Source organism: Salvelinus alpinus, chromosome 21 (genome assembly GCF_045679555.1).
Source record: "Salvelinus alpinus chromosome 21, SLU_Salpinus.1, whole genome shotgun sequence".
NCBI lineage: Eukaryota > Metazoa > Chordata > Actinopteri > Salmoniformes > Salmonidae > Salvelinus > Salvelinus alpinus.
The window spans coordinates 8,871,545-9,015,723 of record NC_092106.1 but is presented as its reverse complement, the minus strand read 5'-3'; the positions used below and the strand labels follow the sequence as shown (position 1 = coordinate 9,015,723).

The 144,179-nt window shown below is 43.6% G+C and overlaps 3 protein-coding genes and 1 long non-coding RNA gene across 8 annotated transcripts; all 4 read left to right on the top strand.

The window, feature by feature from the left end:
• Positions 1-55,117: 55,117 nt before the first annotated feature.
• LOC139547741 (uncharacterized protein C14orf132) lies at positions 55,118-94,119 on the top strand. 2 transcript variants are annotated; one of them, XM_071356771.1, is made up of 4 exons: positions 55,118-55,331; positions 87,945-90,551; positions 91,287-91,455; positions 92,477-94,119. In XM_071356771.1, exons 1-2 carry the CDS (start codon positions 55,302-55,304, stop codon positions 88,161-88,163), a joined length of 249 nt encoding a protein of 82 aa, XP_071212872.1. In that variant the 5' UTR covers positions 55,118-55,301; the 3' UTR covers positions 88,164-90,551; positions 91,287-91,455; positions 92,477-94,119. The 2 variants fall into 2 exon arrangements, 1 of the variants encoding a protein (XP_071212872.1); XR_011669595.1 differs by lacking the exon at positions 91,287-91,455.
• Positions 94,120-102,468: 8,349 nt separating this feature from the next.
• On the top strand, positions 102,469-115,627 carry LOC139547739 (HHIP-like protein 1). The gene is made up of 9 exons (XM_071356770.1): positions 102,469-103,033; positions 107,526-108,172; positions 108,363-108,506; positions 112,008-112,336; positions 112,477-112,603; positions 112,806-112,951; positions 113,365-113,446; positions 113,867-113,949; positions 114,074-115,627. Exons 1-9 carry the CDS (start codon positions 102,746-102,748, stop codon positions 115,078-115,080), a joined length of 2,853 nt encoding a protein of 950 aa, XP_071212871.1. The 5' UTR covers positions 102,469-102,745; the 3' UTR covers positions 115,081-115,627.
• A 7,741-nt stretch (positions 115,628-123,368) lies between these two features.
• On the top strand, positions 123,369-134,615 carry LOC139547752 (protein YIF1B-like). 4 transcript variants are annotated; one of them, XM_071356800.1, is made up of 8 exons: positions 123,369-123,402; positions 131,951-132,177; positions 132,290-132,394; positions 132,532-132,610; positions 132,702-132,759; positions 132,869-133,024; positions 133,195-133,288; positions 133,418-134,615. In XM_071356800.1, the coding sequence occupies exons 1-8, from the start codon at positions 123,384-123,386 to the stop codon at positions 133,571-133,573; spliced, it is 894 nt and encodes a 297-aa protein (XP_071212901.1). In that variant the 5' UTR covers positions 123,369-123,383; the 3' UTR covers positions 133,574-134,615. The 4 variants fall into 4 exon arrangements, with proteins under 4 accessions (XP_071212901.1, XP_071212900.1, XP_071212902.1 ...); XM_071356799.1 differs by lacking the exon at positions 123,369-123,402 and adding an exon at positions 123,486-123,643; XM_071356801.1 differs by lacking the exon at positions 123,369-123,402 and adding an exon at positions 123,530-123,672.
• A 7,087-nt stretch (positions 134,616-141,702) lies between these two features.
• LOC139548616 (uncharacterized) lies at positions 141,703-143,573 on the top strand. Its single transcript, XR_011669730.1, has 3 exons — positions 141,703-142,527; positions 142,688-142,925; positions 143,237-143,573. It is a non-coding gene; the product is annotated as an uncharacterized lncRNA (long non-coding RNA).
• Positions 143,574-144,179: the final 606 nt, after the last annotated feature.

Below are 144,179 nucleotides of genomic sequence, written 5' to 3'. Positions count from 1 at the left end.
TCATGCCAGGAGAAAGTTGACAATGGTAGTGGAGTAGTCATCACCTCTTAAATCAGGGAACAGGAGGGGACTTAGCTGTAAATACAAATAGCAGAGACATTCCATTACAACTGTGCCATCGTAGGTTTGGACAACGAGTTTCTCTAAGAACTTAAACTCAGACATCTCAAAATTCACAAAGTTAAACACAGACTGCGCATCTCGCCCACTTGACACATCAAAGCAGCTCAAGAAACGTTCCTGAATAAAGCCCTGATCATCCACGTACCTGATGATAACTGACAACTGCAAGCAGATTGGTGCCACCAGAGGTTCCAGAGCGGTGGGGCAATTTTGACCCCCTCAGGGGGCCTTGAACTAGGAAAATTCTGGACCCTATAAGGTATGACAGTGATTAATCAGTCGTAAAATGGTTTCATATGGGCTATGATGGGACCAGTTTTTCCTAATCATTGTTTTTTTTTTTTACTCTTGAAAAAAACACCTGGCCGGGGGGATGAAAACCCTGTCAAACTGCAGCTACCTTACATTTGTTGACATAAATTATATTTAGATTAGATTAGGAGGGGGATTTCCTCTACCCAGACACATAGATAACAACTGATAGACAATGGAACTCACAGGGCTGAGCTTGCTTTATGCATGTTTGCATTGTGCGGGCCTATGCAACTGTAGGCCTTCATCCCTATTATGTTGATTCATTATATCCAGCTAATCATTTTGGATTAAAAACATATAGGCAGCCTAGCCACCCCAATTTTGAATATAAACTAAATTTGATTACATTTCTCCTGACGCACAAATGGACTATACATTTACATTACATTTAAGTCATTTAGCAGACGCTCTTATCCAGAGCGACTTACAAATTGGAAAGTTCATACATATTCATCCTGGTCCCCCCGTGGGGAATGAACCCACAACCCTGGTGTTGCAAGCGCCATGCTCTACCAACTGAGCCACACGGCTCACACGGTATAAATACATAACGTTACCAATTAGTTTACCCTGACCAGATGGACAGGGTACATAAGCTGTATGCAGCTGCTCTTAATAGTAGCCTACAGTTGATCAGACAGAAAAATGGTCTCGTTTTCATCCCATACAGCAAGTCAGATTTCTAATGTTTAGTTGTGGCCTAGGCTGCTGCAACATTTATGTCATGAGTTTTTTCTTGTGTCTGGCCAGAGTGATGTGTTATCATCTTTGCTAAGTAAAGATATGCACTGCATTAACCTCTCTTTAATATTTTAATGGATAATGATCATTCAGAATTGACAGCCGAAAGTTCAAAATGTTCAGCAAGTAAAGCATTGTAACATGCAATTACATCTGCAAGCTCCTTGTAGTTGCAATTGTAGGCAGAACTTTCCCTCTCGTCGTGTCCTCTTAAAGCAAATTCTTGCTTGCCCAAAAACGCAGTGGTTTTTGATAAGCTGCTTGAGAACATCCCTGTTTCTTCTTACTTTCTCGTTGTGTTCCGCAGTTTGAATACGCAGACCTTCGTCCTAATCGATGCAGATTTTTCCAAGAAGCTTGATTCTGATGTGGGCACTTATATGCTCCCTGCTTTTGTTTTGACGATTAGCTGAACGATCAATGTTCTTCGGGTCACTGTACCCACCTTTCGACCAAGGCTCAGACTTTCCAAACAGCAGACAAGTCCAGCAAAACAGGCGGCTTGATGAAAGGCTCTCTGTTAACCAGCTATACTTTTGATACCAGTTGGTATTGAACGCCCTCACCTTTTCAGCCTTCTTCATGAAACTGATCTCAGGCAGAGGTCGACCCTCGCTTTTAATTCACACCTTTTTCATTTGCCCCAGAGAATGAAAGGGGTTCTTCAAAGAAAAGTCCACAACATTTTCGGCAGCGTTGGTCACACTCACGCTGGTAGCTACAGTGCCTTGCAAAAGTATTCATCCCTCTTGGTGTTTTTCCTATTTTGTTGCATTACAACCTGTAACTTACATTTATTTTTATTTGGATTTCTTGTAATGGACATACAATAAACTGAAAAGTGGTGCGTGCATATATATTCATTCACCCCCTTTGCTATGAAGCCCCTAAATAATATCTGGTGCAACCAATTATCTTCAGAAGTCACATAATTAGTTAAATAAAGTCCACCTGTGTGCAATCTAAGTGTCACATGATCTGTCAAATGATCTCAGTATATATACACCTGTTCTGAAAGGCCTGAGTCTGCAACACCACTAAGCAAGGGGCACCACCAAGCAAGCGGCACCATGAAGACCAAGGAGCTCTCCAAACAGGTCAGGGACAAAGTTGTGGAGAAGTACAGATCAGGGTTGGGTTATAAAAAAATATCAGAAACATCCCACGGAGCACCATTAAATCCATTATTATAAAATGGAAAGAATATGGCACCACAACAAACCTGCCAGGAGAGGGCCACCCACCAAAACTCAAGGACCAGGCAAGGAGGGAATTAATCAGAGAGGCAACAAAGAGACAAAAGATAACCCTGAAGAAGCTGTAAAGCTCCACAGTGGAGATTGGAGTATCTGTCCATAGGACCACTTTGAGCCGTACACTGCACAAAGCTGGGCTTTACGGAAGATTGGCCAGAAAAAAGCCATTGCTTAAAGAAAAAAATAAGGTGGTGTTCGCCAAAAGGTATGTGGGCAACTCCCCCAAAATATGGAAGAAGGTACTCTGGTCAGATGAGACTAAAATGTGAGCTTTTTGGCCATCAAGGAAAACGCTATGTCTGGCGCAAACCCAACATCTCTCATCACCCCGAGAACACCATCCCCACAGTGAAGCATGGTGGTGGCAGAATCATGCTATGGGGATGTTTTTCCTTGACAGGGACTGGGAAACTGGTCAAAATTAAAGGAATGATGGATGGCGCTAAATACAGGGACATTCTTGAGGGAAACCTGTTTCAGTCTTCCAGAGATTTGAGACTGGGAAGGAGGTTCACCTTCCAGCAGGACAATGACCCTAAGCATACTGCTAAAGCAACACTCGAGTGGTTCAAGGGGAAACATTTAAATGTCTTGGAATGGCCTAGTCAAAGCCCAGAACTCAATCCAATTGAGAATGTACACCAGCGGAACCCATCCAACTTGAAGGAGCTGGAGCAGTTTTGCCTTGAACGATGGGCAAAAATCCCAGTGGCTAGATATACCAAGCTTATAGAGACATACCCCAAGAGACTTGCAGATGTAATTGGCTATAAGTGGCTCTACAAAGTATTGACTTGGGGGGGGGCATGCTTAAGTTTTCTGCTTCTTGTTTTTCACAATAAAAAATATTTTGCATTTTCAAAGTGGTAGGCATGTTGTGTAAATCAAACAATACAATCCCCCGAAAAATCTATTTTAATTCCAGGTATTAAGGCAACAAAATAGGAAAAATGCCAAGGGGGGTGAATACTTTCACAAGCTAGCTGTCCTCTGGCTACATCATTATGCTACCCCAGACAGTGCTGTTGAAGGTACTGTAGACCTTAATTGAAAACAGTGTATTTTAACCAATTATTTGGTGACATATGATTATATACACTTAGGTTGGAGTCATTAAAACTCGTTTTTCAACCACTCCACAAATTTCTTGTTAACAAACTACAGTTTCTACTTTGTGCATGACACAAGTAATTTTTCCAACAATTGTTTACAGACAGATTATTTCACTTATAATTCACTGTATCACAATTCCAGTGGGTCAGAAGTTTACATACACTAAGTTGACTTTGCCTTTAAACAGCTTGTAAAATTCCAGAAAATTATGTCATGGCTTTAGAAGCTTCTGATAGGCTAATTGACATAATTTGAGTCAATTGGAGGTGTACCTGTGGATGTATTTCAAGGTCTACCTTCAAACTCAGTGCCTCTTTGCTTGACATCATGGGAAAAGCAAAAGAAATCAGCCAAGACCTCAGAAAAAAATGGTAGACCTCCACAAGTCTGGTTCATCCTTGGGAGCAATTTACAAACGCCTGAAGGTACCACGTTCACCTGTACAAACAATAGTATGCAAGTATAAACACCATGGGACCACGCAGCCGTCATACCGCTCAGGAAGGAGACGCCAGAACAATCCCAGAACAACAGCAAAGGACCCTGTGAAGATGCTGGAGGAAACAGGTACAAAAGTATCTATATCCACAGTAAAACGAGTCCTATATCGACATAACCTGAATGGCCGCTCAGCAAGGAAGAAGCCGCTGCTCCAAAACCACCATAAAAAGGCCAGACTACGGTTTGCAACTGCACATGGGGACAAAGATCGTACTTTTTGGAGAAATGTCCTGTAGGAAAAAGGGGGAGGCTTGCAAACCGAAGAACACCATCCCAACTGTGAAGCACGGGGGTGGCAGCATCATGCTGCAGGAGGGACAGGTGCACTTCACAAAATAGATGGCATCATGAGGTAGGAAAATGATGTGGATATATTGAAGCAACATCTCAAGACATCAGTCAGGAAGTTAAAGCTTGGTCGCAAATGGGTCTTCCAAATGGACAATGACCCCAAGCATACTTCCAAAGTTGTGGCAAAATGGCTTAAGGACAACAAAGTCAAGTTTATATAAACTTCCAACTTCAACTGTATATAATATAGTTTTATCTAAAAAGGATAACTTTTTAAAAATGTTTCACCATTTTCCATTTTCATGAAATTTCACTGAGCAGTATGGTCTTCCCCTTCCTCCTCCTCTGAGCCTCCACTGCAGTACTTATTGATATGCATTAATTTGAAATAATACTTATTCTCATCGGCATTCTTCAGTAAAGGTATCAGCTCTGAGTTAAAATGGAGAGTTTCTAAGTTAAGAGAGACAATGTGTGACAGACCTATGAAATATAGAGCGGGGAGCAAATCTGAGGTTAGGCATGTCTCTGATTGGTCAATGTTTCAGGCCAGAAGGATCTGTCTGAAAGCCCCAGAGCCCATGATATGTTGACTGTAAACGCTTCTCTTGTGGGACGAAACACAAACATTTGTCAAAGGATAGCATATTAGTGTTGTATATGTGCACCGAAGAAATTACAATGGCATGGTTACAGCCTTGAACACGGAGATAAAAACCTCAGAGACATGCCTAACCTCAGATTTGCTCCCCGCTCTATCTTTCATAGGTCTGTCACACATTGTCTCTCATCTTAAAATAATCATGAGATTTGCATAATGCATATTTTACAGAAGTACGACATATCATGGGCTCTGGGGCTTCCAGACAGATCCTTCTGGCCTGAAACATTGACCAACCACTTACAGTATAGTACCAAGACAATGTTGTTGTCTAAACAACTTACCTTTTGGCAAAGCAACGTTGAATACAGAATTAGTCAGGTATCCAGGCTGTAATGGCAGATATGACGGTAGGAGGCAGTTTCATCCATTTCAAATGAGACTCACCATACACAGCTGCCAATAAGTGATACACCAATCGAAAGAACAACAGAAAGGTATCTCATTACTCACGCTCATGCTTACCAACCATACCTCCATGCCACAACACAACTCTGATCCGTACGTTGTGCTTCTGGTTTGTTTCTCCCCATTTCTGACGACTGAAGAGTTGGCATCGCGCAGGTGGCTGAGCTGTGTGTGCATCCTTCCATTGGAGAGAGAGATATTTGAATCCTTTTATGGGGCATAAACTTTAAGCTAGTTCCAGCCTCTATGGGTGCTAGAAGGCATAGACCACTTTAATGCAGGACCAAAATAAACCACAGTTTGAGGACATCTCCTAAATATACACTACATGACCAAGAGTATGTGGACACATGCTCATCGAACATCTCATTCCAAAATCATGGGCATTAATATGGAGTTGGTCCTCCCTTTGCTACTGTAACAACCTCCACACTTCTGGGAAGGCTTTCCACTAGATGTTGGAACATTTCTGCGGGGACTTCAAATCAAATCAAATCAAGTTTATTTTATATAGCCCTTCGTACATCAGCTAATATCTCGAAGTGCTGTACAGAAACCCAGCCTAAAACCCCAAACAGCAAGCAATGCAGGTGTAGAAGCACGGTGGCTAGGAAAAACTCCCTAGAAAGGCCAAAACCTAGGAAGAAACCTAGAGAGGAACCAGGCTATGAGGGGTGGCCAGTCCTCTTCTGGCTGTGCCGGGTGGAGATTATAACAGAACTATGCCAAGATGTTCAAAATGTTCATAAGTGACAAGCATGGTCAAATAATAATCATGAATAATTTTCAGTTGGCTTTTCATAGCCGATCATTAAGAGTTGAAAATAGCAGGTCTGGGACAGGCGGTTCCATATCCGCAGGCAGAACAGTTGAAACTGGAATAGCAGCAAGGCCAGGTGGACTGGGGACAGCAAGGAGTCATCATGCCCGGTAGTCCTGACGTATGGTCCTAGGGCTCAGGTCCTCCGAGAGAGAGAAAGAAAGAGAGAAGGAGAGAATTAGAGAGAGCCAAGATTTTCTAAATGTTCATAAATGACAAGCATGGTCAAATAATAATCAGGAATAAATATCAGTTGGCTTTTCATAGCCGATCATTAAGAGTTGAAAGAGCTGAATCGACTTGCTTCGATTCAGCCACAAGAGCATTAGTGAGGTCAGGCATTGATATTGGGCAATTAGACCTGGCTCGCAGTCGGCCTTCCAATTCATCCCAAAGGTGTTTGATGGGGTTGAGGTCAGGGCTCTGTACAAGCCAGTCAAATTATTCCACACCGATCTCGACAAACCATTTCTGTATAGACCTCGCTTTGTGCACGGGGGCATTGTCATGCTGAAACAGGAAAGTACCTACCCCAAACTGTTGCCACAAAGTTGGAAGCACAGAATCGTCTGTAATGTCATTCTATGCTGCAGCGTTAAGATTTCCCTTCACTGGAACTAAGGGGACTAGCCCAAACCATAAACAACAGCCCCAGAGCATTAGTCCTCCTCCACCAAACTTTACAGCATTCGGGCAGGTAGCATTCCCCTGGTATCCGCCAAAACCAGATTTGTCTGCCAGACTGCCATATGGTGAAGCGTGATTCATCAATCCAGAAAATGTGTTTCCACTGTTCCAGAGTCCAATGCGGCGAGCTTTACACCACTCCAGCCAACACTTGGCATTGTGCATGGTGATCTTAGGCTTGTGTGCAGCTGCTCGGGCATGGAAACCCATTTCATGAAGCTCCAGACGAACAGTTCTTGTGCTGACGTTGCATCCAGGGGCAGTTTGGAACTCAGTAGTGACTGTTGCTACGCGCTTCAGCCCTCGGTGGTCCCATTCTGTGAGCTCGTGTGGCCTACCACTTCGTGGCTGAGCCGTTGTTGCTCCTAGACATTTCCACTTCACAGTAACAGCACTTACAGTTGACTGGGCAGCTCTAGTAGGGCAGAAATTTGACAAACTGACTTGTTGGAAAGGCATCCTATGACGGTGCCACAGTGAAACTCACTGAGCTCTTCAGTACGGGCCATTCTACAGACAATGTTTGTCTATAGAGATTGCATGGCTGTGTACTCAATTTTATACACACGTCAGCAACGGGTGAGGCTGAATAGCCAAATCCACTAATTTGAAGGGGTGTCCACTTATTTTGACCATGTAGTGTATCTCCTTCTTTATCTCTGTTTCACTTTCATTATTCCTTCATATTTCCACCTCTGGCTGAATATATAATGTTGTGGCACAAGGAGAGACAGCACAGCCCAACCCACAGCCAGGAAAAACTTGAAGCTGCACAAAGCCTTGTAATGGAAGGTTTTACTGTATTTTCTAGATCATGTATACACTACCACTTCTCTCCTGCTGTTTGCCAGTAACACTACAATAGTAGTAACACACTATATAAGAATGAATCTCTACTCTTTGACAGTAATTAGCATGATTGATTTAACTGGCAATTAGTGTTGAGTAAAACTGGGAACATTCTGTTATCAACCTCCTCTCTGAGCAGCGGTGACCCGGAGTTCTCTGGACCTGCCGTGTAGATGTGCATGCTCGCATGATTCCTCAAGGTGAACGGTCCGATGTCGCCAACACTTCATCAATAACTAGCTCTGATCTCTCTTTAGTTCTTAAAAGGTTTGACTGGAAGCCAGCAGCAGTTGTTTATGAACTTAAAGATAGCTCCTTATCGAGCTCAGTGTACAGAGGGCAGTCCAATAGAACTCTACCTGCCACTGCTAAAATGGGAGAGGGAGCAGGGCAAGGTACTTAGTACTGTAGATGTATACACAATTACATTTGACTGTTTCTCAAAACCTTTCCCATTACACTTGAGATGTAAAGTGCTCAGATGTGCAGTCCATTAGTAGACCATGTCCTCTGTGTCTTCAGAATTTTTTATTTTTTAATTGAGGAGTCTGAGCTTGGAGATTTTGGTGGTTGTCTTTAAAGAGGTTTCAGAACAATAAAACATCAAGAAGCTTCCATTAGACTCTTGCAGAGAAAATGTCTGAACTGAGCTGCTATTTTGGTCTCATTTGAACGCTGTTTAACTATACTGTAATAGTTTTCAGTTGACTCCAGTCCATCCAGGCTCTGCTATGAAAGTAGCTTCAGTAGTGTTCTCTCTGTCTCTAACTCCACTGTGCTAGTCCTCTTTAAAAAGCAAATGTAAGTGCATTAATCATCGATGGTGTCTCACTCAGATCCCTTATGATATTAATGTTGCAGGGTGAAGTCTTGTAACCTCAGCGAGCCTATGAACCATCACTAATACATGCTTTCTGAACAGGCCTGTATTGTGTGCAGACTGGCTAAGATAGAACATTGCTAAGGACCCGAAATAAGCGGGTTATATGTTCTCTTTTACTGATGATGGCTGTGAATATGCCTCCGATTGGCTGGCTGCCATGTCAATCACAATGTCTGGCCATTGAGGGATTTGCCAATAGAGCATCAATTTCCTATCATCTACCTCAGTCCAATGTGGATCTTATAGAATAGGTTAGTGTAATCCATATGCTGTGGTGGGTAAATGAGGAACCTACAGTATATGCCTGCAACTTGAATGAGGAGCGATATATCTAAAGAAAATATTTTAATACCATCTACACTAAATTATTTTCAATGCTGGTTGATGCTTGTTGGGTTGGTAATGCCTTGGTTATAGGAAAATATGCATCACAGTGCTATGGGTCTTCTCAGTGACACTGGAGCTGGGCTAGGGAGCACATACCGTGACTCATCCCCACCCATCCCATCAGATCCCTGTCCACTGTCAGCATCCAGTGACTCACTGTTACACATGGGGCTTTGGGAGAGGCCCTTTTTATGGGTATGCAGTGAACAACAGAGAGCCAGTGGGCTATCAGTTGCACGTGAATTCAGTTATGATGAGATCCAATAAAGCTGGATAAGTTAAAGTGGATCAATACCTGGATGTAGACAGGAAAAGCATCTTTCAATGTCAATGTTCCACTGGAGGCACTTTAAAACCATTGTAGCCTGTTTGTTTCCGTTGCATCAAGAGGTAGTGTGGTATCTATTAAGAACACTGCTGAACACCGCCACATCTCTCCTTCTATTTCTGTTTTACTATCTATTTTCTTCATACTTCTTCCCCCTCTACTTTTTCTTTATTTTGTTTTCTTCATCTCTCTCTCTCTCTCTCTCTCTCTCTCTCTCTCTCTCTCTCTCTCTCTCTCTCTCTCTCTCTCTCTCTCTCTCTCTCTCTCTCTCTCTCTCTCTCTCTCTCTCTCTCTCTCTCTCTCTCTCTCTCTCTCTCTCTCTCTCTCTCTCTCTCTCTCTCTCTCTCTCTCTCTCTCTCTCTCTCTCTCTCTCTCTCTCTCTCTCTCTCTCTCTCTCTCTCTCTCTCTCTCTCTCTCCCTTGTCATTTGGCAGGGGAACAGTCTTTTTTCCCCTCCCCCTCTGAGAGGCCAGCATGGAGAGGACTCACCGGGGCCATGTGTGAGTGAGTGACTCCCTGGCTGGGGCCTGGAGCGAGGAGATGCCACATGTATTTCCCCCTAATTGGGTTGGAAATAATCGCGTTTCACCGCTGAATGGCTAAGTCACATCAGAGCAGAGGGAGGGAGACATCACTGTATTCCAGGCCTCACCGGGGCCCCCTATGCTGCCACAACTTCGGTTGGCTCCTATATTGTTTATTCTGTTCGGCCCTGTGTTGTGCAGCGAGAAGCCAACAAGTGCAGTACAGGAGAGAGTTTGTTTCTGTTTTGTCACAAACTGACCTGGGCTCACTTCTTGTAAGCTGCATCAGTAAGAGCATTCCACAGACACCTACTACAATCTGTCCTCTCTAGTCCACTTGAATGGCCCCTCATTGACAAAGTAGCACAAAACTGTCATGCCCATGATGAGGCTGGAATTGGACGATAAAAAGTTCAGTTTGACATGGGCATCATCTTGAATTAACACATGAGGCTGTTGCATGGAAAGGGACAGGAGCAGGGACCAACATCTCACTGTCATGCTTATCCCAAATAGGGGTAATCATAAGAAAAAAGTCAGGCTTGATTTTGACTTGATTTTGACTTCATTAACTTTTTCATCCCTTGAATCATGTGAAATGCCAGCTTGTCTAAAACTAAATGTAATCAACGACTGTACATGTCTGTCTGTTTGTCTGCCTGCCTGTCTGTCTGTCTGCCTGTCTGTCTGTCTGTCTGTCTGTCTGTCTGTCTGTCTGTCTGTCTGTCTGTCTGTCTGTCTGTCTGTCTGTCTGTCTGTCTGTCTGTCTGTCTGTCTGTCTGTCTGTCTGTCTGTCTGTCTGTCTGTCTGTCTGTCTGTCTGTCTTCTAATGTCTGAATTGGAGACCTCTACATAAAGTACAGCATAAACACTTACAATGGTAAATGGTAGTATCCCACTCATCTCTCTCCTCCCCTCTGTAGGCATAGCACCCTGTGGGGGTGGGGCTCACTGATGGTAAACATGGTCCCCCACGGCCGGCATGTCTGCCACGCCCACGCCGCAGACCCTGTGGACGACCAAGAGGAGCGCATCCTGGCCGTGCTGGGGATCATCGGGACCGTGCTCAACCTGTTAGTGGTCATCTTCGTCTACATATACACCACCATCTGACCACCACCACCGCAACCGTCCAACCAGTACTGGATCACGGTCCAGGCTAACTCACACGTCACCAAGGGAGAGGGGAACGCATGCAGCGACAGGGAGAAAATGGAGGTGGACCAAGAAGGAGTAGGACCAAGCCTGTCAAGACCAGCAGTGTCATTGAGCTTTGCCCCCAAAATCTAAGCAGTGCCTGACCATATCGCCGTCCATTCCCTCTTTAGGCTCAGAAGGGTGAGGAAGAGCAGGCGTATTCATGTGCGGACATTTTGATATCAAAAACGTAGGAAACCTCCACCATTTCTTTGATGACAATTCTATTGTTTTGTACACGTGTATTTTTTGTAGAGTTCACCCTGTTTGATTATTAATTGGCCACACATTTTTCTAACTATACTCTATTGTTGGCCATTTTGTTCTGAATTCACACTTTATGGTTCGCTAGTGTTAACATTTGTCAACAAGCACAAAGACCCTCCCCATTGTGGAAGTGATGGAGGATTTTATCCTGATCAAAATGGCATTGTCACCTGAACCACATTCCAACGCTGAAGGATATGACATTCCCCCTGACATAGTGAAAAAGAGAGGCTGTTTATTGAGTCCCCAATATCACTGCACTGTACGTGGAGCAGGCCTCAATATTCACTTCATCCTCAACATACTCTTTTCCACGAACAAGCTCAAACCTGAGAAGACATGATACCATGAGAATGTCCGTGGAACTCTTGCTTCATACACCTGTTTGATACACACGTTTCATCTTGTGATTATAAATGTTAGCTACAATAACAAAAGAGATGGATAAGAGTCAAAGCTAATTTATATCACTGTTATACATTTATGATCATTATATTTCCCCACATTCATGTCTGACGCTGTAATTGATTAGATTTTATCTTTGGAATGTAGTGTGCTTTCACAGAAACTATCCCCCACTCCCATTGCAGCCGACATGCCAATTTCAATTGAAATGTTGAGTAGGGTTTGTCACTGCACCAGTTAAAGCAAAATATTGGGTTTCCATTGACGTCAGAGTATTTAACCGGTAGGGCATCAGATGTAGCTTTGAGATTCTGCTGTGCTGTGTAGCCTAGCATTACATGGTCTCCTCCGTGAGTGTCACTCATACACTAGTATAGCACATTTGTTTTGCCCCAATTGCCAACCTTGCTGCAAAAATACATCCCAAATCAATCCTTTTTTTTTTTTTTGTCTTTTGTTTTATATTTTTTTTAATTATTTTTTATTATTATTATCTGTTATTTTACCAGGTAAGTTGACTGAGAACGCGTTCTCATTTGCAGCAACGACCTGGGGAATAGTTACAGGGGAGAGGAGGGGGATGAATGAGCCAATTATAAACTGGGGATTATTAGGTGACTGTGATGGTTTGAGGGCCAGATTGGGAATTTAGCCAGGACACTGGGGTTAACACCCCTACTCTTACAATAAGTGCCATGGGATCTTTAATGACCTCAGAGAGTCAGAACACCCGTTTAACGTCCCATCCGAAAGACAGCACCCTACACAGGGCAGTGTCCCCAATCACTGCCCTGGGGCATTGGGATATTTTTTTAGACCAGAGGAAAGAGTGCCTCCTACTGGCCCTCCAACACCACTTCCAGCAGCATCTGGTCTCCCATCCAGGGACTGACCAGGACCAACCCTGCTTAGCTTCAGAAGCAAGCCAGCAGTGGTATGCAGGGTGGTATGCTGCTGGCTCATCAATCTCCAGTACTTGAACAGAACACAGACCCACACTCCTCACCTTGAAAAACACTTGCCTTACTGATGTCATCGAAGAGACACTTTGGTAGCTGAAATGGAAATGCTTCCTGATGTTTTTTTTTTTTTTAAACACAATCACTTATATTGGTATAATGACATGATTGCAGTTCACTATACCGTCCCATTGAGCTTCTACAGTGAAGTGAATCGGAGTGAAGTAGGGATGGACAGAATGGACTCTCTATTGCCAGATAGACGTACTTAAACCACCCAATACCGTGGCATGTTTGGGCTGATTGTTGTCTAGACCAGGGTTTCCCAACTCCGGTCCTCGAGTAGGCTACCCTCAACAGCACACTTTTTTGTTGTTGTAGCCCCGTACAAAAACACCTGATTCATCTTGCCAGGGGCTTGATGATTAGTTGACAAGTAAAATCAGGTGTACTTGTCCGGGGTCACAACAAAATGATGTATTGTTTGGGGGTACTCGAGGACCGGAGTTGGGAAACACTGGTCTAGGCTGTAGTGCATGGCGATGTATACTAAGTTATACAGTACAACATACAGCTGTACTGTGTCCTATATCATAACAACACAAAGATACTGACTGTAAGCATGCTTCAAATTCCCAAAACACTGTTTACACACAGCTAACCATTGAATAACAAAGCTTGCTAAAACAAGTCTTTATAGCGCAACACATCACTAGAAAAGTCATGGAGTCGACCATCTTTTCTTTGTGTGTGTCTATGGGTGTGTACGATATAGTCCGGTATATAGTTAGCTAGCTGCAGCGCAGGGCTTTCTGACATTATAGAGCTTTTGCTTTGGACCAGACGAGAAGTGACCAGGGACCAATGGGAGGGAAGAGCCCGGAGCAGACTCAAGACCATCTGCTGTCCCTGTGGACAGTGGGACCTCCTCAACCCAGAACAGAGCCGGAGCCAGAACGGCTTCCTTCTCCATCTCATTATTCCACTACTTAAACTGAACTGACAGAAGTACTTCAATTCAGGGACTCGTGGGTAAAATGGAACCTCAGAATGTGAGTTTTTACTGCGTGTCCTCACTGCCCTGTGTGTGCTCAGAATTTTTCAGCACCATTAATTTCACCAGTTTGCGTACAGTATTAGGGTAGAAAAATCACACAGTTTGTGCATCCTTTTATTAAAATCAAAATGTGTTTTTGTTTTATTTCACATTGGTGTGATGCAGCACCTGTTATTTTTCCACTGTGTATGTTTCATTGAATTTGATCTTCTGTCTATGCATTGGGTTTTATTTTATTTTCCAGACTTTAACTCTGACAATCCAACTTCATTCATGATGTATGAGTGACCTGTATTTTGGAACTAAGGGGAATATTTGGTGGATGATTCAGATGTGTCTGAACAAGATGAAAATGTTTCACCCCTCTTTCTTATTTTAAAGTCATGAAATATTGAAATACTGAAATATTTGATAGTTCTATCTAATCGAAACTCATCTTTTGCCAGAGTTATAAATTATGTTAAAGTTTAAAAGAGGAGAATGGGGCATTATAACGGAGAATTATATTTCTGCATTTCTATGCAGTTGTCTAACTCTTTATATTTGTGTTTGGAAATGTTAGCAAAATTGTGCTATATTACAATGTTGCTACCAAAAGTGTATATATCCTGAGAATAAAACGAATGCCATGAAATGTATTGTTTATATTATAGAGTATTCAAATACAAATGGAAAATGGTACCACTTCCCAAAGTATTATGTCCAGAGCAAAGGCCATGTTTCCAGCATAATCAACAAGACAAGTAGTTGCATTACAAACACTATAAAGTGTCCAGTTGGTGGCGGCAATACACCTTTCTGTGGGTAGTTCGCCATAAAATCTTACAGAAGAAGAAGTGAAATAGGAAGTGGGTTGGTCAGTAGGTGGAAGCCATTTTAAATGCATACAAAGATGATCTATTATATTGACAAGATGCTGACACAGCCCAGCAGGCAGGTGTCCATGTTCCCCATTATACATTTCAACACAAACTCCATTTGCTCTCACCGAAGATGTTCTATTATGTAATGTCTCCATATTAAATGTGATAGGAAATTAAACAGAATGAAAGGTTATGCGTGTATTCCCATTGGATTAAAATGTTGTTTTTTGTTGTGGACTTACCTTTTTTTGGGAACGAATTCTAAGATCTGAATTTAATTACTTTTGAGAAGCTTGGATTTAAAGGACATTTTTGTTTGAACTGAATCACTTCAACTTTGTTGCATGTTTGCGTGACTGACACCTTGGCCTGCTGTAACTATATATGTGAGTGAGTGAGTGAGTGAGACGTTAGTAAAATTCCTGAACTAAGTGTTTTCATCATTCTAGATTGCAGCCGGTAGCAACAAGAAGAAGCGCTGCGATGTGTGTGGACCCAACACACACGGTAAAACTCTGTCCCTCATGCGGTGTGTAATTTGTGTTCAATGGGGCTCATTTATCATTTCCATAAAATACTGTATGTAAAATGTGTCAATTTCTTCAGTTCCAAGCAATAAACATCAATAGTGATGAAAACCTTGTTTCATTTATATATTTTCAAGATAAAAAATACTATGTCTTGATTATAATTGATTTTTGTTTTCAAAAATCACATTTGATAAAAATAAAAAAAACAGTGCTTTTATTGATAAATGTGATCTAGCAGAGGTAAATGGCAAATATTAAGCATGCATGCTGTCCATATAGCTTGTAATTGATATAGGTCAACATCTAAGTATTAAGTATTTTTACGTAAATTGTTATGGCTGTATTGTTTTAAAAACCCAATAATGTTGTGGGTCCATCAGACCAGCGAACATTGGGTGAATAACTAAAACATGAACACCACACAAGGGTTAATATTATCTTTTAAAAGTGCTTTGCTTTTTGCTGGGGTTGTGCATATTTATACTTTCTCTAAATTTAAAAAGGGTCTAGGGGTCAAGTTATCGCTACACGCTATCCTTGTTTTTATATAGCACACTGGTTCAGAAAGGACAGGTGACAGTTATAATGATATTGACAAGATATTAGAGTGACCGGTCTAACAATGGAAATACACGTCCTCAAAGATGGATGGGAGGCGAGATCAGGTGGGAACATTCTAGCCAATAAGAGGGTCGATACGCGTGTGAACAACTGGCACACTTCCATATGAACTTTTTTTATTTTTTAACCATGAAGTCACATCTTTTTATTGCCCGACGAGGGTGAAAGAAAACGAGGCGATCGAAGTCAGGGCTGTCGAGAGCATTTCATATGCAGCAGCTGTTAAAAGGGTTGAGGGTTCGAATGGTCCTCCTGAAGAGACCATGGTGTCGCCTTTATAGCTATTGTGATTAATGGCATTGCCAAGGTGGAGAGGAAGTCCAGAAAGATGGACATCATTGTGGTTGCGGAAGACTGGTTCCGGGATTGGAAGACTTCTCGGCGGAGGAGCTACGTGGAGCACGAGCCGTACCACCCTCTCAGGCTTCGGAGCCTAAGAAGGGAGATATGGATTTGTGAAGGACTGAAGAAGAGGGAGTTTGATTTTTTTGATTTTTTTGTCAGTTTACAGTTATTAATTAAAGAAAAATGGAAATGCCACAAGTCTACTTATATCAGTGCATTCTTAACAACCTTACCATTACGGAACTTCTATTTGCTCAAATACAAAAATTCCTCACTTTGTGGACTTATTTTTCGTGAACAGTTTTTTTAAGCGGAGTAAACGCTCTTGCTTCACCTTTATCTTCCTATCTGCTGCATGTCAGAAATGTTTGGTAACTAGGTGTCACGTCCTGACCATAGAGAGTCCTTATTTTCTATGTTGGAGTAGGTCAGGGCGTGACTGGGGGGTTAGCCTAGTTCATTAGTTCTATGAGGGGTTCTAGGTTTGTTTTTCTATGTTGGAGATTTTGTATGATTCCCAATTAGAGGCAGCTGGTAATCGTTGTCTCTAATTGGGGATCATATTTCAGTAGCATTTTTTCCACCTGTGTTTTATGGGATATTGTATTTTGAGAAAGTGTATGTAGCACCTCTGTAGTCACGGTTCGTTGTTCGTTTATTGTTTATTATTTTTGTTAAGTTTCACTATTAATAAATGATGTGTAACTCAACATTCGCTGCGCCTTGGTCCATTTCTACAAACGAACGTGACAGAATATCCCATCACACCAGGACCACGCAGCGTGCTACAATGGGGAAAATAAGTTGGACCTGGGAGGAAATAATGGAAGGACAGGAGATCCTTCCTTGGCAGGAGTCACAGCAGACGCAAGGAGAGAAGGGAGAACAGCGACGATGCCGTGGTTTGCGGCCACAAGGAAAGCCCAAAAGACAGCCCACATTTTTGGGGGGGGAGGGCACACGGGGTGGTCGGCGGAGCCGAGGTGTGAACCAGTGACAACATGGGAGGAGGTAGAGAGGTGGTCGGTTGACTCAGGGAGAGTGCCAGAGCCCGCCTGGGAGTCAATGGAACAGTGCGAGGAGGGATACCGGAGAATGGAGTTGGCGAGGAGTATGCGGCAACGCAGGCGTTTGGAGGAGCGTGTTAACAGTCCGGTGCAATCTGTGCCGGTCCCACTTATCAGGCCTCCGGTGTGCCTCCCCAGTCCGGTACGTCCTGTGCCTGCTCCTCGCACTCGCCCAGATGTACGCCTCCACAGCCCAGTACGTCCTGTGCAAGCTCCTCGCACTCGCCATGCGAAGTGTGTCATCGAACCGGTACCATTGTTGCAGGCTATACGCACCAGGTCTCCGGTGCGCCTTCACAGCCCAGTACGTCCTGTGCCTCCCCCCCGCACTAGCTCTGAAGTGCGTGTCACCAGTCCGGTGCCACCTGTACCGGCCCCACGCATCAGGCCTCCAGTGCGCCTCCCCAGACCGGTACGTCTTGTGCCTGCTCCTCGCGCTCGCCCTGAGGTGCGTGTCACCAGTCCGGTACCATCAGTGCCGGCCCCACACACCAGGCTTCCTGCGACGATCCCCAGTCCAGAGCTTCCGGCGACAGTTCCCAGTCCAGAGCTTCCGGCAACAGTTCCCAGTCCAGAGCTTCCGGCGACAGTTCCCAGTCCAGAGCTTCCGGCGACAGTTCCCAGTCCAGAGCTTCCGGCGACGTTTCACAGTCCGGAACCTCCAACGACGGTCCACAGTCCGGAACCTCCAACGACGGTCCACAGTCCGGAACCTCCTGAGACGATCCACGGTCCGGAACCTCCTGAGACGGTCCACAGTCCGGAACCTCCTGAGACGGTCCACGGTCCAAAACCTCCAGCTCCATGGCCGGAGCCTTCCCCTGCGCCGATGCCCAGTCTAAGCACGGCGTCCAGTCCAGCTCCAAGGCCAGAGTCTTCTTCTACGTTGGTGCCCAGTCCAGGCATAGCGTCCAGTCCCGCTCCATGGCGGGAGCCTTCCCGTGCGCCGATGCCCAGTCCAGGCATGGCGTCCAGTCCAGCTCCATGGCCGTAGCCTTCTCCTGTGCCGGTGCTCAGTCCAGATACGGCGTCCAGTCCTGATCCATGGCAGGAGCCTTCCTCTGCACTGATGTCCAGTCCAGATCTGGTGTCCAGTCCCACTCCATGGCAGGAGCCTTCCTTGACACCGAGGTCCAGTCCAGGCACAGTATTCAGCCCGGGTCCATGGCTGGATCCACAGGATGAGCGGGTTCTTTGGCCCGCACCAGAGCCGCCACCAAAACTGGCGGATTCGCGAGCTGAGCGGGTTCTTCGTCCCGCACCAGAGCCGCCCCCGATGCTGGCGGATCCGCGGGATGAGCGGGTTCTTCGCCCGGCACCAGAGCCGCCTCCGACACTAGACACCCCCCTAACCCTCCCTTTTGACAGCATCAACCTGTCTTTCAGTCGGAGAACTCCATGCAAATGTATTTGGTGAATAAATGGGATTCTGATATTACTAAACACTTGTGATGTACTGTCTTATTAGTTGTTGTCTCTTTTCAGGTGTTTGTCAGGTGCCTGATGAGCATGGCAGTGTAGATCAGCTCCAGGCCCCTCACTTCACAGATACTGGTCATGATTTAGTATTTTATTAGGATTCTCATTAGCTAAAGCAGCACACAAAACATAATACATAACATTAATAGACAGGTACAGCACAAGGACAGAACTATATACATTTTAAAATAAGAATACACACTTTCATATATTTATGCTTTAGAGTTCCAAGCATCATTTACTCATTATAATGGAAATACTGCAGCCATTCATTTTTTTTCATATATTGCATTCTTTGCTGTACTGTTACACTTGCTTTGTCTAAGCAGGTCCTAATATCCTAATCTCATAGCAACCTTGAATCCTGATATCCCAATCTCACAGCACCAGTTCTGTAAACACCGGAGAGAATCTCACAACATCAGGAATCATCCGTGTCCTTGATTCTTCCGTTTGACGCCATTACTATGCCCTATTATGTGATTCATAGACTCTACTAAATGCAAGTGCAACACATGAAACCATGTGGACTTTCACCAAAGTTGTTAACTCCTGCTCTGCTCCCCTGGCGTGAACAGAGCCATATATAATATCGTATGCACCTAAGTTTCACCCCTGCTATGTTCCCCTGGTGTGAACGCAGCATTCTTGTTCGTTAAATTCCCCTGACGTAAATAAAGCTATCTTGTTGTCTACAGTTACCACCCGCAATGTGTTTCCTGGGGTAACCTGTAATCTCTTGAACTTCCAGGCCTTTTTGTTACATTAACACCCACTATGGGGTTCGTCAGGTAAGATGCAACAGTCATGCCTGGAATCGTGTGGAGTTGCCTCCTGCTTACAGTTTCAACTTAATGGTTTCCACGTCAGCAACTTGTCTTACATTTCAATTTTCATTTCCCTATATCACATTCTCACCCAGCAGAATCCACCAGTCGCACACATCAGTACATATGATTCACACCTAATTTACAAGGGATTGTGGAAGGGGGCACCTCCTTACAACATAGACACATGCATACAAACACACACAGCACTGATTACATATCTGATGGTTAGGTGAATTCCAGGACAGAAAAGTGGTAGTATGTTTTGCCTTTGACCAGATCAGGTGTTACCTACCTGATCAATGTGTCCTCCATTACTCTAGAGGACACTTTAATCAGGATGGTCACATCTGATCAAAAGCAAACATACTACCACTTTTCTGGGATGGAATTCACGTAACCGGCTAGCTAGCTACCCGACTTGCAAATCTGGGTTAGTTAGCTGTCAATATCATTGTGCCAGTTGAAATGAGTTGGCTAGTTAGCTAATGTTAGCTAGCTAGTTCGAGTTGAAAAATGATTGAAGGCACCCTGTGCCCCCACCCCTAGAGCTATCGTACTTCCACTCAAGAGCTGACCGATTTATCTTGTGTGATCTGTTTTTCCTTTCTTTTCCGTCATCCGTCTTCAGCAAATGTTTATTCGAGTTCCCCTTGTTGTGCCTCTATTGATTTGTTGTCCCTAACTGTTATCTATAGTTAACTCGTGTGCGTGAAAATGATCTCTCTCTCAAAGCTGGAGTCCACAAAAAAAAATGTTTTGCACAAAAACTTGGTACCACTAAAAAGTGTTCAGTGAAATAGCTACGGTTCCATTCCGGGCCTTGAGACGGAGGTCTGTGTGCTTTTAGGCATTTGCCCTGTGTCTTGTGCATCGTGTCTATCACCATAGAAAATTGCATGTCATTGATTTCAACATAAAGACTTTATCTCCTTTGGTCAATGCATGACAGAGCTGCTACAGATCTCTGTCTGTCTGTCACATCCATAAATCCCCAAGGAGCCTGTTGACAATCAGAGAATTTGGGAAAAGTAAATGGGAGAGCCCCCTTCTCTCTTCCAATTGTTAGTGGTCCAGAGTTGCTATGTGGACCTGTCACAGCTTACTGGCCTATAGAATGCCCTTTGTGCACTTTACCATGAGGCTAAAGCCACCCTGATTGCCTATCTGAATACACTTGTCAGCTTAGTTGTGACTGGCTATGGTGGTGAGAGCAAACCCTAGACACAGGGAGGTCAGGTTCTATTCCCATCATGATGGATGTCTCAGATACCCTATGAGAGGAGCAGGTGGGCAGGATTTATCATGTGTTGAATCCCTGTCATTTCACAGAACCCGAAATCTTTGAGAGATTTAATTTGACTAGAGGCAAAAAGTATGTATAAGATGCTACAGAAACAGTACTGAAACATAATGTTGAGATCATTAACCCTTTAGATCTGTAGTTCACTGCATGCCAAGAACTACACATATAGAAAAGCTTATATGACTTGTGCCAGTTTATATAATGAAGAGGGGTAATTGTACTATTATGGAAGAGCTGTGGAGGCGTTTCACTGACGGAGGGTTAGCCCCTCAGGGGAGGGAATAGTTGTGGAGGTCATGATCTTTGGTCACATGAGGTCACTGTGTATGCAGCACTTCAGTGGGCTGCCCAATGGCGTCATCACATCGTTCCTTTCATTCCTTCCTTCATTTTGGCCAGCTCACTGATCTCTCCATCTAAATAAGCATTGAAGATGTAATCAATCCTCAAGAACCGCAATAGTTTTCACTATTATATGATGAATGTCTGGGGATCATCAGTTTGAAAACAATTTTGAGTGTGAGAGGATAGATCGTCTGACCCAGAGGATCAGTTGATGTGACAGACTGTTTACAATGGCACTGATTAGCATAAAGTTGTCTGGGTGAATTATAGCTCAGGACCAAAACAGATGGGACGGAGGTTTTCATTTTAGTAAGCTGCAGGCATAACAACCCAATCATCCCAACCCGAGCGACGCATGCATGTACGCACATGCTTTCAAGCAGGCACGTGTGCAGACATGGAAGCATTCACCTCACAAAAGTCTATTTGAAATGTTTTCCTTTGTTCCAACCCTGCCAAGAGACACACATAGAGAGAGAGAGAGACACACACACACACAGAGAGAGAGAGACACACACAAACACAGAGAGAGAGAGACACACACACACAGAGAGAGAGAGAGACACACAAATCAAATCAAATTGTATTAGTCACATGCGCCGAATACAACCTTACAGTGAAATGCTTACTTACGAGCCCTTAACCAACAGTGCAGTTTAAAAAAATATGGATAAGAATAAGATATAAAAGTAACAAGTAATTAAAGAGCAGCAGTAAAACATATAATAATATATACAGGGGGGTGCCGGTACAGAGTCAATGTGTGGGGGCAAAGGTTAGTTGAGGTAGTATGTACATGTAGGTAGAGTTAATTAAAGTGACTATGCATAGATGACAACAGAGAGTGGCAGTGGTGTGGAGAGGGGAGGGGGGTGGCTGGAGTCTTTGACAATTTTTAGGCCTTCCTCTGACATCGCCTGATATAGAAGTCCTGGATGGCAGGAAGCTTGGCCCCAGTGATGTACTGGGCCGTGAGCACTACCCTCTGTAGTGCCTTGCGGTCGGAGGCCGAGCAGTTGCCATACCAGGCAGTGATGCAACCAGTCATGATGCTCTCGATGGTGCAGCTGTAGAACCTTTTGAGGATCTGAGTACCCATGCCAAATCTTTTCAGTCTCCTGAGGAGGAATAGGTTTTGTCGTGCCCGCTTCACGACTGTCATGGTGTGCTTGGACCATGTTAGTTTGTTGGTGAAGTGGACACCAAGGAACTTGAAGCTCTCAACCACTGCAGCCCCGTCGATGAGAATGGGGCGTGCTCGGTCCTCTTTTTCCTGTAGTCCACAATCATCTCCTTTGTGTTGATCACGTTGAGGGAGAGGTCGTTGTCCTGTCACCACACAGCCAGGTCTCTGACCTCCTCCCTATAGGCTGTCCCGTTGTTGTCGGTGATCAGGCCTACCACTGTTGTGTCATCGGCAAATTTAATGATGGTGTTGGAGTCGTGCCTGGCCGTGCAGTAATGAGTGAACAGGGAGTACAGGAGGGGCCCCTGTGTTGAGGATCTGCGTGGTGGATGTGTTGTTACCTACCCGTACCACCTGGGGGCAGAGGGAGGTGTTCAGTTCCAGGGTCCTTAGCTTATTGATGAGCTATGAGGGCATTATGGTGTTGAAAGCTGAGCAGTAGTCAATGAATAGCATCCTCACATAGGTGTTCCTTTTGTCCAGGTGGGAAAGGGCAGTGTGGAGTGCAATAGAGACGGCATCATCTGTGGATCTGTTGGGGCGGTATGCAAATTGAAGTGGGTCTAGCGTTTCTGGGATGATGGTGTTGATGTGAGCCATGACCAGCCTTTCAAAGCACTTCATGGCTACAGACGTGAGTGATACGGGTCGGTAGTCATTTTGGCAGGTTACCTTAGTGTTCTTGGGCACAGGGACTATGGTGGTCTTCTTAAAACATGTTGGTATTACAGACTCGGACAGGGAGAGGTTGAAAATGTCAGTGAAGACACTCAGCACATGCTCGCAGTACACATCCTGGTAATCCGTCTGGCCCTGCAGCCTTGTGAATGTTGACCTGTCTAAAGGTCTTACCCACATCGGCTGCGGAGAGCGTGATCACACAGTCTTGCGGTACAGCCTGTGCCCTCATGCATGTTTCAGTGTTATTTGCCTCGAAGCGAGCATAGAAGTAGTTTAGCTCGTCCGGTAGGCTCGTGTCACTGGGAAGCTCTCGGCTGTGCTTCCCTTTGTAGTCTGTAATGGTTTGCAGGCCCTGCCACATCTGACGAGCGTCAGAGCCACAAACAGAGAGAGAGGTTGGAGAACAGGATCAGTTTAGCAGTAAAGTGCCTTGTATGTTGAAGCATGTGTGTGTGTGTATGAGTATTATTACAGTACTGCATGGTTATACTTTAGTCAGTACAAATACTTGGCATTTAAATTTGGCCATTGCACCCTCTAGTGTTAGTAATGAAGAATGCATTACATGAAATTAGTGAAATTGGCTTTGATAAAGACACACGATGCATGCTTGCCCTCTGCTGGTGAAGGTTTGTGATGAGAACTGTATGGAAAAGTGTGTGCGAAAGAAACTGTTAGACTTTGGGTTGGCTACTAATCATTTTAGCTGACAGGTAAATCGGCTGGATGGCTTGTCCTCACATTATCAGTGAGGAGGTGGATTGGTCCCTGAGATGTGTTCACCTCATCCCACCAATCGGGCTCATCCTGATTTGAGTATACTAACATTTAAGTAATTACATCATAGCGAATGCAGTAGGCAGCCACAGGAGAACACTGACAGAGAAGTGAACGAGGTCAATGGAAAAATGGATTCTGAGTAGAGAGAGAGTTCTCGTGGTTCCTAGAAAGGCCATCCCCCTCACAGACCTACCAACTAAATGACTACTGGCAGGAATAGAGGGAAGCCACAACATGTTACATTTCCTGTGTAGATTTGTGAATAGATATGCAATGGAATTTAGCTTGATTTATTGCATTTTAAAGTGAGCAGTGTTACCTCGCTTTGGTAAATGTTACATGAAGGGATCTGGATGAATCAGTCTCATTCTCAGATTCATTTATTTTCATGCTCATGTTCTGTGACACTGGAGTGTCACATCTGATAAGCTGCTGAACAGCTTATCAAATGGCTACTAGGACAATTTGCATTGACCCGCCCTTTTTTTACGCTGCTGCTACTCGCTGTTTATTATCTATGCATAGTCACTTTACCCCTACCTACACGTACAGTACCAGTCAAAAGATTGGACACACCTACTCATTCAATGATTTTTCTTTATTTTTACTTTTTTCTACATTGTAGAATAATAGTGAAGACATCAAAACTATGAAATAACACATATGGAATCATGTAGTAACCCAAAACGCTTTAAACAAATCAAAATATATTTTAGATTCTTCAAAGTAGCCACCCTTTGCCTTGACGACAGCTTGGCATTCTCTCAACCAGCTTCACGATGAATGCTTTTCCAACAGTCTTGAAGGAGTTCCCACATATGCTGAGCAGTTGTTGGCTTCTTTTCCTTCACTCTGCGGTTCAACTCATCCCAAACCATCTCAATTGCCTTGAGGTTGGGTGATTGTGGAGGCCAGGTCAACTGTTGCAGCACTCCATCACTCTCCTTGGTCAAATAGCTCTTACACAGCCTGGAGGTTTTTTGGTTGTTGTCATTGTCCTGTTGAAAAACAAATGATAGTCCCACTAAGCGCAAACCAGGTGAGATGGCGTATCGCTGCAGAATGCTTTAGTAGTCATGCTGGTTAAGTGTGCCTTGAATTATAAATAAATCACTGACAATGTCACCAGCAAAGGTCACCAGTACCCCCACACCATCACACCTCCTCCTCCATGCTTCACGGTGGGAACCACACATGCTGAGATCATCCATTCAGCTACTCTGCGTTTCACAAAGACACGGCGGTGGGAACCAAAAATCTCAAATTTGGACTCATCAGACCAAATTACAGATTTCCACCAGTCTAATGTCCATTGCTTGTGTTTCTTGGCCCAAGCAAGTCTCTTCTTCTTTTATTGGTGTCCTTTAGTAGTGGTTTCTTTGCAGCAATTCGACCATGAAGACCTGATTCATGCAGTCTCTTCTGAACAGTTGATGTTGAGAATGAGATGTGTCTGTTACTTGAACTCTGTGAAGCATTTATTTGGGCTGCAATCTGAGGTGCAGTTAACTCTAATGAACTTATCCTCTGCAACAGAGGTAATTCTGGGTTTCCCTTTCCTGTGGGGGTCGTCATGAGAGACAGTTTCATCACAGCGCTTGATGGTTTTTGTGACTGCACTTGAAGAAACTTTCAAAGTTCTTGACACCTCTTCATGTCTTAAAGTAATGATGGACTGTCATTTCTCTTTGCTTATTTGAGCTGTTCTTGCCAAATAGGGCTATCTTCTGTATACCAACCCTACCTTGTCACAACACAACTGATTGGTTCAAACACATTAAGAAATTCCACAAATTAATTGTTAACAAGGCACACCTGTTAATTGAAATGCATTCCAGGTGACTACCTCATGAAGCTGGTTGAGAGAATGCCAAGAGTGTGCAAAGCTGTCATCAAGGCAAAGGGTGGCTACTTTGAAGAATCTCAAATATAAAATAAAAGTTTGATTTGTTTAACACTTTTTTGGTTACTACATAATTCCATATATGTTATTTCATAGTTTTGATGTCTTCACTATTATTGTACAATGTAGAAAATGGTAAAAATAAAGAAAACCCCTTGAATGAGTAGATGTGTCCAAACGTTTGACTGCTACTGTACATATTACCTCAATTACCTCGACAAACCTGTACACCCTCACATTGACTCGGTACCGGTACCCCATGTATATAGACTCGTTATTGTTATTTTACTGCTGCTCTTTTATTTTTTACTTTAGTTTATTTAGGAAATGTTTTTCTTAAAACTTCGTTGTTGGTTAAGGGTTTGTAAGTAAGCATTTCACGGTAAGGTTGTACTCGGCGCATGTGACAAATACAATGTGATTTGATTTTGCATAGCCTCGTTTGACAATTCTCCATTCACAGTAACAGCACATGAAAGCACTGTTTCTGCATATACTGTAGCCTCTAACTCATCTAAAGACAAGACTATTAAAAAGACAAAATGGCAGAGGAACAAACTCCTTCCTCAGGTGTGAAACAGCACAATGTGACTTGATTTCCTCCTCTTTGTCCCCTCCATTCTCTCTGCCTTGCAATCTAACCAACAATGCATGTGAGGTTATAGTTTCACACTCTTCCTCAACCATCATAGACCCTGCTTGTCAAACGTTTGACCCTAAACCACCCTGCTTCATCTTCATCAACCACTCAGTCATGTAATAGGGTGTCTATTGTCTGACCACCCTGGTACCTTTGGACTGTTTCATTGTATAGGACCTGACCTGGGATCAGTGCTTTGAGCATGTCGGTATGATGTGAATGGTAGTGACAGAGTTTGGTATTGGTATTTATTATGATCCCATCAGCTGATGCAAAAGCAGCAACTACTTTTCCTGAGGTCCACATGAAACATGACATAATACGTAGTACAGAACATTGTTTGTCAAGGACTGAAGTACATACATTTAAAACGTCACACATAGCCTACATATCAGTACATGCACACAATATCTATATCAAATATATCAATATCAAAGTCTAATACATAGTACAGTGCAAATTACAATACAATATATATATGTTTTTATGTTTTTTTTTAAAATCTGGCTTTATTGCTAGATTGAGTTACCTGGGGTGGCAGAGTTCCATTTAGTCATAGCTCTATTTAATACTGTGCGTTTCCCAGACTCTGTCTGGACCTGGGGACTGTGAAGAGACCTCTGGTTGCATGTCTTGTGTTGTACAGATGAGCAATGTTCCCTCTAATCTGCGCAAGTGCAGCGCAGATAATGCCAATCCGTGAAAATATGCAAGATTGAACTTCGCCACGTTAGTTTGCACTATATAATCAACGTTTTTCTGTTATCGAATCAACATTATATCAGCCCTTCTTCAATGCAAGAAACCAAAACAAATCTAACTTTGCAAGATTGAGTCTGTGATTTTGTTGTAGGCAGAGCCAGAGCGGGTGCACATTTTGTTGATATTCTTTGCTAGTGATCAAGTAATTTACCCAGTTACAGATAAGTACAGGCCAGCAATGGGGAGTTACTGCTTCCTACAATAGCACAAAATGTGTAGGCTACATTTCAAGCAGTCTTTGAAAAGCGAGTCAGACAGTACTCACTGACAGTGCTGCATTTTAAAACAGGCTTGAATATGCAAATAGGCCAATAGAGGGGTAGTCTACATTGTCTGATTCTCTGTATGGTAATAATAATGAATTGTATTTTGCAAAGTGGTTTCTTGCAACATACAATGAAATTTACAGTCACCTATTTGGCCTATGGTAAATCATTAATTTATGTCAAGCCCTTCAGGTATCCTAGTGGTTAAGAGCATTGGGCCAGTAACCAAAAAGTCACTGGAACGAATCCCCAAGCCGACTAGGTGAAAAATATGTCTGTGCCCTTGATCGAGGCACTTAACCCTCTGGGTAATAGCGTCTGCTAAATTACTCAAATGTAAATAATGTAAAAACGTTTTTAAAAGTTTCATGCAATGTAGACCTGCATTGAATACCCAGCATACTGTAGGCTATATCATATAAATCAGTTTCTTGAAGGCGCATGCCCATCAGTAACTGGAGGAAGCAGTTTCATACAGTGCATTCGGAAAGTATTGAGACCCATTGACTTTTTCCACACTTTGTTATGTTACAGCTTTATTCTAAAATGGATTCAATAGTTTTTTCCCTCATCAATCTAGACACAATACCCTATAATGACAAAGCAAAAACAGGTTTTTAGACATTTATGCAAATGTATTAAACATTTAAAACAATTCATACCCTTTACTAAGTACTTTGTTGAAGCACCTTTGGCAGCAAACACAGCCTTGACTCTTCTTGGGTATAACTCTACAAGCTTGACACACCTGATTTGGGGAGTTTGTCCCATTCTTCTCTGTAGATCCTCTCAAGCTCTGTCAGGTTGGATGGGGAGCGTCACTGCACAGCTATTTTCAGGTCTCTCCAGAGATGTTCGATCAGGTTCAAGTCCGGGCTCTGGCTGGGCAACTCATGGACACTCAGAGACTTATCCCGAAGCCACTCCTGCATTGTCTTGGCTGTGTGCTTAGGGTCATTGTCCTGTTGGAAGGTGAACCTTCACCCCAGTCTGAGGTCCTGAGCGCTCTAGAGCAGGTTTTCATCAAGGATCTCTATGTACTTTGCTCCGTTTCCCTCGATCCTGATTAGTCTCCCAGTCCCTGCTGCTGAAAAACATCCCCACATCATGAAGCTGCCACCACTATGCTTCCCCGTAGGGATGGTGCCAGGTTTCCTCCAGGCGTGACGCTTGGCATTCAAGCCAAAGAGTTCAATCTTGGTTTTGCCAGACCAAAAAATCTTGTTTCTGATGGGATGATTGTCCTTTAGGTGCCTTTTGGCAAACTCCAAGCAGGCTGTCATGTGCCTTTAACTGAGGAGTGGCTTCCGTCTGGCCACTCTATCATTATGGTCTGATTGGTGGAGTGCTGCAGAGATGGTTGTCCTTCTGGAAGGATCTCCCATCTCCACAGAGGAACTCTGGAGCTCTGTCAGAGTGACCATCAGCTTCTTGGTCGCCTCCCTGACCAAGGCCCTTCTCCCCCGATTGCACAGTTTGGCCAGGCGGCCAGCTCTAGGAAGAGTCTTGGTGTTTCCCACCTTCTTCCATTTACGAATGATGGAGGCCACTGTGTTCTTGAGGACCTTCAATGCTGCAGCAATATTTTGGTACCCTTCCCCAGATCTGTGCCTCGACACAATCCTGTCTTGGAGCTCTACAGACAATTCCTTCGATCCCATGGCTTGGTTTTTGCTCTGACATGCACTGTCAACTGTGAGACCTTATATAGACAGGTGTGTGCCTTTCCAATCATGTCCAATCAATTGAATGTACCACAGGTGGACTCCAATCAAGCTGTAGAAACATCTCAAGGATGATCAATGGAAACAGGATGCACCTGAGCTCAATTTCGAGTGTCATAGCTTAGGGTCTGAATTATTATGTAAATAAAGTATTTCTGTGCTATTTTTATAAATTTGCAAAGATGTCTAAAAACCAGTTTTCACTTTTCCATTTTGGGGTGTTGTGTGTAGATTGATGAATTCGTTTTTCTTTTTATTCATTTTAGAATAAGGCTGTAACTTAAAAAAATGTGGAAAAAGTCAAGGGGTCTGAATCATTTCAGAAGTGCAGCGTCAGGATGTTCCTCATTACACACATCAACATTGCAAATCTTTTTGTATGATCATTTATAAACAATTTTAGGTCCAGTCTTTGGAACTTTGGTTTGTCAAGATATGGCTATTATATGATCACTACATCCGATGGGTGTGGATGCTGCTTTAGAGCAGATTTCTGCAACACAACATAAGTAAAGATGTGATGATTTGGTTCCTGTTCAGTTTGTAAATACCCTGGTAGGTTGACTGAAAACTTGAACCAGATTGCAGGCACTGGTTACAGCTTGGAGCTTGGTTTTGAGTGGACAGCTCGATGACAACGAGTCAATATTTCACTCAACACACAACATTTCACACATGTAGTCCAAATAGAGCAACTGCTCACCCTCCGACCGCAAGTCACTACAGAGGGTAGTCTCTCTGCTACTGCATGGCAAGCGGTACCAGAGCGCCAGGTCTAGCTCCTGAACATCTAATCAAATGGCTACCCAGACTATTTGCACTGCCCCCACCCCTCTATTTTAGGCTGCTGCTACTCTCTGTTATTATCTATGCATAGTCACTTTAATAACTCTACCTACATGTACATATTACCCCAATTACCTCGACTAACCGGTGCTCCCGCACATTGACTCTATACCGGTACCCCCTGTATATAGCCTATATAGCTATTGTTATTTTACTGCTTCTCTCTAATTATTTGTTACTTTTATTTATTTATTTTTGTTGGTATTTTTCTTAAAACTGCATTGTTGGTTAAGGGCTTGTAAGTAAGCATTTCACTGTTGTATTCGGCACATGTGAAACATAACATTTGATTTGATTTGATTTTGATTTGAATACTGACTTTTAGCACTTGGCGGTCTACAGGGTCTTCCTACGAGAGCAGGCTTAAGGAGAGGCAGCTATACCTGCGCAGCAGCTCATCTGTGAGAGATATTGCGTGCAGCTCACCATTAGCAGAGTGCCTTTTTCTGTGTGTGATTTTCAGTATTTGTGTATTTCTCACGTGTGTGTGTGTGGCCTCTTGTACGCTACTGAGGAATCGCTGCACCTTGGGCATGTGCGTCCCTCTCTCCAGTATGTTGTTATGGATAAATAAATCATATCACAGGGCAGAGAGAGGGATATCCTCCAATCTAGGAGCTTCCTGGTGGGCATGTAGAAATCACAAAGTGATTCCTCAACTGATGACGAGGAACTGAGTATGAATCAGTTTTAATGTGTGGACGGAGGGCGTTGTGTGTTTGGGGCGGGCGTGGGGGGGGGGGGTTTAGGTTGGATAGCATTCAACCAGCCTTGCAGGCAATGAGTCACGCCATTTGTCGATGTCCGACCAGAGATCCATTTTAACATGTTAGCCTGGCCAAGTGTGTTCAGGTCATGTCCATCCTTACCCCCACTGCTGACATATTTGTGAGGTCAGGTTACTTGAGGGTGCATGAACACCATTGGGAATGAACAAGTCAGTCTAAGGACACTTTTAATTGGATGTGCAGGAGAGGCTGGAAACAAATTCACAAGACTGTCATGGGTCTAGACACCCAGCGGTCAATGACTCAGGTCAGAAGTACCAGTTTGGTCTCTCTGCTCCTGTCCTGCATTAACTTATAGTACACCCTTTACTTTCGACAGTCTCTATGGGTCCGCTAAGTGCATTCATAAGGGGCTACCTGCTGAGCACTTGGACTCAATCTCAATACTCTCCCCCTTGTTTACGTGTGTTCCTTGGTGGGGGAGTGGCACCGAAAACAGCACAACTAGTGGTAGGGAGAGATCCATAAGGCCTAGGGAATGGGACATCACTACATCACTCACGTACATCAAACTGCCAACAGAAACCACGCAATTCATTAACGACGAGTCTTGTGTTTTTCACAATGCCTGTTATGGTGGCAATAATAGCTCTCCTTATATTTCTCATGTAACAAATAACTGCTTATCATATGAGCAACAATTGAGAACAGCAGAACAACATGTTCCCTTAATGTAGAATACCCAACTCTTTCTAGAGCACCCGGTTAAATTGTGCATAAGAGCATTTTTAAACTTTCTAAATGGTTAAACTAGTGAAATATGTGATTATTGTAAAAGTTTGCTAGTTTGCTTAATTTACTATCATACTAAATTAAAATATGTAATAATTTTTTCCATATTTAATTTGTATTTAGGCTACTTTCCTTGATGTGGACACTGTTTCTACATTACACAAGCTCACGTTTTGAACACATCAAATTGAGGGGAATTACACATCCTTTTAACCTCAGATTGGTGATGTTTGTATAAAAGTGTACATTCATCACTGACATAAGATCAATTGTTTAAAACGGATCAATATCTTTGATGATGTACCGTTGGTTTTGTCACGAGCTGGGTTAGAACTTAGACTTAGAAGGCTTAGAACTTAGAACACAGAGTTAATTTTTCGAACTCAAATCTGGCACGGATAATTCCCTTCTATAAAAGTTGCTGGCCACACACCAACACATGGATTTGACAGTCAAACTATTACTTAAATAGCAGCTAACCATTGTCACTGTTGATATCCTATGGCGGGTTGTGATTCGTTGAAGTGAATTAACAGATTTTTTTGTTTTTTTACTCTTTTCCTTGATGGCAGCCTCCAGAAATCAACATCCACCATTCCAAAATTCTCGTCTAACCAACCATGTATAAGTTATTCCAAGTTTCCGTGATGAAGACACACAATGCGTGCCTGCCCTCTGCTGGTCAGAGAATTTGAATTGAAGGTTTGAACTGCACGGAAAAAGGTATGTGTACGTACATGCGTGTGTGTGTGAAAGAGAGAATCTGGTAGACTTTGGGTTGGCAACTAATAATTTTAGCTGACAGGTAAGTCAGTTGGATGGCTCTTCCTCACATTGCTTATCAGTGAGGCGGTGGATGGTCCGTGAGATGTGTTGACCTCATCCCACCAATTGGGCTCATCCTGATGGATTCTGAGTATGTTAAAAGGGAGAGAGGGAGTTCTATTAACTCTTAGAAAGGTCCTATTCTGTTTCCACCTGTTTCTGATAGCAGCGTTTGTGATGCGCTGCAAACCTCCCACAGCTGTAGATTACGTCACCCCCTGCATCCATTAGTTATGTAATGCAATGAGATGATGGGGCGTTTTGGGCAGGTCAAATGAGGTCACTTGTAAATGCATGCCTCATCTTTATTTACGCAGGAGGTTATTCTCACTGAGAGAGTTTTCAAAACCCCTCGACCACTAGCAGTGGTTAAAACAAGTATTTTGTCTCTCTGTGGCCTTGCACAAATCAGAAGTCCTGAATGCATCTCATTGCATGTGAGTCATCTTATTACTGGTTGGTGAAGTTTGACCTTTTGAGTGCCAGGGTCTTTGTCAATCCCTGTCCCTTCATGGCCTCAGTACTTGTCACACAGCCACTATCTCTACCGGCACCCATCCCACCCCCCCTCCATGGGTGCCTGCCCTGCCAGGGCTCAGTGGGCACAGATCAGGGTGACGGAGGCTGGATCTCCGTTGGGAACAACGATGTGCGAGTACGGGGTGGGGCGGCCCCAGCAATGACAGACGGAGCCAAGCGGCTGCTCAGGGGACTGGAGCTACATGATGATGCTCTGCTCCACTGAGACCCCCAGGCTCATGGCAGCACGGCCTTCCCTCCGTCCGTCCGGGTGGTCTGTACAGTAGCCCGACTGCCACGACCGGGGGCACAGAGCTGACCCTGGATGCTACTAGAGCTTGTCATCTTCTGTTCTCGCTTTCTGCTGCCCCATCCCCATCCTTTCCACCTCTCCCCTCGCTGGGAACAAAGTACATTAACTATACAGGAAGACTAGGACTCTGGCTCACAGACCAACCAACTAAATGACTACTGGCAGGAATAGAGGGAAGCCATTCCATTTTTTTCCCTGTGTAGATTTGTGAAGAGATATGCAATGGAATTTTGCTTGATATATTGCATTTTAAAGTGAGCAGTGTTACTTCGCTTTGGTAAATGTTAAATGAAGGGATCTGGATGAATCAGTCTCATTCTCAGATTCATTTATTTTCATGCTCATGTTCTGTGACACTGGAGTGAGGGTTATGAACACTGACCCTAATTTCCCACCTGCAATAGCCTCGTTTGACAATTCTCCATTCACAGTAACAGCACATGAAAGCACTGTTTCAGCATATACTGTAGCCTCTAACTCATCCAAGACAGACTATTAAAAAGACAAAATGGCAGAAGAACAAACTCCTTCCTCAGGTGTGAAACAGCACAATGTGACTTGATTTCCTCCTCTTTGTCCCCTCCATTTTCTCTGCCTTGCAATCTAACCAACAATGCATGTAAGGTTATAGTTTCACACTCTCCCTCAACCACCATAGACCCTGCTTGTCACAAATTTGACCCTAAACCACCGTGCTTCGTCTTCATCAACCAATGTCATGTACTGTAATAGGGTGTCTATTGTCTGACCACCCTGGTACCACCCTGGACTGTTTCATTGTATAGGACCTGACCTGGGATCATTGCTTTGTGCATGTTTGTATGACGTGAATGTTAGTGACAGAGTTTGGAGCTGTACCGTAGCCAGTGTAGGAGAGAGGGGAGGGAGCATCAGCTCATCTGTGAAAGATATTGCGTGCAGCTCAGCATTAGAGGCTCTTTTTATCTCTTTGTGTGGGTATACTGTATGAGTGCGTGACTCTGTTTGTATATGTCTCAGTGTGTGTGTGTGTGTGTGTGTGTGTGTGTGTGTGTGTGTGTGTGTGTGTGTGTGTGTGTGTGTGTGTGTGTGTGTGTGTGTGTGTGTGTGGCCTTTTGCACTACAGTGAAATCACTGCACCTTGGGCATATGTGTCCCTCTCTCCAGTATGTTGTTCGGGATTAATAAAGCATATCCCAGGGCAGAAAGAGGGATATACCCCCATCTTGGAGCCTCCTGGTGGGCATGTGGAGAGCATAACGTGATAGTTCCTCATCGTCAGGAAGGCTAAATGAGTCTGAGTCTGAACCAGTTTTAACATGCAGATGGGTAGCATTCTAAATTGCGGTGTGTTTGTTTGTGAGTGTGTGTGTTTGCAATAGGTTGTCCATGGAATGTCTGATTTCCTGTGTACTGGTGCCCACTGAGCGAGCACACAGATCTGTAGCATGGATGTTTAGGGATAGCATTCAGCCAGCCTTGCTTAATGATTCATGCCATTTTGGATGGTTCGATGTCCAACCAGAGATGCATTTTAACATGTTAGCCTGGCCAAGTGTCTTCTGGAGCTGTCATATCTATCCTTACCCACATTGCTGACATATTTGGGAGGTCAGCTTACTTGAGGGTGCATGAGCACGGTGGGAAATGAGTAAGTCTAAGGACACACTAAATTGGATGCACTATCAGGTATGAAGGTAAGACCCAGATGCAGACATGTCGAATTAACAAAGGTTTAATAATCCAACAGGGGCAGGCAATAGACAGGTCAAGGGAGGCAGGGGCCAGTAAACCAGAGGTTGGTTAATGGTACTGGACAGCAGGCAGGCTCAGTGTAAGGGTAGGCAGAGGTCAATAATCCAGGGGTGGGGCAAAGGTACAGGCCAGCAGGCAGGCTCAGGGGCAGGCAGAGTGTTCAGGCAGGCGGGATCAGAATAGGCATGGGTCAAAACCAGGAGGGCGAGAAAGAGAGAGACTGGGAAAAGCAGGAGCTGAGAACAAAAACGCTGGTTGACTTGACAAACAAGACGAACTGGCAACAGACAAACAGAGAACACAGGTATAAATACACAGGGGATATTGTGGAAGATGGGCGAAACATGGAGGGGGGTAGAGACAATCGGAAAGACAGGTGAAACAGATCAGGGTGTGTGACATGCACAAGAGGTTAAAAAAAATCACCAGATTATCATGGGTCTAAACACCCAGTGGTCATTGACTCAGGTCAGAAGTACCAGTTTGGTCTCTCTGCTCCTGCCCTGCATAAACGTATAGTGTACCCATTTATTTTCTACAGTCTCTATGGTGCACTAGGTGCATTTCTAAAGAATAAAAGCATAAAAAAGGGAATACCTGCTGAGCACTTTAAAGGTAGTAACATCCCTGCAGTCAAACCTATGGTCCATTGGACTCAGGCCCACAAATGTTTTAAGATGACAAGGTAACTTGTTTTAGACAACAGTAAGAAAAGCAAAGTCAATGGAAAGCGCCAACTGTGCAGTGTTCTTAAATTATTACTGTGCAGTGTTCTTAAATTATTACTGTCCAGTCAAAATTTGATATATCCAGTGTTTTGTATCATATTGCTGATGAAACTAACACTGTTAAAGTGTGGAAAAATATGATCACTTATTTTCTGGTTGAAAATACAATATACACAGGACCTTCTAATCAGCAGGTTTTGCATGGATGGAGTTTTGGCTTACCTGGTGACATCACCAGGCAGTATACGTTCATAGACCAATAACAAAGGAGGAGGGTATATGATATGCTCACTTACATATTTACTTTATTTCTTCTTATTTCTAATATTTTTTTAGTAGCAATACGTTGTTATTGATTATTGCACAGTTGGGTTTTGAGTTTGCAACAAAGCTTTTCACTGTGCATGTGACATGAAAACTTGAAACAAAGGGGCCTCCCGGGTGGCGCAGTGGTCTAAGGCAGAGACTCTGGGTTCGAGCCTAGGCTCTGTCGCAGCCGGCCGCGACCGGGAGCCGGCGCACAATTGGCCTAGCATCGTCCGGGTTAGAGAGGGTTTGGCCGGCAGGGATATCCTTGTCTCATCGTGCACTAGCGACTCCTGTGGCAGGTCAGGCACATTGCACGCTGACCAGGTCGCTAGGTGTACGGTGTTTCCTCTGACACATTGGTGCGGCTGGCTTCCGGGTTGGATGCGCGCTGTGTTAAGAAGCAGTGCGTGCGGCTTGGTTGGGTTGTGTTCCGGAAGACGCATGGCTCTCGACCTTCGCCTCTCCCAAGTCCGTGCGGACAAGACAGTAACTACCAGCAATTGGATACCATGAAAATTGGGGAGAAAATGGGGGTAAAATATATTTTTTCAAATTAAAAACTTGCAACAATGTGTTCCAAACCTCTCTACCAATGCTAGTTTTCAGGTAACATACAGTATCCCTACAAATCCCTACAAATCTCTTACACCACTCCCAGACAGTCCCAGCAAAATGATTGTTCGAGAAAGGATCTTTTGCTTAAAAGCGATTGTTTATTATTTTATTTTTTTAATTATGGAAACGCATCATAGTAAAGTACTGAATTGTTACCTAGAAGTGATTTGATATTGAAATAAAAAGGGCCATTAAGCATTGTGAATTTGTCTATCAAAAACAATCCTAACAGGCCATCACTTTGAGAGGATTTCACATTGTTTTGCTGCAGGATATCTGGCGAGTTGTAACAGTCATGCCAGTGTAATGAAATTTGAGTGCAGATTAACCCAGAGATGTGGAAGCATTACATTTAAGCTAATACAAATTATTCCCAATTGTCTTGGAAGGTCCCTATGGTTCTGCTTTGAAAAACATAAATTTCTCACAACGAGTTTAACTTGATCTGAGGGCGCAACAGCAACATACAGGCAATATAGTCCCCCAGGAGGTCTACAGTGCTTTCAGAAAGTATTCAGACCCATTGACTTTTTCCACATTTTGTTACATTACAGCCTTGTTCTAAAATTGATTAAATATTATTTTTCCCTCATCAATCTGCACACAATACACCATAATGGAGGTGACCAATGTAACGGTTTTCCTCCTCCTCTTCATCCGAAGAGGAGGAGTAGTGATTGAACCAAGGCGCAGCGTAGTGAAATGACATGATGAATTTATTGAACACGACGAAAAAACAAACTAAACTTGAATAAACTAACAAAACAAATAAACGATGCAGACAGACCTGAACGACGAACTTACATATAACGTGAAGAACGAAACGAACAGGAACAGACTACATAAAATGAACAAACCGCAAACAGTCCCGTATGGTGTAACATCGACACAGACACAGGAGACAACCACCCACAACGAACACTGTGAAACAACCTACCTAAATATGACTCTCAATTAGAGGAACGCCAAACACCTGCCTCTAATTGAGAGCCATACCAGGCAACCCTTAAACCAACATAGAAACAGACAACATAGAATGCCCACCCAAACTCACGTCCTGACCAACTAACACATACAACAAACTAACAGAAATAGGTCAGGAACGTGACATAACCCCCCCTTAAGGTGCGAACCCCGGGCGCACCAGCAGAAAGTCTAGGGGAGGGTCCGGGTGGGCATCTGACCACGGTGGTGGTTCAGGCTCTGGACGAGGTCCCCACCCCACCATAGTCAATCCCAGCTTACGTTTACCCCTTATCATGACCACCCTCTTATTACCCCCACCTAATTTAAGGGGCAACACCAAGATAAAGGACAGCTCCGGAATAAGGTAGCTCAGGATAGAGAGGTAGCTCAGGATAAAGAGGTAGCTTAGGATAGAGGGGCAACTCCGGACTGAAGGGCAGCTCCGGACAGAGAGACAGCTCTGGACTGAGGGGCAGTTCTGGATTACTAGCCGCTTCTGGCTGAGGGGCAGCTCATGGCTGACTGACGGCTCTGGACGCTCATGGCAGGCTGACGGCTCTGGCAGATCCTGTCTGGCTGGCGGCTCTGGCAGATCCTGTCCGGTTGGCGGCTCTGGCAGATCCTGTCTGGTTGGCGGCTCTGGCAGATCCTGTCTGGTTGGCGGCTCTGGCAGATCCTGTCTGGTTGGCGGCTCTGGCAGATCCTGTCTGGTTGGCGGCTCTGGCAGATCCTGACTGACGAATGGCTCTAGCGGCTCCTGACTGACTAACGGCTCTGACGGCTCGGGACAGACGGGCGGCTCTAATGGCTCGGGACAGACGGATGGCTCAGACGGCGCTGGGGAGACAGATGGCTCAGACGGCGCTGGGGAGACGGATGGCTCAGACGGCGCTGGGGAGACGGATGGCTCAGACGGCGCTGAGGAGACGGATGGCTCAGACGGCGCTGAGGAGACGGATGGCTCAGATGGCGCTGCGGAGACGGATGGCTCAGACTGATCCTGTCTAGCGGAAGGCTTTGGCTGCTCCTGTCTGGGGGAAGGCTCTAGCGGCTCCTGTCTGGCGGAAGGCTCTAGCGGCTCCAGTCTGGCGGAAGGCTCTGTAGGCTCATGGCAGACGGGCGGCTTTGCAGGCTCATGGCAGACGGGCGGCTTTGAAGGCTCAATACAGACGGGCAGTTCATGCGGCGCTTGGCAGACGGACAGTTCAGGCGCCATTGGGCAGACGGCAGACTCTGGCCGGCTGAGACGCACTGTAGGCCTGGTACGTGGTGCCGGAACTGGAGGCACCGGACTGGAGACACGCACTTCAAGCCTAGTGCGGGGAGCAGGGACAGGGCAAACTGACCTCTCAAAGCGCCCTATAGGCCTGGTGCGTGGTATAGGCACTGGTGGTACTGGGCTAGGGCGGGGAGGTAGCGCCGGAAATACCGGACCGTGCAGGCGTACTGGCTCTCTTGAGCATTGAGCCTGCCCAACCTTACCTGGTTGAATGCTCCCGGTCGCCCGACCAGTGCGGGGAGGTGGAATAACCCGCACCGGGCTATGTAGGCGAACCGGGGAAACCATGCGTAAGGCAGGTGCCATGTATGCCGGCCCGAGGAGACGCACTGGAGACCAGACGCGTTGAGCCGGCCTCATGACACCTGGCTCAATGCCCAATCTAGCCCTACCAGTGCGGGGAGGTGGAATAACCCGCACCGGGCTATGCACACGTACAGGAGACACCCTGCGCTCTACTGCGTAACACGGTGTCTGCCCGTACTCCCGCTCTCCACGGTTAGCCTGAGAAGTGGGCGCAGGTCTCCTACCTGCCCTTGGCCCACTACCTCTTAGCCCCCCCCAAGAAATTTTTGGGTGTTACTCACGGGCTTTTCGGGCTTCCGTGCAAGACGCGTCCCCTCATAACGCCGGTTCCTCTCTCTCTTTTCCTCCGCTCTGCGAACTGCCTCCAGCTGTTCCCATGGACGGTGATTCACTTTAGCCCATGGTCCTTCTCCGTTAAATACTTGCTCCCAACTCCACAAGTCCTGTATACTTTCCCGTTGCTCGACATTACGCTGCTTGGTTCTGGATTGGTGGGTGGTTCTGTAACGGTTTTCCTCCTCCTCTTCATCCGAAGAGGAGGAGTAGTGATTGAACCAAGGCGCAGCGTAGTGAAATGACATGATGAATTTATTGAACACGACGAAAAAACAAACTAAACTTGAATAAACTAACAAAACAAATAAACGATGCAGACAGACCTGAACGACGAACTTACATATAACGTGAAGAACGAAACGAACAGGAACAGACTACATAAAATGAACAAACCGCAAACAGTCCCGTATGGTGTAACATCGACACAGACACAGGAGACAACCACCCACAACGAACACTGTGAAACAACCTACCTAAATATGACTCTCAATTAGAGGAACGCCAAACACCTGCCTCTAATTGAGAGCCATACCAGGCAACCCTTAAACCAACATAGAAACAGACAACATAGAATGCCCACCCAAACTCACGTCCTGACCAACTAACACATACAACAAACTAACAGAAATAGGTCAGGAACGTGACAACCAAGAGGTGACCAAGAACCCGCTGGTCACTCTGACAGAGCTCCAGAGTTCCTTTGTAAAGATGGGAGAGTCTTCCAGAAGGACAACCATCTCTGCAGCACTCCACCAATCTGGCTTTTATAGCGTGGCCAGACGGAAGCCACTCCTCAGTAAAAGGCACATGACAGCCCGATTGGAGTTTGCCAAAAGGCACCTAAAGGACTCTCAGACCATGAGAAACAAGATTCTCTGGTCTGACGAAACCAAGATTGAACTCTTTGGCCTGAATGCCAAGCATCACGTCTGGAGGAAACCTGGCACCATCCCTACGGTGAAGCATGGTAGTGGCAGCATCATGATGTGGGGATGTTTTTCAGCAGCAGGGACTGGGAGACTAATCAGGATCGAGGGAAAGATGAACGGAGCAAAGTACATAGAGATCCTTGATGAAAACCTGCTCCAGAGCACTCAGGACCTCAGACTGGGGCAAAGGTTCACCTTCCAACAGGACAGTGACCATTTGCACACAGCCAAGACAACACAGGAGTGGCTTTGGGACAAGTCTCTGAATGTTCAAGAGTGGCCGGACTTGAACCCGATCGAACATCTCTGGAGAGACCTGAAAATAGCTGTGCAGCGACGCTCCCCATTCAACCTGACAGAGCTTGAGGAAGTGAGTGAAGAACTTTGATCACTTGTGGGGTTAATATGACCCACAAATCAATGCAAACTATAGTCATGTGTCAAACTCTGGTGGCCGCGAAGTGTCACATTTAATCAACACTTCTGCATTTTCGGCATGTTAGACAAAATGATGACGCTAGCTTGCTAAAAAATATATAATATCAATCAATCAATCAATTTTATTTTATATAGCCCTTCGTACATCAGCTAATATCTCGAAGTGCTGTACAGACACCCAGCCTAAAACCCCAAACAGCTAGTAATGCAGGTGTAGAAGCACGGTGGCTAGGAAAAACTCCCTAGAAAGGCCAAAACCTAGGAAGAAACCTAGAGAGGAACCAGGCTATGAGGGGTGGCCAGTCCTCTTCTGGCTGTGCCGGGTGGAGATTATAACAGAACTATGCCAAGATGTTCAAAAATGTTCATAAGTGACAAGCATGGTCAAATAATAATCATGAATAATTTTCAGTTGGCTTTTCATAGCCGATCATCAAGAGTTGAAAAACAACAGGTCTGGGACAGGTGGCGGTTCCATAACCGCAGGCAGAACAGCTGAAACTGGAATAGCAGCAAGGCCAGGCGGACTGGGGACAGCAAGGAGTCACCACGGGCGGCAGTCCCGATGCATGGTCCTAGGGCCCAGGTCCTCCGAGAGAAAGAAAGAGAGAAGGAGAAAATTAGAGAGCCAAGATTTTCAAAATGTTCATAAATGACAAGCATGGTCAAATAATAATCAGGAATAAATCTGTTGGCTTTTCATAGCCGATCATTAAGAGTTGAAAACAGCAGGTCTGGGACAGGTAGGGGTTCCATAACCGCAGGCAGAACAGTTGAAACTGGAATAGCAGCAAGGCCAGGCGGACTGGGGACAGCAAGGAGTCACCACGGCCGGTAGTCCCGACGTATGGTCCTAGGGCTCAGGTCCTCCGAGAGAAAGAAAGAGAGAAGGAGAAAATTAGAGAGCGCCAAGATTTTCAAAATGTTCATAAATGACAAGCATGGTCAAATAATAATCAGGAATAAATCTGTTGGCTTTTCATAGCCGATCATTAAGAGTTGAAAACAGCAGGTCTGGGACAGGTAGGGGTTCCGTAACCGCAGACAGAACAGTTGAAACTGGAATAGCAGCAAGGCCAGGCGGACTGGGGACAGCAAGGTGTCATCATGCCCGGTAGTCCTGACATATGGTCCTAGGGCTCAGGTTCTCAGAGAGAAAGAGAGAACGAGAGAATTAGAGAGAGCATACTTAAATTCACACAGGACACTGGATAAGACAGGAGAAGTACTCCAGGTAACCAACTGACCCTAGCCCCCCGACACATAAACTACTGCAGCATAAATACTGGAGGCTGAGACACACCTACTCATTCCACGGTTTTTCTATATTTGTACTATTTTCTACATTGTAGAACAGTAGTGAAGACATCAAAGCTATGAAATAACACATGTGGAATCATGTAGTAACCAAAAAAGTGTTAAACAAATCAAAATATATTTTATATTTCAGATTCTTCAAAGTAGCCACCCTTTTCCTTGATGACAGCTTTGCACACTCTTGGAATTCTCTCAACCAGCTTCATGAGGATTGCTTTGAGGAATGCTTTTCTAACAGTCTTGAAGGAGTTCCCACATATGCTGAACACGTTGGCTGCTTTTCCTTCACTCGGCAGTCCAACTCATCCCAAATCATCAATCAAGATGACATTGATTTTAACATTGGCAAATTCACTTAGTCTTGTAGTGAGGAGCCCATAAAACATAGCTAGCTTCATAAACATATTGAGAATTCTGAAATGTATTTGAATAAATGACCAAGCTATGGGTAACAGCAGCTAGCTACCTGACAGGAGTGCTCAGTACATTAATAGCTTTGAGGTTTGGGTCTTTTAAGCTCAACTTCAAGATTTCCACCAAGGACGTTGCCTCTCCAATCATCACTCTCCCTCGCTTGGGCAAGGGACATTTAAGGTACACTAGGATGTGACGATTTAAAACGACATTCAAGGTCTGAGGTTTTAGGGACGAGGGCTGTCTACTTTGAGTTTGGACTGCAGCCCATGTCTCAATTGTATCAAGGCTTAAAAATCCTTCTTTAACCTGTCTACTCCCCTTCATCTACTCTGATTGAAGTGGATTTAACAAGTGACATCAATAAGGGATCATAGCTTCCACTTGGTCAGACTGTCATAGAAAGAGCAGGTGTTCCTAATGTTTTCATGAACAGCAACCGTTTTCACAGAACCAGCAACATCATCAGTAATAGGGTACATTCACACTCTGTGCCAGAAAGGGGGAGTTATTTTTTAAGGCTCAGAGAAAACATGATGCTACTTTCACAACTACTACTGGAAACCTGACCTTGCTTCAACCCTGCGCCAAAAAGTGCTAGTCCAGAAGTTAGGGCCACTGAAAAGTTTATTCTGTTTGATGTTTATGTATAATGCCAGCTAAAACATACATTGTGTTAAGGCTGTCAATGTCGTTCTCCTCCTCAGACGAGGAGGAGCATGGATCAGACCAAGATGCGGAGAGGTAAGTGTTCATGATTTAATGAAACAACAAGAAAACACTTAAACCTACAAAATAACAAACGTGACTAACCTTAAACAGTCCTGTGTGGTCCAAACACTGACACAGGAAACAAACACCCACAAAACACAGGTGAAACCCAGGCTGCCTAAGTATGACTCTCAATCAGGGACAACGATTGACAGCTGTCTCTGATTGAGAATCATACCAGGCCGAACACAAACTCCCAACATAGAAATACAAACATAGACAAACCCACCCAACTCACGCCCTGACCAACTAAAATGAATACAAAACAAAGGAAAACAGGTCAGGAACGTGACAGAACCCCCCCCTTAAGGTGCGAACTCCGGGCGCACCAGCACAAAGTCTAGGGGAGGGTCTGGGTGGGCGTCTGTCCACGGTGGCGGCTCTGGCGCTGGTCGTGGTCCCCACCCCACCATAGTCAACCCCCGCTTCCGTGGCCTCCTCAAAATGTCCACCCTCCATGTCAATCCCCCTATACTAAAGAGCAGTAGCAGACTGAGGGGTAGCACCTGACTGAGGGGCAGCACCGGACTGAGGGGCGGATCCTGGCTGGCTGGCTCTGGCGGATCCTGGCTGGCGGAAGGCTCTGGCGGATCCTGGCTGGCGGAAGGCTCTGGCGGATCCTGGCTGGCGGAAGGCTCTGGCGGATCCTGGCTGGCGGAAGGCTCTGGCGGATCCTGGCTGGCGGAAGGCTCTGGCGGATCCTGGCTGGCGGAAGGCTCTGGAGGATCCTGGCTGGCGGAAGGCTCTGGCGGATCCTGGCTGGACGGCTCTGGCTGGTCCTGGCTGGACGGCTCTGGCTGGTCCTGGCTGGACGGCTCTGGACGCTCATGACTGGCTGACGGCTCCCGCAGATCCTGTCTGGTTGGCAGCTCTGGCAGATCCTGTCTGGTTGGCGTCTCTGGCAGATCCTGTCTGGTTGGCGGCTCTGGCAGATCCTGTCTGGTTGGCGGCCCTGGCAGATCCTGACTGACGACTGGCTCTAACGGCTCGGGACAGACGGATGGCTCAGACGGCGCTGGGGAGACGGATGGCTCAGACGGCGCTGGGGAGACGGATGGCTCAGACGGCGCTGGGGAGACGGATGGCTCAGACGGCGCTTGGCAGACGGGTAGTTCAGGCGCCGCTGGGCAGACGGGCAGTTCAGGCCCCGCTGGGCAGACGGGCAGTTCAGGCACCGCTGGGCAGACGGGCAGTTCAGGCACCGCTGGGCAGACGGGCAGTTCAGGCACCGCTGGGCAGACGGGCAGTTCAGGCACCGCTGGGCAGACGGGCAGTTCAGGCACCGCTGGGCAGACGGGCAGTTCAGGCACCGCTGGGCAGACGGGCCGTTCAGGCACCGCTGGGCAGACGGCAGACTCTGGCCGGCTGAGACGCACTATAGGCCTGGTGCGTGGTACCGGAACTGGAGGCACTGGGCTGGAGACACGCACCATAGGGAGAGTGCGTGGAGGAGGAACAGGGCTCTGGAGATGCACTGGAAGCCTGGTGCGTGGTGTCGGCACTGATGGTACTGGGCTGGGGTGGGAAGGTGGCGCCGGATATACCGGACCGTGAAGGAGGACACGCGCTCTTGAGCACCGAGCCTCTCCAACCTTACCAGGTTGAATGGTCCCCGTAGCCCTGCCAGTGCGGCGAGGTGGAATAGCCCGCACTGGGCTATGCAGGCGAACCGGGGACACCACCTGTAAGGCTGGTGCCATGTACGCCGGCCCGAGGAGACGTACTGGAGGCCAGATACGTTGGGCCGGCTTCATGGCATCCGGCTCGATGCCCAACCTAGCCCTCCCAGTGCGGCAAGGTGGAATAGCCCGCACTGGGCTAAGCACGCGTACTGGGGACACCGTGCGCTTTACCGCATAACACGGTGTCTGACCAGTACGACGCCCTCTCACTCCACGGCAAGCCCGGGGAGTTGGCTCAGGTATCCAACCCGGCTTCGCCACACTCCCCTTTAGCCACCCCCCAAGAAATTTTTGGGTGAGCCTCTCGGGCTTCCAGCCGCTCTTACGTGCTTTTGCCTCATAGAACCTCCTCTCCGCTTTCGCTGCCTCCAGCTCCGCTTTGGGACGGCGATATTCCCCTGGCTGAGTCCAGGGTCCTTTGCCGTCCAGGATCTCCTCCCAAGTCCATTCCTCTTTTCCCCATTGCTGTTGTTCTTGCCTTCCTTCCTCAATCCGCTTGGTCCTGTTGTGGTGGGTGTTTCTGTTAAGGCTGTCAATGTCGTTCTCCTCCTCAGACGAGGAGGAGCATGGATCAGACCAAGATGCGGAGAGGTAAGTGTTCATGATTTAATGAAACAACAAGAAAACACTTAAACCTACAAAATAACAAACGTGACTAACCTTAAACAATCCTGTGTGGTCCAAACACTGACACAGGAAACAAACACCCACAAAACACAGGTGAAACCCAGGCTGCCTAAGTATGACTCTCAATCAGGGACAACGATTGACAGCTGTCTCTGATTGAGAATCATACCAGGCCGAACACAAACTCCCAACATAGAAATACAAACATAGACAAACCCACCCAACTCACGCCCTGACCAACTAAAATGAATACAAAACAAAGGAAAACAGGTCAGGAACGTGACACATTGTGTTTTGTTATATTTCTCTTGACAATATATGCCACTTTGCCAGTGGGTGCACTTTAATTGAGAGCTGTGACATAACTGCCTTTCAAAACTGCACATTCTGCATAGCACAGTTATCGTCTTGGAAGTGTAAAGAGAAACGGGGAGGTTACTTTGTCTTGTCATCCCGAGGCATCATCTGTTAACCACCAAATAGTGTCTTATTTTGTGATAAGAAGAGCAGCTAGTCCTATGCTGCTGTGAGCATTACACTTGAGCTCTTTCACCTTGTTCGCTATTTTGAGATGTATTCATTTTTAAAATGGCTCAGAGGTATCCCCAAAAAAGGGTGACCTTAAAAGTCTTACTTCCATTTGAAGTAACATGCAAAGTAAATTCATATTTTCCCATTTCATTATGAATTCGAACCTGATAGATTAATGACACAATATGAACTTGAGAATGCCAGATGTGTAATGTGTTTCATAGTACACCACTTTTTAATTTTGTTTGTTGTTTTTTGAGGAGAAATGCAAAATTGCACTGTATTATCTTCGTTTTCAAGACCTAGGGCAAGTTTCAGAAGATTATTTGGCTCCATTACCCCATATGAAAATCCCTCCCATAAGCAGAATCCGTAATAAGCTCTATTTGAGGTTCTTTGCCCATTAATAGAGCAAAATCAGGAATTTGCATGGCTTTACCAATAAAATGGTGCATAATACTACCAGAAGAGGAGAAACATGCCCTAACTGACCTAGCAACAGTGTGCTATCCATCTCTCCAACAATGGCTTTACCTATGTGAAAGGGACAAACACGCCATAGCACATGTGCACTGTAGCATTAATGGGTCTCAAAGTGATAAATGAACTTGGCAAAATGAACGAGAGAATACCTAATGTTGAGTGAACAAAGTAGAGCAGTGGTCACCAACCTTTTCTGAGTCAAGATCACTTTCGCAGTCAAAACGCGAGCCGAGATCTACCGCTCAGAATTTGTTTTAAACGTGACTTCAAAAATGTAACAATAAGCTAATAAAAAACGTTCTGTAGGAATGAGGTTTGTGCAGTAGGCCTAATACTTTATCACAGCATATTGGCTATATGCCTGGCCTACCAATATTGTTCTTCTCAGACCATATTATATTTCAAAACTCAAGCTTTGATAATTAAATAGATCATTTGGTGTAGCATTTGCGAGGCACAGCTGAGCATAAATTGAAATAATTAGCACATGTGCTTTTTTTATGTTACTGGACTGATGGTACCTGCATCTGATGGTCATGCTGCTTTCAGGACAACGGGGCACTAGGGAACATTCATGTTTCTTTGACCAGAGAAAGTGAAATATTCCTCGATATTAAAATAGACACGAGCTGATAATAATAATTTTTAAAAGCAAAGGCTATCGATACACTTGGCTACTCATTCATTGCAGCTGCAGCGCAAGTGGATGTAGGCAGAAGAGCGTTTTGTAATAGTGTTGAATAAAAACTTAGTCAGACATGAACTCACTCATAAAAACAGCATCCCTTTGCTGTATTCTTTATCAGTCTCTCTCTGGTCATGGTTTTAAAAGTTATGAAACCTCACATAGGCTAGTATCAAACTTTGGTGTGGCCAAGGTCGTGATTTGAGCTATCCGATTGGTCAGAGCAGTAGGTTCTAAGGTCTGCAGTGTAGGCGGAGTATGTTTTATTTTTTTTGACTAATGAAATGGTTCAAAATGGGAACACTTTGCCTACCCGGTGCGCAGTGCTTCTGAATCGAGTGCACATACAGTCAACTGCGCAACACAAAATGAAAAGGAGCACAAGCCTTTATGCCCTTATCATTGGCTTTTCTACAGAAATGTTTGGTGATCGACTAGGAATGCCTTGAAGTAGACCACCGAACTAGAGGGTTAAGGTGCAGAATCAAAGAGAGGGCTACTGAGAATCACAATTTAAAATTGTTAAAGATTGTGCATTCACTGCAAGGACTGAAGGAGAAGGCATGACTGAGGAAGTAAGAAGAGGCCCATAACATGGCGGACATATTGAGGTTTGAAGAGAAAGCCATCCACACAGAGTTGTTGTCAGGAGTGACTTGAAGTTCATCAGTACAGTGACTGGGATATCCCATAAACTAACCGGTCTCCAGCTATTTTGGAGAGGCTATTAATCAACATGAGTGGGTTTGGCTCTGCTGAGTGTACTTGTTGTGATGTTTGCAACTAATCCTACAGATGTGCAAGTGGACGTCACAAGCTACTCAGCACATCCACAATACATTAGTCAGCATCAGCCCCCATGATGTTCTCATTCCATTGAACAAGACTCCATGCACTCTCCCGGCCGCATGCTATAGCTACATTACTGTAAGCATTGTCATGAGCTGCTAATGCAACACGAACAAAACACAAAACAACGTCACTAGGACGCACGCTGACTGGCGAATTACAGCGAGCATCATGCTTTTCTCAGAAACGTACACAAAAGTACACCGCCACGGGTGGTTTTGTGACTTCAGCTGGCCTGCGAGCCAAAATGAAAATAACCCTTGCTCGAGAGGCGCATACCCACGCTGTACTCTGATCCCCCCCAGCTGCAAGGAATGGGAAATTGGGATGTGGGTGGATACAGCAGGACGTAGGAAGATCGTCAATAGCTGCGCATCTCTGGACAGAGAAATCGATAACATTATCAGCTTGGCAATGTTAGAATTGGCTACAAGACAGCAACAATTGTTTACAGAATCTTTCAGTTCATTTTCTATTGAACTACAAAGACTCCATTTAACTATATGCGTCCCTCCTTGTACATGTTCTTGAGCAAAATCACACCCTAAGGAGTTTGTCAGCTCCAACTGATGCCTTTTCAGTACATAATAACTAAGACAATGTAATGGTAATGTACAACACACTCTTTTCATCTTTGATCTCCAGCCATGCAACACTATGGCACTAGCTGGAGCTAAACACTGTTCAATGCAACATAAAGATATCAGGCCTTCCCAAGTGTCCCCTCATATTCCTCCTTCTCAAATCACTTTGGATCCTGCTCTGGTTGAGGAGCTCATGGTGATGTTGGCTATGATGACACAAGCGGGTTGGGTACAGTAGGATGGTGGTCACGGTCAGCATGGGAACCTCCTCAAGCACTTGTCCCAGCCCAGACACGCATGAGAAGGCATAGCCCTCTCCTGCAGTCAAATGACCTAGTGGCCTCATGGGTGGAACGTTATTCATATTTTTCATAATGAATATACATTCTTTCCAAAAAAGCAGCCAAAAATCTGGTGTTTCTATATCAAACGGTCTTCTGTGATGTATATAAAGTGTAATACTGGGATGCAAAATCAACATACAGTATTATACATTTTAACTCTATATCTGATATGGTACAGGTGTCTTCTTTTTTAAAGACCATTACCATCTGTGTGATGTGTACTCTTCTGTTTTAAAGTAGATTTAAGACTACCAAGAAACACTCTGTGTGACCCTGATTTAGCCCACTGCAGTGAAAGGTTAATCATCTGTCGGCTAAGGGAGTGTGGGGCGGTTGAGGCATGTTCATAACTATTACGGTTCGCCTGCCAATGTATGCCTTTAATTGTATGCCTGCTGAGCCGCCACACACCCCACACAGTACCATTATGAATGCTGTGACTGTGATAGAGGGCAGTGAGGTCAATCCCCTTGGAGCCGAGTAATTCAGAAGATACAGTAGAGAGAAGAGAGATGGTATTTGTTGTCATATACTATTGTTATGATAATATGTGTAGTAATAGCACATAAGGAGTAGCACTGGTACACGTTATCTATAGTACTACAGTAGTACTAATAGTAGTAGCTTATTCGTATTGGTGTTTGTAACAATGTGTTTGACTCAATGAGGAATATGTATTAATGAAAACTAAACAAATAGTATATATGGAATACTACTGTTTGCCAAAGGGGAAGTCTCTCCTGATTTGCTTTGTGACGCTCACTCCTACTTTAGGGATACAGTGCCCTTGGCACAGAGCTTTAGGACGGATATCGATTCAGGTTTTAATGAATTTGACCCAAAACCCATTCATCATAGACAGAAAGGGAGATACAGAAGATGGTAAGAGAAAAGGTCTAAGGCTGTGGCTGAAACACTCTCAGACAGACTCTGTCTCAAGTATCTACACATTGGCAGAGCAATTAGAAAATACTGTACTTCAGTCGGATGTCAAGACTAGAAGCAGCAGCAGAGTGTGTTACATGTGAATAGGATGAGGTTTGGTAGAGGGGTCCTGTCAGAAGAATCTAGTACAAACCCAACTCAAAAGGGTTTTAAGATAATCCACAAAGTGAACAAAACAAGTCAATTGCTTGAACAAAAAAGTTGCGGCATAGTATTTGAGACAGCCACACTCGTTGCAACTGCAACAACAAAGAATGGGAACTTGGATGTGTTGACGCCAGAATCAAGTTTGACATATGCTCCCATACGTAGGAATGTGGGAACACATACTAAACTTTAGACTACTTTAATACACATCTAAGTGAATTTGTCAAAATATTTATGACGTCTTCAAATGGGGGGACTAGGAACATAAAGTGCTTTCATTTCTAAAGCGTAAAACAGATACGCATGAAAACACCCTCAAATAACTAAAAAAGTGACATTCTGTACTGTCGCCTCATATGAAACATTTGATCTCAAATTCAAAATGCTGGAGTATAGAGACAAATTAAAAGTTTTAGCTTCACCGTCCTAATAAATATGTAGGGGAGTGTAACTTCAATGTGTGTACTGTCGCCTCATATGAAACATTTGATCTCAAATTCAAAATGCTGGAGTATAGAGACAAATTAAAAGTTTTAGCTTCACCGTCCTAATAAATATGTAGGGGAGAGTAACTTCAATGTGTGTTGTTCCTGGTATTTGCTCAGTAGAGCATCGCCCACACGAACAAAGGAATGACGGTGACTCTAAACCTGCGAAACTAACTAGGCCAAATCCATTCAGTCATCATCGTGAATCGAGTGATCTAGTGTGGAGATTCTGTCGAGCTACATCATGAACCTTACCTGGCACGAGGAGATAGATAGTGGCATGTCACCAAGCCAAACTATGCCTACCGGGAGTCAGGTCATTGAAGCTACAGTAGTTCGGATAACATGCTACATTACCTTCCAGACCTTTCTACCAATGCCAAAGGGAGGGATTCACACATCACACGTCAGTGACCAGCTTAATGTTTGTTTTTGATTATCATGTATTCTTGTGGGAGAAGCATCTCATTTGGAAGTGAGAGAGGCAATCTATCTGCCAATAAAAACAGTTTCCTGGCCGTTGAATAATGTTCTGTTCATAGATTCAGTCAGGCTCCTCTGCAACATCCTCCTCTCATAATCAAAAATCAGTCAATGTTTATCCAAATCCAAACATCAATCAAAAGGTACGACTTATTGAGGGGAGACATACATGGCCAGAGGCGTAAGCTCTTTGTGAAGAGAATCTCTGATAATATGTCATTGCGCGCTAGATAGACAGATTTGTTTTTGAAAATGACTGAAGCAGTCACCAGTTTCCCTGTGGAAAATAATAGGAGTCATGCAATAAACATTTTAGTCAAAAAACTGAGAGGCTTTTAATAACCAATTCTCTATTGAAATTAAAAACTAAGGGGAGTGAATGGGTAAAGAATAGCCACTGAAAGCTGTACACTGGGCATCAGGGCTTCGGGGAAGGTGGCCATCATTATTATCTAACATGGAGGCAAGTGCCAAGAGGGTGAAAACAAAAAATTAAATAAAATGACTATATTTAGGCGTTGGTTCATGCAGTGATAATTTCAATTCCTGAAAGTTAATGGACAGATGTCACGCCTAGCTTCGTAAGTTACTCAAGGCGTCAAGAAATTCTGTCTTTTAAAACAATTACATTCCCAAATGGAAATGTTGAATAAGACCACTGAATACCCTAAAGTTAAATCTGTTTTGAAAGGGTGACATGTTTCTGAATCTTCTCTGCATGTAATCGTTTCACCAACAGGTGAAAGCTTTACCATCCCTTCAAAGTAACCCAGAGAGGAATGTTTTCTATACTCAAAAGGATATATTTCTCTAATCTTAGAATAAAGTGTGATTCCGTACAAAACCCAGACAACAAAATAATGATTTGGGGGACTTTCACAATTTAATGCATAGCATAGTCCATTGGAAGTAGGATTGTTGACATATATCTGACATGTTGTATCTAAAAGCATAATTGAGAAATTACCAAAGTTTGCATATTTATTACATTTTGGCCTTACCCAGGCCTTCTTTAAGACGCCATCATGTTTCATCTGTAGATGCTACAAAACCAAAATTGGTGCCACATGAAGCTTTACCACTTACTTTGTCATATGAGTAGTACTTTGATTTCAATAATAATAATAATAAAATATGTCTATTGCATGTGTATATATATATATATATACTGAACAAATATAAACCCAACAATATCAAAGATTTTTTGGAGTTACTGTTCATATAAGGAAATCTGTCAAATTAAGTTCATTAGGGCCTAGTATATGGATTTCACATGACTGCAAATACAGATAGGCATTTGTTGGTCACAGATATCTTTAAAAAACGGTAGGGGTGAGGATCAGAAAACCAATCAGTATCTGGAGTGACCACAATTTGCCTCATGCAGAGCCACACATCTCCTTCGCAAAGAGTTGATTGCAGCCTGTGGAATATTGTCCCACTCCTCTTCAATGGCTGTGCGATGTTGCTGAATGTTGTCAGGAACTGGAACACTCTGTGGTACACATCGATCCAGAGCATCCCAAACATGCTCAATGGGTGACATGTCTGGTGAGTATGCAGGCCATGGAAGAACTGGGACATTTTCATCATCCAGGAATTGTGTACAGATCCTTGCGACATGTGGCAGTCAGCATGCCAATTGCACGCTCCCTCAAAATTTGAGATATCTGTGGCATTGTGTTGTGTTCCGCCCTGACCGTAGATTGCTTTGTATGTTTCTATTTTTAGTTTGGTCAGGGTGTGATGTGGGTCGGTATTCTATGTTGTAGGTCTAGGTTTTCCTTTTCTATGTGTTTGGCCTGGTATGGTTCTCAATCAGAGGCAGCTGTCTATCGTTGTCTCTGATTGAGAGACATACTTAGGTAGCCTGTTTTCCCATTTTGAGTTGTGGGTGATTATTTTCTGTTCAGTGTTCAGTTTATTTGATTAAAAATAATGAACACTTACCACGCTGCACCTTGGTCCTCCTCTCCTTCTCCCGACGACAATCGTGACATGTTGTGTGACAAAATTAGGTTGGCCTTTTATTGTCCCCAGCACAAGGTGCACTTGTGTAACGATCATGCTGTTTAAATCAGCTTCTTGATATGCCACACCTGTCAGGTGGACGGATTATCTTCGTAAATGATAAATGCTCACTAACAGGTATGCAAACAAATTTGTTCACAAAATGTGAGACAGAAATAAGCTTTTTGTGCATATGGAAAATTTCTGTGATCTTTTATTTCAGCTCATGAAACATGGGACCAACACTTTACATGTTGCGTTTATATTTTTGTTCTGTGTGTGTGTGTATATAAACTCAGCAAAAAAAGGAAATGGCCCATTTTCAGGACCCTGTCTTTCAAAGATAATTCGTAAAAATCCAAATAACAGATACATTTCGATGAAGCCCCAAAATTGCCCACCCCGGAAGCCTGTGTTTCAGACATAAGGGTGATGGCGGCAAATGTTTTACTTTTAAACTCAGACAAAACAGAGACGTTAGTTCTAGGTCCCAAGAAACAAAGAGATCTGCTGTTGCATCTAACCATTAATCTTGATGGTTGTACAGTCGTCTCAAATAAAACTGTGAAGGACCTCGGCCTTACTCTGGACCCTGATCTCTCTTTTGACAAACATATCAATGGTCCCGTGTGGCTCAGTTGGTAGAGCATGGCGCTTGCAACGCCAGGGTTGTGGGTTCATTCCCCACGGGGGCCCAGGATGAATATCTATGAACTTTCCAATTTGTAAGTCGCTCTGGATAAGAGCGTCTGCTAAATGATGTAAATGTAAAATATCAAGAATTTTTCAAGGACAGCTTTTTTTCATAACATTGCAAAGATCTGAAACCTTTTGTCCAAAAATTATGCAGAAAGGTAATCCATGCCTTTGTCACTTTTAGATTAGACTACTGCAATGCTCTACTCTCCGGCTACCTGGACAAAGCACGAAATAAACTTAATTTAGTGCTAAATACAGCTGCTAGATTGTTGACTAGAACCAAAACATTTTATCATATTACTCCAGTGCTAGCCTCTCTACACTGGCTTCCTGTTAAGGTTAAGGCTGATTGTCAAGGTTATACTGCTAACCTACAAAGCATTACATGTGCTTGCTCCTACAGTACCTATCTCTCTGATTTGGTCCTGCCGTACATACCTACACATACGCTACGGTCACAAGATGCAGGCCACCTTATTGCTCCTCGAATTTTGAAGCAAAATAGAGCTCAATTTTTTAGGAATGGTCTGCCTATCCATGGGAGAGATGCAGACTCGGTCTTGACCTTTAAGTCTTTACTGAAAACTGATCTCTTCAGTAGGTCCTATGATTGAGTGTAGTCTGGCCCAGGGGTGTGAAGGTGAACGGCAAGGCACTAGAGCCTGGCCGGCTCCCGTCTCTCCACTGGGATTCTCTTGTTTCTAGGTCTTCATGAAACAACAATGACTTAATCCACGTATGACTTTAGCCTACCACAGGTCTAGGAGGGTAAATCTGGTTAATATCCCTCTTAAAACTCATGCCTAAAATGACCCCATCAACATGTTTTCTATGTCTGAGTTAGAAGCAGGGCCGGACTGGTACCAGTAATAATATATGGCATTTTTTCCCCCTCAAGGCCCCCACACTGGCAACATTTTTTGTTTCTTTAGGCCCCGATTATTAGCCAGATAATTATAATTTATTTTCGCAAAAAACCCAAGTGAAGACAGGCCCACTAGGCTACAAATGGACCAGCACATCTGGCATTTGCACGAAATGCCAAATGGCCAGTCCAATCCGAGTTACAATGGGAATAACAGAGCTTGCCTATTTAATGTCAATCCATCTCCATAATGTCAATCCATCTCCAGTATAATGTCCTCCCCTCAAAATCATCTGAAGGAAAAGAGGAAGGAGATGTAGGGGGTAGAGGTGTCAAACGAGTTTATTAACTGTCAAAGGCAAACTTGCATCAATAATTCTGCAAGGTTGCCTTGCGCGCCTGCAGCACAAATCCACTCCGGCAGAGGGAAAAAAGCTATTCCATTAGGTGCGTTATGACGAATCAAGAGCGCGCTGTGCCAGGGAAGCGTAGTAGTGTTCAACACTGGTGAGACCTCGCTGAATACGAAGCTTCCCTTTTACTCAATCGTACATTTTACACCCTGTTAGTGTATTGAATTTTCTAACAGTCTGCCGATTTCTGAACCCCACATACCTAATGATGGAGTTATCCTTGATTTCAGCGCAGGTAAGAAACCTTCCGTTGTAACTGTAATATTTTAGAGCTCAATGACATCATGGTGTTCAGGCTACAATTACGCCAATCAAAGTAATGTAGTTAACAGTTGTTATGAGATTTCGGATAGGCTGTTTTTCAATGCAGCCTACGTCATAGCACGTGTGGGGCAACAGTAGTCTGCAGTGTCTCACTTACTTCGGGACAGGTGAATGACATTTGGATGCAGACAGGTGACTGAGATGATATGCAGTGTTAGGTAGGCTATCAGGTGCAGCAGCGGACTCAAAAGGGATTAGGCTATTTCTTGCTGTCGGTTAATGAATGACTGCGGGAAAATGATCACCTCTGGCAAATTGTTCCATCTGGGATATTGTGCATTTTTATTGAGTATAAACCTGGCAACTTACTACTTTTACTAGCATACCTCAACTACCATCACTACTACTCATAACAGCCTAATAATAAGCATAAGCATACATTTATAATCAGATGGAAATTATAGCCTAATGATCATGCAGATTTGTCACTGCATTTACCTTTCACTGACATCAGTGTGTGTACAGTGCATTCAGGAAAGTATTCAGACCCCTTGACTTTTCCCACATTTTGTTACAGCCTTATTTTAAAATGGATTAAATCGTTTTTTCCCCCATCAACAATCTACATACAGTAGCCCATAATGACAAAGCAACATCCGTTTTGTTGAAATGTATCCAAATGTATATAAAAATAGAAATATCACATTTACATAAGTATTCAGACTCTTTACTCAGTACTTTGTTGAAGCACCTTTGACAGCGATTACAGCCTCGAGTCTTCTTGGGTATGATGCTACAAGCTTGGCACACCTGTATTTGGGGAGTTTCTCCCATTTTTCTCTGGGGATCGTCTCAAATCCTGTCAGGTTGGATGTGGATCGTCGCTGCACAGCTATTTTTAGGTCTCTCCAGAGATGTTCGATCGGGTTCAAGTCCGTGCTCTGGCTGGGCCACTCAAGGATATTCAGAGACTTGTCCTGAAGCCGCTCCTGCACTGTCTTGGCTGTGTGCTTAGCGTCATTGTCCTGTTGGAAGGGGAACCTTCGCCCCAGTCTGAGGTCCTGAGCGCTCTGGAGCAGGTTTTCTTCAAGAATCTCTATGTACTTTGCTCCCTTCATCTTTCCCTTGATCCTGACTAGTCTCCCACTCCCTGCCGCTGAAAAACATCCCCACTGCATGATTCTGCCACCACCATGCTTCACCGTAGGGATGGTGCCAGGTTTCCTCCAGACATGACGCTTGGCATTCAGGCCAAAGAGTTCACTACCAACGCTACCATGCACACACCGTCACTGATAAAAGGTGAGCCCATTGAAATAGTGGAAGAGTACAAATACCTTGGTCTAATCTTTGACAACAATCTGTCCTGGGATCAGTGTACTGACGCTCTTTTTAAGAAAGGCCAACAGACTGTATTTCCTATGGAAACGGCACTTTTTTTAATGTTGATCTAACCATCATGGTTCTCTTTTATAAATCATTCATTGAGAGCATTCTGTCCTACTGCATGACCTGTTGGTTTGGGAATATCAAGGTTGCACAGAAAAATAGGTTGGGCAAGATAGTCAGGACATGCGGAAGAATCATGGGGCAGCAACAGTAAGAACTGTCCTCTCTCTACCTGGGCAGAGCCCTCCTTAAGGGGAATAAAATAGCGGTCGACTCTTCCCATCTACTCCATCCTGAATTCCAGCTCCTTCCCTCTGGCTGCAGGTACAGCCTACCAAAAGGTTAAAAAATAGGGCCAAGTACTCTTTTATTCCAAATGCAATTCTGCAACTTAACAAAATGTTGGACTAATTACACTTAGCACTTGCACTATGAAACTGCACCTACCCTGCCTATTTACTTGTAAATATCCTTTGCTATTTATAAAAAAATGTTATGTGATATGTTTTGACTGCTGCAAGATGAATTGCCTCTCTGAGGGCATTAACATATTCTGAATCTGAATCAATCTTGGTTTCATCAGACCAGAGAATCTTGTTTCTCATGATCTGAGAGTCCTTTAGGTGCCTTTTGGCAAACCCCAAGTGGGCTGTCATGTGTCTTTTATCGAGGAGTGGGTTCCGTCTGGCCACTCTACCGTAAAGGCCTGATTGGTGGAGTACTACAGAGATGGTTGTCCTTCTGGAAGGTTCTCCCTTCTCCATAGAGGAACTCTGGAGCTCTGTCAGTGACCATCGGGTTCTTGGTCACCTCGCAGACAAAGGCCCTTCTCCCCCGGTTGCTCAGTTTGGCCGGGCGGCCAGCTCTAGGAAGAGTCTTGGGGGTTCCAACCTTCTTCCCTTTAAGAATGATGGAGGCCACTGTGTTCTTGGGGATCTTCAATACTGGTACACTTCCCCAGATCTGTGCCTCGACGCAATCGTGTCTCGGAGCTCTACGGACAATTCCTTCGACCTCATGGTGATCTTTGCTCTGACATGCACTGTCAACTGTGGGACCTTATATAGACAGGTGTGTACCTTTCCAAATCATGTCCAATCAATTTAATTCACCACAGGTGGACTCCAGTCAAGTTGTAGAAACATCTCAAGGATGATCAATGGAAACAGGATGTACCTGAGCTCAATTTCGAGTCTCATAGCAAAGGGTCTGAATATTTACAGTTGAAGTCGGAAGCTTACATACACCTTAGCCAAGTACATTTATACTCAGTTTTTCACAATTCCTGACATTTAATCCTATTAAAAATTCCCTGTTTTAGGTCAGTTAGGATCACCACTTCATTTTAAGAATGTGAAATGTCAGAATTTATAGCAGAGAGAATTATGTGTGTTAGTTATTAGTTATAGAATTAGTTATTGGAGTCCACGTCCGAGTTCTTATCACATCTCTCCACGTCTGCAGAACCATGGGGCATTCTGAATCGTGCATTGCTCTAGGACCATCAGATCAAAGTTGAGAGTTATATATTTTCTATTTTTCTTACACCTCACTATTCGTCTCTCAATATATGAATCTGTAATATGACTTTCCTTAAGAACTGAAAAAAGTACTCCACTTTAGGGCCTCATTGCCAAAATCCCAAAGTATCCCTTTAAGGGTAAACATTCCAGCTCTTCAAGCCCCCATGCCGTCTTTTAAATTGAGTTTTTAAATAATCACTGTATATTTCATGAAAATAACTCCAGATATGTTTTTTTATCACTTATTTCCCTGAGCCCCCTTTTGTCATTGAAATGCTCAGTCTGATTGTGTGGGCATGTTGATATAAATTGTTATATATTTACAGTTGAAGTCGGAAGTTTACATACACCTAGGTTGGAGTCATTAAAACTCGTTTTTCAACCACTCCACAAATTTCTTGTTGACAAACTATGGTTTTGGCTAGTTGGTTAGAACATCTACTTTGTGCATGACACAAGTCATTTTTCCAACAATTGTTTACAGACAGATTATTTCACTTATAATTCACTGTATCACAATTCCAGTGGGTCAGAAGTTTACATACACTAAGTTGATTTTGCCTTTAAACAGCTTGGAAAATTCCCCAAAATGATGTCATGGCTTTAGAATCTTCTGATAGGCTAATTGACATAATTTGAGTCAATTGGAGGTGTATCTGTGGATGTATTTCAAGGCCTACCTTCAAACTCAGTGTGTCTTTGCTTGACATCATGGGAAAATCAAAAGAAATTAGCCAAGACCTCAGAAAAAGAATTGTAGACCTCCACAAGTCTGGTTCATCCTTGGGAGCAATTTCCAAACGCCTGAAGGTACCACGTTCATCTGTACAAACAATAGTATGCAAGTATAAACACCATGAGACCACGCAGCCGTCATACCGCTCAGGAAGTTCTGTCTCCTAGAGATGAGCGTACTGCCTTCTGTCTCCTAGAGATGAGCGTACTATGGTGTGAGATGTGCAAATCAATCCCACAACAACAGCAAAGGACCTTGTAAAGATGCTGGAGGAAACAGGTACAAAATGATCTATATCCACAGTAAAACGAGTCATACATCGACATAACCTGAAAGGCCGCTCAGCAAAGAAGAAGCCACTGCCCCAAAACCACCATAAAAAGCCAGACTACGGTTTGCAACTGCACATGAGGACAAAGATTGTACTTTTCGGAGAAATGTCCTCTGGTCTGATGAAACAAAAATAGAACTGTTTGGCCATAATGACCATCATTATGTTTGGAGGAAAAAGGGGGATGCTTGCAAGCTGAAGAGCACCATCCCAACCTTGAAGTAGGGGGGTGGCAGCATCATGTTGTGGGGGTACTTTGTTGCAGGAGGGACTGGTGCACTTCACAAAATGGATGGCATCATGAGGTAGGAAAATTATGTGGATATATTGAAGCAACATCTCAAGCCATCAGACAGGAAGTTAAAGCTTGGTCGCAAATGGGTCACAAAATGTGGCAAAATGGCTTAAGGACAACAAAGTCAAGGTATTGGAGTGGCCATCACAAAGCCATGACCTCAATCCTATAGAAAATGTGTAGGCAGAACTGAACAAGTGTGTGTGAGCAAGGAGGCCTACAACCCGACTCAGTTACACCAGCTCTGTCAGGAGGAATGGGCCAAAATTCATCCAACTTATTGTGGGAAGCTTGTGGAAGGCTACCCGAAACGTTTGACCAAAGTTAAACAATTTAAAGGCAATGATACCAAATACTAATTGAGTTTATGTAAACTTCTGACCCACTGGGAATGTGATGAAAGAAATACAAGCTGAAATAAATTATTCTCTCTTCTACTATTCTGACATTTCACATTCTTAAAATAAAGTGGTGATCCTAACTGACCTAAGACAGGGAATTTTTTACAAGTATTAAATGTCAGGAATTGTAAAAAACTGAGTTTAAATGTATTTGGCTAAGGTGTATGTAAACTTCTGACTTCAACTGTACGTACACAGCCCTGATTGGCGGATATGATCATCTAGACTCTAGACCCTACCCCGCTAACCCCTTCAAAGTTGGAGGATACATACGTAAATAAAAGACCTGGTCATGATTCAGAATAATCAAATCAGATTGTAATTTAATCCATCCCAACTGAACAGGCTGATATTCCAGGCGTAGAAAAAGCTCCTACATGAAAAGGGCATTATCATAATTTTCACAATTTCAGTGTTATTTATACCTAGTGTGGAAGTATATATTTTTTTTTAAATGGACTGCACTGCCCCTTTAAAGACAGACAGGCCTATATCATTCTCAATTATTAACTTTGATTCACATTTCGTGTTAGATGCTAAGGCTTTCTATCTAAACTGACAGAAAGGCACACGTACCCCTGTCTTCGGAGGACAAAAATAAACTTGTTTTTTAAAGCTTTTTCTTTTGTTGTTACATTTAGGGTTCTACACACATTTTACATACATGGCACTTAAACAATATATATATATATTTTACAGTAGTTACATAGAAAGAATAAACTATGTTGATATGCATTACATCTAGATAGTACTTATACATTATAAATCGTGTTTTCTGTCATAACTATTGTAGAACATGAGCATTTAAAACCACCCCTAGGCTATCCCATCTATCTCCGTAAACCACCCCTAGGCTATCCCATCTATCTCTGTAAACCACCCTCTTATGATTTCCATGTGCCATGTACTGTTTAACTGTGCTTTGATGTTCCACATACATTCTGAATGCTGTTGACCATTGGAATGGTTTTCCAAGTCTCCCAACAGTGCTATTTGTAGGGATAATTTTAGATATATATTTTTTGATTTTTCAGTCATTCCTGCACCTGTGACCAGAAACAAGCTACATAGGGGCAATAGCAAAATAATTGATCTAATGATTCTGTCTCTTCATAGCAAAATTTGCAGATCTGAGATGGTTGTATGCCCCATATACATAACATTCTGTTTGTGGCAATAATTTTGTATAATAATTTAAATTGAAAAACTCTAAGTTTTGAATCAAGTGTTGTTTTGTTATATCAGTTTATAAACCATATGCCACGGAATCGGCACATCGGAATTCTCTTCCCAACTATTTTGCAACCTGTATGGCGTTGCGGTCAACATGTTGGTCCTCAAGTAAAACTGGTATATTTTAATTTATGACAATTAATTAATTATTTTTGCCAAATATGATCTTTAATAAATGGCAAACAAACAAGTTCCCTACCTTCTGTAACGGTTCTCCTCTTCATCCGAAGAGGAGGAGCATGGATTGAACCAAGACGCAGCGTGATACTTAGACATGATATTTATTTAGACACGACAAAACAACGAAGACAAAAAACGAACTATACTTGAATTAACTAACAAAATAACAAAACGAATGTAGACAGACCTGGACGTAAGAACTTACATGTAACACGAAGAACGCACAAACAGGGAAATGACTACATAAAAACCGAACGAACAAAATGAACAAACAAACCGAAACAGTCCCGTATGGTGCAACATAGACAGACACTAACACAGGAGACAACCACCCACAAACAAACAATGTGACCCCACCTACCTTAATATGATTCTCAATCAGAGGAGATGAAAACCACCTGCCTCTAATTGAGAACCATATTAGGTACCCAAACCAACATAGAAACAGAAAACATAGACTGCCCACCCAAACTCACGTCCTGACCAGCTAACACATACAAAAACTAACAGAAAACAGGTCAGGAACGTGACATAACCCCCCCCTCAAGGTGCGTACTCCGAACGCACCACCAAAAGTCTAGGGGAGGGTCTGGGTGGGCATCTGACCACGGTGGTGGCTCAGGCTCAGGGCGAGGTCCCCACCCCACCATAGTCAATCCCAGCTTACATCTCCCCCTTAGAATGACCACCCTCTTTTTCCACCCACCTAATATAAGGGGCAACACCAAGATAAGGGACAGCTCCGGGACAAGGTAGCTCAGGACAGCGAGGTAGGTCGAGATAGAGAGGTAGCTCAGGATAGAGAGGTAGCTCAGGATAGAGAGATAGCTCAGGATAGAGGGGCAACTCCGGACTGAAAGGCAGCTCCGGACAGAGAGACAGCTCTGGACTGAGGGGCAGTTCCGGATTACTGGCAGCTCCGGGCTGGCTGACGGCTCTGGACGCTCATGGCTGGCTGACGGCTCTGGACGCTCATGGCTGGCTGATGGCTCTGGACGCTCATGGCTGGCTGACGGCTCTGGACGCTCATGGCTGGCTGACGGCTCTGGACGCTCATGGCTCACTGACGGCTCTGGACGCTCATGGCTCACTGACGGCTCTGGACGCTCATGGCTGGCTGACGGCTCTGGACGCTCATGGCTCACTGGCGGCTCTGGCAGATCCTGTCTGGTTGGCGGCTCTGGCAGATCCTGTCTGGTTGGCGGCTCTGGCAGATCCTGTCTGGTTGGCGGCTCTGGCAGATCCTGTCTGGTTGGCGGCTCTGGCAGATCCTGTCTGGTTGGCGGCTCTGGCAGATCCTGTCTGGTTAGCGGCTCTGGCAGATCCTGTCTGGTTAGCGGCTCTGGCAGATCCTGTCTGGTTGGCGGCTCTGGCAGATCCTGTCTGACGAATGGCTCTAGCGGCTCCTGACTGACTATCGGCTCTGACGGCTCGGGACAGACGGGCGGCTCTAATGGCTCGGGACAGACGGATGGCTCAGACGGCACTGGGCAGACGGATGGCTCAGACGGCACTGGGGAGACGGATGGCTCAGACGGCGCTGGGGAGACGGATGGCTCAGATGGCGCTGGGGAGACGGATGGCTCAGATGGCGCTGGGGAGACGGATGGCTCAGATGGCGCTGGGGAGACGGATGGCTCAGATGGCGCTGGGGAGACGGATGGCTCAGATGGCGCTGGGGAGACGGATGGCTCAGATGGCGCTGGGGAGACGGATGGCTCTGGCCGGATAAGGCGCACTGTAGACCTGGTGCGTGGTGCCGGAACTGGAGGCACCGGGCTAAGGACACGCACCTTCATGCTAGTGCGGGGAGCAGGGACAGGGCACACTGGACTCTCAAAGCGTACTATTTGCCTGGTGCGTGGTACCGGCACTGGTGGCACCGGGCTGAGGGCACGCACATCAGGACGAGTACGGGGAGAAGGAACAGTGTGTACAGGGATCTGGAGACGCACAGGTGGCTTAGTGCGTGGTGCCGGAACTGGAGGCACTGGGCTGGAGACACGCACCATAGGAAGAGTGCGTGGAGGAGGAACAGGGCTCTGAAAACGCACTGGAAGCCTGGTGCGTGGTGTAGGCACTGGTGGTACTGGGCTGGGGCGGGGAGGTAGCGCCGGAAATACCGGACCGTGCAGGCGTACTGGCTCCCTTGAGCATTGAGCCTGCCCAACCTTACCTGGTTGAATGCTCCCCGTCGCCCACCCGGTGCGGGGAGGTGGAATAACCCGCACCGAGCTATGTAGGCGAACCGGGGACACCATGCGTAAGGCTGGTGCCATGTAAGCCGGCCCAAGGAGACGCACTGGTGGCCAGATATGTAGAGCCGGCTTCATGGCACTTGGCTCAATGCTCACTCTAGCCCTACCAGTGCGGGGAGGTGGAATAACCCGCACCGGGCTATGCACACGTACAGGAGACACCGTGCGCTCTACTGCGTAACACGGCGTCTGCCCGTACTCCCGCTCTCCACGGTTAGCCTGGGAAGTGGGCGCAGGTCTCCTACCTGCCCTTGGCCCACTACCTCTTAGCCCCTCCCCAAGAAATTTTTGGGGTTTCTTCACGGGCTTCCGTGCTAGCCGCGTACCTTCATAAATCCGGTCTCTCTCTCCCGTTGCCTCCGCTCTCCTAATCGCCTCCAGCTGTTCCCATGGAAGGCGATCTCTTCCAGCTCGGATCTCCTCCCATGTGTAGCAACCTTTTCCATTTAACACGTCCTCCCATGTCCACTGCTCGAACTCACGCTGCTTGGTTCTGGATGGGTGGGTGGTTCTGTAACGGTTCTCCTCTTCCTCTTCATCCGAAGAGGAGGAGCATGGATTGAACCAAGACGCAGCGTGATACTTAGACATGATATTTATTTAGACACGACAAAACAACGAAGACAAAAAACGAACTATACTTGAATTAACTAACAAAATAACAAAACGAATGTAGACAGACCTGGACGTAAGAACTTACATGTAACACGAAGAACGCACGAACAGGGAAATGACTACATAAAAACCGAACGAACAAAATGAACAAACAAACCGAAACAGTCCCGTATGGTGCAACATAGACAGACACTAACACAGGAGACAACCACCCACAAACAAACAATGTGACCCCACCTACCTTAATATGATTCTCAATCAGAGGAGATGAAAACCACCTGCCTCTAATTGAGAACCATATTAGGTACCCAAACCAACATAGAAACAGAAAACATAGACTGCCCACCCAAACTCACGTCCTGACCAGCTAACACATACAAAAACTAACAGAAAACAGGTCAGGAACGTGACATAACCCCCCCCTCAAGGTGCGTACTCCGAACGCACCACCAAAAGTCTAGGGGAGGGTCTGGGTGGGCATCTGACCACGGTGGTGGCTCAGGCTCAGGGCGAGGTCCCCACCCCACCATAGTCAATCCCAGCTTACATCTCCCCCTTAGAATGACCACCCTCTTTTTCCACCCACCTAATATAAGGGGCAACACCAAGATAAGGGACAGCTCCGGGACAAGGTAGCTCAGGACAGCGAGGTAGGTCGAGATAGAGAGGTAGCTCAGGATAGAGAGGTAGCTCAGGATAGAGAGGTAGCTCAGGATAGAGGGGCAACTCCGGACTGAAAGGCAGCTCCGGACAGAGAGACAGCTCTGGACTGAGGGGCAGTTCCGGATTACTGGCAGCTCCGGGCTGGCTGACGGCTCTGGACGCTCATGGCTGGCTGACGGCTCTGGACCTTCATGGCTGGCTGACGGCTCTGGACGCTCATGGCTGGCTGACGGCTCTGGACGCTCATGGCTGGCTGACGGCTCTGGACGCTCATGGCTCACTGACGGCTCTGGACGCTCATGGCTCACTGACGGCTCTGGACGCTCATGGCTGGCTGACGGCTCTGGACGCTCATGGCTCACTGGCGGCTCTGGCAGATCCTGTCTGGTTGGCGGCTCTGGCAGATCCTGTCTGGTTGGCGGCTCTGGCAGATCCTGTCTGGTTGGCGGCTCTGGCAGATCCTGTCTGGTTGGCGGCTCTGGCAGATCCTGTCTGGTTGGCGGCTCTGGCAGATCCTGTCTGGTTGGCGGCTCTGGCAGATCCTGTCTGGTTAGCGGCTCTGGCAGATCCTGTCTGGTTGGCGGCTCTGGCAGATCCTGTCTGACGAATGGCTCTAGCGGCTCCTGACTGACTATCGGCTCTGACGGCTCGGGACAGACGGGCGGCTCTAATGGCTCGGGACAGACGGATGGCTCAGACGGCACTGGGCAGACGGATGGCTCAGACGGCACTGGGGAGACGGATGGCTCAGACGGCGCTGGGGAGACGGATGGCTCAGATGGCGCTGGGGAGACGGATGGCTCAGATGGCGCTGGGGAGACGGATGGCTCAGATGGCGCTGGGGAGACGGATGGCTCAGATGGCGCTGGGGAGACGGATGGCTCAGATGGCGCTGGGGAGACGGATGGCTCAGATGGCGCTGGGGAGACGGATGGCTCAGATGGCGCTGGGGAGACGGATGGCTCAGATGGCGCTGGGGAGACGGATGGCTCTGGCCGGATAAGGCGCACTGTAGACCTGGTGCGTGGTGCCGGAACTGGAGGCACCGGGCTAAGGACACGCACCTTCATGCTAGTGCGGGGAGCAGGTACAGGGCACACTTGACTCTCAAAGCGTACTATTTGCCTGGTGCGTGGTACCGGCACTGGTGGCACCGGGCTGAGGGCACGCACATCAGGACGAGTACGGGGAGAAGGAACAGTGTGTACAGGGCTCTGGAGACGCACAGGTGGCTTAGTGCGTGGTGCCGGAACTGGAGGCACTGGGCTGGAGACACGCACCATAGGAAGAGTGCGTGGAGGAGGAACAGGGCTCTGAAAACGCACTGGAAGCCTGGTGCGTGGTGTAGGCACTGGTGGTACTGGGCTGGGGCGGGGAGGTAGCGCCGGAAATACCGGACCGTGCAGGCGTACTGGCTCCCTTGAGCATTGAGCCTGCCCAACCTTACCTGGTTGAATGCTCCCCGTCGCCCACCCGGTGCGGGGAGGTGGAATAACCCGCACCGAGCTATGTTGGCGAACCGGGGACACCATGCGTAAGGCTGGTGCCATGTAAGCCGGCCCAAGGAGACGCACTGGTGGCCAGATATGTAGAGCCGGCTTCATGGCACTTGGCTCAATGCTCACTCTAGCCCTACCAGTGCGGGGAGGTGGAATAACCCGCACCGGGCTATGCACACGTACAGGAGACACCGTGCGCTCTACTGCGTAACACGGCGTCTGCCCGTACTCCCGCTCTCCACGGTTAGCCTGGGAAGTGGGCGCAGGTCTCCTACCTGCCCTTGGCCCACTACCTCTTAGCCCCCCCCAATAAATTTTTGGGGTTTCTTCACGGGCTTCCGTGCTAGCCGCGTACCTTCATAAATCCGGTCTCTCTCTCCCGTTGCCTCCGCTCTCCTAATCGCCTCCAGCTGTTCCCATGGAAGGCGATCTCTTCCAGCTCGGATCTCCTCCCATGTGTAGCAACCTTTTCCATTTAACACGTCCTCCCATGTCCACTGCTCGAACTCACGCTGCTTGGTTCTGGATGGGTGGGTGGTTCTGTAACGGTTCTCCTCTTCCTCTTCATCCGAAGAGGAGGAGCATGGATTGAACCAAGACGCAGCGTGATACTTAGACATGATATTTATTTAGACACGACAAAACAACGAAGACAAAAAACGAACTATACTTGAATTAACTAACAAAATAACAAAACGAATGTAGACAGACCTGGACGTAAGAACTTACATGTAACACGAAGAACGCACGAACAGGGAAATGACTACATAAAAACCGAACGAACAAAATGAACAAACAAACCGAAACAGTCCCGTATGGTGCAACATAGACAGACACTAACACAGGAGACAACCACCCACAAACAAACAATGTGACCCCACCTACCTTAATATGATTCTCAATCAGAGGAGATGAAAACCACCTGCCTCTAATTGAGAACCATATTAGGTACCCAAACCAACATAGAAACAGAAAACATAGACTGCCCACCCAAACTCACGTCCTGACCAGCTAACACATACAAAAACTAACAGAAAACAGGTCAGGAACGTGACACCTTCTCCCCATTCCTTATTTTCTTTGCTGTAATGGTGCAATCGGTTGGTTGTAATTTTGGATAGAGAAAACATTTCCGTATGTTTGTTAACAGCACATGTGACAACTCCACCTTTCCTATTCATGATATCATATTTTCATATTTATCATATTTATATGAATTTAACCATATTATTTCTTGTAATATTTGTTGTATTTTCTGGAGGATGAAACTGGAATTGCAACCAGCTTTGTTTGGATTGTTTTAGAAAGGCCGATGTTTTAAAAAAAAAAGGTTACATTTACAATTAACTGGAAGTGAGAGGTTGTAGTCTGGATAAAGGGAAAATGGCAATTTTTGAACAAGGGATGAGCCATTCTTACTAATCTACTGGAGAACCATTTTGGGTTTAATTATAACTTTTGTATGACTGATGCATTTAGTGAGAGGTTTAATCCTTTAATATTTAATAATGTTAGCCACCGGAAATCAGATTCATTATATAAATAAGCACGTTTTACTTTGTCTGGCTTGCAATTCCAAATAAAGTAATTTTTTGCAAAAGTAATTTAAAAGACAAGTCATTCGGCATAGCCAGGACCATAACTAAGTAGGTAAACTGGGATATGACAAAATAATTAATCAGGGGGATTTTTCCCCCACAAATAGACAGGTATTTACCTTTCCATGGTAGCAAGATCTTATCTATTTTTGCTAACGTTCTGTTATAATTTGTTGTAAGTTATTTTATTTCTTGAGGGGTACAAATACAGAGTATGTCCACTTCACCGTCAGACGATTTTATTGGTAAACTACACAGTAATGTAAAAGTTTTCTTTTTTTTAGAGCTCCAATACGTAATATGGTACTTACCCTTATCATAGTTCGGCTATAATCCAGAGAGGCTAGAAAAAATATGATCCAGATTGCGTATTTAAGGTAAAATTTGAGTCATCGGTGTAGAATTACGGCATTGTTTTTAAACCATGGATTTCTAGCCCCTCTACTGTATATTATTGTTGGAGCTAATTTTAAAAGCTAACATTTTGATGGCCATAATAAATAGATATGCTGACAGTGGATAACCTTGTTTTACTCCTCTTGACAGTGTAATACTTTCTGAGAAGTAGACATTATTTTGTGTTTTACACTTGCGGTTACTATACATAACTTGAACCCATTGTATAAGAGATTCTCCAAAATGTAAATAGTCCAGGCATATAAATTCTAGTCGTACTTTATCAAAAGCCTTTTCAAAATTTGCTATGAATACCAGACCTGGTTTCCTAGATTTTTCATAGTATTCTATTGTTTCAAGAATATGTCTGATATTATCTCCAATGTATCTTCCATGTAAAAAAACCTGTCTGATCAGGATGAATAATATTTTTAAATTCTATGTGCTATGCATTTTGCTAGGAGTTTTGCATCACAACACTGAAGTGTAAGGGGCCTCTAGTTTTCTTGATAGACTGGATCTTTGTACTTACCACCTGGGTCTTGTTTCAGTAATAGTGAAATCAAACCTTTTCGCTGTTACCTGATAGTTTACCATTTTTATAGGAGTGGTTCAAACTTGCTAATAGTGGATCTTTGAGTAGATTTATTTTCTTCATATACCTCAACTGCTATGCCATCCAGCACTAGAGTTTCCCCCTGGCCTAAAGGCTTTAATTGCATCAAGAAGTTCCTCCCCTGCAATTTGGCCCTCACACAAGTCTTTCTGTACAGCTGTTAATTTTACACTATTATTATAAAAACAAATCCCTACAGTTAACTTCAGTTAGTGGAAATGGAGGAGACCGAAAAGTGAACATATGCTTAAAGTACTTTGCTTCCTCTTTCGAAATAATTTCCCCTTTAATAATCACTATGTTAAAGTTTCAAGTTAGAAATTTCAAAAGTTAAGGCATATAAACTAAAGCAATCTCCTCCATTGTTTGGATTATTTTACACCTGAGTAAACTTGATGGAAGGGCATAAGCAGCTGGTAATAGTTTAAACAACTTCTTTCTTTGGGCAGTTTTTAATCAAGTGGCAGAATGTTAATGAGATGCCTTAAGTAGAGCACAGGCTTGCATGTACTGCGCATCTGCTCCATTGCCAAGCTGCTATAATTATAGAAACACACGTTTGACAGTAAAAGCCATTGAGTGCTATGCTTATTAAATGTCTATAGACACAATTTCAAACTTATTTAGTATATGGTTCTCATTCTTGAACTGGAAGTGATTAAATGTTTCTCCCCGTTTTTAGTTTTTTCCATGTTTTTTTTTCATGTGTGCACACCAGGAACAATGGCATGGTTATTGTATTGACAGATCGTGCTTGTATTGACAGATCATGTGTCACGCCCTGACCATAGACTGCTTTGTATTTTTCTATTTTTGTTTGGTCAGGGTGTGATGTGGGTGGGCATTCTATGTTTGTATGTCTATGTTTTCTATGTCTATGTGTTTGGCCCGGTATGGTTCCCAATCAGAGGCAGCTGTCTATCGTTGTCTCTGATTGAGAACCATACTTAGGTAGCCTGTTCCCACCTGTGTTGGTGGGTAGGTGTTTCCTGTTTTGTGTTGTGTCACCTGATAGGACTGTTTCGATTTTCGTTGTTTCACTTTTGTTATTTTGTATTCAGAGTTCAGTTGTAATAAATTTAACATGGACACGTACCACGCTGCAGTTTGGTCCGATCTTTCCTATTCCTCATCAGACGAGGACGACGATCGTTACATCATGCTTAAGTGTGATAGAAGGAAAGAATGAGTTAGTTGAGCAAAATAGTTTAACCATAATGTCTATTGCACAAGGCACACAGTGGATAAAAGTGGAGGACGTTGGTAGCTGACAGTGACTCCACTGAGCTTGTAATCATGGTCATCTGAAGTGCACTTGAAATGTACTAGGTCATCCTCTCTCAAGAGATTCACTGTCACAGGCCAACAATCCCCTTCAGAATGTGCATGCGTGCATAGATGTGCTTGCGTTTGTGTGTGTATGTACATGTATTTGACCAAGTAAGTGCATGTGAGTGAGAGTGAAGAGCATACAGTGCATTCAGAAAGTATTCAGACCCCTTCCCTTTTTACACATTTTATTACATAACAGCCTTATTCTAAAATTGATTAAATAAAACATTTTACTCATCAATCTACACACAATACCCCATAATGACAAAGGGAAGGTTTTTAGAAATGTTTGGAAATGTATTACAAATAAAAAACTGAACCCCATAATGACAAAGCGAAAACAGGTTTTTAGAAATTTTTGCAAATGTATTACAAATAAAAAACAGAAATACCTTATTTACATAAGTAAACAAGACCCTTTGCTATGATACTCAAAATTTACCTCAGGTGCATCCTGTTTCCATTGATCATCCTTGAGATGTTTCTACAACTTGATTGGCGTCCACCTGTGGAAAATTAAATTGATTGGACATGATTTGGAAAGGCACACACACCTGTCTATATAAGGTTCCACAGTTGACGGTGCATGTCAAAGCAAAAACCAAGCCAGGAGGTCAAAAGAATTGTCCATAAAACTCAGAGACAGGATTGTGTCGAGGCACAGATCTGGGGAAGGTTACCAAAAAATGTCTGCAGCATTGAAGGTCCCCAAAAACACAGTGGCCTCCATCATTCTTAAATGGAAGAAGTTTGGAACCACCAAGACTCTTTTTCAAACTGAGAAATCAGGGGTGAAGGGCCTTGGTCAGGGAGGTGACCAAGAACCCAATGGTTACTCTGACAGAGTTCCTCTGTGGAGAGTGGTGAACCTTCCAGAAGGACAACCATCTCTGCAGCACTCCAACAATCAGGCCTTTATGGTAGAGTGGCCAGACGGAAGCCATTCCTCAGTAAGGCACATGACAGCACGCTTGGAGTTTGCCAAAATGCACCTAAACAACTCTGGTTTGATGAAACGAAGATTGAACTCTTTGGCCTGAAAGCAAAGCATCACGTCTGGAGGAAACTGACACCATCCCTACAGTGAAGCATGGTGGTGGCAGCATCATGATGTGGGGATGTTTTCAGTGGCAGGCACTGGGAGACTAGTCAGGATTGAGGGAAAGATGAATGGAGCAAAGTACAGAGAGAAACCTGCTCCAGAGTGCTCAGGACCTCAGACTGGGGTGAAGGTTCACCTTCCAACAGGAAAATGACCTTCAGTACACATTCAAGACAGTGCAGGAGTGGCTTGGGGACAAGTCTCTGAATGTCCACGAGTGGCCCAGCCAGAGCCCAGACTTGAACCCGATCGAACATCTCTGGAGAGACCTGAAAATAGCTGTGCATAGCTCCCCATCCAACCTGACAGAGCTTGAGAGAAAGTACCGAAGTACAGGTGTGCCAAGCTTGTAGCGTCATACCCAAGAAGACTTGAGGCTGTAATCGCTGCCAAAGGTGCTTCAACAAAGTACTGAGTAAAGGGTCTGAATACTTATGTAAATGTCATATGTCAGTTTAATTTTTTTTATAAAGTAGCAAAAATGTCTAAACCTGTTTTTGCTTTGTCATTATGGGGTATTATGTGTAGATTGATGAGCAGAAAAAAACGATGTAAACCATTTTAGAATAAGGCTGTAAAGTAACAAAATGTGGAAAAAGTCAAGGGGTCTGAATACTTTCCAAATGCACTGTATGTGAATGAGGTAGAGCAAAAAAGAAAGCAACAGTGAGGATAAGTATGTTTCAGTGTGGCCTTATCTCTCGGGTTTATGTGAACTTCCAGTCAGCTTCATCTGTCTCTGTCCTTCGTTCTCAGTCCTCTGGCCATCACAGCAGATGGAGAGTAAATGATTTTGGCTTACAAGCATTGGACCAGACGTCCCTGTTTTTCACCATAGACATCCTCTGTCCAGACTGTAATTCCTCTATGCTCCATGGACTTTTGGATGGGAGGCATATTGAGAGGGTGGGGGACTAGGGTTGGAGAGGGTGACAAAGCTTTAATAATGTAACAAAATTAGTCACATTGCAGCTGAGAAGGATTGGGATGCTGAATGGTTGAACTACTGTTATGCTAATGGTACATGTAACCTGCACTCTTGAGTTAGTCATAACACCTATTACAAATTCATCAGGGGGTGGCTTACAAGATCATATAAATGTTTAATGTCCACATTAACAGTGTAAATGTTCATTTGTGCTAATATCGTACTTAAAAAAAAATATATATATTCTTCATTGTCCATTTTGACAATGACACATCAGTCTCCATGGAAGACGTAATTGGTTGCACTTTAAATGCTTCCTCAAGCAAATCTCATGCAAAATGACTCAAATGTTCCTATGCTAATAAATTTAGCAAGAGAGCATTACTACTTTCAACAAGATTTGGTTAATGTCTTTGTTTTCTGGGAGCTGAACCAAGGCCATTTCCAATTTGAATGATAATGAAAAGTAAACGGCTTACGGCAATCAAAAGATTATTCCCCAAAAATATTTCTCTAACAAATCACACAACGTTTTTATATTCTACCTTTTGGGAAATGTTTGTTATCTGAGAGTTTAATGTATCTAGCGAATTTGTAGTGGATAAAATGGTCAGATGACTTCTTAAATTGAAAAATGTCTAAAACTTGTATATTATCCACTGACTCACCAGATGCAGTTCCTTAGACCGCTGCGCCATGTGTTAGAGAGGAGTGTGTGTGTATGGGTGTGCTGTAGAGCACAGTGGACTTCAATCCAGCACACTTGTCATGTTTGGAGTGCATTTCCCTTTTCCCATTTCCCTCCATTTTATTTCCTGTAAGTTTTTGTCAATGAATGTAATGAAAACAAATTGAGGACATTGCACACTACAAGAGTAGGCTACACACGACACGAGAAATAGATTGACATGTCATATCAGTGAGATTGGACTAGCGAGACTGGTGTGATGTAGAAAAGCCCATTGGTGTCTCTCTGTCACCTCATGAAGACAACCTTTCACCCTCAGGGACGATTAGGTGGACAGTTATAATCCGCCAAAATCTGTTTAGATCAGTGTCGGAAACTCATCAGTAAGTATTGTGCTTTACACTTGTAATCTCGGGTAATCTATCTGATGGAAACGTACAGTTATGAATACAACTTCTGTTCCCTGAAGTAGGGAACGGGGTATAACATACTATGGGGAGACAATGACCAATCATATTCACCGCCCCACCCCCCAAAAAAGGGTGCTAAGGCCTCCCTCGGATGTCCCGTCTTTCTAGCCGAACCCATTGACGGCGCTGGGCCAAAATATGTTAAACCTCGTTCCCTCCTTCAGGGAACAGTAGTTATATTCATAACTGTATGTGCCCTTTCAGTTGGTCACTCGGTATAACATACTATGGGGATATACAATCACGCGTCATGCCGGCTCCGAGGGTACCAAACTAGGAGGCCCACGGCAGCCCATGCACACACAGGTTCCACCGGCTCCAAAAAGTGGTTACAGAAGCCACCTTTTTCCCTAATAATTACCCAAGAAGCCTGAACTATCAGATCCCCATATAGGGAACCAGAACCTGCTGCAACATGGCTATGTGCACTGATATGCTGCCAATAGACCCCACGGTTCCAAGAACAATACTTACCTTGCAAGCCTGAAATAACAGAACTCTTGGTAAAGTGCACGGCAGCCCGAGGCTCAAACCCACAGGAAACCTGCAGTAACCTGGAAACTGTGTACTCGCGCTCTGCCAGGGCAGCCCAAGGCTCAAACCCACAGGAAACTGTGGTAGCCATGATAATACACACTTTATGCCCTGCCACACCCCAAGGCACAAACCCACAGGGAACTGTTGTAACCCAGATAAATATGCAATCGCAACGCTGCCTAACACACACTCCCGGACCCAGCCATAAGAACACTGAGCCACACTGGGAGCAGTTACATCCAAGCGATAAAACCTCATAAAGGTATGTGGGGAACCCCAACTCGCTGCAGCGCAGATATCACCAAATGGTCATGCCACTGAACAATGCCCAAGAAGTTGCCACACCTCTAGTGGAGTGAGCACACTCACCGCTAAGCAACCCATGTCCTTTGCTGTCATATTCCAGGGAGATCAATCCAATGAGAAAGATGCTGCTTAGAAAGTACCCTATCCCGAGGTGGATTAGCAAACAGACAAAAAGCTGGTCACAAATGCAGATATCTATATACGTGTGTAAAGGGTGCACTGGACACAGGCCATGCAACCTCTTTTGTTCACTGGAAGCAAACGAAGGGTGTGAGAAAGGGAACAACTCAAGCCAGGGACCTGTAAATGAGCCTGCATGCTTCCCAGCCGAAACAGTTCAGAAGAGTTCATGCATATATAATGACAACATTTTGTGATGTCTTTATTCCTTTTGGACTTCGGTAAGGTTTTTTGGGCTGTTCGGGCACACAAAGTTTTCTGGAGACAAGCTAAAGTTGGTAGGCAAAGTCTACGCCCCTTCGTCGGTGATTGGTAAACAGTAGGGATTATTCAATAAAGTCTGTCATTCAACAAGAGACAACTCATTTATAAGCACATTTTTTCATCGAGAAATACTGCAGCAAAAATCTTAGATGTACAATTGCCTAGATCTCCTCGGCAAAAACTTGAATGAATGAATGACAGATGTCTTATCATCTTAGATTAATTCTGTTTTGAGGACAAGTGTATACTGGCTATGGCGTCTCAAAATGAACAAACCGTACTATTGGTGCTTTTCTAGTTTTTTTTGCAACGGTCTTTTTAAGGGAGTATGTGAGCCCACTCGTTCGTTTCACCTAGCCGAGTTTAGCTAGGCCACAGCCGAACTGAAGCATGCTGACGCCTTAAAACATAGGCATAACCTTAGGAGCAAAAGCTGCATTAGGATATAACATCACTTTGGAGTCGCCAGGTGTGAACTCCAAACAGGAAGGCTGCACTGATGGCGTGTCGAGATCCCCAACACGCTTGGTCAACGGCAAGGCCATGAGCAGAGCAGTCTTTTAGGCCTTCCTCTGACACTGCCTGGTATAGAGGTCCTGGATGGCAGGGAGCTCGGCGCCAGTGATGTACTAGGCTGTACTCACCACCCTCTGTAGCGCCTTGTGGTCGGGTGCAGTGCAGTTGCCGTATCAAGATGTGATGCAGCCAGTCAAGAGGCTCTCATTGGTGCAGCTGTAGAAATTTGAAGATCTGTGGGCCCATACCAAATCTTTTCAGCCTCCTGAGGAGAAGGTGCTGTTGTGCCCTCTTCATAACTGTTTGGGTGTGTGAGGACTATGTTAATTCCTTAATGATGTGGGCATTGTCTGTGGTCTATTGCACAATCAGATGTTCTGGGTAGGGCTGCAGAGGATGTGGACGGTTTTCCTTCTGACAAAGTATTTTCCTCTGGGTCCTCTGGGTCTGTCTCCACATCAGACATCATGTCTTCAGTTGCCCCCGCAAATCGGTGCTTCTCTTCAATTGGCCAACTGGCCAGAGTGTAAAGATCTATGTGTAGCTGGTGCAGAGGAGTCAGGCGCAGGACAGTATAGATGAGTAAATAAAAGTAACTTTACTCAAAGTCATCAAAATACAAGAGAATTTCCAGCCACCACCGGCCTGAGGAGAGACACATGGAACGAGGGATTAATACGGTAATCTGGGGGAAGCTGTAACCTATAACAAACCTCGTTCAGTCTCCTCAGGACTTTGAATGGCCCCACAAACCGCAGGCCCAGCTTCCGGCAGGGCAGGCGAAGGGGCAGGTTCCGGGTCGAGAGCCAGACCCGATGGCCTCACTGCGGTGACGGTCGGCGGTCGCCTTCTGCCACCTCGGCTAGAAGGCCGGTGATGTCGACCGCCGAACGCCGCCCGAACAAGGAGAGGGACCGACTTCGGCGGAAGTCGTGACACAGAGCCTGTTAAATTATAGGAGACAATAAGTTATTCTGCCCAATAAACAAATGGTCTTGAACATTGGAATCTCAAACAAACAAATAAAGAAAGAAAGAAAGAAACACACAAACTAAAAGCAGTGGAACAAGTGTCAACTTTTCCAAATTCAGTACTTCATTTAAAATGTATGGATTGGTTTACATTTATAAACTAACCTGTCTCTGTCAACGCTGCATTCACTTTTTGATGTCCCGTTCCTTTCAAGTGTCCGACGACTTATGCCGCTCTTTCAGTCCAATACCAATTTGCAGCTGCATCTGAGGAGTCAGTAGCTAGATTCCCATCCAATTGGCAACAGATTTTCATGCGAAAAATCTGAATAAAGAGAATATGCAAATATTCCCACCAGTAGTGTGTTTCCACCTAACACACTTGTTGCGGTTAAAAACCGTGCGTAGTGACGTAGTGCATACAATTTACTTTTCCACTTAAGTTTTCATGTACACTACCGTTCAAGAGTTTTGGGTCACTTAGAAATGTCCTTTTTTTATCCATTAAAATAACATCAAATTGATCAGAAATACAGTGTAGACATTGTTAATGTTGTAAATGACTATTGTAGCTGGAAACGGCAGACCTTTTATGAAATATCTACATAGGCGTACAGAGGACCATTATCAGCAACCATCACTCCTGTGTTCCAATGGCACGTTGTGTTAGCTAATCCAAGTTGATCATTTTAAAAGGCTAATTGATCATTAGAAAACCCTTTTGCAATTATGTTAGCACAGCTGAAAACTGTTCTAATTAAGGAAGCAATAAAACTGTCCTTCTTTGGACTAGTTGAGTATCTGGAGCATCAGCATTTGTGGGTTCGATTACAGGCTCAAAATGGCCAGAAACAAAGAACTTCCTTCTGAAACTCATCAGTCTATTCTTGTTCTGAGAAATGAAGGCTATTCAATGTGAGAAATTGCCAAGAAACTGAAGATCTCGTACAACACTGTGTACTACTCCCTTCACAGAACAGCGCAAACTGGCTCTAACCAGAATAGAAAGAGGGATGGGAGGCCCCGGTGCACAACTGAGCAAGAGGACAAGTACATTAGTATCTAGTTTGAGAAACAGATGCCTCACAAGTCCTCAACTGGCAGCTTCGTTAAATAGTACCCGCAAAACACCAGTCTCAACGTCAACAGTGAAGAGGCGGCTCCGGGATGCTATCCTTCTAGGCAGAGTTGCGAAGAAAAAGCCATATCTCAGACTGGCCAATAAAAATAAAAGATTAAGATGGGCAAAAGAACACAGACACTGGACAGAGGAACTCTGCCTAGAAGGCCAGCATTCCGGAGTCGCCTCTTTGCTGTTGACGTTGAGACTGGTGTTTTGCAGGTACTGGAGCATGCGCTCTCTCATGTCATCAGGGTCGATAGCATGACAAACCTGTCCAATTAATAGGGGATAACACAGAGGAGCAGATGATGTTGCTTATACAACCCAGAGCCCTGTTTGAGGAGATGACAAACCCCCGTGTTAATAATTCTTTCACGGAAGAAAGGGATCATCCATTCACACATACATCACATAATCTGACAACGGTGGAGTAATGGACACAGCGCTTTGTGCCGTTCACTGGGAAGAGATAAGATTTGGGAGCTATTCAGGCCTTGAAAAGATGAGGTTGAATTAGGGGAATCTGATGCCCTCAGAATGCCTGTGGACATTCTACACCAGTGCTTAATACAGACCATAGGTTTAAATACACAGCAATAATCAAGGAGAGCTAATTTAGTACAGGATAATCACCATGGTTATACACCATCACATGGAACAAACATTGGCATCATCACATCCTCCTTTTGAACACATAATGCCACCTGACCAGAAATACAAACATGGGCCCTTTGATGGACTGTCTGTAATATTAGTTGTGAAAGAAAAATGCATTCAAATATGTGTTTTGCTCTGACTACATGTTCAGAACATTTGAGACTTAGTTTTAATGCTGTAATGTTCCGTAAAAAAATATTTTAACTCAAAACAATGCTTTTGTAGCAGCCTTATCTCCCACCAATTAAATGTATACACGTATACAAATATGTTTGATGCAATGTTCTCAGCTCAGTTGTTTTCTCGAGCATGATGAACATGCATGTGTAGAAAAGCTTAACAGTGCTGACATGTCAGTTCAACAGAGCAAATTGAGCCGAATAGACTATTTTCAGGGCAAGCATGATCAAATGAGTGGAAAGACCGGTGTTTGTGTGTGTGTGTGTGTGTAAGAGAGAGTACTTTGAGCAGTGGTTGAATAAGTACCCAGTTGTCGTACTTGAGTAAAAGTTAAGATATCTTAACAGAAAATGACTCCAGTATAAGTGAAAGTAACCCAGTAAACTACTACTTGAGCAAAAGTCTGTACCCCAAATACCCTGAAAAACGACTTAAGTAATACTTAAGTACATTACATTACATTACATTAAGTACATTACACCACTACCTCTGTGTGTGTGTGTGTGTGTGTGTGTGTGTGTGTGTGTGTGTGTGTGTGTGTGTGTGTGTGTGTGTGTGTGTGTGTGTGTGTGTGTGTGTGTGTGTGTGTGTGTGTGTGTGTGTGTGTGTGTGTGTGTGTGTGTGTGTGTATGGGTGTGTATGGGTGTGCAGTGTAAGTCCACTCTAGAGCACAGTGAGTTTTTAGAAGAGGTGTAAAACAAGTCAGACAGTAAGCACTATGTTCCCCATCCTTTCTACCCTCGCTCCAGGCCAAATCCAGCCACTTGTCATGTTCAGAGTGCATTTCCCTTCAACTGGTTAGGGGCTCATCAATAAAAGAGAACACACGTCCATTTTATTTCCTGTACGTTTTTTGTCAATGTTCTGAGAACATATTGAGGACAATATGGCTCACTACAAGAGTAGTATACACAGCGAGACATTGACATGCCAAATCAGTGAGATTGGACTTTAAGTGGAGGGAAAGACTGGTGTTATTTAGAAAAGCCCATTGTTGTGTCTGTCACCTCATGAAGACGACCTTTCACCCCCAAGGACGTTTAGATGCACGGTTATAATACCCCAAAAAATCTGTTTAGATCCGTGTCGGAAATTCATCAGTGTCAGTACTTTACACTTTTCATTTGGAGTAATCTATCTGTAGGAAACTGGGTCAGCGCTTTTCGCTATTTGTTTTGTGTATGCTTTCTGTCACATTGACAGTTAAGACAACGGAACACCACACTATCCACCCCAGGGCTCATCTCTTTTTAGCTGAAGCTGCATGAAACATACAATATTTATATTCCTCATTTTTTAACAATAAGTATGCCCGAGACGCCGTTGTAGACCTTGATGCCTTTTCTCCTACCAATGCTCTTACCTCTTAAATGGTTCCACCACGTTGTTTTGAGGTGTACTACTAAAAATGGGACAAACAGTAAAGTTCTGCAACTGATTACCTATCGCTCAGACAGATGTTACAGAGGGGAGAAACATCTGCTTGCTCTGCAGCCTTTCCCCCCTCTCTTCTCAGAAGGGGCTGTGGAGACAAGCCAACAGAGAGTGCAATTTCTTCTACACAACAGCACTTTAGAGATGGCTAATTGCACTGTAAAATGTTGGCTCTGGGTAAAAGGGCTTTCTCTGTACTGTGGCAAAGTGGGCTTGTTTTTGTGGATGTCAATGTATTTTTAACACCTGCCTTGTCATAAATGTATGACAGAGGTAGAAGGAGCTGTGAGGATGCTGTTAACATGTGACAGTAGAGAGAGAGTTGGTCCGCTGTTTCCCAGCGGAGAATGTCATTACATAATTGGTACCTTGAATATTTTAGCTTCTTTTGTGACGGCATTCATAATTCATGTTAATGCAGGCGCAACACCCTGGTGGTTACATATACAAATTCCTTATTTTCCTTTCTCTCATCTTTAATTGTTTTTTTCTCCTCCTCTTTTAAACACGATGCTGACTAAATATTAGTGTCAGATATTTACAAAATACAATTACAACACAGCCTAATGTATCAAAAATAAAATACTTTTGCAAAGTATTGTATTTAAATAAAAGAAAAGTACTATTATTTTCAAAATACCTGAGCAATTTCCCCCCTTAACCTGAACAACAGTAATGGTAACAAAAATGTTTGACTTGCTATGACTGTGATGTGGTTGTTTATCTACTAGCTGAATGCACTGACTAAGTTGCTCGCGATGCAAAATGACCTAAATATAAAAATGACCATATGGTATTCTTATTCTAATTAGCTCCACCCCCAAACAAGACCACATTTGAATGACTGGAGATGGGAAAAGATACATCAAAATGTATGCAAATAAATAACTAAATAACATTTTTAAATACAGAAAATACATTTTAAAGTAGTCCCAAAAAAAGAATGGACTATTTAAGTAAAATATCCTGTGCAGTTGTAAATTGAACAAATGCATGTGTGAACACCAACGTTTTTTTTAATATCAACTTATTTTAGAAATATATCATATTCTATCAGGACTGTTGAAAAGTACTTTGCATTTTGAAAATACAAAATACAGTTCTCCAGAGTATCTTGTTACAAAATACACTGGACTGTAGTTCACGCCAGTGAAATACAATTGACAAAATACTAAAGTTATTTAAATACGTACTTCAAATACAACAACATAAATACTGCCCATCTCTGATTAGTATGACCCCACACCTTCTCCAAGATGATCTCCCTTTATCCCCGATTCACAGTCATTTCTCTAATATTGGTTCGGAGGGCTCAGGTTGATGAAAGATCAAGAGAGACTCCATCGCCTCTCAACTAAGTAATATTTCATAAGATCATAATGCAACTGCCACTCCTTGGTGGGATTAGCCACCTTCTCTTCTCTTCTCTGAATGGAACAGAGAGTTTAACCTTATTTGTCCATCAGAGCCAAAGCCTACAGCAATTTGCATGTCAGGATGTCCATTGTGCATGTCAGGAGTCTATCGTGTCAACTGTCTTTGCAAGGCTTTATACATTAGTGGAATAATGATATTATTTTCAAAGGAGGGCGGCTGGGGGAAATGGTGACGTAGTGTGGCTGTACACACGGCAGATCCAGGATTCGGACAGGGACCAGGTGGACTATGTCTGTTTGGGTTTTAGATTCCCAAAGAGTTAGCTCTAAGCGAAAACATCATTGTAGACTGACCTTAATCTGTTTACTGAAATCCCACTGATAAATTATAGACTCACCCCTGTTCCTCTGCTCCCCTTGCCCCTCCCTCATGTACGCACACACACACACACACACACACACACACACACAGAGTCATGAGTCTCTCTGCACTGGTCCAATCGCTGCTCAGTGCTGTCTGAGTCCAGCGCTCTCCTTTTAAATCCCCCTCTCTGTGGTGAATCAGCACTCGCAGCGCAGCCCTCCGGTGATACAGCAAGTGGTAGAGAAGTCTACTGAAACAGCCTACAGTAGGTACTCCAGCACTCTTCTTTTTCGTACTCCCCCCCCCTCCTCAAATATTGTGTCGTCCCCATCACCCGTTTCCCTGGGTCGACCCTACACTTTGTCTTTCGCTGTCCCTGCATCCTCTACACAACTCAACTTTGTACTTTGCTTGTTTTGCTGACAGTGTGGCGTACGTGGTTCACAGTGTAGTTTCACTTGAAGCGGCTCTTGCACTTCCAATCACTCTGCCTAGTGATTGTAATGCACATTGAAGAAAGAACACATGGGCAGAGCATGTTTGGGACATGCTAAACAAAGTACGATTGGTGCATGTAAATTGTGAATTGTTAAATGCATTGGCAAGTTAATGGTGCATGGTTAAATGACCTAGGCTTTTAGCTTTCTAAACTGGTAGACTAATGACCTGACTCTCATGACGGACTTTACATGGTGGAATTAACATTTAGGCTAATATAACCATCACTTTAATTTTTTGCTGGGTTGACAACATTCCCATTTATGTCAGTCGTTTCTCTCCTGTGCGAGTGAAGACGTGGTAAATGAATCATTAGACCAGGGATTGTGTGTTGACCTTGAATTGTTATTCTCAGAATTATTCTGACACATCGCTATGTTTTAAGATGTTTGGAATTAGAAGCATGACTTTGTATACAAAATGTAAACAAACAAGACCAATAGGTCACAACTGCTAGCTGTCTTACTCATTGATTTTGCGATACAATACGTGATAATGAGGATAGTTCAACAACAACCACATATAGTTTATGTCGGGCTCAGTCTTTACTACGAAAACAAAAAGGGAACTACAAGCACTCAGATCTCTTAAACGGCCTTTCTTTATTCTCTGAAAAATCTTGCCACTTTAATTAAATATACATATTATGAGGTTTATGGAGACCGTAATTTTTTTTTTTTTTTTTTTTTTTCTCCATTCATTAGGAAATGAAATGCTTGTTAGGGTAAGTTCCTCAAAAACAAGTGAAAGCAACAACAACAACAAAAAGTGTCTGGACCCCTCATTTACTAAATGGTTTCCTTTATTTTGGCAGTTACCTGTAGACCGGACGGAGAGGTATCGCTCGTGATAAAACATACATTTGGTTGTAAAAAAGCAAACTTCTCCTTTCTCCTTCATACATTATTGTTCATAGTCTAAATTGCATCTTAGTTCTTCTTCTTCCCTGTCATCCCTATCTGGAGCACAACACTTGAATGGAGACAGATGATGAACCTCTGTGGTAAGAGATCACTTAAGTGCTGCTATGCATACGTGAATAACTATGACGTTTGTGATGTTTTATAGATATGTTCGCTCGTCCTTCACACAGGCCTCCTCTGTGTGACCATGTGAGTTGATGTTTTCTGTTCTCTGTCAGAAGATTGATATCTAAACCATCTGGGTATAGAATGTTGGATATTGTCTTGGATATTATCTTCCATAATACAAATCATCTTCCACTGTGAGAAAGGTCCATGTTTAGAACTTTTGCTTTGACACCATGGGCTGTACCCGAGCCTTAGATTAGGTTTTGTCATCTCCACTGAAAATCGGTGAGGTGAGGGAGACGTTATCAGACAGACTGATCATTAAAAGAAGAATTGATCGGTGAACTCACACCTTGCCTCCACTTCAGTGACAACGTCCGCAGACAACTCTTCCATCCAAACGCGGCGGGGCACATCACCTCTGGTTGCTTTTAAACTAAGTCGAGGAGTGGGGAAAAGTGTAAGGTCTTTAGGACCTTCGTGGTATGCATGGTGATTGGTCAATCCACATATAGCACATGTATGGTTGGATTGACACCTTCAGAACTCTCCCTGGAACCTAAACTGGTTATTAACTTTGCTGAAATGACTTGCTATGAATATCCAGTGTCCTATTCTATATAGGGGGTCTGTATGTTGTGGAGTACAACCAGAGCTTTATTTGGGACCCAGGTGTTTGTTGACTGTGATATACGTTTCAGTGGAAAGTTCATTTTTAGTTACCTCAGTGGAACACGCTTTTGGCACACATTTCAGCACAGTTAAACACCTGACACCACCAACTGTAATCATTTGTCTGGTGAACAGTATTTGGATAAAGGAAAAAAACAACTCAAAGCTGGAGGCAGCTGGTCATTTGATGTGTGTGTGATCATCATGCAAAACAACACAGCCGCGGGGCCTGTATGTTATTTACTTCAACATTTATCATCCCTGTCATGACACCACACTTCTCTGGTGGCCTTACACCCTGCGTGGTCCTCCCGGGGTTTAATAGCACACTGAAATAAAACTGGGATGACATAATCAAAGACGTGGTTGTTATTTAGCAGGGTTCTCCTCTCGTGTTGTGACAGGAAACAGAAGCCTGTCAGTTAGGCTCCCCGGCCTGCCAGTGAATGCTTGGCTCTTTTCCCATTGCCTTGTTAGAGAGTATTAATTACAACTCCTAACAGCGGTCGCTATTGATGAACCTCAAGTCTTAATTTGCTGCTTCCTTCTGTCTGTTTCAATGGGTTTCTCATTGGCCTCCAGGGAAAGACAGAGCTCATTGTGAGCCAATCAAAGTAATTTGTCTCATTCATTCACCGGGCCTGTGTCTGAGGTTTTTCACAGTTGCTCAGGGCCTTATACACATCCTCACCATTGAGAGACATTAGGCAGTTTTCCATTAACCCAGGTTTATTCGACAAAAGCAATCATTGCGACATGTGTATTGGAAACGGCGGATATAGAATACCCTTTCTATAGATCGACGACATTTTTATCCGTTCGACACGGGTGGATTTATTTTGCCTAACTTTCTTTATTGCGACTAATTTTGATGGAAATGAATTACGATTGCCGAATACTTTAGATAGGTACATGGGGCACGTCATCAAGTAATTACTGTATAAGCTCCACTTTACATTTAATTCTAAATGCCTACTGCTTGCAAAATAAAAATGTTTAACTCTAAAAATGTTTCTTTGCAATACAAGGATTGTCCTGACTTTCAAGAATGCCTGAATTTCTTCGCCTTGCTTTTCTGGTTGGCTGGCAAGTTTCACCATCCAAATATTTCAGATCTACGGGAGTGAAAGTTTCACCATGGCATGGACTAACCTAGGCAGCCGATGTGGCGATACGTTGACACATGAGAATGATTAGAATATGTGTCAGCTATTGCATTCTATCCATGCGGGAGACCTGAGACATGAAACAGATAGGTGGGAGGGCATACAGGCAGTCGCAAATTTATTAATGGGCAATTTGCCTAAATAGGTAATGGAAACACTTGAACCACTATGTCCAGCTGTTTTAATTCGACATGATACACTGAACAAAAATATAAATGTAACAGGCAACAATTTCCCAAACTTGCTCAATGGACGACATGTCTGGTGAGTATGCAGGCCATGGAAGATCTGGGTCATTTTCAACTTCCAGGAAGTGTGTACAGATCCTTGCGACATGGGACCGTGCATTATCATGCTGAAACAAGAGGTGATGGCGGCGGATGAATGGCACGACAATGGGCCTCAGGATCTCGTCACGGTATCTCTGTGCATTCAAATTGCCATCGATAAAATGCAGTTGTGTTCATTGTCCGTAGCTTGTGTCTGCCCATACCATAAACCCACCGCCACCATGGGCCATTTTGTTCACAACATTAACATCAGCAAACCACTCGCCCACGCCACGCCACGCCATACAGCCTCTCGGCCATCTGCCCGGTACAGTTGAAACTGACATTCATCTGTGAAGATCACACTTCTGCAAGGTGAGCATTTTCCCACTGAAGTCGGTTACCAAACTGCAGTCAGGTCAAGACCCTGGTGACGACGACCAGCACGCAGATGAGCTTCCCTGATACGGTTTCTGACAGTTTGACAACACTACACAACTTTAATTGCTGATCAATTGAAACTTTGTTTGACACCAAGTTCTCCCTGATCACTCTTCCTGATAGGAGGTGTAGTGGAGGTAGACGGTGGTTCCTCCTGGTTCCTCTCTCTTCTTATCAGTAGCAGATGGGAGGAAGAGAATGATGAACCTGTCCCTTCCTGATGGATCGAGTATGTCTCCATCTAGACCGGCGGTGCAATGAGGCGCGGGGACAGGGAACAGCTAAATGATTGGGCCATCACTGGGTGCAGTTGTCCCGTCTGGCTGGTCCTGCCATATGTTAGAGCAGGGTGGGCCAACTCAGACTTAGCTGATAAATGGATGTGCGTTTTAAGCCAGGCAAGGTGAAGAGGGGTGAAGAAGACAGAAAACACCAAGAAGTACGTGGAGTGAAAACAAACCTGGCCGTGTCCTCCAAACAATCCTCCAAATGCACTATATATGCAAAAGTATTTGGACACCCCTTCAAATGAGTGGATTTGGCTATTTCAGCCACACCCGTTGCTGACAGGTGTATAAAATTGAGCACACAGCCATGCAATCACCATAGCCTAACACTGGCAGAAGAATGGCCTTACTGAAGAGCTCAGTGACTTTCATCGTGTCATCGTGATAGGATGCCATCTTTCCAACAAGTCAGTTTGTAAAATTTCTGCCCTGCTAGAGCTGGCCCGATCAACTGTAAATGCTGTTATTGTGAAGTGAAAACGTCTAGGAGCAAGAACGGCTCAGCCGCGAGTGGTAGGCCACACAAGCTCACGGAACGAGACCAACGATTGCTGAAGCGCGTAGCGCGCAAACATCGTCTGTCCTCAGTTGCAACACTCACTACCAAGTTCCAAACTGCCTCTGGAAGCAACGTCAGCTCAAGAACTGTCCGTCAGGAGCTTCATGAAATGGGTTTCCATGGCCGAGTAGCCGCACACAAGGCTAAGGTCACCATGCGCAATGTCAAGCGTCGGCTGGAGTGGTGTAAAGTTCTCCGCCATTGGCTCTGGAGCAGTGGAAACGCGTTCTCTGGAGTGTTGAACCACGCTTCACCATCTGGCAGTCCGATGGACAAATCTGGGTTTGTCGGATGCCAGGAGAACGCTACCTGCCCTAATGCATAGTGCCAACTGTAAAGTTTGGTGGAGGAGGAATAATGGTCTGGGGCTGTTGTTCATGGTTCGGGCTAGTTCCAGTGAAGGGAAATCTTAATGCTACAGCATACAGTTACATTCTAGACGATTCTGTGCTTCCAACTTTGTGGTAACATTTTGGGGAAGGCACTTTCCTGTTTCAGCATGACAATTCCCCCGTGCAAAAAGCGAGGTCCATAAAGACATGGTTTGTCGAGATCGGTGTGGAAGAATTTGACTGGCCTGCACAGAGCCCTGACCTTAACCCCATCAAACACCTTTGGGATGAATTGGAACACCGAATTGCCCAACATCAGTACCTGACATCACTAATGTTCTTGTGGCTGAATGGAAGCAGGTCCAGCAATGTTCCAACAGCTAGTGGAAAGCCTTCCTAGAACAGTGGAGATTGTTATAGCAGCAAAGGGGGGACCAACTCCATATTAATGCCCATGATTTTGGAATGAGATGTCCGACGAGCAGGTGTCCAAATACTTTTGGTCATGTAGTGTAACAACAGAAACACTCTTGTCTGGTAAGTTATTTAGCTAGTTCAAAGCTGCACATTTGCAAGAATCACATCAACAAAGCCACAGCAAAAATATTCTTATTTTATTATTTATGGCCATGAAACTGCACCTTTAAACTGTTAATGGGTTTTAATTTTGAGGAGTATAGTTTGACTCAGTAAATGATTTGAGTAAAGCTTATATACAAACACTGGTGAGTCCCATAGGAGAGAGGGAGACAATGACTGACTGTTGGATAATATAGGTCATGCAGCTGTGATCGTTAGAATAGAACACAGGGTAGAAACCCCAAGAGTGACTAACCAGATGCTCTTGATTGTTCTTGTTCACAGCACTGAGGGTATTTCTGTTCACATCATACAGTTCACATTATACGTGGGATGTTCCCAAGTGTCTACATGTCACACTGATGTGTCTCATTATTATACCCTTTAAAACACATTTAGTGTTCAGTACTTCAATAACTGCATTCTGGACCATTTTATCAACCTTATGATACCTATTACCCTCCAGATGCTTTTTTTGGTCACAGCGTTACAGAGCTGCTGTACATACGGGCTATCTCTGATATGCTATTATGCTGGCCTTGATCCAAGTCATCTTTTCATCTCTCTCCTCTTTTCTTTTGTCCCTCAGCATTATCCGGCTGTGAGTGGGGCCTTCATGGATTCCCCGTACAATGGCAACACGTCCCTCCAGACCTCCACCTCCAACCTCAACGCCAACTTCTCCCGGCCGACCGAGGTGGAAGAGGAGGGCAAGTACTCCAGCGACGCCATCTGGCTTTGGGTAGCCGTCATTGCAACCATCGGCAACATAGTAGTGGTAGCAGTGGTTTGCGCCTGTGCCTTCTAAGACCCGTTAGTTACAAGCACACAGCCGAACATCACTCTTGCCCCATCTTTCCTCCTCTTGAACCTATCCCTGTATTCATTTTACTCTTGTAAGTGTCCATCCATAATATTAAAGCAAAGGCCCTGTTCTGAGGGTCAACGGAATATGATAGTGAAAATATAGGGACGGGCTTAACTGATGTTCTCTAGGACTAGGAATGAGAGAAACAACCCTCCGTAGTTACCATACTGTATCTTACCTTAAGCCTATGTCTCACACTGTTCATTTTTTTATGAGAAACGGTGAAGTGAGCAGATGTGGGCTGTGCCTTTTTCTAATGAACATGGTAAGTTAGTTAAGGAAGTGGGTAATATATAAAGCAGCTGAGTGAGCCTCCCTTCTGCTTTCCACCAGAGGTCAGCCTACAGGATTAGGGAAGTGTACAGCTGTGAGATCCCCTCTGCCTATTAACCTGAACAGAACACCACACCATATATCTTTGTCTTGTTGATGTCATGTGACTGTTTGTCTGGAATGGATGTGTTGATGCTGCTGTCTTGGTCCAGTTCTCTCTTGAAAAATTGATTTTTATCTCAACGAGACTAACCTGGTTAAATAAGGGTGAAATAAATCATCAGCAGTTCTCGTTGTGGCTGGCCATCGTCTCGGAGACCAGTGGAGAGATATGTGACAGATGGTGGCTGGTAGTGGGGCAGAGGGGACAGCGGAGGGGCCCAGGGCAGGCTTGGCAGTGCCCCCAGTACCTGGTGTTCTTTCCTGTGACTGCTGCACCGCTGCACTACCATTCACCATTACTGCTCTGTCCTGTCCTCATCAGCCTGTCAGTGATAGAAATCTCCCCAAGCACTTTATAAAACGCAATAAAGTAAGGAGTTTTCTTCCATTTGAACTGCATTGTTCTGCAGTGGCTGTAGACCTGTGCCAGTTTAACTATGCAGTGAAGGCATCCTATTGGGCACACACTGGTTGAATCAATGTTGTTTCCACGTCATTTCAATGAAACGACGTTGAACCAACATGGAATAGATGTCGAATTGCCGTCAGTGGGATAGCAGTGGTTAATGTTTATGAGTGAGACAAATGTATAGAAACACAGTGTCACCCACAAGCCAAATGAGTGAATGAAGTTGTCAGCACAAATCAGATGTTATACCACCCCTGCTGACATTATCTGATGTTACGGAACCACCAATTACATCGCACTAAATCATTGAGCCGCCCACCATTACTAGACCACTGCTACAACAGCCTCAAGCTGTTGAGCTAGCAATCAAGTGAGTTCTCTCGTCATAAGAAACCCCATTGCGGTTAACATTCGTTTTTTAGTTGCCGTGCCAGGCATGCAGCATCTCACATTCGCCTCAGAATGTCTCTCAGTAGACTAGTGTGTGTAGGTGGCAGCAGCCCCAGTAGTTCTGTGCACCCAGTGGAGTCGGGCCACAGACTTGTCAAACCGGCAGGGCTTTAATGAGTTGTAATGCCTCTCTCTCTCTTTCCTAAAGCGAGCACTGACCTCCCGTTGCGCTGTGGTGATCAGAACAGAGCTGATCCCTGCTGCACTCAGCTGCTCTGAACAAAGATAGTGCTTCAAGTGCATTTTTAGAGTGTGACTTCCTCATTTAATCAGCACTCGTTGATAGAGAGAAAGGGGAAGGAGAGAGGAGTAGACGAGAGGAGTGACTGCATGGGAATTGATTTATAACAGCCAACTTCCATGTCATCGCTTTGAAATACAAAACTTTTTTTGAAGTTGATCGGAAAATTCCATTATTTTTATTGAAATCAACGAAGTGGAATAAAAAGTTTGAAAATTGAGAGATTTAGGATCAAAGGTCTGGCTGAGCCGTCACTTCACACGGCTAATTGCCCTGATCTCACTGTACAGTAGAGTTAATGAAAACAAGAGACCGATTCATCATGGCATCTCTGAGCGGTCCTTTTCAGGGTCCTTAGAGAGCTTAGCCAGAAACCTGCGGGAACATTAATCCGTTGTCTGTTACAATAAACAACAACAATCGCACTGAATGGGGTCTTCATAAGTATCTGCTGGCAATAACTCAAGATAACGCTAACAAGTTAGAATTATACATCCCCACTCTATGTAGTTACTTTAATACTGTAATTATTCTGAAGCCAAATTCATATGAACTAGGTGAGGAATCCCAGTTAGCTATAATAGGAATTTCTTCTACCCTTGTATCGGCTGTGTGCTTTGACATGGGACTGGTTAAGGCTCAGGTGCCCACTGTCTACGGCTCGAATTATGTGCCTGAACTGACTAACACAACTCCTACCCGTCAACTACTTATTGACCATGGACGCCCCTTGACCACCATGGATGATGGTCCTCCTACACACCACAAAACGTCATCACAGCCTCAAGCCCAGGTACCGTGTGAACCAGTTTGCAATGTCACTTAGGCGCGCGGTTCACCGGACAGATTAATAAGGCTAATCCTGGACAACAACAAAAAATATTATATGGAGATTCTCTATTGAGTTTAGTGTTTATTCCACGACTAGGCTTAATCTGTGTCCGGGAAACCGCCCCTTACTGTTTAAGATTTGTTTTTAATTACCGCCTCCATGTAAAAAGTGAATTGTTGCGCTATACATTATGCATCTGGCTGTTAAAGGGAATAGTTCTTTTTTAGTTTTGGGTAACTTGGAGTGATGGTTCATTCATAATCGTATTTGTTTGATGTACTGTGTTTCTTTATTTCTAGAAGTCAACATTACTTCAGTCATACTAAGTCTACACTACATATTGAGTTTAAAAATTCCATTAAGCATGTAATTTCCTTATTTGTTCGAATGGATGAATCTCTTTACTGTGTTACCTGAGAGCGTGTGTAGACTTGTGATACTGTATTATATGATAAATGTCACATTCATAAAGAAACACTACTATGACAATGCTCATGTAGACCCTGCCAGTTACAGCTGTTAAATGGGGGAGACGTGGCCATGGAGTGCTCCCTCCACCAACAGATGCATTTCACCACGTTTGACTTCCTCCCTCCCTAGGCCCAGAGGGGACTGAAGTCTGCTTAATCACACCCCATAGAGCATTCCATCCTCCTTCTCCTTTCCCCTCTGTTCTCTCTCCTTCCATCCATGCAGAGCACTAGACCGTGGTTTCTGCATTGGCACTGGCCTCTGACCCGAGGCAGGGCACCTCATGCCCACATGCCTCTTCCTTCCCAGGCAACAAGAAATAGTCCGGTCGTTGCTGGGGAAATGGACAAGTCACTCCTACGAGAGGAGAATTGTAGGAGCAAGGAGCAGCTGGGTATATAAGCGAACACACACACACAATGTAAATGTACCTTTCTATAACATGGTTGTGATGACAATGCTATGATGTCATTATGTGCTCTCAGGGTTTGTATTTTGTTCTTATCTTTCAATACATTGTAAATGTTTTACACCATTTTCTCATCATAGTTTTGGTTATAGCAAATCATAACATTTATAGGGGCCATTTAAAGTTGAGCTAGATTAAGTAAGCTTCAATTTTGGATTCTGTTCAGTCTATCGCTTCATCTATTCAGTCTGTATCGCGGAAGCATTACAGATTGTGTGATAGAAATGTGAAGGTAATTGAGCTGACATAATGCAGAGTTTACCAAGAATGCAGTCTCCACTAACGCGGGAACATTGCCTTTACATGTCAATCCCGATGTAACGCTGCACTTCTGCAATAAAGATTGAATAGAGGCCTGAGGCTAATATTCGATCCAATTATACTAGTTATAATTTTGCTTGAATTATTTAGCACTGTATTGCTGAATGTCATACTGAAGTTATTCACTCACACTCAAACATGCTTACCGCTGAGGTATAGCCCTAGACTATGTTGCGTAAATATGCTCCCCCAAACTAACTTGGGAGCTCTATAATTCATAAAATCTATAAATTCAACAATTTGTAAATATTTAAACGCTTTTGAATCCAACATTTCACATATCATGATATACCCATGTATAAATTGACCAATGACCTAGCGGGGTAATGAAAATATAGTTAGACTTCCGTGGGTGTTTCTATATGTTGTTGCCATGGGAACACCCTCCATAGATCACCTCACTTTTGTGGTGTTCTCTGGCTCTGGGTCCTCGTCAGACGCTAAGCATCCCAGCTCTCTTCCTCTGCAGAGTGTTGCGTTACCCAACGAGGCTTCGCTGCATGTTTGTTAAGTCGGAGATATGAGAATGCTTCTTGACTTTAATGCTGCCGGACATCATATCCCTTCCCTGCTGATTCACAGCGGCTCCCCTAACCCGATGGCTTGTTTGTGTTTGTCTCCACAGACTCCCAGGAATTTTCCATCCTTCCTCGGCCTCCAGGAATATATATGCTAATTAAAGCTGACTTCCTATATCCCGAGTACAGCAGAGACAGTATGGTTGACTAGGGACTGTGTCTTTATAAAAGCACCCAGAGGAAACCAATAAAGACTACATGGAGGCTGGGAGGAATATTGTGGATAGGTGGGACTTGAGAGGTGACAGTAACAGACATCGTATTTATGACTTCAACAAATAATACCATATCTTATTCAAGGTTACTTGTAGCTAACCTTATTTGGAATGTGCTGTGACTCACGACACTCAAAGGACCTAGAAAGTGAAACCACACTATGTCCATCCTTCTGGAGCCCTGTATGTCTTGTTTTGAAATGGATTTCTGACAGCGATTCACATATTCATTGCACTCAATGAATGGATATTTATCGACTTCGTTGACTCTGAAGACTTGGATTCTACATTTCTGTGCATCCAGTTGCAGTGTTGTAAGTTCTGATCGCTCCCTGTAGGTGTCAGGGTTACCGCTACGAAATACTGATTAACAGAAAGGCTGTTGGCTAAATACAGGAGCTGTATTAGTTCAATTAATTCACAATGTTCATTCACAAAAGTGTTCTATAACAATTACTTCATACAAAATACTGCACAGAGTCATGTCACTGCAATTGTTTTAAATTACATTTCTAGAGTGGGAGGGGAACACTTTCTGTCTTGACTATCCATAAATGTATGACCTACTTTGAAAAGATATCTTGTAAAAAAAAAGAAGGAAATCTAACATTTGGGGGTTTTCTTTTAATTTCAGTATGTGTATAAGCATGATTGCAGTGTACAGTATAAACACTATGGGGGTTATTGACACCCTTTTTATTTTTAACATGATATTTGAGGCTCATTATTATTTTGTTCCCATGCTAGATTAACCAAAACATGCGCACACACGCATTGTGAAACGTGGCTCGCATTACAGGAGCCAGGATTCAATATGTGTACCTTTTTATAAGGATAATGGATGTGTACACGTCAGTAAATTAGACCAGCTCTGTTGCTCATAGGCTCCTCACTACCAGTAGTCCCAACATCCAAGCCATGTGTGCATGCTCATTGCAAAGACATCTTAATATGGAAAACACTTAAATGCAGCTGGTGCGAGACCACATGACAGTTCAACCACGATCATTTTCTTGTGTTTTCAATTTCTATTGTGATATTTTGATTTAGTATGAGCTTACTTAGCTTGTTTGCATGTGTTGTGTTCCTTCCGTCTCAAAATGTTGTTAGTCGACAACTCTGCAAGCTGCGTTCCAGTAAGGGAGAAATAATGTAATAATCATGATCTTGTGGAATATTGTTTGGATGATTCATTACTTTGTACATGAAGAAATATGTAGAACTAATGTGGAATGTTTTTTTTGTAAACTTTTTATTGATCATGTACATTTTTCCAATGTTTTAGCAATTGTCAGTGCAGAAACATCGCAGCTAAAGTCTTGATGTGTTTTTTTTTACACACTCTTGCAGGTGAACAGAAAAGCTTAGAAGTAAACATGTTTTACCCTGCATAATAAAAAAATCTATATCGTCTTTTAACCTCATGATTTACCTTCCTGTTTAATTCAATTAAATTGATAAGAATGTGAAAATGATAGGTTGTCCTGTCAGGTTATTCTTCATTTGCATGTGAATGAATAATATTGTGCTATCACAAATCTGTCAATGTCCTGCTCATATGGGGTTGAATCCGCAGTGGACTCATTTCATCCTTTGAACAAATGTTTTTCCCCCAATTCATAGTGATGGGTTACTTATCAGAATTTAAAGAGAGAACTTGTTCTTTCAGAATTGGCATTGGCTCTGAAATGGCAACTCCAGTTCAAAACTGAAATCAGCTTATTTGTTCTGGCACAGCCACACTCAAGTGGCCTTCTAGAGATAATGTCCCTTGCAAGGAGATAGACTCAAATTGGACTATTATACTGTAATAAAACATTTACAGTTGAAGTCGGAAGTTTACATACACGTTAGCCAAATACATTTAAACTCAGTTTTTCACAATTCCTGACATTTAATCCTTGTAAAAATTCCTTGTCTTAGGTCAGTTAGGATCACCACTTTATTTGAAGAATGTGAAACGTCAGAATAATAGTAGAGAGAATTATTTATTTCAGCTTTTATTTCTTTCATCACATTCCCAGTAGGTCAGAAGTTTACATACACTCAATTAGTATTTGGTAGCATTGCCTTTAAATTGCTTAACTTGGGTCAAACGTTTCCGGTAGCCTTCCACAAGCTTCTCACAATAAATTGGATGAATTTTGGCCCATTCCTCCTGACAGAGCTGGTGTAACTCAGTCAGGTTTGTAGGCCTCCTTGCTCGCACACGCTTTTTCAGTTCTGCCCACAAATTTTCTATGGGATTGAGGTCAGGGCTTTGTGATGGCCACTCCAATACCTTGACTTTGTTGTCCTTAAGCCATTTTGCCACAACTTTGGAAGTATGCTTGGGGTCATTGTCCATTTGGAAGACCCATTTGCGACCAAGCTTTAACTTCCTGACTGATGTCTTGAGATGTTGCTTCAATATATCCACATAATTTTCCTACCTCATGATGCCATCTATTTTGTGAAGTGCACCAGTCCCTTCTGCAGCAAAGCACTCCCACAACATGATGCTGCCACCCCAGTGCTTCACGGTTGAGATGGTGCTCTTCACCTTGCAATCCTCCCCCTTTTTCCTCCAAACATAACAATGGTCATTATGGCCAAACAGTTCTATTTTTGTTTCATCAGACCAGAGGACATTTCTCCAAAAAGTACAATCTTTGTCCCCATGTGCGGTTGCAAATCGTAGTCTGGCTTTTTATATGGCGATTTTGGAGCAGCGGGTTCTTCCTTGCTGAGCAGCCTTTCAGGTTATGTCGATATAGGACTTGTTTTACTGTGGATATAGATACTTTTGTACCTGTTTCCTCCAGCATCTTCACAAGGTCCTTTGCTGTTGTTCTGGGATTGATTTGAACTTTTCGCACCATGGTACGTTCATCTCTAGGAGACAGAAGGCGTCTCCTTCCTGAGCGGTATGACGGCTGCGTGGTCCCAAGGGGTTTATACTTGGGTACTATTGTTTGTACAGATGAACGTGGTACCTTCAGGCGTTTGTAAATTGCTCCCAAGAATGAACCAGACTTGTGGAGGTCTACCATTTTTTGCTGAGGTCTTGGCTGATTTCTTTTGCTTTTCCCATGATGTCAAGCAAAGAGGCACTGAGTTTGAAGGTAGGCCTTGAAATACATCCACAGGTACACCTCCAATTGACTCAAATTATGTCAATTAGCCTATCAGAAGATTCTAAAGCCATGACATCATTTTCTGGAATTTTCCAAGCTGTTTAAAGGCAAAGTCAACTTAGTGTATGTAAACTTCTGACCCACTGGAATTGTGATACAGTGAATTATAAGTGAAATAATATGTCAGTAAACAATTGTTGGAAAAATGACTTGTGTCATGCACAAAGAAGATGTTCTAACCAACTTGCCAAAACTATAGTTTGTTAACAAGAAATGTGTGGAGTGGTTGAAAAACTAGTTTTATCCAACACTTTAGTTTTAATGACTCCAACCTAAGTGAATGTAAACTTCCAACTTCAGCTGTATGTGGCTCTTCTATTTCTCATATATACAATTAAAATGAGAATCAATTAGTGTCAGTAGCAATTTGACTGAAGCTTAAATCCTGGGCTTTTTCAGGGCCATTTAAGCATTTCTTTAAATGTTTTTTTCTCTGAGAGGAACTGGGGTGAACCACGAGGTAAAAGCACTAATCCACCTGACGTTTTAGAGCTGGATCAACCTTGGATTGCGGGAACTTTACTTGGCTGATGTGTTACATAATATGTCAGGAAATTGGCTTACATAGGAATTAGGAATATTAATACCAAAAGTATTGGTGTCAGCCTGACTGTCAGTCGCTGTGGAAAACCAGTAAATCTTTAGGTTAAAGGCTAATAATATTTGTCAACGTTTTGATAGGTGGTAAGAAAGTACAGAGTATATTACATTTTAAATGCATGCCTGGATAGTTTTATAGTACGGTAAGCAGTTGATGTGTATACGTAAGACACACTGGGTGTGTTTTGTACAGTTTAGGATGTTTGGGCTCCAGGCAATCCATGATAAGCCATCTGTAGTCCTGCCACATATGTGTCTTTGGGGAGAGAATACACACATATTGGGAATACCCCTCTGTTAGCCCACTGGGCATTCTAAAGCTTAACAAAACATGTTAATTTGCTGCCATCCCAATGATGTCACAGCAATTTACTCTAGAGTAGAGTGCTATCCTCCACTTCCTCAATACAGTCTCCACTGGTCCACAATGAAATATCAATCCTTTATTGATTTTAACACTGAAATATGCCTTGATTTTCAGGTCAGAGTATCTGGAATGCACAAACACAGTAAAACCATATGTGGCTGAAGTGTACAATTGCTAGAGCCAGGTTTGAATCCCTGTCGGAGGTACCCCCAACTTCGCTACATTGATGCCAGAAGTGGGATGGTGCCTGGGAGGCCATCGGAAAGGCGTGTTCACGAGAGGGACTTGGTATAGAGAAGCGTGGGGACTCTAAAGTATAATACAGTCATCTCATACCTTTTTTCACCACTTTTTTCAAATGTTGGAATTGCATAACAATCAAGCAGTCACTGTTTATAAAACCAACATATCACATAATAATTTATGCTTAGTGATGCTAAACTAAAGAGGGGATTTGGCTGTGTATCATTCTGAAAGAGCAGCATGGTATACTGGTTACCCCTGAACGACCCCAGACGCTCATCACTTTCCTGGGCGATCCGAATGCACCCTCTCCCACTCCTTGACTCACCCTGTCTGGCTCTTAGGTTGGAGATAGAGGGAAGCGTCAGAGCATGAAATGCACTGCTCCAGCGTTGTCTCCGGAGTTAATGGATACTCAACCCTGAGATGGTAATCAGAGGCATGCAGGCAAGGAGAGAAAGAGGGCGAGTGGGAACTGGCGTTAGCAAGATATACACTGAGTGTACAAAACATTAGGAGCACCTTCCTCATATTGAGTTGTACCGCCTTTTGCCCTCAGAACAGCCTCAGTTCGCCAGGGCATGGACTCTACAAGGTGTCAAAAGCATTCCACAGGGATGCTGGCCCATGTTGACTCCAATGCTTCCCACAGTTGTGTCAAGTTGTCTGGATGTCCTTTGGCTGGTGGACCATTCTTGATACACAAAATCAAATCAAATGTATTTATATAGCCCTTCTTACATCAGCTGATATCTCAAAGTGCTGTACAGAAACCCAGCCTAAAACCCCAAACAGCAAGCAATGCAGGTGTAGAAGCACGGTGGCTATGAAAAACTCCCTAGAAAGGCCAAAACCTAGGAAGAAACCGAGAGAGGAACCAGGCTATGAGGGGTGGCCAGTCCTCTTCTGGCTGTGCCGGGTGGAGATTATAACAGAACATGGCCAAGATGTTCAAATGTTCATAAATGACCAGCATGGTCAAATAATAATTATCACAGTAGTTGTCGAGGGTGCAGCAAGTCAGCACCTCAGGAGTAAATGTCAGTTGGCTTTTCATAGCCGATCATTAAGAGTATCTCTACCGCTCCTGCTGTCTCTAGAGAGTTGAAAACAGCAGGTCTGGGACAGGTAGCACGTCCGGTGAACAGGTCAGGGTTCCATAGCTGCAGGAGCGTGAAAAACCCAGCAGTGTTGCAGTTCTTGACACAAACCGGTGCGCCTGGCATCTACTACCATATCCCGTTCAAAGGCACTTAAATATTTTGTCTTGCCCATTCACCCTCAATGGCACACATACAATCCATGTCTCAACTGTCTCAAGGCTTAAAAATCCTTCTTTAAACTGTCTCCTCCCCTTCAATCTACACTGATTGAAATGGATTTAACAAGTGACATCAAAAACAAATCACAGCATTCACCTGGTCTATGTCATGGAAAGAGCAACTGTTTTTAATGTTTTGTACACTCAGTACAAAACACTTACACTATACCACAGTTTCCTGAGAAAGAAGTATAGCAAGTTTATGTTGAATTACTACGGGGTAACCTTAGATCCTAGATGTGTTGATAAGTTATCATTCTTAGATTGGACTCACAGGTTATCACATAACATACATTGACTGTAGTTGTACCTGCCCTCCAGGACATCTACAGCGCCCGGTGTCACAGGAAGGTCAAGAAGATCATCAAGGACCTATTAGCTGGCTATCACCCGGTTCTTCTACCCTACACCTTAGAGACTGCTGCCTTCAGAAAATTCTAAATTGATTCCGTAGATTTTTTCCCTCATCCATCTACACACACATACCTCATAATGACAAATCATGTGAACCATGCCTCGACCAAAAGAGATCAAGATTAAGAATTGTTTACTTGCATAAAGCTGGAAAGGGTTACAACAGTATCTCTAATAGCCTTGATGTTCATCAGTCCACAGTAAGACAAATTGTCTATAAATTGGGAAAGTTCAGCACTGTTGCTACTCTCCCTAGGAGTGGCCGTCCTGCAAAGATGACTGCAAGAGCACAGCGCAGAATGCTCAATGAGGTTAAGAAGAATCCTAGAGTGTCAGCTAAAGACTTACAGAAATCTCTGGAACATGCTATGATCTCTGTTTGCGAGTCTACGATACGTAAAACACTAAACAAGAACAGTGTTCATGGGAGGACACCATGGTCTGAAGTTCCCAAAAGAGCACCTGGATGTTTCACAGCTCTACTGTCAAAATATTCTGTGGACAGATTAAACTAAAGTTGAGTTGTTTAGAAGGAACACACAACACTATGTGTGGAGAAAAAGAGGCACAGCACACCAACATCAAAACCTCATACCAACTGTAAAGTATGGTGGAGGGAGCATCATGGTTTGGGCTGCTTTGCTGCCTCAGGGCCTGGACAGCCTACAGGGAGGAGGTCAAACACCTGGCTGCATGGTGCGCTGACAACAACCTGGTCCTCAATGCAAAGGAAACCAAGGAGCTCATCGTGGATAACAGGAAGTCTAAAAGCTGCAGCCACGCCCCAGTTCTCATTGATGGCATTGAGGTGGAGCGTGTGCCCAGCTTCAATTTCCTGGGTGTCTACATCTCCGAGGACCTCTCCTGGACCCTCAACACCTCAACCCTGGTCAAAAGGGCACAGCAGCGCCTGTACTTTTTGAGGACGCTGAAGAAGGCCCGCCTGTCTCCCAAGATCCAGGTGAACTTTTACCACTGCACGGTCGAGAGCATTCTGACTAACTGCGCCACAGTGTGGTTTGGCGGATGCTCCATGGCCGACCGGAATGCCCTGCAACGGGTGGTGAAAACAGCCCAGCACATGACTGGTGCCCAGATCCCTGCCATCGTAGACCTCCAGCGCAAGCGTTGTCTGCGTAGTGCGCGCGGCATCATCAGGGACCCTTCACATCCATGTCACAAACTGTTTGCCTTCCTACCATCAGGCAGGCGGAACAGGTCTCTACGTTCCCGCACTAGCAGGCTCAATAACAGTTTCTTTCCAGCTACTGTAACCCTGCTGAGCCATATCCACCAGCCCACCGCTTAGTAGTGCCTCTCAGGGACCTTGTTGCATTACTCACTTTGCACTCTTCACGGTACTACTGGACTCTGATATTGCTTTGCAAAGTCTGATTAAAGACATTATTCAGTTGTACACGTAGATGTCTACCTCGGTAACCTCATTGCTGCTTTCCCTGTATTTCAGTTGCATGCCTCCTTGTACTTTCAATTTGCCTTCATTGCCCATTTAGACTTGCCATTTGTACTTGCCATTTGCCTTCATTGCACATTTGTACATCCCACTTAATAATATACATTGTACTTAATTGTTTCACTTATACGTTTGTTGTACTCTTATTTGCACTTCTGGTTAGATTTCGTTGTCCTGTACTTGTACTTGTTCAATGACAATACAGTTGAATCTAATCTAATCATTGACGAAAAAATGAATTCCCATGTTGATGAAGACCTTTTGCAAGAGAATGTAAGGCTATCTGTCCGCCAATTGAAACTCAACAGAAGTTGGGTGATTCAACAGGACAACGACCCAAAACACAGTAGTAAATCAACAACAGAATGTCTTCAACAGAAGAAAATACGCCTTCTGGAGTGGCCCAGTCAGAGTCCTGACCTCAACCCGATTGAGATGCTGTGGCATGACCTCGAGAGCGGTTCACACCAGAATATTGCTGAACTGCAACAGTTTTTAAAGAGGAATGGTCCACAATTCCTTCTGACCATTGTGCAGGTCTGATCCGTAACTACCAAAAACGTTTGGTTGAGGTTATTGCTACCAAAAGAGGGTCAACCAGTTATTAAATCCAAGGGTTCACATACTTTTGCACCCTACACTGTGAATGTTAATAGACTGTGTTTGTCTATTGTTGTGATTTAGATGAAGATCAGATCAAATTGTATGACCATTTTATGCAGAAATCCAGGTAATTCTAAAGGGTTCACATACTTTTTCTTGCCACTGTATATATATGTATATACAGTACCAGTCAAAAGTTTGGACACACCTACTCATTCAAGGGTTTTTCTTTATTGTAGAATAATAGTGAAGACATCAAAACTATGAAATAACACATATGGAATCATGTAGTAACAAAGAAAGTGTTAAACAAATCAAAATATTTTTTTAGATTTGAGATTCTTCAAAGTAGCCACCCTTTGCCTTGATGACAGGCTTTGCACTCTTGATTTGATTTACTGTCCTTGTCTCCAGGTCCAGACCTTCAAACACCAGGCTTCTTTCATTCAGATGAGACATTGCTTTTTTTCTCTCTCTCTCCCTAAGTATAGCATTCTGTATCATTTAACACTTTCTTTGAAATTAAGTTTTATCATTGTACATGCAGGAATAGACTGCACCACTTGCCAATGGCAGAAGTATTTCCAAATGGTACAGTAAGACAAACTACACCCTACAGACTACTAGCCTATTATAAAAATAATTTGATAGCCTTTCCAAAAAGTCATGACCCAATCTACGTCTTAATTCTGTCTATCTGAAGTGTTTAAGAGACTTGGCTTACTGATATGAGGCAGTACAATTCCCAGAAAGCAGATGAACTCTCTCTGACTCACTCTGACTCACAGCCGTTTCACCTCAATAAAGCACTAAACACGGACAGCAATGCGAGGTCTGAAAAGGTCTGAGTGGAAAAGAAATTTAAAAAGATACCGGTTTGAATAATCAATATTTGATTAATGGGCTTCTTATCCAGCCTTTCCTCTAATAATAGCGGGCTGTACTTATTTATCCGGAAGCAGATGGTTTAATATCCACATGTTCAAAATATGTCATTGCAAGAGGAAATAAAAACAGTTCCTATGATGTTACCAGAGAAATTAAGATGTGCTGTGCAAATATGTCAGATCTGAAACCAAGTACATGGGAGGGAGGTGGCTGAGTCCAAATGAAAGACATATGTCTTTGGTATTTGTATACCCTGTAGGTCTAGGACACAACATTCAGCAGAAAGCCAATTCAAAGGCTGTCTCGCCTTTTATCGTTAGACTCAATTCACTTTAGGACAGATTTTCAGTTGATGTCTACTGGTTTTAGGTCAATTTCATATCACCAAGTGGTTTACAAATGCCTGTTGAATAACAGCAGTAGCCTGTATGAAACACATGAGCACTATCCATGTGTAATCCATCATATACATACAGTTTCTTATAGGCTATGCCATTGTTTGTGGTGTGTGGAGGATCCATTGCTCTCTTCTTTCAGCACACGTCCTGAGTCATTCAGTGAATCTGTCTGAGGCAGGGTAGGGAGGTGTGTGTGAAGTAGAGAAAAGGCTGAGTATGTAGAGGGGGGAGGAGAGCTACAGCAGGGTGATATAGACAGGCCGCAATGGGAAAGAATGCCATGTGTCTGTGGAGGACAGACAGAGAGCGAGGGAGAGGAGGAGAGAGGGAGAGTAAGGGGAGGAGGGAGCAGAAGGAGGGAGGGAATAGGTTCTGAGTGGAGAGTGGAAGCATCGTGGCTGGCCAGGGCGGACTGCTGAATGAAAGGGCCTGTTGCTCTCCGCCACCGTTCGTTTTTGTCCCGCGAAAGAGCACATGTCCAGAGCAAACATAGGAAGGCTCTCCAACAGTCAGGCACCAGGGGGAAGGGACAGAATCACCACTACACACAGACCTTTTGGAATTTTGCGTCTCTCCATTACTTAGCCCTACAGGTGGCAGGGTAAACTACTATTGCAATGAGCAGGGTAAGTGTAAAGGGAGTTGAGCTGCTGTCCCGTTGGCTGTTGGTCCTACTGGTCCTACACGCACCCCGACATGGGAACACCCATCCCCAGTGCCTGGATTACAAGCCCCCCTTCCAGCCACGGGAGCCTCTGGTCTTCTGTAAGGAGTACGCCAAGTTTGGTTGCTGTGACCTGGAGAAAGATGACAAGATCTCCCAAAACTTCTACAAGATCATGGACTATTTTGACTACTCGGGTTACATGACCTGTGCGAAATACATACGCACCATCCTCTGTCAGGTAAATTGAAGTCTGTCAGTAGTCGGATGTTAGCTAATGCCTCCTTATCTAAAACTTTCCACAAAAAGATAATACCTTGTTTTTCCTAAGAGTGCATTTGTAGAATGGATAATCTTCAGGCATGTTTTAAAAAAAAATTCACTTGTAATAAAATTATATTTCATCACAGGATATAAAACATTTTATACAGATTAATCTATCATATTTCATGAAACTATATTTAATTCAAATTTTTACAAATTGACACCCCCTTCATTACTGAAATGTATATGAACATCATGATAATTACATACCCCAGGCCTTTCCAAATGTGCACGCTGTAGATTGGAACAAATTACAGTTGGAGGGATTATGTCAAGCGTTGACTTGTCTGTTCAACCATGAGATACGACAGTACTGTTACCAATGATGGATTTGGGGGCCTGAACCACAGTACCACAACATCACTACTGGATGGAATATATTTGTTCTCCTCTCCAATGAAGAGAATTGCAGACCATGTGAACGTGTCCTCAGCTTTGTTTGGTTTTGGATCCAGTGGAAATTAGCTATTGTGCTCAGCTCTCAGCTCTCCTATCAGCCATGCTTAGGTACAGGCAGTGTGGTCAGTGGCTGGCGACCCAATGCCCAAGGCCACTTAGCCAGGGTAAACTCTGCTCAATCATGCCCTTTGTCCAGACAGTTATCAAAGATACAGGGGGATGCTTGTGATCTGTCAAGAGGCCCACTGACCTCCAGCCAAACATGGATTTCCTCTCTGGTCACTGAACAGGATATACAGTATCATATTTCCACTGGGATAGGGAGGGAGGGCAGGAGGGAGAGGGAGGTGAGGAGTTGAATCCAGCTGAAGTAGTTGAAGGAACTATACCATCTACTTGTGGTAGGATTAAGGCTGACTATTGGGTTACAAAACAATTAGTAACATTGACGTCAACCATTTAACTAAATACAGCCTATCCTATACCTCCTTCCCAACTTTGGAAGATGAGAAGTCTCACATTTACAGTGATTGTGGCAACGTGGAACGTTGAAGGGTTGTCCTATACGATGTGGCACATGTGCACTCTCTCATTACTGCCAACCCCTTTTGGAAGGAGGGCCGTTTTAGAGGTTTCTTTGAGCGTATTTATGTTGACTTTGGTGACTCATGGAGGAAAGGAAACCAACACACACAGCTTTAACCCTACCAGCTCACCCTGCACCGTGTACTTAACCATTTTACTACTGTCCTTCTTTACTCTCACAATGTTTGTGGGTGTGCGTGTGGTAGTGCTAGTCTAGGGTTGTTTCCACGATAAAATGTACAATTTGTAACATACCGTGGCTTGCGAAAGTATTCACCCCCCTGGCATTTTTCCAATTTTGTTGCCTTTCAACCTAGAATTAAAATAGATTTTTGGTGGTTTTGTGTCATTTGATTTACACAACATGCCTACCACTTTGAAAATGCAAAATCTTTTTTATTGTGAAACAAACAGGAAATAAGACCAAAAAAACTACAGAGAACTTAAGCGTGCATAACTATTCATCCCCCCCAAAGTCAATACTTTGTAGAGACACCTTTCAGCAATTACAGCTGCAAGTATCTTGGGGTATGTCTCTATAAGCTTGACACATCTAGCCACTGGGATTTTTGCCCATTCTTCAAGGCAAAACTGCTCCAGCTCCTTCAAGTTGGATGGGTTCCGCTGGTGTACAGCAATCTTTAAGTCACACCACAGATTCTCAATTGGATTGAGTTCTGGGCTTTGACTAGGCCATTCCAAGACATTTAAATGTTTCCCCTTAAACCACTCAAGTGTTGCTTTAGCAGTAGTGTCATTGTCTTGCTGGAAGGTGAACTTCCGTCCCAGTCTCAAATCTCTGGAAGACAAACAGGTTTCCCTCAAGATTTTCCCTATATTTCGTGCCAGCCATCATTCCTTCAATTCTGACCAGTTTCCCAGTCCCTGCCGATGAAAGACATACTGTGATGCTGCCACCATCATGCTTCACTGTGGGGATGGTGTTCTTGGGGTGATGAGAGGTGTTGGGTTTGCACCAGACATAGCATTTTCCTTGATGGCCAAAAAGCTACATTTTAGTCTCATCTGACCAGAGTACCTTCTTCCATATTTTTGGGGAGTCTCCCACTTACCTTTTGGCAAACACCAAACGTGTTTGCTTATTTCTTTTCTTTAAGCAATGGCTTTTTTATGGCCACTCTTCCGTAAAGCCCAGCTCTGTGGAGTGTACGGCTTAAAGTGGTCCTATGGACAGATACTCATATCTCCACTGGGGAGCTTTGCAGCTCCTTTAGGGTTTTCTCTGGTCTCTTTGTTGCCTCTTTGATTAATGCCCTCCTTGCCTGGTCCCTGAGTTTGGGTGGGCGGCTCTCTCTTGGCAGGTTTGTTGTGGTGCCATATTCTTTCCATTTTTTAAATAATGGATTTAATGGTGCTCCGTGGGATGTTCAAAGTTTAAGATATTTTTTTATAACCCAACCCTGATCTATACTTCTCCACAACTTTGTCCCTGACCTGTTTGAAGCGCTTCTTGGTCTTCGTGGTGCCACTTGCTTAGTCGTGTTGCAGACTCAGGCCTTTCAGAACAGGTGTATACAGTATATACTGAGATCATGTGACAGATCATGTGACAGATCATGTGACACTTAGATTGCACACAGGTGGACTTTATTTAACTAATTATGTGACTTCTGAAGGTAATTGGTTGCACCAGATCTTATTTAGCGACTTCATCGCAAAGGAGGTGAATATATATGCACGCACCACTTTTCCATTTTTTTCTTTTTATGATTTTTTGAAACAAGTTTTTTTTTCTTCATTTCACTTCACCAATTTGGACAATTTTTTTGTATGTCCATTACATGAAATCCAAATAAAAATCTATTTAAATTACAGGTTGTAATGCAACAAAATAGGAAAAACGCCAAGGGGGATGCATACTTTTGCAAGGTACTGTGACATCTGGTTGCCATCTCTGTGAACAAAAGGCACGTGGAGTTAAGTTTGACGGATTGCTGTTGTCAGGGCTCCCCATCCCATCCAACACAGTATTTACAAAGAATTTAAACAGAATTTTATAGTTGGCTAAGTGACTGCATTATCAGGGCTGCCTGCAGTAGAGGCCAGAGGAGTCAACACCCATATGACAAAAAACAATGACCAGGGCCCAGTTTTTCAAAAGTTATCTGGTTTAGGATTAAATGCATAGAAATATAATTAATAGAACCATCAAATTATTGACTTGAATGGGGAAACCCGTTCTAATCATTCTATTTCTATGCATTTAATCCTATCCGATAGGCGAAATCCAGAGAGATAACTTTTGAAAAACTTGGCCCTTTGCTCACCTCTCCCATGCAAGAATTTCTAATATTTTACAGTTACAGTTCATATGAGGAAATCAGTCAATTGAAATAAATTCATTAGGCCCTAATCTATGCATTTCCCATGACTTGGACTACAGATATGCATCTGTTGGTCACAGATACAGTACGTTAAAGAAATGGGCCTCACAATGTGCCATGACGTAACATATCTTACATTTAGTTTAAATTAAGGCATTTCATACATGCTTTTGTTTATGTTCCTTTTAGCAGCTATATGCCCACATTTGTCAGTTCTTAACCTACTAGTTTTATACTGTACCCCCAACTCAGACATGTGGCTGTGCGTAACACATACCACCTCCAGATTGCCCCCTTTTTGTTAACGTCACTGCCTGGGAATCATGTGATTTGCATAATTCACCCTGCAACTTATGGTCAGCAACAGATTTAAACCCTGAGTTGGCCAAGTGTTGTTGATGTTAAACGCTTTGATGTAGAGTTTTTGAGCATTGTTTGATGGCACCTTTTGAGAGAGCATATCCCAGATTTAAATGGAAAGAAATGAAAAATGACTCAGCAGAACTCCAGAACACATTATGCCCCCTTTGCTTAAGAATTGGAATCATTATATTATTAATCAGAGTTTTTGTAACAGAATTGTTTATTTCAGTACCAGCTGTTACAGTGGTTTATATGTTTTGCATCATTGTCCCAACGGTTTACCAGTGTCAAAATGGGTGTAATTGTGTGGCTTTGAGTTAATAAGGGATTGGATGTTCCAAGATGCATTTAAACAGGTCTTATTTATAGCCAGAGTAGTCATTACCAGCTGGTCTGGTGAGTACTGGGAGGAAATGAGGACACGCTGAATTTCAAATGTTTACAAGCTTTACAATGTTTACAATGTTTACAAGTTCATCATGAAAATAGCTGCACAGTATCATGAACAGACATGACATAGCATTAACATGCAGACTATGCTTTTGAAGTTTCAATATGAGATTACACAAAGTGGCTATAGCCTACAGTTTAAGTGGTAGCTCATTATGAAAGTTATCAGCCGACAAGGTAGATCTACCAAGTTTTGCTCATAAGCGTGTGTAGTCCGAGCCCCAATACCTCTGCCACTTTTCAAACAAGCTTTCCTCATCCTTGCAGGAGTGCTCTCCCTACTCTGCCCACCTGTACGATGCTGAGGATGCCAACACACCCATGAGGGAGCTGCCAGGCCTGTGCGGAGACTACTGCTCTGAGTTCTGGCACCAGTGCCGCTACACCATTAGCCTGCTCACCGACAACAACGCCACGGTGGGCATAGAGGAGGACCGCAATAAGTTCTGTAACTTCCTGGAGCTCAAAGACAGGGAGTACTGTTACCCCAACGTGCTCTCCGACGACAGGCTCAACGCCAACCTGGGAGATGTTCGGGCGGACCCTGAGGGCTGTCTCCAGCTGTGCCTGCAGGAGGTGGCCAACGGCCTGAGGAACCCGGTGGCCATGGTCCACGCCGACGACGGGACCCACCGCTTCTTTGTGGCCGAGCAGCTGGGCTACGTGTGGACGTACCTGTCCAATGGCTCCCGTATTGACCGGCCCTTCCTCAACCTGACTAAGGCAGTGCTCACCTCTCCCTGGGCAGGGGATGAGAGAGGCTTCCTCTGCATGGCCCTCCACCCGCGCTTCACGCTGGTGCAGAAGGCCTATGTCTACTACTCTGTGTCTGTGAAGAAGGAGGAGAGGATCCGCATTAGTGAGTTCACACTGTCCGCTGACGATATGAACCAACTAGATCACTCCTCAGAGAGGTAAGAGAAGTATCACCAAATGACATGGACTGAATCAGAACCTGTGGTGTCATGGGCTCCATTCACATACATGTATTTGACATTTTGAAACAATACAAAACAGCAGATTTGAAATAAAGATCTGCAACTACAATCATCCTATCAGATTTAGAATTTAGTGATGTTTGGTCATGCGTGGTTTTCTTTGTAGAACTATTTTGGAAGTGGTGGAACCTGCCTCGAACCACAACGGGGGCCAGCTTCTCTTCGGGCACGATGGCTACCTCTATATCTTCATCGGCGATGGGGGAAGAGCAGGGGACCCCTTTGGCAAGTTTGGGAACTCCCAGAATAAGTGAGTCCCCGTGCTCTATACATTTCAAAACTAATTCAGGGGAAACAAATGAAGGGGTTTCATTTAGTAATTTAGTGTATATCTAGCCTTCACCCCATGTTGATGTTTTTTGAACGTCAGAATGATATGTTTGCTTCAGAGACCTACATTTTTTAAGTTGAAGATATAGTTCAACAAAGGACACCTAAACAGCGGTGTTGGAGTATTATTGCAATGTGTTCACTGGGATTCAGGAAGCAAGTTCAGGGAGTTTATTTAATAACTAAATGAACATAGAACAAACCAAGAAACACAGGTAGCGTACAAAATGAACTCTGGAACAGAAACAATAGCACCTAGGGAAAGAACCAAAGGGAGTGACAGATATTGGGAAGGTAATCAGGAAGGTGATGGAGTCCAGGTGAGTCGGATGAGGTGCTGGTGCGCTTAACGATGGTGACAGGTGTGCGTAATAATCAGCAGACTGCCGACCTCGAGCGCCGGAGAGGGAGTAGAAGTGACAATTATAGTTAGTAGTGGAGTGAAACGCTTAATGTGATACATCTGGCTCTTCATAGTATACTTACTTACAGTCATTTAATATTTAAAAAATCTGGAAAAATAAGAGTTCAAAAAGTTTAATCTATAGCGTGACATCTTTGTTGATATAAATATAAGCTACAGTAAAGGGACCACAGGGCACAATTAGTCTTTTAGTGTGTTTGTAAACTGTATTACTCAATTGCCAAATTATGTGACGTTCTCATATGATAACATAGTGATACATGATTCTATTTTTAAAGAATGGAAAATCCTGTTGCCCTGGTAAATGTCTAGTAATTATTATATTCATGGTTGACTAATACACGTTGTTTAGATGAAATTTGTGTCTGAGTTGTTGTCAACTTGTCATAAACAAGTTTAATATTCCAGAAGATGAATTGACTCCGGAGGGTAGAAGAATCTTTTACTAAAAACTTTGACTAGAAATTGACAAGCTCTAGACATTGAGAGAGTGACAAATTTATGGATTGAAGCGCAATTAACTTTATACAGGACCTTCAGCAATGCCACTCAGCAGCTATTTATGAAAGTGAGATTTTATGACCTTACTTGCCAATGGCGCCAACGCTTTGGTAACATTGGGAGAGAATCGCCATCTATGACCTCAACCCCTGAGCATTTGACATGACAAACACTCAGCTCAAGGCTATGTGTACATTCATGTAGACAGACAGTACAGTTGTTCACAATATTAGCCTTGGCACTGTTTAGCTTTCTCCTGGCAGGGGCCAGGGCAGGGATTGGCAGTGTCCAGAATCTACATAGTGTCACAGGGCCATTCAGAAAGGACTCAAAGGCAGCCCAAAACATTTTGCTGAAAGTGACCTGCCTCTATAGTTATAACACCATGACAGAATTGTACACACGGTGATATTATGAGAAACTCTAAAACCTTCTTTGAGGAAAAACATCACTGAGCTCTGGACAGTCTGTGTCTTAGAATGCATTTTATTTTGAACCATGGGCAAGGACAGGGCATAGCAGTACCAGTCAGGTTGTGAGTGCCACCCCCACAGCGCTTTGGACAGTGGCCAGAGTCTGGACCTGCTGTGCCAGGCTAAATATTTATGGAGAATGTTGTCGAGCGATGGCGGGCATTTTCTTACCATGTGATAATCACTACAGTCTTGCATAGTTGAGCTTGAAGGGACGTTTACCACTCCTTTTAAAGACCTGAATGGAGGTAGAATATCTGCTATTCTGTTCAGAATATTACGATGTAGATGTAAAAGGAGGCTAGTGGGAGGAGCTATTGGAAGACGGGCTCATTGTAATGGCTGGAATGAAATAAATGGAACGGTATCAAACGAATCACAAAAAATATGGAAAACACATGATTGACTCCGTTCCATTCATTCTATTCCAGCCATAACAATGAGCCCACCCTCCCAACTTCAACAGTGGCATGAGTAAGAGCAGGTGCTCTAAATCAACCTTGTTATGCGTTATTCTCAGAAGAGGGTTATGTCTAGTTCATAGTTGGGTAGCTCTAGTGGATAGCAGAATTTATGCATGCCGAAATAGAGGGTTCTACACATCACAGCTTTATCTCGGGGGCGGTATTGTATTGAGTTGCATTGGGTGGAAACATCCCTTTCAGCTCATCCCAGGAGAAGAAAGATGAGCAGAGGGTTTCTTGACAGCCAATGAGTGGAAGGCCAGGGATATGAGGGTTTTGGGCCGTGCCAAGGCTAATATTTACACAAGACGCTGTGGGCCGCATAATAGTATGAGTATATGAGTATATGAGTATATGTGAGAGGGAGAGAGAGAGAGAGAATCCCCGATGTATTTATTTGGACAGTGAATCTAAAACAATTCATTTGGCTCTATACTTCAGCATTCTGGATTTGAGATCAAATGTTTTATATGAGGTGACACTACAGAATGTCACCTTTTATTTGAGGGTATTTTCATACATATCTGTTTTATCATTTAGAAGTGAAAGCACTTTGTGTATCTAATCCCCCCCATTTGAAGGTGTCATAAGTATTTGGACAAATTCACTTATAGTGTATTAAATTTAGTCAAAAGTTTAGTATTTGGTCCCATATTCTTAGCACGCAACGACTGCATCAAGCTTGTGACCCTACAAACTTGTTGGATGCATTTGCAGTTTGCATTGGCTGTGTTTCGGATTATGCCTAGTAGAAATTAATGGTAAATAATGTATTATGTCATTGGAGTCAGTTTTATTGTAAATAAGAATAGAATATGTTTCTGAACACTTCTTCATTAATGTGGATGTTACCATGATTACAGATAATCATGAATGAATCGTGAATAATGATGAGTGAGAAAGTCACAGAGGCATAAATATCATTCCTCCTAAAAAAATGCTTTGGGGGCATGATCTTTGTGCATCTATAACTTTCATTAATCGTAAATGTCTTTGATGACTGTTGTGACACACCAGCCTGGTCTCGTAACATCGTAAACGTAAATCTGGGACACTCAAATTAGTATGACACGTTACAGTTTGTATGACTGTAATGTTTAGCAACCCATACGTTGCTAGTTCGAATCTCATCACGGATAACTTTAGCATTTTGGCTAATTAGAAACTTTTCAACGACTTACTACTTCGCTGCCTTGCAACTACTTGGCACGTTAGCTAACCCTAACCTTAACCCGTTAACCTAACTCCTAAACTTAACACTAACCCCTAGCCTATATAACATTAGCCACCTTGCCACCTAGCTAGAATTTGTATGTCGTATATTTAGCAAATTCCTAACATATTGTACATTTTGCAAAGTCGTAACATATAATACCAATTGTAATTTGGAACATATCATACTAAAAGGAGTGTCTCAGATTTACGTACAGAATAATACAAAACGCTCTGAGACCAGGTTGGATACACATACACAAATGAAAAACAATGACAGAAGCCCACACTAAAATACTCACACATTTTCCTATGAGTACAACTCAGTTAAACACATGTGTGTGTAGGTCCACTCTGTTGGGCAAGGTGCTGCGTCTCGATGTGGACCACAACGATGACGTGGAACCCTACAGCATCCCGTCGGACAATCCTTTCCTGGGGGAGAAGGGCTCGCTGCCTGAGATCTACGCCTACGGGGTGCGTAACATGTGGCGCTGCTCCATCGACCGGGGCGACCTCATCACCAGGCAGGGCCGTGGCCGACTATTCTGCGGGGACGTGGGACAGAACAAGTTTGAAGAGGTGGACCTCATCGTCAAGGGTGGCAACTATGGCTGGAGAGCCAAGGAGGGCTTCTCTTGCTATGACAACAGGCTGTGTCGCAACTCCTCTCTTGGTGAGTAGGCTATTCCTCCAACAGAACTTGGTAGAGGTGGCAGGCTGATTCTCTATGAAGAATCAATTCATTATTTGGTGAAGAGATTCAGATATGTATTCAATCCCTTAATAAGCAGTGTAAAAATATTTTCTCCTCAGATGACATCCTGCCTATTTTTGCTTACCCCCACAAACTGGGGAAGTCTGTCACTGGAGGCTACATATACCGCGGCTGCCAGATGCCTAATCTCAATGGCCTCTACATATTCGGGGATTTCATGAGTGGGTGTGTGTTTATACAACATAACCAACATTTATCCAATATTAAACTGATTAAAATGCACCAAAAAAAAATCATAGATTGTCATGCTTAGAAAAAAAGTTGATACACAAATGTTCTTAAAATTGAAAGATCATTGACAAATGTTTCAAATGCCCTAAAACTCACTTGACACATGCACAATCTGAGTGACTCCTTGTCTGCCTAGGCGCCTGATGTCACTGAAGGAGAACCAAAACACTGGGAAGTGGGAGTACAAGGAGATCTGTATGGGAAAAGACCAGACGTGCCGATTCCCCAAACTTATCAACAGCTATTACAAATACATCATATCCTTTGCTGAAGATGAGGCAGGTAACCTTGACAACTAGCTTTGCATGTTTTTCTGTCTTTTTTGTGTTTTGTTCGTACTGATCCGTACATGAACAGGCCATTAGGGGATGCGTGCTGCTTGTGAATTCAGTCACCCAAGACAACCATGGAAAATTGTCTGCTTCTCTGAGTTATTTCATGATGAGCCTCTGCTGCTTTTGAACAGAAATAAAGAAATAGCACACCCAGTTCAAACCCAGTGGTGTACCACTTAGTGCATGCTCTTTAGCTTCAGATAAGTCTCAACAAGCAAACTGTTTCAGAATACTTGACTTCAAAGCTGATTTGAGTAGAGTGGGAAGGGGTTCAAAAGAAACGGGCTGTCTTGATTTCACTTTGAAAGTGTTGCATATCTTTGTGATGGGTCTTAGATCCTTTTTTCCTCTTGTTTCTAGGGGAGCTGTACTTCCTGGCAACGGGAGCTCCCAGTGCGTCTGCCAGAGCGGGGGTGATCTATAAGATAGTGGATCCATCCAGGTATTAAACAAGGGTCACAGTGTCCCAACAGCCAAGTGGCTCTGGGAATTCATCCCTATCTCGGATTAATGGCAGATTCCCAAAACAGACATACCTTTGCCAGATATACTAATGTTTATTGTCCATCCAATTATTGATGTGGTCTTCAATCCCTCTGTGTTTGTTTAGTACATCTCTTACTTTAACTATGTAATCAGCTAATGTAATCGCTCTGTGTCACGCTAAGGGAATATCTGCTAAATCTTTTACCCTAACGGCAATTTACTGAATATAATGTGCTTATCAATGATAGAACTGTTCTTCATGTGGTTATGATAATGTATGATTCAAATGACTCTATACTGTATTAGTAAGAGATAGAGTTGTAATGGGCGGCATTAAAATAAATGGATTGTTTGACGGATTTCTCTCACCATCTAGGAGAGCACCTCCAGGCAAGTGCAGCTTCAAGCCAACTCTTGTCAAGATTAAAGGCAAGCTGATTCACTTCCAACCAAAGGAGGGTAAGTGACACCACAAACAAACACGCGTTCCTTTGCAGGCTATCGTGAGTCACAGCGCAACACATCTCGGGTCAGTTGGAGTGCTCTAAAAGGCTGTTTCTCTCGCTTGACTTCCTCTCTACAGAGTTTGTCATTGACAAGAAGCCGACGACCACCGCTGCGCCCACTACTACGGCTAGAACAACAGCTACCACCACGCTCCGTACTCCTCCGACCACCATGCGCTCCACGACGACGAGACCTACCTACACACCTCCAACTGCAACCCCGAAGGCTACTGCTAAACCTGCAACGATAAGGGCTACTGTTAAACCTGTAACAACACCTTCCAACCCCACCTCAATGCAGCAGAGGCCTACTGGTACCGCTACAACTGCCCTGACCACCTCATGGAGGCAGGTAATGACGGCCAGGCCAGGTCATGCCACCACTCCTTCCCGGCAGAGACCGTCGTTGTCCTACACCAGGCCCACTGTTACCCCGAAGCCCCGACCACTGTTGACAACTGGGGCCAGAAGGCCCTCTCCACCAACAGCACGACCCTTGACCCGACCACAACCACACGCCACAGTCAGACCCTTTCCACTAGGAGTTACAACCAATCGGCCCCAGACCACACCAAGGCCTACGTACTGGACAGCTGCAACAAAGCCCACCACCCAGAGGCCTAACTTCACTCTCTCAAAGGCCCAGGACAAGTTCCTGAAAGGCCAGAGTGACAAGATAGAACATTCCACAGGGAACCGGGTCAACAAGAAGAACCGGGGTTCCAAACGGCGCCGGAAGCATCGGGCTGGGTCGGTGCGGCTGATCAGTGCAGAGCAGCTGTCGGACCGTGGGCGGGTGGAGATTTACATACGGGGGGAGTGGGGCACAGTGTGTGATGACTTGTTTAGTAGTAAAGCGGCTACGGTGGTGTGCCAGCAACTAGGCTTCCCTGTAGCCCTGCGTGTGGCTAAACGGGCAGAGCTGGGGGGTGGCAGTGGCAGTATCCTGCTAGATGATGTGGAGTGTGAGGGTACAGAGAGGACGTTACTGGACTGCAAACGGGCAAAGGTGGGCAAGCACAATTGTGCACACGATGAGGATGTGGGGGTGGTGTGTGGCTACCACCACGACGAGGATAAATAATGAGCCAAAGGATGTCCTCAAAGGATCATTACTACTCTCCTGTGCTTGAACAGAAACGTCCTCTATGTACTGTACTTCCACTGTGGTCAGACACATCTCACCCCTCTACTCCCCCACACATACTCATGTAAACACACACACGAATTCATGATGATTAACAACAATTGTTGATTGTAGACTAGACGTTCTGATACTTCACTTCAGAGGCAGCAACCCTTTCCTTCCCTTCACTTGCCTCCCTGCCAGAAAAAATGTATATCACTTTACAATATTGCCCTCTGCTGGGAAAAAAGGAATACATTTTGTTGAAAACCTTGTTATTTTTTACATTGTATGAATTGATAATCACATCTATATATATATGTTTTCTTTTTCTTTTTAATACAAAAAAAGTGATATCAGTCAAAGTAATAATAATGATGATATAAGTGAGGAAAATGCTGGACATTGTGTGCTTTATTATTGTTTAATTTGACAGATTATATTTGTAAACTGTTTTCAGGGTACAGGGTGCCTTTGAGGTTAATAAACTGAGATTTAAATTTCATTCCTGCTCCTCATTTCTACTCAATCAAGCATACTGCATCACCCATGTAGAACCAGATTAAACTACACTGTTATCCAGAGGACTAATGCTGCATTCACGTGCTAGTCAGAACTAGGAAACTCAGAAATGTCCGACTTGCCAATAGGTTGTAGTTATACACGAGCTGAGCTGCGTTCAACCATTTAGCAAGTTGGGCATTTCCGAGTTTCCTAGTTCCGACTAGCGCGTGAACGCGGCATAATGCTGGACCCTAAGGGAGAGTGTGGTTTCATGTGCTCATGGGAAATTAGGAAGTCGTAAATACAACATGAATGTGTTCAAGGGTCTTTGAAGTCTGAACAATTATTCAACCAATGAGATGTTAGCTAGCTTGATAATCTAGCTAACATTGCTAATAATAAAGTTAGCTAGCTTGCTTAACATTGACACATTGTCAAACTAGCTATACTACTGTTCAAAAGTTTGGGGTCACTTAGAAATGTCCTTTTTTTTGTTCTGACTTTGTTAATGTTGTAAATGACTATCGTAGCTGGAAAAGGCACATTGTTTAGGGAATATCTACATAGGCGGACAGAGGCCCATTATCAGCAACCATCACTCCTGTGTTTCAATGGCACGTTGTGTTAGCTAATCCAAGTTTATCATTTTAAAAGGCTAATTGATCATTAGAAAACCCTTTTGCAATTATGTTAGCACAGCTGAAAACAAAGAACTTTCTTCTGAAACTCGTCAGTCTTATCTTGTTCTGAGAAATGAAGGCTATTCCATGTGAGAAATTGCCAAGAAACTGAAGATCTCGTACAACGCTGCATACTACTCCCTTCAGAGAACAGCGCAAACTGGCTCTAACCCGAAAGAGAAAGAGGAGTGGGAGGCGCCGGTGCACAACTGAGCAAGAGGACAAGTACATTAGAGTGTATAGTTTGAGAAACAGATGCTTCACAAGTTCTCAACTGGCAGCTTCATTAAATAGTACCCGCAAAACACCAGTCTCAACGTCAACAGTGAAGAGGCGACTCCGGGATGCTGGCTTTCTAGGCAGAGTTCCTCTGTCCAGTGTCTGTGTTCTTTTTCCCATATTAATCTTTTATTTTTATTGGCCAGTCTGAGATATGGCTTTTCTTTGCAACTCTGCCTAGAAGGCCAGCATCCCGTAGTCGCCTCTTCACTGTTGACGTTGAGACTGGTGTTTATTATTTTCTGTCTATCTGTACTTGACATTAATATTTATAATGCTTAGCAGGACAGAAAAAAAAATCTAATTCAAGCACTTATTAAGAGAACATCCATGATCATCCCTCCTGCCTCTGATCTTGCAGACTCACTAAACACACATGCTTCATTTGTAAATGATGTCTGAGGGTTGAAGTGTTCTTCTGGCTATCCTTAAATAACAAATAACAAGAAAATGGTGCTGCCTGTTTTGCTTAAAATAAGGAATTAGAAATGATTTAAACTTTTACTTTTGATACTTAGGGATGGATCGTAATTTACATAATGGGTAGCTGAATGAAAATGGTGGAGGGTCATGCTTTTTCAATTTCAGTCAAGGGGTTTATTCAGTTTTTTAAATCTAGTCCAGTGGAGGGTCATGTAATTTGTAATTGACTAAATGTCTATATTTCTCACTGTTTTAGAATGAGTTGCTTATAAGGATATAGATTGATGTGTGCCCGATGTCGCCGATCATCTCTGCGCGCCAAGCAGGCAATCAATGTCAAGTGTCCCTATAGGCTATTTAGTGTGGTCTCAATCAAATTATCCATAGCCTATAAGCTACGAAGTGCATGCTTGGAGAAGCACAGAGCAAAGTTATATTTCGAAGATGGCTGCTGGGATGGTGTAAATAAAACTAGGCTGCATTACACGCTGCAATGGATATTCCAACCTGAGGCCGATTATATAAAGTGATCTATAACAGCGCTTAGGTCTGCGATGCTTTATGCTATGAACAAGCTGTAAAATACCTGTAAAACACATGACTCCGATGCATATGGGGATATCGTTGTTATTCAGAGGCTGAGCTACAACCTTCTATACCCGAGGAGACAAGAAATGTACTTTGCTTGGGAAATAATCGAATTCTGTCACTATCAATTGATTAAGCTATTTACTTTCCGTACAATAAATGTTTAAACCCAGACAGCTTTTAGGGAAACACTTGTGACCTTCTCTCGTTGAGTTAAGCCACGGAAGAAGAGTAGCCAGCAGTTAAAGCTTACATTTTTCTGCGTGGGTATGCCTACTCGGTCTGGGGTGGAAAGGTAGGCCTAATATTTGAAAGTACAGTACCGTGCTCAGATTCCTAATGATGTCTCAGATTTTATTATTTGCAAACAGGTTTGTTGCAAACAAGACATTGATATGTCATTGGAGACACATGATAAGATGAACACATGCCTATCTCTCTGTCCATTCTTAGCCTGTAAATTCAGTAACTTGTGTGGTATTAAAAAAAGATTCTGCTAATATGTCAAATTACGTAGAATTGCATGAAATGTTTCTAAAAGGCTATTTTTGCTTTTACTATATAGGAGATCTTTCCACCCCTACTCTGGTCCATAGTGGTCTGCAGATACACAACCATTTGGCCTGGAGTCCTGTGCGCTATCAAAATTCCCATGTAATGCTTACAGGACAAAGAACAGTTTCTAAAACTGCATATCCAAGGCTCTGGTCTGTCCAATAAGTTATGGTAAATGGTAGACATGTTCTCTACTATCCACATGTTTTAATTATTATTTTGGGTATAGGGGAGGGTCACTTGTTTTTTTTCAAGCGTTCAGGGAGAGTTTAGGTAAATAAGGGAGGGCCACCCATTTTCATTTCAGAGAGGTCCGATTTTCTCCATGTAACCCTTATTATGAATAACTCCCTTAAGTATTTCTTAGCAATTACATTTACTTTTGATACTTAAGTATATTTAAAACCAAATACTTTCAGACTTTTACTCAAGTAGTGTTTTACTGGGTGACTTCCACTTTTACTTCAGTCATTTTCTATTAAGGGAGTTGCTCTTGTACTCAAGTATGACAATTGGGTACTTTTTCCACCACTGCTTGTAATTCCTATTTGGAGGGTCATTCAAGTAGAATTTCCCACCGGGAACTATGAGAATGGAAGGAGATAGCTGCCAAAAGGTTGAGGTATCATTAGGATCGTAAGAAAATCCATACGTAAATGGTTAGGATCGTAAGAAAAGCCATGCATGAAATATGAAACGTAAACTTTAAATTAGATCTGTAAACATATGTTACGACTATGAATTAACATTTACACTTTAAATTCTTATTTTACGTCTCCCTTTACTCGGTTACAGATCTTTTTTATATGTACAAACATTCATCAGTAATGTGGCATCTGCAAAGGTCATGAACCGAACGTAGCTAGTCAAAGTTAGTTAGTAAATCAAGCAACTCTAGCCCAGACGTTGGAGTTGCTCTGCAGCTTCCGGTTTCATTTCCAAAATAAAAGTATAGAGCTTGTTTTATAACTGCATTCAATAGCGACGTTATACCAGTAGATGGAGTAGTATAGTCTTGGGCCTTCTGAAAATTAATTGTGTGAGAAGGATGGAGACTTTATTTTCATTTGTTTAACCTTTATTTAACTAGGCAAGTCAGTTAATAACAAATTCTTATTTATAATGACGGATTACCAAAAGGCAAAAGGCCTTTTGGACGGGGGCTGGGATAACATTTTTAAATATAGGACAAAACACACATCACGACAAGAGACCCCACAACACTACATAAAGTGAGACCTAAGACAACAACACAACATGGCAGCAAGACATGACAATACAGCATGGTAGCAACACATGACAACAACACGGTAGCAACACAACCTGGCAGCAGCACGAAACATGGTACAAACATTATTGGGAAGAGACAACAGCACAAGGGCAAGAAGGTAGAGACAACAATACACCACGCAAAGCCGCCACAAGTGTCAGTAATAGTGTCCATGATTGAGTGTTTTTTGCAGCTCGTTCCAATCGCTGGAAGAAGCAAACTGAAAAGAGGTGCAACCCAGGAATGTGTGTGCTTTGGGGACTTTAACAGAATGTGACTGGCAGAATGGTGTTGCATGTGGAGGATGAGGGCTGCAGCATGTATATCAGATAGGGGGGAGTGAGGCCTAAGAGGGTTTTTATAAATAAGCATCAACCAGTGGGTCTTGCAACAGGTATACAGAGATGACCAGTTTACAGAGGAGTATAGAGTGCAGTGATGTGTCCTATAAGGAGCACTGGTGGCAAACCGAATGGCCGAATGGTAAAGAACATCTAGACGCTCGAGAGCACCCTTATCTGCCGAGCTATAAATTACGTCTCCATAATCTAGCATAGGCAGGATGGTCATCTGAATCAGGGTTCATTTGGCAGCTGGGATAAAGAGGCACGATTACGATAGAGGAAACCAAGTCTAGATTTAACCTTAGCCTGCAGCTTGGATATGTGCTGAGAGAAGGACAGTGTATCGTCTAGCCATACTCCCAAGTACTTGTATGAGGTGACTACCTCAAGCTCTCAACCTTCAGAGGGAGTAATCACAGCAGTGGGGAGAGGGGCATTCTTCTTACCGAACCACATGACCTTTGTTTTGGAGGTGTTCAGAACAAGGTTAAGGGCAGAGAAAGCTTGTTGGACACTAATAAAGCTTTGTTGTAGAGTGTTTAACACAAAATCTGGGGAGGGGTGAGCTGAGTATAAGACTGTATCATCTGCATGTAAATGGATGAGAGAGCTTTATTCTGCCTGAGCTATGTTGTTGATGTAAATTGAAAAGAGAGTGGGTCCTAGGACCGAGTCTTGGGGTACTCCCTTGGTAACAGGCAGTGGCTGAGACAGCAGATGTTCTGACTTTATACACTGCACTCTTTGAGAGAGGTAGTTAGCAAATCAGGCCGAAGACCCCTCAGAGACACCAATACTCCTTAGCAGGCCCACAAGAATGCAATGGTCTACCGTATGAAAAGCTTTTTGCCAAGTCAATAAAAATAGCAGCACAACATTGCTTAGATCAAGGGCAATGGTGACATAATTTAGGACCTTTAAGGTTTCAGTGACACATCCATAACCTGAGCGGAAACCAGATTGCATACACGAGAGAATACTACAGACATCAAGAAAGCCAGTCAGTTGAACATTGACACGTTTTTCCAACACTTTTGGTAAACAGGGCAAAATATAAAATTAGCTTCTAACATTTAGGATCAGCTTGATCTCCTCCTTTAAATAAAGGACGCACCGTGGCTGCCTTCCAAGCAATGGGAACCTCCCCAGAGAAGAGAGACAGGTTTAAAAGGTCAGAGATAAGCTCGGCAATGACAGGGGCTGCAACCTTAAAGAAGAAAGGATCTAAACCATCTGACCCAGATGTTTTTTTGGGGTCAAGTTTAAGGAGCTCCTTTAGCACCTTAGACTCAGTGACCGTCTGCAGGGAGAAACTTTGTAGTGGGGCAGGGGGAAAAGAGAGAGGAACAACCACATCATCAACATTAAGGGACATATGGCAGCTGTGAGGAGGAGGGTTTATTCTCCAGGTCTTACAGCGTTTTCCAGAACCTCTTGGGGTTAGACCCACAGAGCGAGAGCTCCTCCTTAAAGTAACTCACTTTAGCCTTCCGGGTAGCCTGAGTGCACTTATTTCTAATTTGCCTGAACGAGAGCCAGTCAGGCTGAGTATGTGCGTGCCGAGCCTTTCGCCAAATGGAATTCTTGATGGGGAGTAACTCTGCCAGATAGCCTATTCTTATTGCAAGATATGTTTTCCCTATCAGCCACTGCATGTGATTCATCAACTATTTTGTTTCAAATGTATTTAGAAGCTATATTTAGAGACCTGTGAGCTAGGGTCTCTTTTTAAGGGGATCCCTATAGTAAAAATAGTGTGAGAGTTCAGTGACCAGGTGGAGGAAGACGAAACGACAGCACCCTCCTCAGGGGATAGGTACTTATTGTAAAGCCAATTAGTACACAGCTGGGCCCACTAATTGCTTTGTGTCTTCCTCTATATAGGTGTGCCAGGAGAAGAGATGGGGATGTAATTTATTTATTTGTTTATTTATTATTATAATATTTTTTTTTGCCTACCTCAGAGAAAGCTTCTGTGACTGGCCACCCTGTCTCTCTGTTAACCTAGGCAGGCTTTAAGTAGAGAGAAGCGTTCTTCCTGTAACTTATGTGTAGACGATAGTCTAAGACAGGAGTAGCCATTTGTTGTTTTGCGTTCCCTTTTTGGCCACTGGCCTTTTTGTCAACGGCTTAGTTTATTTTTATTTGTTTCGTTACACTGGTGTTTTCAGCGTTGGATGTTCCCTGTACTGGAGTTATTTTGTCGGATGAAAGAAGACCCGTCTAGTAAACGATAAAAAAGGAACCACAACCACTGCCTCTGGTCAATTCATTTTATGCCTCCCGCCTGTGTTAGGGTGCTTCGGACAAGCAGATCCGTTCACAACAGTTATAAAACACAAATAGAGTTCTAAAAGTATTCGGCAAGACACCAGTACCCAAAATGAAAGCCTAAATTGCAATTCCTACAAGTTGAAGGCCTATTATTTATTTGGATAGGCCTAAATTAAACATTGAATTATTAAAATGGTAGGCTAAAGAACTTTGGAGAATTTAGATTTCCATAAACAAATGGTTAAGACTTCTATTCTCTTTGATTTAGTTCCTGTTGTAACTCATACAAATGACAATGGATGACATACTGACTGACTGAACGAGGAATTAAACGTTGCAATGAAACGTTGCAAGCATCATGCATGCTCTGCACTTTATTTGGCTAGTAGGCAAAAAGGCCTACATTAGGGTATAATGACTATGGTTGCATGCCTCCAGAAGGGCATCTTCTGAGGCTGAGGGGTGCTTTTCCGAAGGCGCATGGTGCTGTGGTGCTGCGTGGAGATCACAATGTCTTCAACTGGGCAGCAGTGTCGCGATGGAGGGAATAGTTTATACTGAGACTACCTAAAACCACTGCAACAGAGTTATTGTAAAGTTTGGGAATAAGCTTATGCCAGATTTAGCCTATGTTTAACCTCTCCCTTGTTCATTTCAAAGTTTATATGTTCATGTTCATATAAATCATGTAGAATTATTTTGAATTCATATTAACCCCTCCCACAGAATATGCTTTGGCAGATTTTGAGTGACGAAATTAATCTGAAAGTATTCTATAAAAATATATTTTGAGTGGCAAAGACTCCAGTGGTCATACATAATTAAAATACTCACCAAACATCTATTATTATTCTATGTTTCATTATTCCTGGTAGATACTACTGGTTATGATTGCAGACAGAGCCCAGAGAATGGGATTGTGCAATATTGAACGTCATATATTGATAAGGCGCATGCATGGGGATGTTCACGTCACCCAGAGATATGTCCATGCTGTAGAGATGCACCTAGCGGACTGAAACTTCACTGTTGTAGGCATAATTCAGCTAGTGCTATCTAGACTTGCACTGGCAAACAAACCATTACATTAGCTACCTAAATGTGAAGTAAATTTAACTGAGGAGTAATAGAAAATGTTGACTTAAATTGAAAACGTGCAGGATACCTGATTTGAACGCAGCAAGAGACTAGAACACCATTGCTCATTAGAAACAGGATGCAATACAGCTGCACATTACTGTGCAGGAGATGTAATGTGTCAAAAATATAGGTGAAAATCAGTGGTGTAAAGTACTAAAGTTAACATAGTGTTCTGTACTGTAACTAACACCTAAAAAAGATTTCATGAAGTTGCACTCCCTGCGTAAGTAAATAATTATATTGGATTATTTCGATTGGTCCACATTTTACCAGGAACGCCTTTGTCTTTTTTTTTTTGTATGATACTATCATTGGCCAGTTGACACATGGGTGTGGCTGTGTACTAATTTTGTAGAAGCGTATTGAATGGTTTCATATCAGCGTTTTTATAGACGATATCCCAAATTACCTGTAATAATTGATGGACATGGATTACACAGCAACTCAAAGTGGGTTCACACAGTGTAAGTTACGTACGTTGGTCAAAGTACTGGTAAGATGTCTTGCTTTTTGACCTAGAAATCTAGCTAACGTATGCTAGCTAGTTAACCGGCATGCTAATAACTAGCTAGCAAGCTAACCAACTCCATGTCTGCTCTTCAAACCAAAACGAACCTAACTACCTGGCAAATGTATCTAGCCAACTAATTGTTTTGTCATATCTTGTGTGTTATCAATCATAACAGCAAACTTCTTGCTAATATAGCTAACTGACACCATGTTGCACAAGACTAAATTAGCTAGCTTGCTCGTGGTTAGCCACATTAGATAATATCACCAGATAGGTTGTCATATTCTATGTAGACAGAGAACCTGAAACATGTCTGATCAGTTTCGGGCTACATTATTCAGGTTTACGTTAGAAGGTCTTGCTATTCGCTCTCTAGAGTTACGTTTTCTTTTATCAAGCCTTTACGTACTGCCCGCATTGCTTCTAAATTGGGTCATGGGACTGTGCCTCTGGTTATGTTAGCTAACGTTAGGTTCTTGTTGGTTTCTCCGCCCAGTGTCCAATCAGAACTTGTTCCCAAAACAGAGCTACAGTAGCCACCTTCAGAAAGTATTCATACATTACATTTGTAGTAATTTAGCACCCCCTTGACTTGTTCCACATTTTGTGTTACATCCTGATTTTTTTTTCTCTCTCTCTCTCTCAAAAGTTTTCATGAAGGCACAGGGTGGCTATTTGAAGAATCTCAAATATAAAATATATTTTGATTTATTTAACACTTTTTTTGGTCACTACATCGATATGTGTTATTTCATAGTTTTGATTTCTTTACTATTATTCTACAATGTAGATAATAGTAAAAATAAAGACAATCCCTTGAATGAGTAGGTGTTCTAAAACATTTGACCGGTACTGTATATATATTGCACTGAGATGCAGTGCCTTAGAAAGCTGCGCCACTCGGGAAATGAAGTACAGAAATATTTCATTTACATTAAGTATTCACACCCCTGAGTCAATACTTTGTAAAAGCACCTTTGGCGGTGATTACAGCTATGAGTCTTATGGGGTAAATCTTTGAGCTTTTCACATCTGGATTGTACAATATTTTTTAAATTCTTCAAGCTCTGTCAAGTTGCTTGTTTTTTTTATTTTTTTTATTTTTATTTTTTTTTATAAATTTTATCCCCTTTTCTCCCCAATTTTTCGTGGTATCCAATCGCTAGTAATTACTATCTTGTCTCATCGCTACAACTCCCGTACGGGCTCGGGAGAGACGAAGGTCGAAAGTCATGCGTCCTCCGAAGCACAACCCAACCAGCCGCACTGCTTCTTAACACAGCGCGCCTCCAACCCGGAAGCCAGCCGCACCAATGTGTCGGAGGAAACACCGTGCACCCGCCCCCCTCAGTTAGCGCGCACTGCGCCCGGCCCGCCACAGGAGTCGCTGGAGCGCGATGAGACAAGGATATCCCTACCGGCCAAACCCTCCCTAACCCGGACGACGCTAAGCCAATTGTGCGTCGCCCCACGGACCTCCCGGTCGCGGCCGGCTGCGACAGAGCCTGGGCGCGAACCCAGACTCTGGTGGCGCAGCATAGCACTGCGATGCAGTGCCCTAGACCACTGCGCCACCCGGGAGGCTCAAGTTGCTTGTTGATTATTGCTAGACAGACATTTTCAAGTCTTGCCATAGATTTTCAAGCCGATTTAAGTCAAAACTGTAACTAGGACACACAGGAACATTCAATGTTGTCTTGGTAAGCATCTCCAGTGTAGGTTTGGCCTTGTGTTTTAGGTTATTGTCCTGCTGAAAGGTGAATCCCAAGTGTTTGTTGGAAAGCAGACTGAACCAGGTTTTCCTCTGAATTTTTTGACTGTGCTTATAGCTGTATTCTGTTACTTTTTAATATTTTTTCTAAATTTTTGACCCCCCTTTTTTCTCCCCAATTTCCATCTTGTCTCATCGCTGCAACTCCCCAACGGTCTCAGGAGAGGCAAAGGTGGAGTCACGCGTCCTCTGACCGGTGTCAGCTTGCAGGCACCCGGCCCGCCACAAGGAGTTTCTAGTGCACCATTAGCCAAGTAAATCCCCCCCGGCCAAACCCTCCCCTAACCCAGACGACGCTGGGCCAATTGTGCGCCGTCCTATGGGACTCCTGGCCACGGCCGGTTGTTGCACTTCCCAGGAATGAACCCGGGTCTGTAATAGCGGTTTAAGGCTGTAATAACAGCCTTAGACCGCTGCTCCACTCGGGAGGCCCCATATTCCGTTGCTTTTAATCCCAAAAAACTCTCAAGTCCTTGCCGATGACAAGCATACCAATAACATGATGCAGCCACCACCATGCTTGAAAATATGAAGAGTGGTACTCAGTGATGTGTTGTGTTGGATTTGCCCCAATCATAACACCTTTTGTATTCAGGACAAAAGTTCATTTTTCTTTGCAACATTCTTTTGTAGTATTACTTAAGTGGCTTGTTGTCAACAGGATGCATGTTTTGAAATATTTTATTCTGTACAGGCTTCCTTCTTTTTACACTGTCATTTAGATTAGTATTGTGGATTAAATACAATGTTTTTGGTCCATCCTCAGTTTTCTCATATCATACCCATTAAGCTCTGTAACTGTTTTAAAATCACCATTGGCCTCATGGTGAAATCCCTGAGCAGTTTCCTTCCTCTCCGGCAACTGAGTTAGGAAGGACGCCTTTATCTTTAGTGACTGGGTGTATTGATACACCATCCGAAGCCTAATTCATTACTTCACCATGATCAAATGGATATTCAGCATCTGCTTCTGTTATTTTTACAAATCTACCAATCAGTGCCCATTTTTTACGAGGCATTGAATAATCTCCCTGGTCTTTGTGGTTATATCTGTGCCTGAAATTCACTACAAGATTGAGGAACCTTTACATATGTGTTGGGTACAGAGATGGGATAGTTATTCAAAAAAATCATATTAACCACTATTAGTGGTCCATGCATTTTATGTGATTTGTTAAGCACATTTTACTCCTGAACTTATTTAGGCTTGCCATAACGAAGGTTTTGAATGCTTATTGACTCTAGGCATTTCAGTTTTTTTTTATAAATGTCAAAAAATGTCTATAAACTAAATTTCACTTTGACATTATTGGGTATTGTGTGTAGATCAGTGACACAAAATCACTATTTAATAAATGTTTTATTCAGGCTGTAACACAACCAAAATGTGGGAAAAGTAAAGGGGTGTGGATACTTTCTGAAGGCATTGTACTTGCTAAAATAACTGGCACCGCTGTGGTAAGCCCAACAATGGCCTACTACAGGGTGTCCCAATTTGGCAGCATCTTGTGCAATTGAACTTGGGATTTGTAGGACCTGGTGGCTGACTTCCTGGACGGCTCCATAATAAGCCTAGGTAGTACTATTGACTGAATTGGTGATTCATTCTGCTAAATAATACTATATATATGAAGTTGTTTGATGCAATGGAAATGAATGGGCATAGACTCTATGCTCTATGATAGAGCCCCCAATCTCTCACAAATCCAAGGTAACCATGAGCCAGGGGGGTCGGTTAGGCTCACTTGGGCCGACACTCTTAGTGTTTTTTTTTTTTTAAAGGTCTATATCCCTAGAGTTGGAAAATGTGTGAGAGCAGCGCAGCAATGGTAGCCTTCTGTGTGTTATCACTCTCTTTCATCACTCCATCCCATTCAATATTCCCATAGGGATTTTACCCTATGACAAACAATGTCAATATACAGCAAGTTGTTGTTCACTTATACTCTTTAATCATATATCATTGGAAAGCATAGATTCACAGCTATCCATCAGACATATTTTCGGGAATGTTTAGGCCAACATGACTTTGACCTCTAGGGTACGTGTTAGAGTTGCCTGTATAAATGGCTTTAAAAAGGAAACCCTGATACATTTTAAACTTTGTTTGACAAGTGGTTCTGAAAGGTCATGAAATTACCTTTCAAATGATATACAATATAACCAACCTTTTAAAAACACCAGCTATAACTAGTGTTGTATATTGTGCCATTGGCATTAGAATGTTGGAGGCATAGACATAAAATTCAATATAATGGGGCAGCTGTGTTTTGGTGATAAAGGCACCAAATTGCACACACACAGCTAGAACAGGTGTTTCAAAATATTTGTAGATACAGGGCCATCACAGAATTCACACATTAAACCCACAGAAGCCTTTTTCCAATATGACCGCCAAACAACTCAATGAGGTCTTATTGGACAACTTCGCATGAAATATAATTGTAGTATGCCCATTTTTTTTTTATAGTGATGTAGAATACACAACCAGATGAGCCAGTGTGCTAGATACAGTATATAAAGATGTTCAATTATTCACAGAATTGTGGTAAGAATGTGCCTAAAAAGCTGTCTGAATTGCTGATTTCTGAAGATGGTATTTGCAATATTTCATCTTCAAACATGTAAAATGTCAAACATGTAAAATGTATTTGATTAAAATGATATACAATGTTATCCAAGTACAGGGATCATCATCTAGATTTTCTTGAGCGGATGGTCGGGGCCAGAACATTATTTTTTATTTAACTAGGCAAGTCAGTTAAGAACAAATTCTTATTTTCAATGATGGCCTAGGAACAGTGGGTTAACTGCCTGGTTCAGGGGCAGAACGACAGATTTTTACCTTGTCAGCTCGGGGATTTGATCTTGCAACCTTTCAGTTACAAATCCAACACTCTAACCACTAGGCTACCTGCCACCCCCAAGTACAAATAGGTGAAAATGTATTGGCATTCCTATGGAATTTTACATTGTAATGTAGGCATTCCTATGGTATTTTACATTGTAATGTAGGCTATGCAGCAAGTTTCTAGAAGTCTGTTTAATGAATAACAGTTAATAGGATAGCATTGTATATAGTTTAATTCAGCTCACATCCATGACTATTCACATGTAGCCTACATATGCATTTTGACATGTTTGAAGATGAAATATTACAATTATTGATGATGACATCTTCAGAAATCGGCGATTCAGAAACCTTTTTTGGCACATTCAGGTTTCGATCCTACGACCAAAATAGTCGCATTTGCGACCATTTGAGTTAGCAGTGCAACACATTTTTTGTATTGGTCGCAAGGGTGCCAGAGGAAAAAAAGGTACCTGGTTATGTTAGTTTTTGGTTCACAATTGGCTTTTTTTAATCATCGTGGCAATTTGCAATTGACCAAAAATAAACCAACTTTCTTAAGTGGCAGCAACAGCACAGGAATGCCCGTTTGTGTGTGTCAGGGTCGACATACAGAGATTTGGAGACCCTCCGGGCCAGTCAATCATCCCCATCAGTAGCCCGTTAACCTAATGCATACATTTTGGAGGGATACATTTTTTTTCTATAGGCTATTACATCAATTTAATATCAAATGTAGGACCTTGAAAATTATAATTAAGTGCTTGAAAAAGTCCTTGAAAGTCATTGAACTTGACTTGCGAATGTCTGAATGAACCCGGTATAGGCAAAATTAAAGATAAAATTACCCGCTAGTGAAATTATGCACGCATCATTCGCTTTCCTGTCAGATCTTGACCCGGGACAGTATATATTTTTTTCAGTGTGCCACTGGCACATTTACCTGAATGTCGAGCCCTGCTGTGTGCAGTGCGCGTAGGGCCTATATGTCTACCACTTTGTGTAGCCGTTAGCAATGCTAATGATAGCCTAACCGTTTTCGGGTAGATGGAAAGCAAATAAAAGGTCATAAAAAATGCCTAGCAGACCTAATTATTTGCATCAATCCAGTGGCCATTTGTTTTGAAAACTCCCGTCACATGTGCGCTACAGAAACACGGCTAGCCAAACACAACTGGCTGGCGCGCACCTGAATTAAAGGGGGACTACACAAAAAATATATAATTTTCAAAACAATTGTCCTCTAAAGTGTTTAAGCATTGTTGTGGACTTAGAACATCCACTTTTGTTGTTTTTCTGTTAAAAAAAGTGTGATTTTGAGACCGAAAATAAATCAACTAGGGGAAATCACAATCCTCCACCCCACTTTCTTCCCTTTTTTTTTTTGCCGTGTTATCGTTTTGGTATCCGGTATAGTTTTTTCAAATTCTGCCCTCTAGAGGATTTTGCAGTAAAGAACACATAGCACTTTTGAAATCTGCAATAAATACACATTTCGTTAACTTTTTGAAACGTTATTAATCCTTGCTAGCAATACGGTTTTGGAAACCTTTGGAACTTAACTCTCATATAAGAGAGAAAGAATATTTCAAATAATATACACTTACTGTGCACAGTTTAACAAAGTTGCACCCAGGTGTTGTTTTACACACCGCCTCAGCTACGACACATCCTCTCACATTTCCATTGGACAATTCCATTTCACATTTCCTCTTCTAAACTGTGTACAGCAAGTGTATCTTTTGTATTTGAACAATTAATTTCTCGCTTATATGAAAGTTAAGTTCCAACTGTTTCCAAAACCATATCGCAAGTGAGCCGTATTTGAGCTTAGACAGAGCAGCGTCGGGCCATTTCACTCACAAGTCAAAATGGGACGTGGATTGGCTACACTGGAATGGAATTGGAGTCATGAGAATGGCTAAGAGCGCCATGGTCAACTTACTGATTTTGTAAAGGATAGGAAACAATAGGCCTACCCATGAAATTTTTCAGAAATAGAAATACAGATATTAAGAGATGTGCTTGTTTTGAATAACAAACATTGTATTTCATTATTTAGGCCTATAGGCTTTTAAGCTTTTTTGACACAGTAGACTAGAGCTGGACGATATATTGACCCAATTGTCACGATAATGATGAATTGAATGATAACTTTGACATTAGTGTGCACCAGTTACTTTTTTATATGACCCTTTGAAACTACTACTTGTGTTAAAGATCAGATGATATTTACTAGAAGAGAGAGACCAAGTTGAGACGCTAGACCAGGTGGATAAGGTATGATATTTAAGGCAGTTTAATAAGTTGCAAAGATATCTGACAACACGTGCACGGGCTCGTCCATTTAGCTCAGAGGGAGCTAGCAGGAGGAGCCCCGACTCATATTGTGCAATACATTTTATACAGTGAAATGACGTAGTTAGATTCTAGTAGTTCTGCTCTCCTGACTGGTCGCTGTGAGTGGAGGGCGGTCCCCTTCAGGCTGATATCAATGTTCCATTGGTTCTCAGTAGTGTTCTTTGTCCTTGGAACTCCCGCCTGAAACAGGGGTTTGTGTGTGTGTGTGTGTGTATATGCATGCGCATGCTCGTTGAGTGCCATGCCGGTCTGGGTTGTCTCTTGTATTGACAAGATGTTGAAGCAGACACCAGCAACTGGCGCCTGAGGTCAGAGCGCCCCCCTGAGGTCAGAGTGCCCCCCTGCCTTATCAGTGCTCATAAATGGTTTGTGTCAGCCATCTCTCTCTGTGTGTGTGTGGGAGTAAGGTTAGTATCTGGCACAGGCAGAACTGGTTCATCTGTGGGGTGCAGCAAAGTGTTACAACCACGTCTGCTTTAATAATGAAGGCATTATAACAATATTATAGCTAACAAATGTAATTTTGTACCATTTGCCCAGTTAGCAATAGCCCATATTAGCAAACTTATTTCATTAAACGTCACAAAGCTAATTATCATTATTATCGATTTCTGTAAAATGTCCTCGATAAATCCTTGGTTTGGTTAAGTATCGCTAATTTTCGTTTTATCGACCCAGCTCTACAGTAGACCACAAGTGAAGATCTATAAATGTCCTTGTTTGAATGTTTCATTGGTCCATTTTGAAATAGAGCCTCTACTTGTTCTGGCTGACTTCTAGAGAAGGAGGTTCCTAATCTCAAGGGATCTTGTTGTTAAGCATTAATAATACGATTAGTCTACAGTGCAGGCCAAGGAATGTCTGTTAAAGAAGGACAAAGCATAAATTGATAGGAAGAGGCTGGGGTGAAGTAAGGGTGTCCTTCTGCTTAGTGTGTGATGATGTGACCATTCTGCCCTCGGGGGATAAAACAAACCCAGAATTGATGACTGAGAGCAGGGTTTGTCTTACACATGGAGTGAAGAGACCCCATTATTGGCACTGTCTGATTCGGCCAGGCTATTTGTTGCTACGTGTCAAAGTGCACGGCATAGCTCCTTTTTCAGCAAAAAAATGTTGGTCCTTCAAATGCATTGGAGGATTGCCATTTTGTCACCTTACAACTTCACATAACATCACAGCTATTAACGATGCATGCATGTGTTGCGCAGTACTTGCAGTCTGTATCCCCCACTCCACTGACCAGAATGTGGTTTCATCCTCCTCTTGTGTAATAGATCCCAAATTGAGGATGAGGAACACGTCAAAGGACGGGACAGATCCCAGCCAGCTGTTTGACGACACCAGCACAGCGTCGGGGGTGCAGCCCGCTGGGTTCCCGGGCCAGGGTGTTGGGGCGATGGGCTACCCTGGCCAGACCCTCCTCTCAGACCCCATGTCCAACATGGCCATGGCGTACGGAAGCAGCCTGGCCAGCCAGGGCAAAGACTTGGTAGACAAAAATGTAAGACTCATGGTACTGATTGTAAATAGTTGTCGTACCAGTTAGTAAGTAGCAACATGAGTGCCATTAAGAAGGGCTAAATCGTCTTGGTTTTGCTCCGTTTACTCTACAGCTGGATCGTTTCCTCCCCATCTCCAAACTGAAGTATTACTTTGCTGTGGACACAGTTTACGTGGGCAAGAAACTCGGACTGCTAGTCTTCCCCTACATGCACCAGGTACCATCTGGTCACCATCTGTTCATATTGCTTGTGTCCATGTCCAGACTCCGAGCTACCAAGCTGATACTGAACTTACGCCCTAGGATGACACTCATTGATTGGGTGACTAAAGAAGATGTATGTTTTTGTTTTAGAACTGGGAAGTGAGCTACCAACAGGACACCCCAGTGGCTCCACGCTTTGATATCAACGCTCCTGACTTGTACATTCCAGGTAAAGGAGATTTGGTCAGGTCTACCACCCTGACTGAACCAAACTAATAAGACCCACAACTAGCCTATTGTTTTTTTATATTGTTTTGCAGCAATGGGTTTCATCACATACATCCTGGTGTCTGGGTTAGCACTTGGAACACAGAACAGGTAAAGGTGGTCCACTTCGACTCACTTTTTTGCACCTTCCCAGTTTTCTGTATAAATAGTATACTGAAACTTGTATCTACCCTAACCTCAACCTCCCGTCTGTCTCTAGGTTTACCCCTGAGATCCTGGGCATGCAGGCCAGCTCGGCCCTGGTGTGGCTCATCATGGAGGTGCTGGCTGTCCTCCTCAGTCTCTACCTGGTCACAGTCAACACAGACCTCACCACCATCGACCTTGTGGCCTTCTCCGGATACAAATATGTGGGGTACGGATGGTCTCTCGCTCTCTGACATGATTAGTATGACTTTGTGGTTCTGGATTTTCCTGTCTTTCAACTTTGATGTCGTCTGATTTAAAACAAAACAAAAAGTTATATAGACATGATGACACATCAACTACTCGGATGGATTGTGAAGGATTCCCTTGTGTGTGCAGGATGATTGTAGGGGTCGTGGCAGGGTTACTATTTGGTCGAACGGGTTATTACCTAACACTGCTATGGTGCTGTATATCCATCTTCATCTTCATGGTGAGTAGCAGGAAGAGCTAACTTTAGAATCTAATTTACTCCGCCCAATGTCCCCCGCCAGTGCCTTGACTACTGCGCTCAGGTTTACAACCTACATTTTTGCTCCCTCTGTCTTGGTCCTCTCTTCAGATCCGCACATTGAGACTAAAGCTCCTGTCTGAGGCAGCAGCCCAAGGCGTGTTGGTCCACGGGGCCAGGAACCAGCTGAGGATGTACCTGACCATGTCCATTGCAGCCGCCCAGCCCATATTCATGTACTGGTTGACCTATCACCTGGTCGGGTAAGACCACGAGCTGACCAGGAGCGTTTCATCTGACAAGACACTACCTCTCTATGGAAAGATAAGACTGTTCACTGACCATCACCTCTCCCAACCATTCGCTGCGGAGGTGCGGGACACTTGCACAGATAAACACACACAAATGGCATTGTGGAATCAGCATTGCCAAGTCTCACAGCACAACTGTAACAGTAGGGTTGACTTGTCTTTTTGTATAGTTTTTTATGTAATTGTCTAAAGAATAATTGACTGGCTTGTCATGTTTTGTATACTGTAATTTAGTCAATTATGTTTTCTAAGCATTTGTGAACATATGGTTGTATATTAGCAATCTAGCTTGGGCCCTCAATCTCAAAAGCTTTGACTGAGCCAAGGATGGAAGCACAGTTAAGGCAAATGTATAGCCTACGTAAGTATGCAACGCAATTAGCTACGCAAAACGTCTGTCCTGCAGAATTGCATTGCCGAATTTGCAGCCTAAAATTTGTAACGTGTCACAACTACGCAGGGAAGCCATTTCGGGTGACTAATTGCGTTCTTGCGTTACACACTTAGGTTGACTGAAGGGCTTTAGCATAATTTGCCTGCGCCGTCCAGTGAACACAAAAAAAGCACTCTGTCCTTATTCATAGGATGATGTATTTAAACAGATTTGTGGATGTGTTGTTTGTAAATAGGGGGGGGGGGGAATTGTACATGTCTGACGTCTTGGTGACACACTGAAGCCCAAATAAAGGCTTTCTATCATGTAACAAAGTCATTTAGAAATCTTACATTACAGCTGATGCTTTTTTAAATATAGCTTGACAAAAAAACATGAGCATATGACACTGTAATTGAACATGACAAAATATACAAAGGTTTAGATGTTATAATTACTAACTTCCATTTGAAATGTAGGCTTAATTACTAGAAATATCATGCCAAAATGGTGTTGCGTTGCCATGCTTCAATTGCTTTTATGAATAATTGATATACAGAAACGTAATAACATGGAACCTCTTATGCTCTCTACAACCTAATAAATAAACTGAAACTGGAGTACACATTTATGGCTTTTTTGAATTTAACTTATGAAGCTGATTATGTCTCATGTCCAATATCATTAACACACACTCGAACTTTGATTTCCATTGATCCAACAATTTTTTCCAACAGAAAATAAGCTTTAATGGTCTATGGTTAGGTTGTATCTATGTAAGATTAACACTTTAGCCCTTTTCCCTCTGCCCCAAGTTAGGATGATATGATAAATCCTGCTTATCTTGACATTATCAGATGTATTTGACAGATGTTCCTGTCAATCTTGAACCGACACTTGAGTCGGCATTCCAAACCAAATGCATCATACTCTGCCACAACTGTCACATGTCACAATCAGATAACAGAAGCCATAATTTACACCTTGCATTTACATGTTGTCATCATGGATTGCTATCTGATCAAGATTTGTTGTGTCTACACATGGTAATAAAATGTGTATCTTATCTGCCACTGCGTCTGCATTGTGCCCAGATGCCATGGTCCATCCCTGTATGCAAATTCATTCAACCTGACTTGGACCTTCCGTTATGACACAAGCTGTATAAATTGACAGAAAACCGCACACTTTTAGTTTTATATTCATCAATACAGCCTACTTTTGTTATCCAACGATTTAAGACTGGCCGTAATAGGCTATAGTCCCGATAACCTCGACCTGTCCACAGCCATACAAAAAACATCACCGCACAAACGAGCTGAATATCTGGATGTACAGTGGGGAGAACAAGTATTTGATACACTGCCGATTTTGCAGGTTTTCCTACTTACAAAGCATGTAGAGGTCTGTATTTGTTTTAATCAAAGGTACACTTCAACTGTGAGAGACTGAATCTAAAACAAAAATCCAGAACATCACATTGTATGATTTTTAAGTAATTAATTTGCATTTTTTTGCATGACATAAGTATTTGATACATCAGAAAAGCAGAACTTAATATTTGGTACAGAAACCTTTGTTTGCAATTACAGAGATCATACGTTTCCTGTAGTGCAGGTCTCCCGGGGAATGGGACCATTGCCACCCCTTGGACAGGTTGAGGTATGAGGTCACAGGCCAGTCGATGACCTTGACGAAGTCTCTCTCCACATTGTGGTCCAGGACTCTGAGCAGCTCAGCTGCAGCTGTTCCTGTAGATTGCCACCCGCTGCACGCCCAACAGTCGACACATCTCCAGGGTCTGCACCATCTGCAGGACGTCATCAAAGTCAAACAATGGTGAGATGCAGACAGTGAACTCATAGGGGAAGAACTCGTTCCGGGCCCTCACACATTTATAGTGGTCAGAGTGGATGCTGTAAACAGCTGATGAGTTGTATTTTTGTCCATCGCAGCAGAAGATGCACTGAAAGACTGCCTTCTCCGGTTGGCCACGTCGGTGCTCAAAGTATGCTTATACAATAAATGTATGTGTGCCGCCAATGGCCACTAGGGGTCTTCACTGTTGAGCTGCACAACGGTTGGTGGGAGGCAGTGGTTGTCAATCTTCTAGGCCTGGTTTAGTTGACAGTTGATTTGAAGGGGATTCAGAGAAGGAGTCTCAGCTTTATCTTGTCTATCTTGAAACCTGCCTGACTTCTTCACAAAACTCCTCCCGAACCCCCAGCTTGAAAAGAAGAACCAGGTATAAGGACTGGGACACATAATATTGTATGATACACCAATGGCTTGGAAATTTATCACAAAAATGTAATGTGGGGAAATGATGTTCATGAAATGCATGTTAGAGTTTCAAACAAGTACATGAACACTGCTTATTCAGGATTGTCTAGTCTTGTGTAAGCAGCCACAACGTCTCAATGCAACATTTACACTGAGTATACCAAACATTAGGAACACCTAACATTGAGTTACACCCCCATTTTGCCCTCAGAACAGCCTCAATTAGTCGGGGCATGGACTCTACAAGGTGTCGACAGCAATCCACAGGGATGCTGGCCCATGTTGACTCCAATGCTTCCCACAGTTGTGTCATGTTGGCTGGATGTCCTTTGGGTGATGGACCATTCTTGATACACATGATTGACTGTTGAGGGTGAAAAACCCAGCAGCACTGCAGTTCTTAATGCCGTCTATATACCACCACAAACCGATGCTGGCACTAAGACCGCACTCAACGAGCTGTATAAGGCCATAATCAAACAAAATGCTCATCCAGAAGCGGCACTCCTAGTGGCCGGGGACTTTAATGCAGGCAAACTTAAATCCATTTTACCTAATTTCTACCAGCATGTCACATGTGCAACCAGAGGAGAAAAAAACTAGACCACATTTACTCCACATACAAAGCTCTCCCTCGCCCTCCATTTGGCAAATCGGACCATAATTCTATCCTCCTGATTCCTGCTTACAAGCAAAAACTAAAGCAGGAAGTACCAGTGACTCGCTAAATACAGAAGTAGTCAGATGACGTGGATGCTATGCTACGGGACTGTTTTAATAGCACAGACTGGAATATGTTCCGGGATTCATCCAATGGCATTGAAGAGTATACCACCTCAGTCACCTGCCTCATCAATAAGTGCATCGACAACGTCGTCCCCACAGTGACCGTACGTACATTTCCCCAACCAGAAGCCATGGATAACAAGCAACATCCGCACCGAGCTAAAGGCTAGAGCTTCCGCTTTCAAGGAGAGGGGCACTAATCCGGACGCTTATAAGAAATCCCGCTATGCCTTCAGATGAACCATCAAACAGGCAAAGCATCAATACAGGACTAATATTGAATCCTACTACACCGGCTCTGACGCTCGTTGGATGTGGCAGGGCTTAAACTATTACGGACTACAAAAGGAAACCTAGCCGCGAGCTGCCCAGTGACACGAGCCTACCAGACGAGCTAAATTACTTCTATGCTCGCTTTGAGGCAAGCAACACTGAATCATGCATGAAAGGACCAGCTGTTCCAGATGACTGTGATCACGCTCTCCGTAGCCGATGTGCGCAGACCTTTAACCTTTTCACATGTACCAACACATGGGTGTGATCATTCTACAGTGGTCCCTGTAACATACGATCAAACCGGTGTGATTAGAATGCTTATTTAGAACGGACAGTTTCGAATGACGCAACAATCCGCATTTGATCTGGCCACACTTTGAGAAACATTTTGCACAAACAGTCCTTACAAAGTTATGTCCAAAAGGTGAACAGTTTATTTTTGGATGCAATGTTCAGACATTCACAGAAGTATCTACAGCATAACACAATCATCCAAACTGGAAAAATGTAGGCTATATGTCCTAGCGCTAACTGAGGAAAGATTGACGTAACACAAGCGGTCATTTTTATAACTCTCGGCTGACAAACTACAATATGAATTAGCTTATAGCAATTACTATTTATAATTAATCACTTCACGGGTGAGCTCACCATTGATCAAAATAATTGAGTAAAACACTCTAGAAATCGAAGATAATCTGACGATGGGTCGTTTCTGTGCGCTGCCATGCTTTTCTTCCCACTGAAACCAAAGATAACAGAAGACAAAATGAGTTTGGTCTGTTTATAGTATGCATGTTGAAGGGGGTGTGTTGTCTACCATCGTTCACATCCCACCATTGACTTCCTGAAGTTCTCAATTTGTGAACCCTTACTCACCTCATTTTGTTATAACATCTTTGGTCCGACAGACGATTATGTTAAACCCAGAATGTGTTGTATGTCAACAAACATATCTTCACACACACACACAGAACTGGAATTAGCTTGGTTAATCATAATTAGTACAGCCTTCAAAAAAGTATTTCACACACATAATATGTGCCCATTACAATTTATAGAAAAATCTGAATGCGTGATTTGTCACCGGGACTTGAAAACGTGAATAATACAGTAAACATATAAATAATTACCACACAAAACATTTTCTGAAAGTGATTCATTGATGCAAGTGGCACGTGCCGGCAGTCAATCATACAACCTCTCACTCCCAGACTGAGCCATTCAGTACTGTTGTTTATGTATGTAGCTAGTGAGCCAAGCTGTAGCATTAGCAATCTCTTTCAAAATGAGACAACTCACAAATGCAGAAATTCTGGAGATTAAAAAAAATCTGACAATGAGTCTGAAATTCAGAAATCAGATTCTGACAGTGAGGAGCTGCCCCCCAACCTTGTAGCCATTGAGAACCCTGAATCTGAGAACCCCTTGTCCAAGGTCCCTTTGAAGATGCTGGTGGTGATGGAGGCAGACTGACAGTGGATGAAGTACAGGAGTTCTGTGGTCGCTGGAAGGCTGCCAGCCATTTCACACCTCCTGGCCCTGCAGTTTGCTTTGATGAGTCCCAGTCTGGAGAGCAACGCCCCTTGCCATTTTCATCTGAGGCAGTGCTTCAAGTTGTTTCTAACAGAGGAGCTGGTGGGAGACATAGTAGAGGAGACCAATCGCTATGCCTTGGAGATACAGGAGAAGAGAGAGCCAGGAGTGGGGGGAAAACTCGCTAAATGGGTGACAACCACAATTAGTGAACTGTATGCCTTCCTGGTGACATTCCTTCTCATGGGGATAGTAAAGAAGAACTCCAAGAGAATACTGGAGCACAGATCCTATGTTTGCAACTCCCTTCGCCACCGTCTTTTCCCAAATGCTGCGATGCCTGCATTTCGTCAACAATGCTACTGCCATCCTAAATGACCCGTTATACAAAATAAATAAAAATCTTACCAGCCTGACATCAGCATTTGGTCGGGTCTTTGTGCCATACAAGGACCTATGCATTGAGGAGTCCCTGGTGTTATGGAAAGGTAGGCTTGTGTTACGTCAATATATTCCCTCCAAAACGCACAGGTTTGGGGTCATGTAACGAGTGCGCTGAGAGTCGCGAAGCAAGTTCAGGGAGTGAGTGTTTTAATAAATAAATTAAATAAACACGTAACACAAACAACGAACCGACATGAAAACAAAGTCAATAACACCTGAGGAAAGAACCAAGGGGAGTGACAGGTATAGGGAAGATAATCAAGGAGGTGATGGAGTCCAGGTGAGTGTCATGAGGCGCAGGTGCGCGAGATGGTGACAGGTGTGAGATAATCAGCAGCCTGATGGCCTAGAGGCCGGAGAGGGAGTAAAGGTGACAGGTCAAGTTCTTTGTCATGTGAAGACAGGATTTGTCCAGGACATTAGTTTACACAGGGTTCACCACTGACATCCAACATTATGAGGGGCTTGGGGTTTCCGGGTCTGTGGTGATGACAATGCTGGCTCCTCAGCTCAGTGTAACAAAGTGAAAATGTAGAGCTTCCATCAACCTCGCGCGCAATGTACAGTCGTGGTCAAAAGTTTTGAGAATGACACAAATATTAATTTTCACAAAGTTTGCTGCCTCAGTGTCTTTAGATATTTTTGTCAGATGTTACTATGGAATACTGAAGTATAATTACAAGCATTTCATAAGTGTCAAAGGCTTTTATTGACAATTACATGAAGTTGACGCATAAAGTCAATATTTGCAGTGTTGACCCTTCTTTTTCTAGACCTCTGCAATCCGCCCTGGCATGCTGTCAATTAACTTCTGGGCCACATCCCGACTGATGGCAGCCCATTCTTGCATAATCAATGCTTGGAGTTTGTCAGAATTTGTGGGTTTTTGTTTGTCCACCCGCCTCTTGAGGATTGACCACAAGTTCTCAATGGGATTAAGGTCTGGGGAGTTTCCTGGCCATGGTCCCTAAATATCGATGTTTTGTTCCCCGAGCCACTTATGGCAAGGTGCTCCATCATGCTGGAAAAGGCATTGTTCATCACCAAACTGTTCCTGGATGGTTGGGAGAAGTTGCTCTCGGAGGATGTGTTGGTACCATTCTTTATTCATGGCTGTGTTCTTAGGCAAAATTGTGAGTGAGCCCACTCCCTTGGATGAGAAGCAACCCCACACATGAATGGTCTCAGGATGCTTTACTGTTGGCATGACACAGGACTGATGGTAGCTCTCACCTTGTCTTCTCTGGACAAGCTTTTTTCTGGATGCCCCAAACAATCGGAAAGGGGATTCATCAGAGAAAATGACTTTACCCCAGTCCTCAGCAGTTCAGTAACTGTACCTTTTGCAGAATATCAGTCTGTCACAGACGTTTTTCCTGGAGAGAAGTGGCTTCCTTGCTGCACTTCTTGACACCAGGCCATCCTCCAAAAGTCTTTGCCTCACTGTGCGTGCAGATGTACTCACACCTGCCTGCTGCCATTCCTGAGCAAGCGCTGTACTGGTGGTGCCCCGATCCCGCAGCTGAATCAACTTTAGGAGACGGTCCTGGCGCTTGCTGGACTTTCTTGGGCGCCCTGAAGCCTTCTTCACAACAATTGAACCGCTCTCCTTGAATTTCTTGATAATCCGATAAATGGTTGATTTAGGTGCAATCTTACTGGCAGCAATATCCTTGCCTGTGAAACCCTTTTTTGTGCAGAGCAATGATGACAGCACGTGTTTCCTTGCAGGTAACCATGGTTGACAGAGGAAGAACAACATTTCCAAGCACCACCCTCCTTTTGAAGCTTACAGTCTGTTATTCAAACTCAATCAGCATGAAAGAGTGATCTCCAGCCTTGTCCTCATCAGCACTCACACCTGTGTTAACGAGAGAATCACTGACATGATGTCAGCTGGTCCTTGTGGCAGGCCTGAAATGCAGTGGAAATGCTTTTTGGGGATTCAGTTCATTTGCATGGCAAAGAGGGACTTTGCAATTAATTGCAATTCATCTGATCACTCTTCATAACATTCTGGAGTATATGCAAATTGCCATCATACAAACTGAGGCAGCAGACTTTGCGAAAATTAATATTTGTGTCATTCTCAAAACTTTTGGCCACGACAGTAGATATCAAAGAACGCCGCAGTTCGCGGTAGAGTAGTAGGTGAAACCATTCACTTCAGGAAAAGGGGTGATATAAATGAAGTTTCCTTTCATTTTGTGGTACTGAATTCATGAAAATATTTGCTGCCATTGTAGTAAGGTTGGTAATATGAGAGGTCTTCTGACTTACCATTTTTGTATTATTTTATTTGAAAGAACCACTAGTGGGGTTTGAGTGCTTCTCCCCTATTTGCGAAGTTGGTCTGCCTGCTCCACAATCAGAGAGATATTCTGAGAGCAGTTTCGTGTCTCCTTCCTCTGTATATAAAAACTGTACTGTATAACATAATAGTGTTTTTGGATAACTGGTTTATATATCCTGAAGTCAATAGCGAATATGGCTATGTATATATTTAATTTGCCGTTAATGTATTGAAGACCTATTTCAGCAAGTTAACCAAGTTTTTGCTGGCTTAGCTAGCCATGTTAATGATGAGCTAACTAGCACCGTTGGTCACTCCACTACAATGTCACGCTAGCTATTGCCAGCAGGTGATTTGCTAGCAGGTGACTTATTAAAATATTAAGTGAATGTTTATTTTATTACTACCTTAAAAGGTTTATTTAAAAGGGTTGTACTTGTGCTCGCTACTGTTGCGCCTATCTAAAATATATCTTGCGCGATACCTAACCAGTGAACGTGTGGCTGTGACCGTCCTCTCAATGCCTGTCATCACTGTTTGATATCTTTTACTTACTAAAAACCTAGTCAACCTGGAGTGCGGGTGTCCGTGGGCCTTTCTTCTGAGGGGCTATTCATCAAGGGACACACTTTGTATGTGGACAATTGGTACAGCATTCCCAGTCTTCCAGCATCTGCTCTCCAACAGCACAGGGGCCTGTAGCACAGTCAAGTCGAACAGGAAGGGGATGCCGGCATTCGGATGCAGGAAGATGAAGAGAGGGGAGATGGAGTTCAAGGAGAACGGTCAACAGCTGGCAGTAAAGTGGCATGACAAACGAGACGTCCATGTCCTCTCCACTGTCCATACAGCAACCATGTCGTCCACAGGGAAGGTGGACCAACTGACGGGAGAGAGAAAAATCAAACCAGACTAACAGGTGAGATGATTACTGAACAAGGTATTTTTTGTAATTGGAAATACAGTTCACATACAAATCACATACAGTTCCATTATGCAATTATAGTGACAATATTTCACGCACCTACCCACTGCCTCATCATCCTCTCCCTTCTCTCATCCTCCCCACTCCCTCATAGATAAAGTAATTACCTACCAAAAGTACAGAGAGAACCTCATGAGAGAGCTGCTGGAGGAGCACCACACATCGACGCCCATCCACTGGGGGTCGTCCTGCTGCGGACAATCCCCTAAGCCTCACTGCACGGCATTTTCCCTGCAAAGTCCCTCAAACTGCTGCTCAAGGTAGTCGCACACGGAGCCACTTGTCACAGGCCGGCTCAACCTGTGACAAAAATGAGGGGACACGAAGAACAGGTATAGGCCAATTAAAAATGTTCTTTATTATAAACCAAACTATAAACTTTAAACTAAGAAAAAGGAATGAGGTGTGGAAGTATCATAATGTAAGGTGTATGTAAAGTGCATGGATGCGTGAATCTGTGTGTGTGAATATGACTGAGTGAAAAGTATGCAAAACTACAAAGGAACAAACTACAAAGGAACAAACAAACAAAACAGGATCATACCTGGAGGAGCAGAGAGAGAGAGAGAAGTGATTATTGAAGCAGTTTAAATACACTGAGCCCAGGTGGCGCCAATCACTAACGACCCTCCTCTGCCTGCAGGAGGAACCGCCCCTGCAATGCAGAGGGGTCGTGACACACTGCAAAGTTTGCATGTCTGGCACCAGGAGAAGAAAGCAGAGGAAGTTGTCAAAATACATGCATTTAGCTTGTGATACACCTCTATGTATTTCACCATGCTTTGGGGAGTATCATATGCTCAAGCAATATTGAGCACATCTGCAGCAATTAGTGACTGACTGACCTGACAGGTGACCTTCCATGATACTAGTTGTTGTTCAATCACGGCATGAATATTAAATACGGGTTATGCATATTCAGTGTTCTTTCCTCTAGTTATACTTGTTGTTCAACCAACCACCACCATTACTGCAATAAAATAGACGACTATTACATATTGGCCTATGTTTTCTTGCTGTGTTTTCATCCAGTAAAAATTCTATATTGCATTGACAAAATCACAAATTTGAGTTACAACAGTAAGAAACAGTAACTTTTGAGCTCCACAAGGGAGCAAGGCAGGGCAGAACAGAGCTATGCTAATAGGCCAAATGAAAACAAACCATGGTCATATTTTTACATTTTATTTAACTAGGCAAGAAAATTAACAATAAATTATTATTTACAATGACGGCCTATACCAGCCAAACTCGGAAGACACTAGGCCAATTGTGCACTGCCCTATGGGACTCCCAATCATGGCCCAGTTGTGATACAGCCTGGATTCGAACCAGGGTGTCTGTAGTGACGCCTCTAGCACTGAGATGCAGTGCCGTAGACCGCTGTGCCACTTGGGAGTCATAAGGCCAGGGTAGCTTCAAATACAACACAAGCTAATACTTCTCTGATGCAATTAGCTTTGTTTTACAGAGCTAAAAGAATTATGTAGCTAGCTACATAAGCACGATTGAATACAACACCATAAAGGTTATGAAATGAGTAACGTTACATCGCGTGTCCGCTGTTATAAGGAATATACACACAA

What these genes read in the sequence shown, in the direction of transcription:
- LOC139547752 (XM_071356799.1), top strand. Translation starts at nt 123,601, where the DNA reads ATGGACATGGATTACACAGCAACTCAAAGTGGGTTCACACAGT. An exon ending in TCAAAGTGGGTTCACACAGT is followed by an intron (nt 123,644 to 131,950) that starts GTAAGTTACGTA and finishes CTTGTGTAATAG; the next exon opens with ATCCCAAATTGAGGATGAGG. An exon ending in AAGACTTGGTAGACAAAAAT is followed by an intron (nt 132,178 to 132,289) that starts GTAAGACTCATG and finishes TTTACTCTACAG; the next exon opens with CTGGATCGTTTCCTCCCCAT.
- LOC139547739 (XM_071356770.1), top strand. Translation starts at nt 102,746, where the DNA reads ATGAGCAGGGTAAGTGTAAAGGGAGTTGAGCTGCTGTCCCGTTGGCTG. An exon ending in CTAGATCACTCCTCAGAGAG is followed by an intron (nt 108,173 to 108,362) that starts GTAAGAGAAGTA and finishes TTTTCTTTGTAG; the next exon opens with AACTATTTTGGAAGTGGTGG. An exon ending in TTTGGGAACTCCCAGAATAA is followed by an intron (nt 108,507 to 112,007) that starts GTGAGTCCCCGT and finishes ATGTGTGTGTAG; the next exon opens with GTCCACTCTGTTGGGCAAGG.
- LOC139547741 (XM_071356771.1), top strand. Translation starts at nt 55,302, where the DNA reads ATGATGGAGTTATCCTTGATTTCAGCGCAG. An exon ending in TATCCTTGATTTCAGCGCAG is followed by an intron (nt 55,332 to 87,944) that starts GTAAGAAACCTT and finishes TTTGTCCCTCAG; the next exon opens with CATTATCCGGCTGTGAGTGG.